This window comes from Zea mays, chromosome 4 (genome assembly GCF_902167145.1).
Source record: "Zea mays cultivar B73 chromosome 4, Zm-B73-REFERENCE-NAM-5.0, whole genome shotgun sequence".
Classification (NCBI taxonomy): Eukaryota; Viridiplantae; Streptophyta; class Magnoliopsida; order Poales; family Poaceae; genus Zea; species Zea mays.
In genome coordinates, this window is record NC_050099.1 from 247,830,043 (window position 1) to 247,969,120 (window position 139,078).

Genomic DNA, 139,078 nt, shown 5'->3' on the forward strand with positions numbered 1-139,078 from the left:
CTCGTTCGGTCCACAGAGTCGCTTTACCCGAGCGCAAGTTACTTATCGCAGAAAGGGACGAGTGAGGTATCCGTATCCCGGAGGCGTAGGAGTCCCTCGGCTCGGTCAGCCTTGGCTGCTTACGTGTACCTCGTCGTTTCCAGGATCCGCTTTCCGAAGTAGTCAAGAGGCACGGAAGAAACCCTGCTAAAAAGAGATCCTTTTTCGAGGAAAAATTCGACGCAGAGGGGGTCTCCCCCCTTTTAGCCCCCGAGGGAGGGTCGGGCTTTGCCGTGGCTAGGCCGACCCTTCCTTGACAACTAAACTTTGCGTAGGTGCGAGGTATATGGACAACTTGAAAACATCTTAAGGGTAGAAGCGACGTAGCTGTTTGATGTTCCAAGCGTTGCCGTAGATCTCGCCTTGATTGTTGGCCATCTTGTATGTTCCGGGCTTCAGAACTTTGGCGACGACGAATGGCCCTTCCCAGGGGGGCGTGAGCTTGTGCCTCCCTCGGGCATCTTGTCGCAGCCGAAGCACCAGGTCGCCCACCTGGAGTTCTCGGGACCGGACCCCTCGGGCGTGGTAGCGTCGCAAGGACTGTTGATACCGCGCCGAGTGTAGCAAAGCCCTGTCCCGAGCTTCCTCCAGCTGGTCCAGCGATTCCCCTCGGCTAGCTTGGTTGCTTTGTTCGGTGTATGCCCTCGCCCTCGGGGAGCCGTATTCCAGGTCAGTGGGCAAGATAGCTTCAGCCCCGTAGACCAGGAAAAACGGCGTGAAGCCCGTGGCACGACTCGGCGTCGTCCTTAGGCTCCAGACCACCGAGGGGAGTTCCTTCATCCATCGCCTGCCGAACTTGTTGAGGTCGTTGTAGATCCGAGGCTTGAGCCCTTGTAGAATCATGCCGTTGGCACGCTCTACTTGCCCATTCGACATGGGATGAGCCACGGCGGCCCAGTCCACCCGGATATGGTGATCCTCGCAAAAATCCAAGAATTTTTTGCCGGTGAACTGGGTGCCATTGTCGGTGATGATGGAGTTTGGGACCCCGAAGCGATGGATGATGTTGGTGAAGAATGCCACCGCCTGCTCGGACCTGATGCTGTTCAGAGGTCGGACCTCGATCCACTTGGAGAATTTGTCGATGGCGACCAGCAGGTGCGTGTAGCCCCCGGGCGCCTTCTGCAAGGGGCCGACGAGGTCCAGACCCCATACAGCGAAGGGCCAGGTGATGGGTATTGTCTGCAGAGCCTGAGCGGGCAGGTGTGTCCGCTTCGCATAGAATTGGCACCCTTCGCAGGTGCGGACAATTCTAGTGGCGTCAGCCACCGCCGTTGGCCAGTAGAAGCCTTGCCGGAAAGCATTTCCAACAAGGGCTCGGGGTGCTGCGTGGTGGCCGCAAGCCCCCGAGTGTACTTCTTGCAGCAGTTCCCGACCTTCGGCGATGGAGATGCATCGCTGGAGGATGCCCGAGGGGCTGCGATGGTAGAGCTCCTCTTTGTCGCCCAGCAAGACGAATGACTTGGCGCGTCGCGCTACCCGCCGAGCCTCGACTTGGTCGAGGGGTAGCTCTCCTCGACGGAGATATTGCAGGTACGGGGCCTGCCAATCTTGGTCTGGCGTGGCCCCGCTCTGCCCTTCCTCGATGTTCAATGCCCCGCCCTCGGGGGCCGAGGGTACCTCGGGCCGGCCCGAGGTTACCTCGGGCTGAGCCGAGGGTACCTCGGGCCGAGCCGAGGGTATCTCGGGCCGAGCCGAGGGTACCTCGGGCTCGGGCGCGTCGTCGAGCTTGACGGAGGGTTGATGCAGGTCCCGGGAGAAGACGTCCGGGGGGACTGTCGTTCGCCCCGAGGCTATCTTCGCCAGCTCGTCTGCGGTTTCGTTGTAGCGCCGAGCGATGTGGTTGAGCTCGAGCCCGAAGAACTTGTCTTCCAGGCGCCGAACCTCGTCGCAGTAGGCCTCCATCTTCGGGTCGCGGCAGTGGGAGTTCTTCATGACTTGGTCGATGACGAGCTGCGAATCACCGCGGGCGTCGAGGCGTCTGACCCCTAGCTCGATGGCGATCCGCAATCCGTTGACCAGAGCTTCGTACTCGGCCACATTGTTGGACGCCGGGAAGTGGAGGCGCAGCACGTAGCGCAAGTGCTTTCCGAGGGGCGAGATGAAGAGCAGGCCCGCACCGGCCCCCGTCTTCATCAGCGACCCGTCGAAAAACATGGTCCAGAGCTCCGGTTGGATCGGAGTCGTTGGTAGTTGGGTATCGACCCATTCGGCCATGAAATCCGCCAACACTTGGGACTTGATGGCCTTCCGAGGGGCGAACGAGATCGTTTCGCCCATGATCTCCACCGCCCACTTTGCGATTCTGCCCAAGGCCTCTCGGCACTGGATGATCTCCCCCAGGGGGAAGGATGACACCACAGTCACCGGATGGGACTCGAAGTAGTGTCGTAGCTTCCGCCTTGTCAGGATCACAGCGTACAGCAGCTTTTGAACTTGTGGGTAGCGGATCTTGGTCTCGGACAGCACTTCGCTGATGAAGTAGACCGGCCTCTGAACGGGCAACGTATGCCCTTCCTCCTGCCTCTCGACCACAATCGCGGCGCTAACCACCTGAGTGGTCGCGGCAACGTAGACCAAGAGGACTTCTCCGTCCGCCGGCGGTACCAAGACCGGCGCCTTTGTAAGGAGTGCCTTCAGGTTGTCGAGGGCTTCCTCGGCCTCTGGGGTCCAAGCGAAACATTCGGCCTTCCTTAAGAGGCGGTACAGAGGCAGACCTCTTTCGCCGAGGCGTGAGATGAAGCGGCTCAGGGCCGCGAGGCATCCCATGACCCTCTGTACCCCTTTTAAGTCCTTGATGGGTCCCATGCTGGTGATGGCCGCGATCTTCTCCGGGTTGGCCTCGATGCCTCGCTCGGAGACGATGAAACCTAGGAGCATGCCTCGGGGCACCCCGAAGACACACTTCTCAGGATTAAGCTTGACTCCTTTCGCCTTGAGACACCGGAATGTCACTTCAAGGTCGGAGAGGAGGTCGGAAACCTTCCGAGTCTTGACTACGATGTCATCGACGTAGGCCTCGACCGTGCGACCGATGTGTTCGCCGAACACATGGTTCATGCACCGCTGGTACGTCGCACCTGCATTCCTCAAGCCGAACGGCATGGTGACATAGCAGTACATGCCGAACGGCGTGATGAAAGAAGTCGCGAGCTGGTCGGACTCTTTCATTCGGATCTGGTGATACCCTGAGTAGGCATCGAGGAAGGACAGGGTTTCGCACCCAGCAGTGGAATCCACGATTTGGTCGATGCGAGGCAGAGGGTAGGGAACCTTCGGACATGCTTTGTTGAGACCAGTGTAGTCTACACACATCCGCCATTTCCCCCTTTCTTCCTCACAAGCACAGGGTTGGCAAGCCATTCGGGATGGAATACCTCTTTGATGAACCCTGCCGCCGTTAGCTTGTGGATCTCTTCGCCAATCGCTCTGCGCTTCTCCTCGTCGAATCGGCGCAGAGGCTGTCTGACGGGTCGGGCTCCGGCCCGAATATCCAGCGAGTGCTCGGCGACATCCCTCGGTATGCCGGGCATGTCTGAGGGACTCCACGCAAAGACGTCGGCGTTCGCGCGGAGAAAGTCGACGAGCACTGCTTCCTATTTGGGGTCGAGCCCGGAGCCGATCCGGATCTGCTTGGTGGTGTCGCCACTGGGGTCGAGGGGGACGGCCTTGACCGTCTCCGCTGGCTCGAAGTTGCCGGCATGGCGCTTCACGTCTGGGACCTCCTTGGAGAGGTTCTCCAGGTCGGCGATGAGGGCCTCGGACTCGGCGAGGGCCTCGGCGTACTCCACGCACTCCACGTCGCATTCGAACGCGTGTTTGTACGTGGGGCCGACAGTGATGACCCCGTTGGGGCCCGGCATCTTGAGCTTCAGGTAGGTGTAGTTGGGGACGGCCATGAACTTCGCGTAGCATGGCCTCCCTAGCACGGCGTGGTAGGTTCCTCGGAACCCGACCACTTCGAACGTCAGGGTCTCCCTTCGGAAGTTGGAGGGTGTCCCGAAGCAGACTGGGAGGTCGAGTCGCCCGAGGGGCTGGACGCGCTTCCCAGGGATGATCCCGTGGAAGGGCGCAGCGCCTGCTCGGACGAAGGACGGATCGACGCGCAGGAGCTTGAGGGTCTCGGCGTAGATGATGTTGAGGCAGCTGCCCCCGTCCATCAGGACCTTGGTGAGCCTGACATCGCCGACAACGGGGTCGACGACGAGCGGGTATTTCCCCGGGCTTGGCACATGGTCGGGGTGGTCGGCCCGGTCGTAAGTGATGGGCTTGTCGGACCAGTCTAGGTAGACTGGCGCCGCCACCTTCACCGAGCAGACCTCCCGGCGCTCTTGCTTGCGGTGCCGAGCCGAGGTACTCGCCGCATGCCCTCCGTAGATCATGTAGCAGTCGCGGACCTCGGGGAACCCCCCTGCTGGGTGATCTTCGTTCTTGTCGTCGTCGTGGGCCCTGCCACCCTCGGCGGGTGGCCCGGCCCTGTGGAAATGACGCCGAAGCATAACGCACTCCTCGAGGGTGTGCTTGACGGGCCCCTGATGGTAGGGGCACGGCTCCTTGAGCATCTTGTCGAAGAGGTTTGCACCTCCGGGGGGCTTCCGAGGGTTCTTATACTCGGCGGCGGCGACAAGGTCCGCGTCGGCGGCGTCGCGTTTCGATTGCGACTTCTTCTTGCCTTTCTTCTTGGCGCCGCGCGGAGCAGACGCCTCGGGGGCTTCTCCCGATGGGCGGCCCTGGGGCTGCTTGTCCTTTCGGAAGATAGCCTCGACTGCCTCCTGGCCAGAGGCGAACTTGGTGGCGATGTCCATCAGCTCGCTCGCCCTGGTGGGGGTTTTGCGACCCAGCTTGCTCACCAGGTCGCGGCAAGTGGTGCCGGCGAGGAACACGCCGATGACATCCGAGTCGGTGATGTTGGGCAGCTCGGTGCGCTGCTTCGAGAATCGCCGGATGTAGTCCCGGAGCGACTCCCCCGGCTGTTGCCGGCAGCTTCGAAGGTCCCAGGAATTCCCGGGGCGCACGTATGTGCCCTGGAAATTGCCAGCGAAGGCTTGGACCAAGTCGTCCCAGTTGGAAATCTGCCCCGGAGGCAGGTGCTCCAACCAGGCACGAGCAGTGTCGGAGAGGAACAGGGGGAGGTTGCGGATGATGAGGTTGTCGTCGTCCGTTCCACCCAGTTGGCAGGCAAGGCGGTAGTCCGCGAGCCACAGCTCCGGTCTCGTTTCCCCCGAGTACTTTACGATAGTAGTCGGGGGTCGGAACCGGGTCGGGAATGGCGCCCGTCGGATGGCCCGACTGAAAGCCTGCGGACCGGGTGGTTCAGGCGAAGGACTCCGATCCTCCCCGCTGTCGTAACGTCCCCCACGCCTGGGGTGATAGCCCCGGCGCACCCTTTCGTCGAGGTGAGCCCGACGGTCGCGTCGATGGTGCTCGTTGCCGAGGTGGCCCGGGGCCGCAGGCGTGGTGTTGCGCGTGCGCCCGGTGTAGACCGAGGCTTCCCGCATGAATCGGGAAGTCGCGGCATGAGGTTCCGAGGGATATCCTTGCCTTCGGGATGCAGTGCTCTCGGCCCGCCGGGCCGCGGCACCTTCCAGGAGATTCTTGAGTTCTCCCTGGATCCGCCGACCCTCGGTGGTTGACGGCTCCGGCATCGCGCGGATGAGCATTGCTGCGGTTGCCAGGTTCTGACCGACCTCCTTGATGCGGGCGGCGGCCTGATCCTGACGTCGTTGGCGACGCGGTGCTGGAGACCTTGGGGCAGATGACGTATTTCTCCGGCCAGGGGTTGGCCCACCCATGCCTGTCCGACGTCCCGACGGATCGGCTCAAGTGCTCCCGTTCCCTCGTTGAGCCTGGCCTGCGCCTCGCGGACTTGCTCGAGTTGTGGGTCGTAACCCCCCGCCGGAGCGGGGACCACAGCTAGCTCCCGTGGGATGTCGGCGCGAGACACCGGCCTAGGGAGATCACCATCCTCCGGCATGCCAAGATGGTTGCCTTCGGTGGGATTCCCTAGCTCGATGTGGAAACATTCGCGGCTTGGGCCGCAGCTCTCGTCGCCAAGGCTGCGGCTTCCATCGGAACAGTCGGACAGACAGTAGTCACATGCGGCCATGAAGTCCCGCACGGCACTGGGGTTGCCAAGTCCGGAGAAATCCCAACCGATGCTGGGGTCGTCATCTTCCTCGGACCCAGAGGGCCCGTAGGTCGAGACGTCCGTCAGTCGGTCCCAAGGCGACCGCATACAGAACCTCAGTGGGGTTGCACTCGCCTCAATGAGAGCGCCCGCCAAATCGAGGCCGTTTGGCGGGTGGAGGCCGAGTCGAAATGACGCAAGATGGGAGTTAGTCGTTACCTTTTGGTCGACGAGGAGCGACGTAGTCACATCGGGGACTGGTTGCGCCGTCATCTCTGGTTCGAGGGCGACGTCCTGCAGGCTTTCCGCGAGCGCGCCGGCGTCGTCTTCTTGCTCAGGGTCAGCGTGCCGCGGGGGGACGGCGCTCGCCTCCGTCTCGAACACGAGGTCGACGTCCGGCGTGCCTTCCGTCGGGGCGTCGGGGGCGTCGATTCGCTCGACGGCTGACGAAGCGCGGCCTCCCGTCTGGCCTTGACGGCTCCGCCTTCCCCTCCGTTGGCGGGGGAGAGAACGGAGCAAGCCCGAATATAGCTCTTCCACCACGCGGGGAAGACGTCGTCGACTCCGCCGCCGGCGGGCGGGTTGTCGGCCGCCATTGTCGTGGTCGCACGGCGGTGGAAGAAGTATCATGTCGTAGCTGCCGTCGAAGGACATGAACTCGAGAGCCCCGAAACGAAGCACCGTCCCGGGCCGGAGAGGTTGCTGGAGACTGCCCATCTGGAGCTTGACGGGGAGCTATTCGTCAGCACGCAGCAGGCCCCTACCTGGCGCGCCAACTGTCGGCGTTTCGAGACAGGGGGGTCCCTAAGCCGACGAGTGAGTGTGCTGCGTGCCCCAGCCCAGATGGGTCGAGCGCGTGGGCGAGCGCGGAGGGGGGAGAGGCGAGGCGGCCGGAGCCGAGCGTGAGAGAGGTGGAAGTCCCGCGGCCTTCGTGTTCGTCCCGCGCCCAGGTCAGGTGCGCTTGCAGTAGGGGGGTTACAAGCGTCCACGCGGGTGAGGGAAGCGAGCGGCCCCAAGAGAGCGCCTGTCCCGTCCTCGGTCCCGCGCGGCCAACCTTCTCTGAGAAGGCCCTGGTCCTTCCTTTTATAGTCGTAAGGAGAGGACCCAGGTGTACAATGGGGATGTAGCAGAGTGCTACGTGTCTAGCGGAGGGAGAGCTAGTGCCCTAGGTACATGCCGATGTGGCAGCCGGAGAGATCTGGGCATCCTGCTGGCGTGATGTCGTGGCTATCGGAGGTGCGGCGGAGCCTGATGGAGGGACAGCTGTTGGAGCGGTCGAGTCCCTGCTGACGTTGTCCTGCTGCCGTAAGAGAGCTGGGGGCCGCCGTCGTCATAGAGCTCGTGGAGCGCCATCATTGCCCCTCTGGCGGAGCTGGCCGGACGAGACGCCGGTCTTGTTCTCCGTGACCCGAGTCGATTCGGGGTAGGATGATGATGACGTTTCCTGTTGACGTGGCGGTCTGTGCTCTAGGCAGGGCGACGTGGGGTTTCCTCCGAAGCCGAGGTTGAGTCTTGCCTTCAGTTGCCGTGGCCGAGCCCGAGCCAAGGGGTCGGGCGAGGCGGAGGTCGTTCGGCCGAGGCCAGGGCGGAGTCCGAGCCCTGGGGTCGGGCGGAGCGGGGTTCGTCGTCTTCCGGGTCTTAGCCCGAGTCCGAGCCCTGGGGTCGGGCGGAGCGGAGTTCGCCGTCTTCCGGGTCTTAGCCCGAGTCCGAGCCCTGGGGTCGGGCGGAGCGGAGTTCGCCGTCTTCCGGGTCTTAGCCCGAGTCCGAGCCCTGGGGTCGGGCGGAGCGGAGTTCGCCGTCTTCCGGGTCTTAGCCCGAGTCCGAGCCCTGGGGTCGGGCGGAGCGGAGTTCGCCGTCTTCCGGGTCTTAGCCCGAGTCCGAGCCCTGGGGTCGGGCGGAGCGGAGTTCGCCGTCTTCCGGGTCTTAGCCCGAGTCCGAGCCCTGGGGTCGGGCGGAGCGGAGTTCGTCGTGGCGCCCTTGGCAAGGCCTGATTGCCTGTCAGACTCACTCTGTCGAGTGGCACTGCAGTCGGAGTGGCGCAGGTGGCGCTGTCCTTCTGTCAGACTGGCCAGTGGAGCGGTGGAGTGACGGCGGTCACCTCGGCTCTGCCGGGGGCGCGTGTCAGGATAGAGGTGTCAGGCCACCTTTGCGTTAAATGCCCCTGCAATTTGGTCAGTCGGTGTGGTGATTTAGTCAAGGTTGCTTCTGAGCGAAGCCAAGGCCTTGGGCAAGCCGGTGATGTGTCCGCCATAAAAAGGGGGCCTCGGGCGAGACGGAAGTCTCTCGAGGTCGGCTGCCTTCGGCCGAGGCTAGGCTCGGGTGAAGCGTGATCGAGTCACTCGTGTGGACTGATCCCTGACTTAATCGTGCCCATCAGGCCTTTGCAGCTTTATGCTGATGGGGGTTACCAGCTGAGAATTAGGCGTCTTGAGGGTACCCCTAATTATGGTCCCCGACACAATTTTTCTTTGTTATTGTCTGATCTCATGTGGGTAAACCGGACCTGGCAGACACTAGGCGGGCGAGGCTCGCGAGCCGGCCGAGCCGGTTTCTGTAGCTCGCGCCATTACCGAGCCGAGCCTAGCTCGGCTCGTACATACACCGAGCCGAGCCGAGCCGAGCTCGGCTCGGCTCGTTTCCACCCCTACCGGAAACCCAAAAGTGCTGGAAGGCTACTGTGATGCCAACTGGATTTCTGATGCTGATGAGCTTTATGCCACAAGCGGATATGTGTTTCTGTTTGGAGGTGGCGCTGTTTCCTGGAAGTCTTGCAAGCAGACTATCTTAACGAAGTCTACAATGGAAGCAGAACTCGCAGCATTAGACACTGCTGGGGCTGAGGCCGAGTGGCTTCGTGATTTCCTATTGGACTTAACGGTAGTTGAAAAACTGATACCGACTATTTCCATGAACTGTGACAACCAAACGGTGATTACAAAGGTTAACAGTTCTAGGAATAACATGAAGTCTACAAGGCATGTTAAGAGGAGATTGAAATCTGTCAGAAAGTTGAAGAACTCCGGAGTTATAACTGTGGATTATGTCCACACATCGAATAATCTGGCAGATCAATTCACTAAGGGTCTATCACGCAATGTGATAGAAAGTGCATCGAGGGAAATGGGTATGAGACCCATGTGAGATCTACTCTAGTGGTAACCTGCTCTATGTGATCGGAGATCCCGTGAAGTAGAGTGGAGAAACAAGCTAGGAGTAGGTTGTGAGGAAAGATCCCTTCTTTAACTCATTTCTGATGCACATCTTTCCTATCTGTAAGGCTAGGAGTAGGTTGTGAGGAAATACCCCTTTGCAGCCTAGTATCAGCAAAGGATTTGAGTGAATCTTATTTCGCACAAAACTGTCAATTCAAGGCATAGTCCATTGTTCAGTTGTGAATGAGTGAAACTCTTATTCTAGATGGATGTTCAACTTAACAGTCTCCATCGAAACACTGTATATCAAAGGATTGTGATTCTGATACTTCATCATTACAAACCCTAGAGTTTGGTGGGGATTGTTGGATCTTTTATGGGCTTGGCTCATTTATTGAATAAACTCTAAGGTGTGTAATGATGGAGAATACCAATAGTACCACATTGGAAGTCCAAGGGTTTTTTGGCTTGACTTATATGGTGGGATTTATTCCACTTAACTTGAGAAGTCAAGAAAGGGACAAGGGCGTGCCACACGCGCGCGCGCCGCCGCCGCCGGCGGCCGGGCCGGGCGTGGCGAGGCGAGGCAGGCAGGCAGGCGAGCGGGCGGGCGTGGTGTGGTTGTGTTAGCACTCACTAACCGCGTTAACCTTTCAGTTGCCTGTCTCTTCGTCAACCGAGTGACCCTGTCTCTTCGTCAGCCGAGTGACCCTGTCTCTTCACTAGCCGAGTGACCCTTCTCCTTCAGCTTCCCTCTGCGAGAGGTTAAATAGAGGAGCACCCCTGTCACTCGGTGCACGCGAGAAACATTTTCAGAATCACAGTCCAGCCGCCGAGTGAGGGTATTTCCATCTCGTGACTCTGCGCGCACAGAGAAGCGAGAGGGCAGGTGCCTCCGAAGCCGGTGTCGTTCGAGACCTTGCACGGGGGATCGACAATTAGGTTTTTGGGGAGCGTCTACGCGACTGCACAACGTCCGTCATTGTCTTCTTCACTGGTTCCTGGCGTCTTCATTTCATACCGGATGGCAAGAGAAGTTGGACAAGGTTCAGGATCATCGGAGCGCATGAGAGGGTATGATCAATTCAGTTCGTTACTATTTTATATTCTGCATATTATATATGTCGTACGTAGCTCTATTCTGTTATATTATAATATGTTATATCTATCTATTTTAATTTTACAGTCACTCTGTTTATATTACTATCTGTTTACTTTCAGTTGTTCTGTAATAATTCATGAAACATGCTTATATACTTATTATATTTATATGCTTTATGTTCTCTTGATCCATATTGGTAAGGATCAATTTAAGATCACGATTTCTATGGTTAATTATTCATACGTCATCATTATAATGTTAATTTATGGAATTAAAATGATATAGAAAATGCCTATAATTCTAACAGTTAATGTATGCAGTGCAGGTTTGTTGTATCAATCACCACCGGAGGATTCAACAGAATCGAGCAGTCGTGTACATCACTCGATTTGGAGACATGCTCTCTCGGTGCTCGTGCGCGGAAAAACTGGAACAATATAAGATTGCATTTTGGGGGCAATTCAAGAAGCAAAGTAAAAAAGAACGGGAGAAGTTGATATATCCAATGATCACACAATTTTCAGTGTTCTCTTACTTGCAATGCTAAACTTTAATTTGCTATCTGTTGGTCAACTATGTGATCTTGGTTATCAAAGTTTGTTCACGAAGAAGATTGTTGTGTCCAAAGTGAATGAACACCAAGTCATATTCAAAGAATTTAGATACAACAATTTATAACTATTGGTTTTCACTTTGAAAGATGATAATTTAAGGACTTACCTCTTTACAAAAACCTCACTTGGTTGGTTATGGCATAAGAGGTTAGCTCATGTTGAAATAAGGAGTCTCAAGAAATTGATGAATAAAAAATGATTAGAGGATTAAAGGATGTTATGTTTAAAAGATAAACTTTGTATTGCATGCCAAGCTAAAAAAAATAAGTTATAAATACACGTCCTACAAAATCTTTCATGTCAACATAAGATCGTCTTCAACAGTTCACTCATATGATTATCCAAGACACTGTATTGCACTATAAACTGCACTGTCCATAGAATGAATATTAAATATAGAGATAAAGCTGCTGGAGATAGCCTAAACACCACTAGACTTACTTTATATAGATTTGTTTGGTCCAACATAATATGATAGTGTGGATGGCAATCTCTACTACCTAGTAATTATGTACGACTATTCTAGATATACTTAAATATTATTTCTAAAAAAAATCTAAACTTGCATCTATATTCAAAAGATTTGTTAAAAAAACACAAAATGAGTTTGTTTGCAAAATAAAAAAAATAGAAGTGACCATTTTTTTTAAAAAAACGCATACATTTAAGAATATTGTGATGAGATTGAAATTAAATATGAAGCATCTGCAACATACAACCCTCAACAAAATGGTGTATCTTAACATAAAGAGTAGTGTATGGCCCCGTTTGGATTCCTCGGAGATTTTAGCATTCCAGATCTCTAGAGATTATAAAATCTAGATTTTAGATGATAAAACACTATGACGTTTGGGTCCATACATTCAACATGTATATTGTCCATAGCACCCTCAAGTTTCTCTGGTAGTTAAATCAACATGTATAAGGATCAGGTGTGTGTGTGTGTGTCTGTGAAATGAATGTGGGGTGCATTCTGTGTCAAGTGCCAACACGTACTGGAAATTTATCCGTTCCGTTGAGTGGTTTATGGGTATCTGGGATTTGTCCAGAGAGGATAACTGTATTTGAGTTTGACAAGGCAAAGCACAAATTTTATTAATTTTGATCAACGATCAGCTAAAATTATATTGCAAAAGAAAGCTGAGGATTAAATCCAAGGGCGGAGCTTCAGTGTGTGCGTATAATACTCCAGTTTATGTCCTGATGAACATCTGTACTGTCCGGCATGTTAACCTAGATCCGTCTCGGCTGCGCCCTCCTGTTCTGCTTGCTGCTGGGATCTGGTAGACTCGAGGGAGTCAACTTCCGAAGCGAGGCGTGCAACATCATCACTGCAGCACACAGTCATAGCGCGCCTGAGAACCAGAGGAAACGGCAAGGAATGGGGCAGAGCCTGGAGACGGTCACTTACACGCATAGCTCAATCCGATGGCGTACACGAGAGCAAACTGTAGGTTGCAGACGTACAGGAGTATGGCGGTAGCTGTTAAGAAACAAATCGACTAGCCATTAGTCATCACAATATGACAGGCATGATTAATGGGATAAAAGACCTTAAACATTAGGGTGAAAACCGATGGAAGACCTAGCACTGTGTCAAACAAAAGTTTCGAAGTCCCCCAAATCATGCCTTAACAGAGAACAGTTACATGGCATGAGCCAAATGTGCGGTCCCAACTCCCAAGCATATAGTATACAGGAACTTGTATACTGCACTCTACTTCCTAGCAGAAATAAAAAGCATACATGAAAGGAAGATATACCCAAAAAAAACTGACACCAGTAACAGCCAGGTTATCAGTGGCTACCATTTTTCCCTACAGAAATATCACATGAACAATTTAAAGCCTGTCAGACCAATATTTCCTACCATTTCCCCTCTAAAGGCTTGGTTAGCTAGAGTAACTAGCAGGTCATCCCTGGTTCCAGTTATTTCTGGCGGTATGCAACAAGTTACTGGCAAGACCCAGGTAGATAATGTTGTCTGCAGGATGCTAGTCAGGGGACTCTTAGTACCCTCAGAGAGAGAAAAAAGAGCACTTGTGAAGAAACAATCATTTCATGGAGTTTCTTGCTCTCCCAAAGAAGTGGGTTTATCTGCCAAGCTTTTACAGAATCCCACCCAATTCAACTCAAAAACACTAGAATACTCATACCATAACAATTTCTGTAACACTGGACAAACAAAGTTACTGATGCTACAGTTAAAATTATACCATTATTCATAACAATAGAATATTCATATTATAATAATACCCATAATAATACCATTATTCATCTATACCATTCTACATGTCCAATATAATAGAGTCTGGGAGTCTGGGAAAGGGATAAACCAAGGCAACTCTTCCCCGCAAATACGGAGAGACTACTTCGAACTCGCGACCCGGTGACTTAGTGGCTCCCACCACTGACCAAGCCAGCCCTTCGATATCAGTGGCAAAGCTAGAGCAAACTTGAGGGTGCAAGGAGACTTATAAGTGGGGTTGTAGTCTTGTGAGACCCTACGACGTGCGGAATGGCTGCCGCCTTACTTGTGCGGGGAGGGAGGCCCTCGACGATTTAGCCAAAGCTCACCATGAGTGGAAGACCAATCCGGAGAGTTTTCGTGGAGAGCCCTTGCACGGGCTATCCTGGATTTACCCGACTGGGTGCGACTACCTTGTGGTCGCATAGACATCATGTGATAATGATGCATATAAGGTGAAAATTTGCTCTTTATAACTAGTTTTATATTTTTTAGGGGGTGCAGATGCGCCCCTAAAACATACATAGCTTCACCCCTGTTCGATATGACCCATGGAAGGAAGTAAAAAAAATTAGAACATTATGGGCCTGTTTGGTTCGTGGCTAACTACGCCACACTTTGCCTAAGGTTAGTCGTTCAAATTGAAGAACTAACCTTAGACAGAAAAGTTAGGCAAAGTGTGGCAAGTTAGGCAGGGAACCAAACATGCCCTATATACACATATAATGCAAGGGAGTTGAAACTTGAAAAGGTTAGAGTCCTTTTGAATATTCATGTATAACAAGAATTTCTTCAAGAACATAGGGTACTGATACATGAATTCGTCAGAATTTTGTTATGTTCAGAGCTTTTCGATGAAGTAATTTGTTGTACTGAGTGGAGAGCAAATGGTCCAAGTACATACATTTTTCTAAGTGGACAGCATTTTGTATGATAGATTACAGGCATTCTGATCTTAAAATTGCATAAATCATGTCCGTTGTTTCACTTCTAGTCGTCTTAGCAAATTTCATAGCAGCGTACCTTATGTCAGTGAGCTCCTAATGCTTTTGTCCGTATGTGCTATATTTCAAGTATTAGAATTTGTAAGGTGATTATTTTACAGATTCCACTTGCAACCTAATGCAGTGCATGCAATCATCTATTTGATGTTTCTGCTGCCAGAATCCCAAATTCCCAATTGCTGCTTCGGGGGGGGGGGGGGGGGGGGGGGGGGGGGGGTTGAAAGAAGAAGAAGATATCAAGTTAAGTGTTGGGCAGGCAGGAACATCATACTCAGTTACTCACCAATCTGCGCACAGTGCAACAGAGCCTGGGCAACCCCTGGAGCCCTGGTGGTAAGACCCCAATGGTCCCGGCAGTAGCGCACGCCCTCCCAGACGGCGAGGCTGACCAGCATCCCCAGCAGCGCCATCGGCATCCGGTACCTGCCCAGTATTGACACAAATAATAATTCACCAAGGTAGCTGCTTCGAGAGTCGAAGAAAGCGAAGGAATGAGACGGGACGCAACGCAATACTGGATACATACAGGCAGCACGCGAAGACGAGGATGGTGAGCGCGGCGTAGTTGCGCGCGTACCGGCGGACGTTCTCCTGGACGCGGAGCCTGGCCTGGGTGGGTGTGGGCGGCCAGGAGTAGGACGCGGCGCCGGGGGTGCCTAGGAAGGCAAGCGACCAGGAAGGGGTGGGCGCGGCCAGGTCGGTGGCGGAGAGGCGCGCGAAGGGGTTGAGCGCGAGGAGCGAGGCGAGGGTGCGCGCGAAGGCGAGGATGTCGACCGCGACGCCAGATGAGTCCGGGCCCGCGGCGGGGCTGGAGGTGGAGGGGGCTGAGGCTGACGACGGCCCTCCGGTGGGGGTGGAGTCGAGGAGGTCGAGGTAACCGGTGTCCCGGAGCCAGCGGTCGAGCGCGGGGTCCGGCACGCTCAGCGACAGCGGGTTCGGCTTGAACGACGACGAGGCCGCCATTGGGATCGTCGAATGGATTTGCCCGCCGCCGCGAGACCTCACCAGGGGAAGAGGATTAACATGTCCGTGTGACTGTGCGTGGGCACACGACAGTGCCCACTACCCAGTGCCTAGTTCCCAGCCAAACCAGCTGGCCAGACAGAGTCAGGGCCCCTTTTGGAACCCAGAAATTTTACAAGAATGAAACAAAAACTACAGAGCAAACAGCTTATTTTCACAATTTTGAAGGGGGCTACAGTACTCATGGATTCTTATCTCATTCAAATGAAGTTTTTTACGAAAGCACAGGAGAAAGAGTACCAAAATATGACAACAGGTATTTCATATAACTCTCCTATAGATCCATCAAACGAGATACATACTCACATACAAAGTTATTTACAACAAGAAACGTTTGCATGGTTTGGAACACAAAAGCAAGTATCTGTTTCCCTATATGAACTTATGAAGCGCTAGCTCAACTGCTTTCAGACTGATATCTTTATGAAAACGATGACATGGAGCAGCAGAACATACAGTACAATTGCGGACCTAAGGATCATCAGCCGGTTCTGGCCTTCTGTTCTAGCGCCAGCCTGGTACGGTTTCCGGCCCGCTTTAGGGTCGTAATAGTAATCTTCAGGGCCGCTCAAGAGGCCTCTGCTGAGGCGGCTCCGGGGTGCGCCAGTTTCGTTGGCACCGCCGTAGAGGTTTCTATGCAGATGGTTCAGCCGTTCCAGCTCCTTTTCTTTGGAATGCACATCAGTGGCCAGAATTTCAGCTTGAGCCTACATGAGAGCAGGAGACAGAATTAAGATTGAGAAGGTAGGAGCTGCTACCCTTCACAAGACGCAAATGACGAGGATATAGAACCGACTTGCTTAGCTGTCAACTGCTCGATGAGGCTATGCAGTTGCCTCTCCAGGACCTTCTCCCTTTGTGCTGCATATGTAACAGAAAGGACCGCTAGCATTCATAGATTCACATAAAAGAAGAAACAGATATGCAGCAGGTGTAACTGCGCTAAGTATAGGATAATTGCCTTCCATATTTATACCTTGGCAGAGCATTACAAGATTTCTAAGATGAGCTTTATGAATTAGAGAGAACTAACTTTGTAAAGTTCCAAAATGAGAAACAATATAAGGATAATTGCCTTCCCTATTTATACCTTGACAGAGCATCTCAAGATTTCTTAGAGCAGCTTTATGAATTAGAGAGAACTAACTTTGTAAAGTTCCAAAATAAGAAACAATTTGCTATCACAAATTCAAAACACCATCTATGCATTGCCACTTAACAAGGAGCTGGGCCCTGTTGTACACTACAACTCATTCAGATAACACAATCAGTCACCTCAAAACAGTGTCACGGAAGGCAAAATGACCAAATTCTATGATTGAGCTCTTGCTCCCTCCAAACATGAAAAGGCAAATTCAACAATTGGAGTACGCTTATTCTTAAAATCAAGAGGTCTACACATATAGGGGACAGCATCTGCCGTAGGCTGCCGCCCCATGACAGCATCCTAATGTGATCATATGGTTTACTTTGAAGTTTGAACAATTATGATTTATAACAGTTTATTTCAAGAGAAAATGCCTAGTTCTTCTATGCATTCAAGACCAAGAATTCAAAAAGGAAACTTCCCCTACCATGTCAACCAATAGAAATTGGGTGCGCTAGGTGCCGAGCTGTGTGTAAGCAACAATTACTAGTGTACATAGCAGCAAGGCTCAAACAAAAATAACTCATTTTGCTCTCTTTCAAGGTTTAAAATATACTGTATTTCATAACAGTTGGCTTTTGAAACGAGATTTTGGCAAATAAAGAGCCGCCCTGTCAGGGCCTAAAGAGGCCCACGGAGGGGCTGCGGCAGCAGCAACCATGGGCCCTCCAAGGGGATTAGATAAGGATAGTTAGAGATAAGATTAGAAGATTAGTTGAGATTATTTAGAAGATTAGCTGAGATTATCTAGGAAGGTTATCAGTTAGTTTGTTGAGAGTTTTTAGGAGAGTTTTAAGGAGATAAGGATCCCTAGCTAGATAGGGGCAGTCAGCTGGCCTATTTATGTAGTCAATGGATGAGAAATAAAGTAAGCAAGAATTAGAAGGGGAAAAACCCATCTTGCTCGGACGTGGGCAGAGACCCCCGGCCAGCGCCCTGTGAACAGTAACCGATCCCTCACCAATCCCTCACCGATCTAGCGACCATAACACGCCCAATATTCCCTCTCCAATCACAATCACATGTTCCAACCATCAGCTCCAACCATCAGCTTCCACCAGCAGCTCCAACCATCAAATTCCCTCTCCAATCCCTCACCGATCTAGCGACCATAACACCCAATATTAAAAAAGCTACCCGATACACAAAAGGTCAAACTGTGAATAGAAAAGCATTTCATATGATGCAAAACTTGAAACTATTTATGTTACTCGGGGTTTGGCATTTTTTTCACAGGTAACACAAATATTAATGGTATTATTTGTACAGCACTTTTTGGCGCCCTCACAATCACATGTTCCCAATCATCTTTAAAAAAAGAATAAGCAAGGGAAAAACCAACGTGCGGAAAAGTATAAAGTACCAGGAGTGGGTTTCTTTAAAGATTCTTCTTCAACCACAGACCACTCTTTCTCTAATGTTTGCACCTTGTTATCCAATAGTTCCTGTGTGTGAGAATAATTTTTTTAAAAAAAATCTCCAACATTGTGAACAAAACACAGAACATAAGAAGAGCCCAAAGAAAACATACAAGCTCCCTTTTCTTCTCCTCCAAATCTTTAGATTTAAGGTCAGTCACTGACTTAGCTTCCAGTAGAGCATTTTCAGCTGTTCCAGAGGTTGCTGTTGATGCTTTATGTTGAGCAGCCTCTAGCTCCTTCAGAGCATTTTCAAGCTGTGTCTTTAAATTATGCTCTGTTACTTCCATTTCCTGAAAAAAAACATATTCTATTGAAGTGATGTGTGGGGCAGCCCTACGCTTTGCATGGGAAAACTATATGCCAAAAGGCAAACATAAATAGCATTTCAAAGGAGGGCATTCAAGTGAAGAGTACAAGTTAACGAACACCACACATGGCTCAAGCATTAGAAAGCTCCACACAGGCTGACTGCTACTTCATGATACTCATTATAGAACAAGGCAACATGGAATTCCTCATGAATGGGTTTAAACTTTAAAGTAATTCCTTACTTATGCAGAGACAAACTCACAATTTTGTTTTAGTAATTTAGAAGAGTATTAGATAGTGGAAAATAAGACGCATAAAAAAGGAAAATGACATGAGGCAAAACAGGGGTTGTGAATGGTATAGTGGTGCACCTCCAGATTACTCAGAAGCTGAGTGGCCTCCATCTGCTTTTCCTGAATTTTCTGTTTACACTCTGATATAGCTTTCTCATAGGCTGCATTTTCTTCTTGGAGAGTTACTTCTCTTTGTTGGGTCTACAGAAAGTTCTGTTATAGAAATCTGCATAGGAACCGAGCTATGCTAGTGCGAGAAGGAACCAACTATAAGTTTCAAGTAATCAGCTGATTGGTTTAGAAAAATTTCCACTTTTGCAGACTGTTGAGAAGTACAAATATCCATATTGTCATCTCCCATTCAAAATGATGAACATACACAAATATCATACCTAACTAGATCCAGATCCATGAAGTGAGCTCCAGAACCAGATCGAATGGAGCCGCTCCAACTTAATTTCAGTAGTGTTATTCCCCCATTAACGATTATTATCAGCATGACTTGTGCTAAAGGGGTACAAAAACGTCCAAGAACAGGACTGGAGGAGGAACACAGAGAAAAGGAGCTAAGCCAAGGGTTCTGCACCTGCTCCTTGGTGGAGGAGTGCGCGTTGAGCTGGAGCGCGAGCGCGGCGGACGACGCGAGTGAGTCGGCGTGGAGGTGGGGCAGGCGCTGCGCGACGTGCGGCGGGGGCACCCGGAGGCGGAGGTCCTGGATGGCGCGGCGCAGCGAGGCCGCCCGCGCGTCCAGGTCGGCGGCGCGGAGCCGCTGGGCCGGGGTCATGGCGGCCGACGCCGCGGCGCGCGCGTCGTCGTCCGCCTCGTCGTCGCTGCCGCCGGCCCCGCCGACCACGTCAGCCGCCCACGCCAGGATCCCCGCCATGAGGACGACCGACCCTCGGGCCTGTGGAGGAGCTTGGGATTTCGACGATCGCGGATCCGGCTAGCACCCCCGAGGAAGGTCGCTGGAGATGGTAACTAAGAAGTGTGATGAGATCGTATGAAATGGTGGCTGGTGGTTCACGTTTTAATCCCCGCGGGGCCAGAGACAGAGATTTGAGCAAGGGAACAGAATGTACCAAACCTAATAGAACAATTCGCAGAGGGAAAGAGATCGGAAGGGTAGGGGGAGAGGAAGTCACCCCCCACCGTCGCCGGCAGCCTCTGCCGGCGTGGAGGGCGTGACGGCGGCGCTGTCGTGCGGGCCGGCGCGCGATGCGGGCGGCTAGTGGGCTAGCGGGCTCCTGGCTAGCCCAGGAAGCGAGAGATCGTGAGGAATACGTCGGCATGTTGGGCTGGGCCGTATCTAGTCATTGGACAAGGCTCAAGGGAAGTGGGACAGGCTCACCGGTTTAACCCGAGCCATGGATCTCAATTCTCAACACATCCAACGGCCAGGCAGGAACGCGCGTGGTGAACGGTGCGGGGGGAAGCGAGACGTGCACGTGCACCGCTCCGCTATCGCCGTGCTCCGCTCTGCTCTGCTCCGCTCCGCTCCTCTTCGAGAGGCGCACGCCGCGCCACGGCGAGCCACTCCACTCCGACTCGGCACCGGCGACATGCTCCCGCTCCTCTCTCCTCCGCGCCCTCGTGCCGCGCGACCCCGCGCCAGCGCCACCGTCTCCGCCACCGCCAGGCCGGCCGTCATCCTCCCAGTTGCGCCCTCTTCCCTCCCTCCTCTCTCTCGCCTCGCCTGTGCCGTGTGCCGTGTGCGTGACTCGCGGCGCGTGTCGTCGTAGTGCCGCAGGGGCTCGGGAACAACACGGGCGACTACGCGCGGCTCGCCGCGGCGCTGCGGGACGACCACGGCCTCCCCGCGGCCGTCGTGGCGCGGGTCACCCGCCCCGACTGGCTCCGCAACGCCGCGGGCCTCGCCGACGCCAGCTACTGGCGGGGCACCCTCCGCCCGCGCCCCGTGCTCGACTGGTGAGTTTCTGACCCCACCTCCTCACGGACGTGGTGCTCCCTCCAGGTCAGGGTCTGTCGTCCGCGTCGTGACCGGTGTGCCTTTCACCAAACACCTTGCCTGCATTGCGCTGTAGGTACCTGAAGAGGGTGGACGACGCGGTGTCCGAGGCGAGGGAGCTATGCGCGCCAGGTCTGTCTTCGCCCAGTCCCACAAGAAGCCTTAGAAATGACAATGTCCTGTTGGTGCCTTGGTGGTTAGCAAGCAAATTACTACTCGCGATTGCAAGAAAGCAAATTACTACTCGCGATTGCAAGAAAGCAAATTAGCGTGCGATGTGTTCATGTCTATCTGGTGATGGAGGTTTCGGTATATAGGATATGGTGCCGAAGCCCATAAATTTTCTACTGAAATTAGCTGCTGACAGAGTGACAGTGCAGGTGTTAAGCTGCTGAACAACATGAAGTTTAAGAGGATTTGTCTTGATTCTGAACCCTTTGCTACTTTCAGGAGGGAAGATATCACTGATAGGGCATTCAGCTGGGGGCTGGCTCGCGCGCGTGTACATGGCAGAGTTTGATGCTTCCGACATAAGTCTACTCCTCACCCTTGGCACTCCTCACCTGTATGGTTCCTCAATCATGACTCAAAAGTGGACTAATGTATGATTAATCGCTTAGTGTTTATGCTGGAGATTCTTCTAATAAAATTGTGTGGTTCTTATCTCTAGTGAACTAATGTGTGGATCTCTCCCTGCTTCCACCGTCTCTCGCGCTTGGAGCACGGTTCGCTAAGGGCCTGTACTGAAACCTTTTAACCTCTTAATGAGACACATGTCAACAGACACGTTCTTGAAAAAAAAAAGAAACTGAAGAAGGTTGACTTTACTTGGTAGACACTATGCTTAAAGTTGAAGAGATCTCCCAACTCATCTTTTTCCCCATTTATACCTCTGCAGCTACACACAATCTAGCTGCATATGGAACTGTTGAATGATACTAGTAACTCCTGCAAGGCTAGAACTGGCACTCGATATCATGTTAGAGATATCGAAAAACATAGTTTCGAAAATCAAACGCAGCACATACTTATATTTCGTTTGAGTTTGACATCATTTCCATTTATTTTCTCTAATCACTAGGCCTCCTCCAAAGGGTGTACCTGGGGTAATTGATCAGACTAGAGGACTACTGAACTACGTCGAGGAGAATTGTGCTCCAGCAGTTTATACACCAGAATTAAGATACGTGTGCATTGCTGGAAGGTACCTTTCTTCAGACTAGGATTTCAGGGTTTTCTGATTTTTTTTATGTTTTAACAGATGAGATAGGTGCAGGTTCCAGCATGTCCTCGTTTTTTATGACCACATACCTTCACGGTTCATGCATCATACCATCTCTTGATCGTACCACAGGTACATTCAAGGTGCTCCTCTTCTGGGGAACTCTGCAGCTGCTTCTGATGAGATCCTCGCAGCTGACACTCCTTCAGAAGGAGGCCATGCTGTTATTGTCAGTAGCAGTGACAATTCTACATCTACTCCATCAGCTGTCTCGTGGCGAGCCCGGTTCGTTGGGCAAGGTTACAAGCAGGTAAAACACTTCATTTCCCGTGGTTAAGGGAGGGTTTTATGGTTCAGTTGAGACAGTTTGCGGATCAAGTGTGAAGCAAAACCATTTGACATCAGATACACGACCAGGTTTGTGGGCGAGCAGATGTGTGGGGCGACGGCGTTGTTCCTGAGATGGCAGCGCATCTGGAGGGAGCGCTGAACGTAAGCTTTGACGGTGTGTACCACTCTCCGGTAGGTTCCGATGATGAACAAAGGCCCTGGTATGGCTCTCCGGCGATCCTCAAGCAGTGGGTGCATCACCTTCTCAGCTGAGATAGTGACATACAAGAGGAGCTAGCTGCCGGAACAGACAGAAACTGGGATGTGTCCTGCAGCTGACATGACACCATTGGCCACCAAAGGGCAAAGGGGAACTTTTTCTCTGAAATTGAGGTGCATGATATAGCATGGCAGATCCCTGGTTGTGTGTTGTCAGTCTCTGTAGATAATTTAAGCATTTAACCTGAGGTCTTTTTGTCCAATCTTTTCTCTGCTATCTCAATCAGTTTACCCATATCTATATTCAAACTCCAGTCAATCAGTTTACCCATATCTATATTCAAACTCTAGTTTACGAACAGTGGCTATCTCAATCAGTTTACCCATATCTATATTCAAACTCCAGTCAATCAGTTTACCCATATCTATATTCAAACTCTAGTTTACGAACAGTGCAGTCTACATATCTATATTTAAATCCAATTTACGAACAGTACAGTCTAGTACACGTATTTTTTGTATTTTAGTGTAAAAGGTAACAGGAGTCAAAGCAAAACTCAGAAAAAAAATTGTATTTTAGTGTAAACGGTAACAGGAGTCTGCAAAACTCACAAAAAAAGACTAAACGGTAAGACAAGTCTAATTACAAATATTTTTGTATTTTATATTAAAACGTCAGATTTGACAGGATTTTTGTCTCTGCGACCCAAACAGGCAACGAGGACTTGAAAGATCATAGTGATGTTTTGTAAGCAACCGAACTAGAATTCTGCCTATTCAGGCACCAGGCGATGACAACAGTGAGCCAGCACAGCCACAGCTGCAGAGCACAACAGCTTTAGTATGACAAGCATAGAACAGGCAGCAAATTGAGAAGATCCCTAAAGAATGCGCATGGACAAAAGGCTAATAAGATTTGCCATCAGCAGACTTAAATATTTCCCACATCGGTGTCCTCACAGGATCACAAGAGAAACGGAAACACTGGGGATCCTTTTTACATGCATCACGCCCAAAAACCCAACTGCTGAACAAAGTCTGTAAGTCTTAATGGCATCACATGGTTTTCGGGTGTAACCACCTAGTGGGACTTGGGACTTCACATGGACCACAAGAGGCCAGCCACAAGAAAGTCCTTTACCAAAGCGCGATCACTGGCACCACGGACTGCTGCTTGCTAGTTCTTCGGGAAGTGAGCGTTCAGTAGCCTGTTGATCTCCAGCATCCCAACCTTGTCCCTCCCGCCAAACAAGCTTTTGAGCGTGGCGTCGCAGTTGATCTCCGTTTTCTTGGCTGGGTTCTGCAAACCATTGGAGAGCTTTTCCTTAGTTCAAGACACAAAACTATCGCTGTGCAGACAACTAGCGTAACTAGGTATTACAAGGCTGCCAAGCAAATTAGACAGTATTCTGCAAGCTGACAAAGAAGCAAGGAGGCTAACAGGCCAAACTAATTTATTTTGCGGTGGAAAGTTGAAGCAGCCCAGAGCAATTGCTATACAAGTGCCTGTGCTTCGTTAATACACAGAAACAGGTCATTGGTCCAATCTTGCCTTCAGGATCATATATCATCAACAGCAAAGTACAATATTATGTCAAACAAACATCTACAGCGAACTTCAGAAGGCGCATCTGAACATTCGAAATACATTGTCCCTGTCAAATAATTGTACTGCAAGGAGAACATTATGAGTTTGTGACATTATTAGGGAACACCTCCACAATACACCCACACTACAGATGTTAATAAAAATGTGACTATTGTTCCTTAACTCTTCAGGTATGGATCCACTGAAGAGTTGGAACTGGACCAATGCTTCTGACCTACTGCTAGGAAGGATGACCTGGACTTTTAGGGTTGCCCAACATACTTGGAGAGAGAGAAAACAAAAACAGGGCCTCCGAACGTATCTGCTCAAAAGGTTACCGTGTTTATGTGCACATTTTAAATCTGGTACGTCCATCTCGCATCTAGCAGCAGCGGCAATTTATTTGTATAAGACCCCCTTCCACCTCCCTCCCATGCTACTGTTAGATTCAAGATAAATGTCCCTAAAATGTGCATGTGAGCACCATACTCCTTTGAGGACAGGATACGTTCCCTTCGCCAGATACTTCATCACTAGGTGCCCTGGACTCCCATTTCCAAACCCCCAACCTTGCCAATCGATTCGGTAGCACAGGCGAGAAACCCTAGATTTCCTCGGTCTGAATATCGCAATCCAACAATGAAACTACATTTAGGTGCCGTTTGGTCCCAAAATGTAACGTAAATGGTAACGGTAATGGTTTGCATTCGATTACCAACGGTAACAAGTTTGAATAGGCTGTTATCAATTTCTAGTGTGGTATCCGATTGCGGTTGAACTTAAACAAACATGATTTAACGTTATTTGTTACCTATTACATTACAAACATATAAACCAAACAGCACCTTAGTTCGTGGCACATCACGGAACGGCAAGTGAGGGCAGCCGGACCAAACAATGCAGCGCAGTCAAAAGCGAGAGGCTCTATAGCCGACCGGCGGGAGGGGTGGCTAGCGAGGGTGACTTGTGACTTGTGAGAGCGACGAGTGCGCTACCTGGAGGCCGTGGGCCTTGATGTGGGCCCAGATGAGCTTGATGGCCTCGGAGCGTGCGACCTCGGGCGCGCCGCCGGCGAACCTGCGGAACTCATCGGAGACCGGCATCGGCTTCGTGATCCCGGTCGGCAGTCTCGGCTTCGTAGTGGCCGCCTCGGTCTTCTTGGCCACCGCCGCCGCCGCCGCCGCCGCGCCCGCCTTCTTGGCTGCCGACGCCTTGGCGCCCGCCGCCGGGGACATCAGGAAGAGGGACCCGCGGAAAACCCTAGCCGCCGCCGCCATCCTCCGTCGGGGGTCCTCCTCGCCCGCGCGCTCGTTCCGAGGATTGGATGGAAGGGAGGGAGGCGAGGAGGCGGAGGGTTTATGAGTGGGTGTGGGGTTAGGGTTACGGATTCGAGCGGCTTTCCCACAAACCCTTTTGTATTTGGGCCCAGAGCCCCAGACTGGAGAGAGTCAGAGTGGGGACTGATGAGGAGGAGAAATCTTTACTACTCCTTAAGAGTGTAAGGAGGGCGTCCACACTTCACAATGGCTCCGCCCATCGCCCTCGCGCTCCCTCGCCCCGCCAATCTCGCGGGCGAGCCGCGCCCGCCCCATCCCCACAGGCTGCAGCCGTCACAGCGCGGTCCAAGCCATGCCGCCGCCACGGTGCCCCCGAGATCAACGACTGCAGCCCCGTCACCTTCCTCCCCGCTCCCCACCCCCTTCCCTCGTGCGACCCCTCTGCCGCGCTCCCATCCGCTGCGCCCCTCCCTGCACCGCAAATTCATCACCTCAGATCCCGCGCCCGAGCTCCACCAACCACCCCCCGCCGGATAGATCCCCGCCCTCGCCCCTCCCCCTGTGAGGGTCGCATTCGCGTCCGCCGTCGCGCCCCCGCCCCCAAACCCGTGCACCGTCGCCTGCTCCCCGCCTATCCCGCCGTCGCGCCCGTCCCCTTCCCCAACGCAGAGACACCGCGCGATGCGAGACAGCAGCGCCGTCCCCCGAGCCCTTCGGAGAGTCTATGTCACCACGTTTGCGGGTAGGTGGATATCTGGATCTGCTCTCCTCTGCTTCGTCGCTCGGCGGTCTCGTCACGACGGAAGAACAAGAAGCTTGCCGTCGAGTGAGGCCACGCGTCCCGTCCCTGCGTCGGTGTCGTGACTCCACAGAGCGTGCGCATCACCGGCGAGAGGCGAGGGCAGGCGGTGGTGGCGATGGCGTCCACCGATGCGCGCTTGGCGGGGATCGCCTCCTCCATCCGCGTCATCCCTGACGTCCCCAAGCCAGGTGGGTTCACCCTTGACTTCCGTACGAGCGTACCTCACCTTGCTCCTCTCTCTGTATCAACAACCCACCTGCTGTACCACTTGCATGTGTTTTATTTTCTGCAGATCCTCTTGGAGTTCAAGGAAGAAAAATTTTAGGACAAGGAAAATATGGATGCCGTGAGGTGATTTTTACTGTCCGTTTTCCCACTTGTTGTAGACAATGTTTTAGCCATAGGGTTGTCCTATTGTAAAATATAATTAAGACCACAACGCGTTTTCACCCCTCTAGACATTATAAATCCTTTCAACTGATCTCCTTTTGGTCTTATATCCGTTTGGCCACCGATGACGACGACATATGACTGGGTATCATTTTCTAGGAGTCAGCACAACCTACCATTGTTCGTGGAAATCATGTTCATTGTAAGCTGGGACTAGAAACAACAGGATCTTAGAAAATGGACACGAACCAGTCACAGCAGGAGCCAGCACGGGTTGTAGGCCGGAATCACGCGCATTGCAGGCTGGGAAGTGTTCTGAAAGAAGCACGCAATCTTTAGAAATGGACGAATCAAGTCACAGCAATTTGCTTATATCTAATTCATTTCAAAACACAATGTCGCTCTCGGACGACTCAACTTCAACTCTTCAAGGAATACTAGGTAAATGTATAGCCTATGCATGATCAACTTAGATTTAGTAATTCTTTTTTATTTGGTAAATGTATAGCCTTTACCCAACCAGTAACAGCCTAGCAATGTGCATGCCTGTAGGTTGTCTGTTTGATGTATTAGGAAAAAGCTTCATGTCGTATTCAATGGGATCCAAATCTGCAGGCAATATTTGATTAAATTTTGCATTCGTGATCAAGTGAAGCACAAGCATTTTTTAGCAGAGTAGTTGGTTCATGCCTGTATGGAGAGGCCATCAGAAATGGAACTTTTTTGCCCAGTCTGAACTTTCAGTGCATCAAACTCACTAGGCGTGTGCCCGTTTGTATGGAGCCTGCAGTAACCGTTTGTAGGCGTGTGCCCGTTTGAATGCCACCCAGTCTGAACTTTCAGTGCATCAAGTGGGCACAGAGGCAAAACGAGTACCGAGCCACTAGGCTTGTGCTGTCCTCGCTCGACCCGCCGTCGTCGCGCGTCGCCGTCTTCGGCTTCTGCAGGCTCTTTGGCGGCGACGACAAGGGCAGGAATGGCAGTTGCGCCAAAGCCAAGGGATGTGCCACTGATCTCGTTCGTACCTCCTGCTCCAGGTACCGGCGGCGGTCGAGTTTATTTGGCAGTAACATCCTGTTAGTTTTCACCCCTTCTCGTGATTTGTTGTTAGCAGGTGCTTATGGCTGAGGTTAAGCGCAACCATGGAGGATTCAAACATCAATTATAGCCATGTTGGGGTGCCATCTACGCCCATTCCCTCTCTGTATGAGGAGAAAACCTCTACGCATGTGAAATTCACTGATCGAAAACTGATCCTTCCACAGTCCCCAACATGTGTATTCTAAACTCGGGCTCACCCCCATCTTCGCGTTTCTGTAAGCCAATGTTGACCAACAGCTTAAGTTGGTCTTCTTCTGAATAGTCCATGGGAGCGAGAGATTGGATGTCATTGTTGTTCTTTTATTTGTAATTCAACATGTGCTGAGATTTTTATTGGCTGCCATACTCTCTCTAGATGCTTTTTTAAATGAAGTTCATAGGTTTGCAAAAGTAAGTCACCAGTTTTTAAAAATTAAAGATGTGATGGGTTTAGTGTTCGAGATGCTGTAACTATGAATCTGTTGATTTGGCTTGTCACTTCCAGAGCTTTGGTGGAGAGCAAGCTACTTAGTGGAACTACTCTCATTGTAGACCGCTACTCCTATTCGGGAGTGGCCTTTTCAGCTGCTAAGGGCCTTGACATTGAGTGGTGCAAGGTGAGCTGCGTGCCATACGGATGAATAATGACTTGCTCTCTTTCATTCATGTCAATATATAGCAGCAAACTAAGAAGTGATGCCTATTTATACTCTTTTCTAGGCTCCAGAAAATGGACTTATTGCTCCAGACCTTGTAATATATCTTGATGTACAACCAGAGGTACTCTATTTATACTCACTTAGCCTATTCCAACATGACAGTGTTTTAGTTTCTTTTTATGTTTTTCACGAATTTGACTTCTGCTCCATTGCTTAGACTTATACACAGATGATGGCCACTGTTTGCCCTTAACCCAATCAACAGTCCGCTATTTATTTCTCTTTTGGAACACTGAAAACAATCCACTGTATGATTCTAAAGTATAGTAAGCCAGGAAGTATGGGGAAGAACACATTTTGTTCAGCAAATTTCTTTGGCCACACTTCTATAATGCTAAATGTTGTCTGTGATGTTAAAGATGTTACTCGACAGTACCATGTAATATATGCTACGCTCACTTCAATAGTATATACATATATGGATTATCCTCGGGCTTCATGATTGTCAATGCTAATCTAATGTTACAGAAAGCGGCTGAAAGAGGAGGCTATGGGGGTGAGCGATATGAAAAGATAGAGTTCCAAAAGAAAGTTGCAGAGCATTACCATTCACTCCGTGATTCGACATGGAAGGTAACTCAGTTTCTGCAAGAATCACCAAGATGAGGTCCTTGTATTTGCTTGGCCTCGTGCCAACGACTCAGGTCTTGATATGTGCCAATCAAGGGTCTGGAATTGCAAGTGAAACAGATTCAATACCTATTTTGTTCAGTTTGCACTTTGCAGTGATATTAGTGGAATGTCAGAGCTAATGTTTCTGTGAGCAAAATAGAAGCACCATCAATTATAGCCAAACTGATAGCCATCCTTTACATTTGAGTATCTGGTATGTGGCCAAAGGAACGTGTACTGAATATGGGATTCAGGTTGAAATAAAGCGTATATTTTCTGTTTGATGGTGAATGTAAATGAAGATAAATATGACATTTGCTCTTAGCCTTTCTGTCATTCTTTTTTTAACGTGATCATGAGAATGTGAGTGAATGATGGCAGCATGACCTGCAAGTCATCATAACAAGAAAAAATATTTATAATGTTTCAATTGGAGCTACACACAAGAGCGTTTCAAATAACCTCGCTTGGTCTGTATCTACATGCATATGTGCTAATGAATATATAATATATACTGTTTCTAAAGTGATACAATATGACAAATTAAGATCACACTTTTTTATGCATTATGTCATATGTGAATTACTAAACCTTTAATTTTTCTTGAATCTCAAATTTATCAACACTTGGCTTACCGCAGCTGGCGACACGGGTAAGTGCTGCTGTTGAGTTCAATTCTTTTGTTCTTTCTATCGGCTATTTCAAGAGACTGACATTCCATAGAAGAGGGCAATGGAGGACGACACAATTCTTTTTTGTTCTTTGCAGCTGGCGACACGGGTAACTGCTGGCCAAAGTCATGCTGCTTGTGTTGTGGATCGAAAAGAAAATGTTCCAAAGCTAAGAAAAAACAAGAACACCAAAAGAAAGTGAAATGCAGGAATGCGTCCAAGCAAGTGCATGCTCTCGAAGTAGCTGGTGAGTTTGGTTCTGTTGCTCTTTTCTTTTTTATGTTCTCCAAAGTAATTATGGAGCCCGATCTGCATATCTTAAAATAAATAGGAAGAGAAACTGCACCTCCTGTGCCTCGAGAAAAGTTTGAGAAGAGATTTGGGCAGTCAGATGCATTTTTGGCTTCAACATTGCAAGATAATGGTGAAGGTTGTCGCTTCGACATGCTCAAAAGCCTTGATGATTGCATCCATGTGCTAAGTTGTGGGTACGAGAATAAGACACAATGGGGGAAAGAGGTAACTTTGCCCCATCCTGTCTTTGTTTTTCCTTCTCCCATGTAGTTTCCAGATCAGGCTCTTCAAACTGTGTTTGTGCCCTTGAAATAGAATGAAACTGCAACCTAGCATCCAAGAATACTTTTAGCTAACTCGATGAAAATATCTAGGTTGGTTGGATTTATGGATCTGTCACTGAGGATATCCTCACGGGCTTCAAGATGCACTGCCATGGTTGGCGATCTGTGTACTGCATGCCCAAGAGACCAGCATTCAAGGGATCTGCACCTATCAATCTCACTAATCGTCTCCATCAAGTTCTAAGATGGGCACTTGGCTCTGTGGAGATCTTCCTTAGCAAGCACTGCCCAATATGTTGATTCTCTATTTCCTGATGACATGTCTCTTAAACCTATATATCATGAAATAGAAGGCACAAAACAAATTATAGGAGCGCTCTCGCTTATTATTTACTCCCTTACCCAGATTCCACTTGTTAAATACGTGTTCATTGTCTTGAGGGCAAACAATGATGGCCAAGGTATGTCTTGCATTCTTGCTTCTTTGAAATTTCTGCTTTCAGTTACAAAAGAATGTGATTCTTTTTTGTACTTTGTTCTGACTCAGGTTTTTTTTGCATATAGTAACCTCTTCCTAAAATGTGATTTAGTTGTACTTGCTGGGAAGTTTATTATACATGTTTGATATGTTCATTTTTTAATATAGATATATCTTTTGCATTCTATTTCTTTACAAAAACAATTGGATTTTAATTGAATAGTTGTTCTCTACGATGACGGTGGTGGGAAATAGGAGTCCTGAATGATCTGGGATCTGTTTCTGCGCAACGACGGTTTATCAAAAGGAGAGGAGGCCCCATCTATGCCAGCAAGGGAGCTTGGTCAACTGCTGCTACAACATCCTGTCTTTTGTTGTTTTAGTGATATACAACAAAAAATCGAATGAGATATATGAAAATTGAAGTGTACAAAGAAGTTCTCACTTCTTAGACTTTGTTTTTGTGGTATTCACATTGTAATTTGATTTATATAAGTTTACTTTATTGCTTGTTTGCAAATAATTTATAAGATATTGATGTTGATAACATATGTGTTATTTGTTTTTATGTGATCATTGTATACTATTTTTTTAGAATACTTTGTATACCATCGCAACAATGACATATCCGTGTATAAGTGTCCCCCGTTGCAACGCACGGGCATATAACTAGTTTGGTATTATGAAACACGACGGATGCGGCTTCGACGAAATAGAGGCTCAGCCGAGGGTTTCTCCGTTATGGAAATGCTGGGCATAGCCAACACTCTAAAATAGAAATGACAGCTCTATTAACAGGTTAACAACTCTATTAACCTGGTTCCGTCCCCCAGCCTCGTCGCCGTCCGCGCCGACCTCCGCCCCGTGTTCGCCTTCCTCTCCGCGGACCTGGGCGTGCCGGAGTCGGCGCACCGGCGCGTGGTGATCAAGTGCCCGCGCGTGCTGGCCTGCAGCGTCCGCGACCAGCTCTGCCCCGCGCTCATCTACCTCCGCAGCCTGGGTCTCTGTCTGCGCGCGCGCTGTGTTCAGCGTCCTCCCCTGCCGAAGTTTCCCTGTCCAATGGCGCTCGGCTTCTTCTCCGTGGAGCTCGCCCCTGCCCAAGTCCGGCTGCCTGTGCGCTCCTTCTTCCTCCTCCCCTGTCGCGCCTGGCTTGCCCCGATGCTCTTGCTCTAGCTCGCCGTGGAGCTCTGTGCGCCGAGCTTCTCCCTGATCTCCCTCGGCGCCCTGTTTTCTGTCAGCCGAGGTTCTTCCCCATGGCGCCCCAGCCCCTATTTTTTCCCGAGCGCCCGACTCCAGCTCCCTGCTGTCGCGGCTCCCAGCTTCTCTCCTCTGCTCGCTCTCCCAGTTCATGGCGCGAGCAAGCTCCCACACGTGTCCTGGCGTCTGCGCCGTAAGACTCCTTGCGTCCTCCCCCTGCTTGCCACAGCTGCCGACTATGGGCGTGGACTATGGGCGTGCGCTGGAGCAGAACCCGGCGCTCCGCGACGCGGCGCCGGAGTCCATCCACGCGGTGGTGTCGTTCCTCCAGTCCCGCGGGCTCCAGTTCAAGGACCTGGGCCGCGTCTTCGGCATGTGCTCGTCCGTGCTGACCGCCAGCGTCCGCGCCGACCTCCGCCCCATGTTCGCCTTCCTCTCCGCGGACCTGGGCGTGCCGGAGTCGGCGCACCGGCGCGTGGTGATCAAGTGCCCGCGCGTGCTGGCCTGCAGCGTCCGCGACCAGCTCCGCCCCGCGCTCATCTACCTCCGCCGCCTGGGCTTCCGGGTTGGGCGGAGACTCGGGTGGACGGCAGTAAGAGCGAGCAGGCCTACGTATATGGTAACGGAAATATAACGGCGTGAGTTTGAGGTCGTCGTTACCTGTTAATAGAGCTGTCATTTCCATTTTAGAGTGTTGGCTATGCCCAGCATTTCCTTAACGGAGAAACCCTCGCCTGAGCCTCTATTTCGTCGAAGCCGCATCCGTCGTGTTTCATAATACCAAATTTCTCGATGAGGAGTGGGGAGAAGCAAGCAAAGGAATAGGACAGGAACCGGAAGGAGAATGTCTCCTTGCTATAACGATACTCCCTTATTTTTTTTATTTATCATATTTTAGTTTAAAAATAAACTAATGAACGATAAATATTCAAAAAACGAAGATAATATTTTTATTATCTACGATTGATAGTTTTACTTGTGTCTATGATTCATGAGTCTAATAGTAAAGAAAGACGAACGAAAATAAAAATTAGGGTTTCCCTTTTACATTTTTAGGACCTAGTGCGTGTTTGCACTCATACATAATTCATTTAACAAGCAACTAAAATAACTAGTGAAATGAGGTAATGGCTTGTGCAAGCAAGCTTTAGGCTTACGTGCAAACAAGTCTTCTTGTCCTTAAAATTGTGATTCAGTCATAATTGCATATTTAACATTTAACACTAATCGATACTTACTTCCTTTTAGCATATAACGTGAAACTATTTCTAGTTCAAATACCAATAAATGTATTTAAATCTCTCTATCAACACTAGTATTACTACATCGATGTATATGTATCTACAGAGAACATATTTTATATTATGAGACAAGTAAAATGTAGTTGCATTTTATATTTTAAGATAGGATGTAGAGGGTTAAGTGCTAAATGTGTAACTATGTTTGACTTGGCAAGCTAGTGGGAGGTTTAAGTACTAAATATGTAACACATTTAGATGAAGATCTAAAGGTTCATATGGCTCGCTACCATGTTGTAAATTTTGCTTGCACAACAGTCATTTCCAGAAATGCAGACTTTGGTCTTGAACGAAGTTGCACATAGAGGGGGAAAGTATTACCATGTTCAAGTGTTCAACTGGTCACCTTCAGCAAAACTATAATTCCCAGGAAAACAATGTTTCGCTTTATCTGATGAGAATTGCGTACAGCACACAGCGTGATTATTTTTTATCCGTACAAGTTAGCTACCAGACAACACTTTTTTCGGCTGAGTATGACAGATTCTCAGCTGGCTGTTTTTGTAACCGGCTAAATGATGATCGATAATAAATACGGTCAGTTTCTTCGTTCCTTCAATCTTTTGGTTTGTCTTGTCTTTAGCGTTACTCAAAAATGGGCAGATCAAACGGCTTATTCTTTGGCAGGCCTTCAGTGTCTCTTGACGATGACGACAGGGAGAGCGCAGAAAACGCCTTTGCTGGGGATTCTTTATCCATGTCCAAGAAGAAACGATGCCTAGCACAACGAGCTTTTCAGAGTCAGCGACAAGAGGGCGGCTAAACCACCCAACGGGTGGATGGTATGGAATCTCAAAGGAACATTGCTTACCATCTGGAGTCTGATGTCAATTCTGGGTGGAAAGCAGTTGCGAGGATGTTCCCTTGCCGCACTGCAACAATTACCCGATCTTTTGAATACTCTTCTTCCTGAAAGTATATATTCTCGTCAGTCAACAGAGGATAAGCAGGCCCCATTCAGAATACGGAATTAAGCGTTACAAGATTGCCAACTAGCACTTTCGCTGTTTTTTTCCTAATATAAGGAAAAACTTGGCCAATTCCCAAAAGGCACGGTTACATGAACACATTTCATGCAGAAAAACAAGCCAATGAACAAAAACACATGTCATGCTGCCGTGACAGGGCAGCCCATTCAGATGCTTTAGCAAACCAGTAATACCCCAAAGGAGACAAATTTGATCGAATCATCGAAGAACCCATTAGTCCATTTGTCTGAATATTTGAGTTGCAATGGCCAACGGGTTAAAACTATATATCATTTCAGATCTCAAAGCCAGTTTGAATAATCAGGACTACACAAGAAGGCAGAGACCACATGTAGAATCAGCATGTTATATGCAAGTATGCCCAGATCTGACCATAGTATCTTGTACCTGCTTTCCAAGAAATGGCCATATTCACTGGCTCACTGCTCATTAAAGAACTAAAAGGAACTGTTAAAACGAGAAGAAATAATGAGCGCTCATGCTAAAAATCTAGTTTACTAGAAATATATCAGAACTCAGTTTGGCCATTTGAAGACAATTGCAGTATTCTAGTAAAAAAAAAGCAACATACAAACCTCAGTACCCTCCCCAAATGATATTGTAATGCTGGGTCTGTCAACAGGAACAGGGCAATCCGCCAATATTTCAACATCTGGACCTACTTCCAATATAGCAGGTGCCCGTATAAATACACCGCGGCATGTATCATTCCCTCCTTCCTTCTCCGAAAGCTTTGGCACGGAAAGCTCTGTCTCAAAGCTTTGAAGCTGCAAGAGAAACAGTCTGCAATGAAACATGGTGTTCATATTTGTGTGTTTAATAATAACTACAAATCCTTTGAAGATGCAAAATTCAATAATATGACTATCACATGCCATATGATCCCCAAATTTACCTGACTCCCAAAAAAGTTTCGGTGGACTGTACAATCTAATCCTCCAACAAGTTCCTGCCCCCCTGTTTTTTGCCCTGAAAGCAACACTATTCAACTATCGTGACATTCTATTAACTGGTTTCCAAAAAAGAACATGGCAAGTATAAATTTGTGACCCACTCACCTACTGCTTTGTTTGCAAGAAAGATGAGCCCAGCACAGGTTCCCCAGACAGGCTTTCCACCTCCGACGAACTCTCGAAGTGCAGGGAACTGCAGGGCAAAAGGAAATGAGATTTTTACAAGCTATAAGCAATTAGGAGGTCATAAATACATAAATATACAATCTCAGGCATACAGAAGTCCAGGAAGTGCAAATGCTAAAAAACAAGTGGCACTCTTCCGCAAATCTATTCTGGAACAGGGGAGCATGTTATAGTCAATGAGTGTGGTGATACTTATTCGGTCATTGTCACACATTAGTCTCTATGTGTAAACTTGTTGAGGGATGGAATCCAGAGAAGTTTTGAGTGTGAGGTATGTAGAGAACAAAGGGGAGATTGTTAGGGTGTGTCCTCTACACTAGCCGATTAACAATAACCAGGATAGGGCTAATCCTAACCGTCTAACCGCGCCCATGATCGGGGGGGGGCGGGGCTATCCTAACTGTTGGTTGCAAACCCCTGTCACAAGACGCCATATAAATAGATTAAGAGAGGCAGCGGGTTTAGCCAATGCTAGTACCTCAACCTAAACCCTAATCCACAGAAGCCCCATCGCCTGGCGTTCGCGAGTGACTGGAAGAGCTTCATCCTAATGGCGGCTGCAGATCTTGGAGCCACTACGGGTCCTGGATCTGTGCCTCCTCCTCTGCAGGGGTTCCAGGCGGCGGCGGCGGCGAACCGCCTACACTGCGCCACAAACCACCACACCACAAGGCAACGGTATGTGTATGTCTCTCTATCACCTGTGTTCGTGTTTGTATGCATTGATCCAAGATGGATCAGTTCTCTGATGTGTTATTAAGTGTTCTCGGATTGATTGAGTTGAACACAGTAGAGATCTTAGAACTATCATGTGGGTCTCATGATTCTTGAGAAACTGATTCTTGAGGGCGAGCCAGAGGTGGCACGTCGTACCATTATGCTCCTGTCGATCTGGCGCAGCTCAGGGGAGATGGTGCCAGGATCCAGCAGACGGCGATGTTGTCCATCTGATCCTAGTACCCTCCTAAAGGTGGAGGTTAGCGATGACAGCAACCTCATAAGCTGCAGCGGGGTCATCCTATGGAGGGCACCCTAGGGTGGGGGGCCTGCGACGCAACAAGGGTGGTGGCAGCCCTAGAGCCTGGAGGGGAGGCTGCCCTGCAGAGGCGTCGGCCACGGGAGAAGCGGAGACAAAGAAGAAGAAGGACCCACCCACCAGATTGTGGTAGTTGGCGAGCTTGGCCATGGTGGTGCTCTCGCCACCGGGGATGATGAGCGAGTCGATGCCGAGGAGCTGCTCTGGCTTGCGCACCTCCACCCCCTTCACCCCGATCCTCCTCAGCGCTGCACCCACCCACCCACACACACACACACAGAGAGCAGCAGCAGCAAAATCAACGACACGAGCATCTGGTGGGCAGTAGAGTGAGTGAGACGAAATCGGATTCCGTACCGGCCATGTGCTCGTTGTAGGATCCCTGCAGCGCGAGGACGCCCACCACCGCCATACCCTCCTCCCGACCCTGCTCCGCCGACCTCGGGACGCGCGCTCCGGTAGGTGTGTGGGTCGGACAGACAGGCGAGGCGGCTCTGGTGGAGCGGAGTGCTTGCCTGGTCGGTGACGTCACGGGGAGCGGAATGGAAGGGGAGAAAGAAGCCGCCGGCGGCGGCCACACCACTCTGGGATATCGAAACGTTTGGGTGCACTTGCCGCTGCCACGTCAGGGGAAAAGGACTAGTGTGGGAGTGGGACTGTGGGAGGGTAGGCGACGGCCGCTCGTGGCCATCCGATCGCCGTGGAGCCGTTCGCCCACGTCGGCGGGGAGATCGCCGCCGTCCGTAGTGTTGATGTCCGTGGCGGATAGCTCGTTACGTTATCAAGTCAGCGGGCTGAGCGCTTGGTGGGCCAAACGCTGTTACGTGCTGGGCTGGATAATGGAAGATGTGCCACAATGCCAGCCCAATAAAAATAAGAAATTGAGTGAGGGCTCAGTCCCTCCCCCACTCATTTCTACGTTACAGTTACAACTAGTAGAGCCCAAAATTTAACCATGAGTTTTCTTGCCCAGCCCAATTTAGATATCTCTACTCTAATATTTTGGCGCTCATCTTTACAAATATACCTTCACTCCCATTTTATCCTAAATCCAACTCTACTCTAAACACAGGGAATATATGGCTTTAGGAATTCTGTTTGCTGATATAATTAATATTTCCCAAATAATGTACTCATAAGATTGTTTTCATGGCATGTCTTGTTTCATTTCAGTTGGTTTAGTTGGATGGCAATCTGTGTCATACGTGAAAGAATATTACACCATGTTCGGATGTTGATATTAAAGTCTATAGTTGAGAATTGGAAACAATATTTCTGAATTCTGGTGTTTGGTTGTATAATGAATTTAGAGTTGTAATAAAAACTAAATTCCTCATTAGTGGACTAAAACTAGAAGTATTGGTTGGAATTGCAATTCCAATAACATACCAACAACATATTTGTATTGCAACCTATTTCCAGTACTACGTTAATTTGGTATTGGATCTAAGGTAGTGTTTGGTTTCGGTGCCAGTTAGAATGTACGGCTCCGTCCGATAAAATTTGGGAAGCCAGATGGTTCAATATTTAAGCATAATTTTTCATTTTTAGAACCACACTGTTCTATATGAAATAAATCCAAACAACACCAAAATGGGAGCGTAGCGGCTTCGTTCCGCCATATTCCGGAACCAAACGCTACCTAAGAGAAACTCCAATAAAAGTAACTCCAACAACTCCTAATGTTCTAGTCTTAAACTTTCTTATAGGAGGGAAGAAAGTCTCCCAATCCGATCGCATACGTAAACTGTACCCAACTCTCCATTGCGCATATTCCGCAGGCGGCGACGCTCCCAATCCCCTATGATTTTATTTTCCCACGCCATTCCCCTTCCTTCGCACCTCCAAACGGTCTCGCGTTTATGCATGACACTGTTTCTCTATTTATAGAAGAGATAACAACTTTATATGGAATTACATTCATGTCCTTAAGATTTATAAATATGGTTCACAAATATCATAAGGGTGACGTCGTCTTTTACTTTCAACGCTTCGGTAATAGATTTGGCTTTGTCATCCTTCGTATCTTGTTCATGCGTTTCTTGTTAGTTATGTTTCGAAGCATGCTCTCGTGCCTCTAACCGGTCCTTCCGAAGGTACTTCAAACGACGGTACCTGCAATATTTTAGATATATGCCAAGAAAGAACTATTAATTTGGCGTTTTTAGGACCTTCACATAAAGAAGACCCCCAACAACAGTCGATGTGGGTTTAATCCCCTAGCTCTCTAACATTTGTTATGGGCCATGAAATATTTAGTTGACTTAAATGAGCCAACCCGTTTAGCCCAACACACTTCATGTACGCTACAGTGTGTGCCTCTGGATATGTGTGGGCATTTTTTTGAATCATCGTTATTTTTGGTGAGTTTGGCCAAATCTAAAAAAAAGAGTGGTAGAAGCACATGGTTTAAATAGAACAAACCATGTCCACAGTGAACCACATCCCTCTAAACAAAGGAGAAACACAATGGATCATGTCACCGAAGAGAGACCATATTACATTATTAATTATTGTCTACGACAAACTACACTGAAGGATCTAGTAATAAAACTCGGATACGAATGATAGTTCTCTCTTTGGATATTTCACGGGGAAGTCTGTCAGCAACAATACAAGAAAGACGTCAGAAGCTCACCAGCACTGAAGATGGAGCACTGAAGATGAAAAAGCTGACCAACGATACTGACGTTGCCACAACGACGGAGCGGTAGAGGCGAGACAACACATGAGTATTTGGGTCCGAATGGGTCGTGTATTTGGCCGGACTGGGTGGTAGTTTATAAGCTCTCTCTAGTATTGTAAGAAGGTATCGAACAATTAATGAACAGACAAAGACACTAGTTCTCAGCCTCGCCTTCCTCCCTGCTTTCCTCGTTTCCAAGTCTTCTTCCCGAATCCTCACTCCTTCCTGCTCTCTTCTAGAAGCTTCCCACTACCGACGCTAACAAAGTCCAAGAATTTAGCTCAATTTTGGGCCATGCAATAACCTTCTAATATGTGGCCGGCTGTGTCTCGATTCCAAAGCCAAACGGGAACAGTGCATCCTCGCAGTGCGCATCGCCGACGTTCATGGGCAGCTGGTCCACCGACCGGAACCACGTCCTGGACAGCTTCCCGGTGAAGCCGTAGTCGCCGAACAGCACGTCGCTGACGCCCTGCCCCTCCGTGCCCGGCAGCCACGCCGCCACCAGCGCGTCGATGACATCGACGAACGGCTCCACCACCAGCGGCCGCCCGGAGACGAGCACAACGACGCACTTGATGGCGCCGCACACGTTCCGGATGACGTCCGGCCCGGGCGCGGGGATGGTCAGGTTGAGGTTGTCGCCGAACGTCTCGGCGTAGGGGGGCTCGCCGACGACGACGATGGCGTAGCCAAAGCGGGCGCGGTTCTGCTGGAGGAATGCCGCGTCGGGGTTCTCGGAGTAGACGACGTCCGTGCCGGGGGCGACGGCGCGCCGGACGCCGTCGAGGATGGTGGTCCCGGCGGTGAGGTTGTTCCCCGTGAGGCCCTGCCAGGTGATGGTCCACCCGCCGCACTGGCTGCCGAGGTCGTCGGCGTGGCTGCCGGCGACCAGGACGGCGCCGTTCTTGGGCAGCGGCAGCATCGGGCCGGCGCCCGGCTTGCCGTTCTTGAGGAGGACGAGGGACTTGCGCACGGCCTCGCGCGCCAGGTCGCGGTGCTCCTGCTTGCCGAGCTCGCCCGCCAGGCTGGCGTCGGCGTAGGGGTGGTCGAAGAGGCCCATGGTGAACTTGACGCGCAGGATGCGGCGCACGGCGTCGTCGATGCGGCTCATGGGGATGGTGCCGTTCCGCACCAGCAGCGTGAGGTCGTCGATGAACTCCGTGTACGTGTACGGGATCATCACCATGTCGATCCCGGCCAGGATGCCCAGCTTGATGGACAGGAGGTAGTCGGCGTGGTCCGGGGTCGTGATCCTGTCCAGCCCTTGCCAGTCCGAGATGATGAAACCCTGAAACAACATCCATTCATTACTGATTGCCTGAAGCACTCGAACAATCGAATCCAGACGACTACGTGCCCTGAAGCGGAGCCTGTTCTTGAGGTGGTCGGTGACGAGGAAGTGGTTGGCGTGCATCTTGACGCCGTTCCAGCTGGAGAAGGAGACCATGACGGTTGACACGCCCCGTATGACGGCGTTGTAGTAGGGCGGCATGTGGACGGCCATGAGGTCGTGGAAGGACGCGACCGTGTTGCCCTCGTTGACGCCCTTAGTGGTGCCGCCGTCGCCGACGTAGTGCTTGGAGCAGGCCGCCACGTTGCGGTGGCCAGGGGCGACGTAGGGCCGGCCGGCGTCGGTCGCGTCCGGGATCTCGCCCTGGAACCCGGAGATGATGGCGGTCATGTCGCGCACCACCTCCGGGTCCTCGCTGAAGCTCTCGTAGCACCGGCCCCACCGCGGGTCCCTGCACACCGCGACGCAGGGAGCGAAGACGTAGGGGATGCCGGTGGCCCTGACCTCCAGCGCCACGGCAGCTCCGATCCTCCGCGCCAGCTCTGGCTCCCTGGTGCAGCCGAGGCCGACGTTGTGCGGGAAGATGGTGGCTTTGTACACGTTGCCGTGGCCGTGGACGGCGTCGATGCCGTAGATGACCGGGATCCCGAGCCGCGTCGACATCGCGGCGCGCTGCATCCCGTTCACCATCTCCACCCACGCCTCCGGCGGCGCGTTCTTCGCCGGCACGCTGCCGCCGCCGCTGAGCACGCTGCCTGCAGTGCACACGCCCGGCCCGGATGTCAGGATGTGTGTATGTACGTGTGTGCATATATACATGATACGTGCTGGCATGCATGCACGTACCTACGAGGTACTTGCTGACGACGTCGGCGGTGGCGTTCTCGCGCTCGATCTGCGACATCTGCCCGATCTTCTCCGCCAGCGTCATCCGCCCCAGCAGGTCGTCGATCCGCGTGTTCAGCGGCTGCGTTGGGTCCTTGTACCTCATGCGGTCGACCTCATCTAAATGCCTCTTAACAAAATGATAGGGTCCTAAATAATTGTAAGTTAAAAAAATAAATAAAAATATGTCTTAATTCTAATCTAATCTGATTCTTAAATTTTATAGCGTAAAATTTATAGCTTATTGTCACCCGCATTCGCCTCTACGGCGACGCAACCCCACAGCTGCAGCAACGGCATCAGGCAGACGGCTGCTGCGATGGCCATGCCCATCCTGCAGCGACCACTCGCAGCCCCTTCCATAGCTTAGCTCGGCACGATCCTGCTCCTTCGTTCTTTTCCCTGCAATTTTTTTTTTTGCGTGTCAAAGTTATACATCATGCATCACGCATATGCATGATTTGAAACGAACGATGATTTGAAACGAACGAAGGATTAAAAGACGACAGATCGATGTGATCAGCTGCTTACAGAGAATAAGCTAGGAGCCACGGCGGGCAGCAGTGCACAGAATGAAGCAGCGTGTGGGGCTAGTCGCTTTGGCCTCCATTTGTATTTGTATTGTACTTGAGCAAGGGCTCATCCAAAATATCTGTTATTGATTCTGGATAAATTAGTCTGCGTACGTCGTTGGTCTTCAGTCTTCACCCTCTCCGATCCCCCAGATTCCTTCTTCGTTTGCGTTCAAATTAAATATATTCATGAGATCTCTGACAGCATTAATTCTATCGACAGGCCGCCGGCTGCTAAACTCTTTCTTGTACGAGCTAGACCCCCCCCCACCACTTGTATACGCTGACCATGTAAAGAAATAAGAACTACATGATCTTATTATCAATCAGTTAGGGCCAGTTTAGGAACCCTGTTTCTCCCTTTAGAAATAGGAATCCCTTAAAAATAGAGTTCCTAAACTAGCACTTAGTTAGTTACTATTAACACACACAATTTACTCTTGTTAAGAGTTAGTTAAGAGTATACATGTCTAAACAGGTGGGCCGTGCTGGCCCGGCACGGGCTCGCCTTCGGCCCGACACGTCTGGGCCTGTTAGGTTGATGGGCCGTGTCGGGCTGGTCTATCGTGCCACATTTCAGGCTCAAGCACGACACGTATATAACCACGTCGTGCCAGGCCAGTCCGTAGCCCGTTAAGGCCCGCCGTGCTTTGACCAGAGTAGGAACGAAAATAAACAAAAAAAAAAGCCTACAAAACAAGCTTTGCCAAGATTCAAACCCTGGTTGGAGGCTTAAAAATGCCTAGCCACATCACTCTATCCAACTAAACCAATTTTCTTTTGTGTCTAAACTATTAAAGTTGCTTCTAATATACAAAGAAATGCACTGGGAAATAAAAAAATAACCAGGTCGTGCTCGAACCGGCACGACGTGCCACGACAGCGATCCAAGCCTAGCACAAATAACGAGCTGTGTCGGCCCGAGCCTGTCAACCACCGGATCGTGTCGTGTTCGTGACGGGTCAAAAACGTGTCGTGCTACGGGCCATTTGGACATGTATAGTTAAGAGCTAGCATTCCAAGTTCCAACGCCTTTTTAAGCATGCCACGTCATGCATGGACGAATACCCAAGCCGATAATGCGTTTTACTCAAGTTTTTTTCCCCCTTTCGAGCATGAGTAGCGTTGTTCAAGCTACGCAGCGATCGACAGATGGTACGTTTGGACAGTATCCAACGGATGCATGCACGGCGGCCGGTGGACCTCCAAGACCAAAAAAAAGACGAAATGATTCAGACCAGCGGAGTATAAGGGAGTGTTTGGGAGTGAAGTTTTTTCACAGTTTTGGAAGAATACTGCAGTATTCTCAAATACTGTAGTATTATATACAGAATGATGTTTGACAAACTGGATAAAATCTCTGTTTTCAAAAATGAAGTATTGCAAATACTATAGTTGTTTTAAGGTATTCTAAACTTAGGTCTGGACCTCAGTTTCCAAAATTATGGTATTGTAAATTGCGGTATTGTCATGACTAAAGTATACTGTAGTATTTCAAAAACTGTGGTTTTCAAAAACTTTATTCCCAAACAGGGCCTAACCATGCATCTTGTCAGTTCATGCATGTCATATAACCATGCATCTTGTCAGTTCATGCATATGCACGTGATTTGCACGTATTTTATATATATTGAGCTTCCGAACTTCGGTATAGTATATGAAGATAAAGTATTCCTCAACCTTCGATCGAGGAGACCTCGATCTCGGAGGCAACATTAATTTTCGGTCGCCTTACGACGATCGATTCGCCACACAGCTAGCTATAAATGGTTCGGATCTCGAGGATTCTTATATCTTTAATCACCATTTTAAAGTAATTATATATATATATATATAAAGTATTTTTAAGATCTGATTTGTCTCGCCACTTTGTCGCCACATAACAACATCAGAGTATTGTAAGTGTTCAAGAATTTTGTAGAGTAGTAAGGTCATTCCCAATTAAGGTCTTGTTCGGTTATTTCAATTCCATGTGTATTGTTGTGTATTGAGATAGATTGAGATATATTTTGACTTGCTATGGAATTAAACCGACTCAATATCACTCAATCCACATGGATTAACGGCAAAACGAACAAACACTAAAGGTTCATTCTTTCTAGAGTGACACATCATTTAAGAGAGTGTGTACACTGCTAAATGAAACTAGGACTATCGGTGTATAGTTTCACATTCAAATATTCATAACAAATCAGTACCATTTTGTAGGAGAGAAAATTCCAGCCGGATGGCGAAAAACACCCGCCTAATCCTGTGAACTAGGTGGGCCTAGGGTTTGCCTGATTAGTGAGACGAACTTGAGACCACGAGGATTAAAGTGGTTCGGCCCGACGGAGCATAATACACTACCTCCATTATGAATTGTATTGCGTGAGTACATGAGTCTATCCATCTGTTTGGTTACCCGCACCGTCTCGTCTTGGACTACCGTATGCGTTGACTCTGTCTAAGCTCCTATTTGGTTGCCTGCACAAGGGAGACGCAAGCTGCATGAGCGGATGCAAAACAAGTTATTTTATAGTCATTTGATTGCATCCACTCGTACGCAGAAAATTGTCGTATCAGATCAGCCAGGGTCACCCGAGCCTGCGCGTCCGGATACGGGTATCCAATCAGGCACTATGTGTCCGAGGGTATCCGAGGGAGTATGTACCTTGTATTGTTGTGTGCCCTCCCTTTTATAGTTCAAGAGGACACATACAGGAAAGCTAAGCCCCAACAGGTGGGCCCAGAAATATAGTAAATAAAAACATAATGCATGAAACATGTAATGTCATTGACGGACAAAAATCTTCTCTTGGTTGCCATGGACATTTCATGACCAGCCTCTCCTTCACATATCTTCTCTTGGTCACCGTGCGGATTTCCTAACTAGCCTCTCCTTCGCCTTGTCTTGTCAGCGTTTGGGCGAAGGGTCTGGTATGGGTTGCAGCTAGGGATGGCAACGAGTACATATCCATAGAGTAGTACCATTCCATACCCGTACTTATCAAGAAAAAATTTACCCATTGTATTACATATATATGGTCGCGGGTATAAAATCTTACTCATAGTCGTACCCCTCGGGTAATTTTACCCGGGTAACCCGTATCTGCTAGGAAAGTATTAAATTCCAATATACCAATCATTTAGAATATTAAATAAACATACAAAACAAGTTCAACTTCACATATAACAAATCATATGATTACATAACTTGGTAGCTAGATAAATTATATCTAGAGAAGGGTTTTATTTTATCTGAGATGGGATCTATCATATGGTTATAATAGTATTAATGTTGGTATATTTTACCCATGGGTGGACAGGTATGTGTAGTATCAACCGTACCCGGCTAACCAACATGTAGAGGTTCTTGTCCATTAACATACTCGTGGGTAGAGAAATCATCACTTACCCGCCTTCGTATCGGGTAAAACCCGTCGGATATTCGGGTTTCGGGGGTACCCATTGCCTTCTCTAGTTGCAGTGTAGACTAGCACGCTGACGTGCGTAGGTGCATGCACTGTCACATGTGCTATCACGTCCGATCAGTCACTGTAACGGACTCAACACCCGACCGACTGAATCAGAGTGGTTGGCCGAGGCGGGTAGCTCCCGGAGCATCACCTGAGACACTCTCGGGCGAATCGGAAATGCGCTTCTCGCCCGAGGCTGGAATGGGCGAGTCGAGAATGCGTTCCCCAGCTGAGGCTGGCCTCGTGCGAGTCGCGATTGCGTCTCTCACTCAGGGTTGGCCTCGGGCGAGTCGTGACTTGGGCCGAGCTACTTAGTTCCTTAGCAGACGATTAGAGATATATGTGTGGATACTGTGTTTTGATATAGTAGTAAGGGGTACCTAAGTTCTATGGTACCGATAGTATCCCCTGGGTCCACTTCGGGAGAGGTTACAAACCCGTAGGTGGGGCCACAACTGCGATCTTGTTTCAAGCAATCTGATTGCGATTGGTGCACAACAGTGCGTCTTGTGTCTCACTGACCTGCGTCCCCCACACTTGGTGGTACACCCGGTCATGCTCATAACGCTCGATTCCACCGTGGCAGGAATAAAAATGGACTTCCTTGTTTTCTTCCGCCGACACTATTGAGGCGAGCTACCACCAAACCATGGGATTAGTCCTGCACTCGACTCAAGATTTGATGTTTAGTAGCGCACCCATGGGGGCCCACAATCTGTTGTAGTTGATCCTTTGAGACATGATAGGCTTGCTATATAGAGCTTGGGAAGCCAATCTTTAAGCTAGAACGAGGTCCGAGACACATGGTGTACAGTCCCAGGTACTAGGGCACCTGTTGCAGAGTGGTGGAGTGTACAAGCCTAGGGTACAGGACTAGGCTAAGCGGATACACAACTCCGACCCCCCTAGGAAATAGGCACCTTTTCTCCGGACCCGGCCCGAGCGATCCGAACCTCTTTCAACAGTAAAAGGAGGTCCCAAACTAAGTCACAAGCAAACAGACTAACTCATTTCAGATCTCATCATAGCAACAAGAATAGGGAACCACATGGGGGTTAGAAAAAATAATGCTTGTAAGTTGAAACGAGGAAGAAAATTATCACAAAGACACAACCGGGGTAAATCTTTCCTTTATAATTTGATGCTGATGAGCTATAAGATGGAAGCCGGTGACCGAGTTTATGAGGGCGGACCTCACCGAGCTAGACCACGTATTTATATGCGATGAACGCCAGAGACCGAGTTTATGAGAGCGGACCTTATCGGGCTAGACCTCACGTAAGTGCCACCTAATTATAAAGGAAGAAATTCATTCGCGGTTTTGCCTTCACGGATAAACTTACAGAGCTGCTTCATGTTCCATGGATCTTCGCTCGTCGACGAGATCCACGCCATCATGCCGCAGTTGTTCCTGCATGAATTCATCAAAAGCTTGGACCCGTGGTGAGCCCACAAGGATATCCGAGGGAGGGCAGGCTTCGGCCTCGGGAAAGGATATCCACCTGCATACGGCGAACACCCAAGAGGGTGGTGACGCTTTCCACAGTTCGGTAAGCTAGGCGGATAGTCTCAGACCCAAGCAACCGTTGATGCCCTTGTAGGCGGATAGTCTCACCCAAGATGTCCTCAGGTACGGATGCCTAAGTTGATGCCCTTGTAGGGAGCTCATCTACCGTCGAGTTACCACAAGGAACATATTGCAGTTCCAATACGTCTAAGGGGGTGTTTGTTTGAGATTATAATCTATCCAGATTATATAATCTAACAATTTTTGAACTAAGAGTTAGTTCAAAAATTGTTGGATTATATAATCTAGGTGGATTATAATCCCAAACAAACACCTCCTAAGTCCTCCAGCTCCCTCACACAGGACATGAGCCACCGTCGCCACCTTGCCGGCATCAGCGCTTGCCACGCGCGTCCTGGCCCCCAGCCGGCCAGCCGTAGCTGCGTTGACCGGAGCACCGGACAACGGCTTCATCTGGTTCATCTGCTATAACAAGGACATCTGATTGTTGCTGTAGCCACCAGAGTCCGTAACAACAGAAAGGCAAGAAGAAATTCAACTCAACGGTCGACTGTGTTTGTGTACCTCGGTGCAGTTTTTTTATTACAAAAAAAGGAAGGAGCAGCATTCATAGGTGTAGCTTACAGCACCGATCAACTTGAAACCAAAACCAAAGAAAAAAAAAATCACAGGTGGGCTGGGTGATTTGCAATGCCTCAAAGGTTATCGTCGATCAGGCCTACAGGAAGTTTCGGATGTCCAGTTTCCTGACATCAGGCATCTCCTCATCTTGGAACTCCTCCCTGCATGCAACAAAGCGCAAATGTGTGTTGCAATACGGATGCGCACAAATATGGTGAACAACAGAAATCCTGAGGTTTCTAGATACTAGATGCACTCGATCGAGCAGTGAGTTTCAGTAAAGATGCACACCTCTTGAGTTGAGTCTCCATTGCCTCAACACATTCCTTCTTAAGTTCAGTCAGCTCACTTTTGGCAATCTCCAATTCAAGTTCTTTCTCGATCTTAGGAAGATCCTCCTTCCGAATGCCAAGCCTATATCAAGTTTAACAGTGCAGAAGAAAAAACTTGAAAAATGCAAGGACAAGAAGCTAAATGCAAACAAAATGGTTTCTTTTAAGGACTTGTTATGCACAGGCTCGTTTAGGCTTAACAATAGAGCAACGAGGATTTCATTCTTTTCCAATCCAACAAATTATGTATAAAACATCTGACAATCAAAAGAAACCCTACATCAGCAAATTTAAACAATTGATCTATATTGCCTAGCTGCATACAACAGTTGGCCATACCCATGCATTCTTTGCAGGAGATTAAAAGCCACGTGATGTATCAGTTAATAACTGTCAGCGGAGAGCCATTCAGGGGGAAAAAAGTTTTGTCACCAAGTATTCAACCAGCCAACCAGAGCTGTCCAGATCCTCAGGAGGGCTGCAAGCTAATAAATTTGCTACCGAGAATACATTATCGAGATGAAAGATGTATATATGGGCATACTTTGCGTTAATCTTGTCAAACTCTGCCATAAGGGTGGCCATGTTCTTCTTGTCACTCCTTAAAAGTGGTTTCTTAATATCCTTCTCAATCTTCTCAAGAGCTTCCATCATCAAAGGTTCGATTCCAATATGATCTATAAGACCACTCCTGTATCATAGAACACAACAAGAAACAGCCAACACACAATTTGTGATTAACTTTTGTAAGGTGAAGCACTGAAGCCAAAGCTGTAGCTATTTAGTTGCAGCCAAATAAAAATAAACTGCTGTTAGAGAGTTAGAAGTATACGAATGGCGACAGAAGAAAAAGTAGCACTTTCTTAAAAAGTGTAGTGTAATAGATGCCAAAGTATACGGATGGTAAACGGTGAACACAAAAAAGTGACATTCAGCACTTTTTTCAGGGAAAAAACATGCAATAATGGCAGGATGTACTTTATTCTGAGCTGTTGAAGAGTATTCAAGTAAGTCCGTGCATCAGGGATGCCCTTGGTGAAGGTCTCAATGGTATATTTAATCCTTTGAGAATCAGAAAGAAGATCCGCCCTGCATTTAGAGAATAGTAGTATAATCAGATGAGCAGACCAAAAACATTGGGCTTGAGTGAATACACACACAAAACTAAAAGTAAACAAGGAAGTGAACGCTTATTTAGGACACAAGATGTATGCTAGAATTCAATTCACAAATGTGATTTGAAACTTATCAGACAGAACAGAACAGTGGTGATATATGCATGAGCAAAAACCCATTAGGCATTAATGGATCCTGAAATCAAAACGTTTTCTTCTCTCACAAATGTCAGTCATACTCTGGAGTGTTTATTTTGAATCATTTTTATGGATTCTAGCACTACCAATTCTCACAAATTCACCGTGTCCAGAAAATTCAGCAGGAAAACATACAAGCAAAAATAAAATCGATGGAGATAATAAACTAATGATCATGGAATACTAGTTATACAGTTGTCTTACTTTTCCCTTACAGTCTTCATGACTTGAGCATATCGAGAAACTGCCGCTGGGTCATCTGGATCAATAGTAATCTTTTCCTTTTTAAGGACGCCAAGAGCTGTCTCAAACTTCTTCTTTACCTCAAAGAATATGCCCTTCAGGAGATCTTGATAACATCAAAAGTGAAGTTAGAAATGAAAATTGAACTCCAAAAGTTCTGTAACACATAAAAAAAAGTATTCTGATCATTGTCTTGTATATATAGCTAATAACTGTACATGACAGATTTTGAAGTAAGGGCCTGTTTGGATCCCAATTGGATTATTATGGTAATCTGTATTATAGATGCACTTACAATAATCTGTATTATGGATTATGATAATCTAGACTTTTTTGGATCCATAGGCTATAAAAATAGATTATTGTTATTTGGAGTACAAATGACCTATAATCTAAAACAAACAGGGTGGAGAGAGAGGAAAACACGATTATTATAAACAAGTTGCAGGACTATCCTAATACAGCTTATGACATGGGGTGTTTGGATCACCTTCAGGTTATTTTATCTGATTACTTACTATATTCTAGATGGGATTCATACTTTCATAGACCCCGTAAGAAACTACAACGAAAATTCTAAATTGTAAAATGTGCATCATCTTAATGACAAAGGACAGATTGAGCAATACAATACATCATTAAACACACAGGTTGGCAATGTCAGAATTGTTCAATAAAAACGGACTAAATACGCAGTTATGTAGCTTGATGTTTCAGCTTCCTGTGCCCAGACTTCAGAGACATAACAGAAATTCCAACCTAGTAAATACAGTTGTGATACTGGAACGCTTCATGATAAACTATCATGCCACCATGTCACATAAAACAACTAGTTCAAGATAAAAGATTTGTGATTTTAACTTTTTCCAGGACTCAAGCAATAAGCAGTTACTGTTCAAACACATATACATAATTGTAATAGATACATGGCCAAAGCAGTTTTTCAACCAATAGGATACACAAAATAAAAGTGTGAGAAGCTTACCATCCCCACTAACAGGAGGACGGTCAGCTGGAGCTGCATCCTTGGCAAAGGAGCGAACTTGAGTGGCACCTCCATTCGCAAAAGCTGCTTGAACCGAATGTAGCTGCAGCAGCATCAACAAATGAACTGAGTAACACAAACACAGGAGCCAGTATAGAAGGTGAAGCACCAATAACACAACATATTCATTCCATAATGCACAACCATAATCAACTGAAAAATTAACGATGGGTACATTCTCAAGAAATAAACTCCTTTAGTCTCATATTCATTCCATAATGCACAACCATAATCAATTGTAAGTCCGTAACAACACCTAGGATCAATGTTACCCTGTGCAATCGGGAAAATACGTCCACTGGCACTAACCGTGGCGTTCCATGTGCGAAAAATGTCTAAATGGAGAGTATAATCTAGAGGTGTTGTAAACAAGAGAGTGCATCGTCTCCACCGCCTGCCCCCTCCAACTACCAATCTAGCGACAAAACTGAAGATTCTCCTTTGCAAACTAAACAATGCATCCGACACAAACATCCACTACCATCTGCGACCGCTGCTCCATGAAAAAACTCCCAAAAGACATCCACCAATGATCCCATGCAGACCACGCGGACGAGTCGAGGCAGGCGCCACCGGATCGGATCTAGCAAGCGACTAGGGTTCCCCAGGGCGGACGCAGAGTGAGGCCAAGGGGCGAGCGAGCGAACGAACGAACCTGACGGGAGCGCGAGACGAGGCGAGCGGCCAGCGCCATGGCTGATGGCTGATGCGGCGGCGGGTGCGGCGCTAGGCCTCAGCTTCTCTTCGATCTCCGCAAGAGCGAGATGGGGAGGGGAGGGGAGGGGAGGGGAGGAGAGGAGAGATGGGGGCATCGCAGGAGCTCCGATTTGTGCCTGCTCCTCCGCTGCTCTCCGCCGTCCGTTCCGCCAGAAACCCCCGCGACCCCTGCACGGATCTCAAAGCACGCGGTCGATCACTCGATCTGCAGGCCGCGCCCCGGCCCAGGTGCGATGGACTTGTGGGACCCATCCCCCCTCTCGGTAAGCCCGGCTCGGCCCGGTCCAGCCCGCTTCGGTTCTTCCTCCCAGTCCCGTCCGTCGCTTGGCTGCTGTAGAGGTCGCCCGTCGCCGTCTCCCCCCTGTCCGGTCCGGCTATCTCTCTCTCCCTCCCTGCTCGGCTTTGACCTCAGCTCGCAATGAACTCTCTACTGCGGCCGCCGCTGCCGGGGCCGACGCCTAGACTGAGCGCGAGGCGTCGGGTCTCGTCGCCAGCGCCGGTGCGGGTCGGCTCGGCGGTGCTGGCCGGCGGCGAGCGCAGATGCCAACGGGGGCTAGCAGTGGCGACGTCGGTGGCTCCGTCGTGGATGGAGGAGGCCGGGGTGGCGGTGCTGGAGGAGGGCGGGCGGAGGAACCCGTCAGTGTCGGACTCGTACCGCGCGGCGGGGCTGCCGCAGCCCAACGCCACGGTGCTGGATGCGCAGGCGCGGGTGTGCACAGGGCCCGCACAGACGCGCCCGCTCGGGGAGGAGCAGGCCATGCGCGTCCTCGACACTATCCTCCGCTCCGGTGAGTACGGTCAACTTACTTCCTTGGATACCTGGATAAATGTCACCGCGGGCTGGCGGGCTGCTTCAAAACGAGCTGATTTTGCTAATAAAGCGCGCTGCTTGATTTTGGCGCCAGTCCAGCAAATCATTGATGCCCATTATTAGAATTTGGAAGCTCAATGAAAGCTTGTTTGTCTTAGAAACTCCGCATCGTCATAAACAGCAATTCTGTTACTGGTTGGTTATGCATGCAGACAAATAGTGCTGCTGTTACTTCGTTTCGTTTTCCTTGCCTTCCACTACCATGAGAAGCTTACACTGCATTTTCTTCACAACACTGTGCAGCAATTGGAGAACTCAAAGAGGAGCCAGTCTCTAGTGCACAGTTAGGTGCATTCTTCGCAGGCATGACAATAAGAGCTAACTCGTTTCCAGAGGCCACCCAATGGAGTGAGGGCGAGCGACGCGCCATGAGCATATTTTGGCCACGCCTTGTGCAGGTCCTTCCTCCTGAGGTGAAGTTTATAGCAGACCCTGAAGGCACGATCTTGGGTGCGAATGGTTTAGCAGAGCCTCGGTATGTTGGCCAAGGAACTGGAGAGATGAGACTCGTCGGTGCTCTGAGGGAAGTGCTTGCTGGTGGCCATTTAGGTTATGAGGAGGTTCAATGCGTACTAAAGGATATCCTACCAATTGGATCGAGTTCAGATTCGACAGTGGTTAGTCAAGCACTGCTAGCGGCATTTTTGATTGGACAGCGGATGAATAGAGAAACTGATCGTGAGCTCAAAGCGTATTGCCTAGCCTTTGATGATGAACTAGGTAACTCCAGAAAAGCTAGGTAATACCAAGTGAATTCTTAGACTGAGTAGACAAATAATTGGTGTCAGTTGTTATCACTTTTTATCAGGTCCTCCTCCGGTTGCTGACGTCAAGTCGTTGACACACTATGGTGAACCATATGATGGCAATACACGTTTTTTTAAGAGTACTCTATTTGTTGCAGCGGTTCGAGCCTGCTATGGTGAATCCTGCCTCCTCCACGGTGTTGAATGGATGCCACCCAAGGTCAGTTATCTACTAAATGTATCCAACAACAGTATTCATTGGGAAGTGCTTTCAGTAAATATTCATCTAGTTGTTCTGTTGTGTATGTATCTATTAGTTGTTGTTTGAGGAACCATTTGTATTGCTTAATGATAAAGGTTTTCAGGGTGGAATAACAGAAGGACAAATGCTTAAATTCATGGGTGCAAACATACACTTATCCCCAACACAAGCCAAGATATTGTTGGAGGTATGGTAGCAGCTTTGCCTATTCTTGCTGCAACCCAGTATTTTTCATCTCCTTTCACTGCTAAGTGCTAACTGATCTGATTATACAACTCTTCGGCTGCTTTCAGGATGAAACTGCTGGTTTTGCATACTTGAATCTTCAGGAAGCTTGTCCACCATTGTGAGTTTGTCATCTCTTTTGCAACTTTATACTCCGGTTACCAAAGTCATTTCTTCATATTCCTGCAGGGATGGAGTCATGAACTTTTCTTATTAAAACTGCAAGAAACATGTACATTTTTCAACTTTAAGTTACCATTATTTATTTTGATGCATGCTATGTGATTAAGATTTTACTTGGTAAGGAAGTCATATTTATGAGAGACAGTTTTTAACCTAGGATTCTTGCAGATATTCGATTATTGGACTCAGGGAGCATATTAAGAAACGGCCACCGTTGGCTACCTCTGAGAAAGTTCAACAATTTGTGAGGGTGAGTTGCTCTTTCTCAACCAAACGTGAAGTTTTATTGCAAGAATAGGTGAACTCAGAACATTTCAAGTGATTGAATTTATTTAATATTTGGAATAATATATTTATTTTGTATCAATAGTTATGCCTATGGATACCTTTAAAGATTGAAAACTTTACCTTGAAAGAATTTTCAGAGCCTCCTGATCTTTGAACAACTAATAAGGTAAAGATTTAGTAAATCACTGTCACACTTTCTTAATAAATTGCCAGGTGGTTTACTAGCTTTAGCTTTCACCTTTCAAAGTATCTCTTCACTAGGATATTTTACGCAAAAAAAATCTCGTGGGACTTTTTTAAGGTTTAAGGACTGTCAAGATAATTCAAGTATTTCTTATGATGATACAATTTGGTGTCATTGAAGTTGAAGATCTTTATTTTTTTTTTCTCGAAAGCGCAGGAGAACTGCGCGATATTATATTAAAGAAGAAGGACAATTACAGAAGAAAACAAAAGAGGCGCCTATGGCGGCCAGTAACAGGCATACAGAAACCCATCCATGTCTAAAGAAGAACCTAACACAAATAACCACAATGCTAGCTAACTAGCAGGGATGCCTGGAATGGGGGCGGTGAGCAAAGACAACTTTTTTGCACCAGCCATCTCCCATAAGTGAACCTCCAACTCAACTCTTCTAATAGCATCAGCAATACTGGGGTTCTTATTGTCAAAAACACATCCATTGCGTTGCTTCCATAAGGTCCAAACTCCCAGAATGACTAGAGAATTGAGGCCGTCCCTTGCAATTCCAGAGACTTTGATACATAACATTCTCCACCATTCAAGAAAAGCATTATCCTCAGATTGGGGGGCAAGAAACTGCAGGTTCACTTGAAGAAGCAATTTAAACCAGAATTCACGAGCAAAAACACATCCAATCAACATATGGTCCAAGGTTTCTTGATCCTGGTCACATAGTGGACATCTCTCTGGATGGTCCATACCTCTTTTCTGCAGCCTGTCTGCCGTCCAAACCTTCCTGTGAGCGACCAACCACATAAAAAACTTGGTTTTTGGAGGAGCCCAAGATTTCCATATTCTATGAAAAGGCTCAAACTCAGAAGATCCCAAAAAGAAACCCCTATATGCTTCCTTTGAGGAGAACTTTCCGTTTGCAGCTAGACGGAAGAAATGTTTGTCTTCAACTTGAGGTCTTAAAACAATTGAGTCAATTAAATCCCACAAAATGAGAAATTCATTGATAATTCCAACCGAAAGAGCTCCTTGAATGTCAGAAATCCAGCTCTGATTAGAGATAGCATCCACCACTGTTCTCTTGCTAACCCGTCTCTTAGGGATGATCCCAAATAATCGAGGGACTAACTCTGCAATTCTGTGACCCGATAACCACCTATCGGTCCAGAAATAGGTTGTAGCCCCATTACCAAGCTCAGTTTGCATAGCCATGGAGAAGAAATCTTTTACCTTTTTAGGAACCTGGATAGCAAGAGAAGCCCACGGGCGAGATGGCTCAGTTTTAGCCAGCCAAAGCCATCTCATTCTAAGAGACCAAGCAAGTTCTTTCATGCTGGAAATGCCTAGACCACCCAATTCGCGAGGCCTACAAACAATTCCCCAAGCCACGTGACAGTGGCCACCTTTTACATCTCTTCGACCTCGCCACAGAAAACCTCGACAAATCTTATCAATGGCTTTAAGGGCCCAAGCTGGAAGGTCAACAGCCATGGCCAAGTAGATCACCATCCCTGTGAGGACATGCTGGACGTGCACCTTACGACCAGCTTTAGTCAATAACTCAGCCTTCCATCCGGAGAGTTGATTTGCAATCTTATCAATGATGGGTTGTACTTGGGTTTTTGAAAGCTTTTTAATGGCAAGCGGTAAACCCAGATAGCGGCAAGGGAATTCAGCTAACTCACAAGGCAACATGTTCTGCAGCAAAGCAAGGTCCTGATCTCCACATCTAATAGGGTACACGCTGCTTTTCTGAACATTCGTACGTAAACCCGAAGCATCTCCAAACAGCTGAAGACAATCTAAAATAACATTGATATCCATGGCTGCCGGCCGAAGAAAGATCACCACATCATCCGCATAGAGAGAAACCCGGTGTTGCAATGCCCGAGGAGCAAGGGGCTGCAGCAGTCCATCCTGCGCGGCCTTATTAATCAAGAAGCCCAGAGTATCCATGACCAAGATGAACAGAAAGGGAGACAGAGGATCCCCCTGCCGGAGACCACGACGATGAAGAATAGGTTGTCCAGGTAACCCATTAAGTAACACCTGAGATGAGGAAGTCCATAGCAAGCCACTAATAATATCTCTCCATACTTGGCCAAAACCCAAATGTTGCAAGACTTCCAGGAGGAAGGGCCATGAGACTGAATCGAAGGCCTTTGATATATCAAGCTTTAGAAGCATCCTAGGTTGCTTCTGTTGATGGAGATAGCGGGTGGTTTGCTGCACCAACATATAATTATCCTGAATGAAGCGGCCTTTAATAAAAGCACTTTGGTTGGGAGAAACCATATCATGAAGTCTTCCAGCCAGACGATTAGCGAGAAGTTTAGTGAGCAATTTTGCAACACTATGAATTAAACTGATAGGTCTGAAATTTTTAACTTGATCGGCCCCCTCAAACTTTGGAATAAGGGTGATATAAGCAGTATTAAAGATCTGAAAATTAGCGAACCTTCTGCTCCCAACCGCCGAGAAAACAGCCATAACATCAGCCTTAATAATCTCCCAGCAGACTCTATAGAATTTTCCTGTGAACCCATCTGGCCCTGGAGCCTTGTCCGAAGGAAGGTGCAAAATTGTGTCCCATACCTCTTTCTCAGTGAATGGTGCATCTAAGGCTGACAGATCATGACAAGGAATTCCCAAACTTTCCAGAGAGATAGTTTGCTCTCTATCGCTGCATTGTCCCAAAAGATTGCCATAGAATTCGTTGACCAGATCAGCTTTGGCTTCATGGCTGGTTAGGACAGCACCATTAGAGACTAATTTAGGAACAAAATTCTTCTTCTTGCGGAATCTTGAATGCATGTGGAATAATTTAGTATTAGCATCACCCTCACGCAGCCACCCAATTCTGGAACGAAGCCTGGCAATTGTCCTTTGAAGTGAAGATAGAGCAAGGGAGTGTTTCTTAAGGCATAAGAGAAACCATAGCTCAGCTGGGGAAAGACCACGACTGTCTTGGACAATTTCCAACTGGTGCAGGAGTACACGGGCAAGGGCTAAAGAGGCTGAAATATGCCCAACCTTTTTAGCACTCCAAGCCTGCAGCCCACGAGCAGTAGCTTTCAGTTTAGAGTTCAACGTTGCAAAAGGACACTGCACAGCTGGAACAGAATGCCAGGCCAACGAAACAGCCTCCAGAAATCCCTCAAACTTAGGCCAAAAGGACTCAAAATGAAACCTGCGCCTTCCTGCCATACTATTGTCATTCAGGCCCAAAAGGAGGGGGCAGTGGTCTGAGTCATTAGAGGCAGAACTCTGAAGTAAGGAATTTGGAAACAAATCCACCCAGTCCAGTGTGCATAAAACTCTATCAAGTTTCACTAGGGTTGGGGGATTCTGCTGACTAGACCAAGTGAATTTCCGACCAATTAAAGGAAGCTCACTTAGAGCAAGATCATTGATGAAGCTACGAAATCTTCCCATCATAACTCGGTTTATGTTAGTATTATTCTTATCTTCAGCTTTATAAATCATGTTGAAATCACCAGCAATCATCCAAGGGCCATGACACAGCAATCTCAGGTCCCTAAGCTCCTGCAGAAAAAGGACTTTTTCACTGTTTCCCTGTGGGCCATACACGCAAGTGAGCCACCATGTTCTCCCATTGCAATTGCAGAACTGCACCGATACACTATTATTCCTCACATACAACTCTCCAGTGGTGTCCACACAGTGTTTCCATGCTACCAGAATTCCCCCGCTGGAACCAACAGCAGGGAGCTCAATATGGTGATCGAAATTAGAACCCAAGGCTGAAAGGAGGGTTCCACGACTGATAACATCCATTTTGGTTTCTTGTAAACAGACGATATCTATTCTAGTAGAATCAACTAAGGAACGAACAGAAGCTTGCCTAGCTGAGGAGTTTAATCCTCGAACATTCCAGATAAGAACACGTTCTGGATCCATTTATCTTAAGGGTGCAGGAAGCGACCGAAGCAGCCAAAGGGAGCAACTACATGTCTTCAGGAGGCTGCCAGCCAAACAGCGCTGCCAGAGCCTTTATATGAGAACTTGACAAGGGTGTCTTGAACAGATTTGCATATTCATCAAGCGCCCTCTGATCCATACCATTATTATTGGTAATTATGCCTACTGCTCTCATGATTTTCCTAGTAGCACGACTGTCAAGATCAGCAGAGGTGAATTCAACACCCACTCCAGCAACTCTGCGACTGCGTCTTGGAATTGGTTTGGTGGGCAGCTTGTAACCAGATTTTAAGAGCTGTACGGGAGGAGCAGGCAGAACTCTGGAAGGCCGCCGGGAAACAGACGCCAGGAAGGCCTGTCTTTGGTGTGAATGAAGCACCTCCTGCTCAACAGCGAGAGTCCCCCCACATTTGGACGCAGGAGCCACCGCAACTGGAGTCACCTGAGTGTCTACCACAGCCGCAGTGAGCTCAACCACATCCGAAGAAGGAACATGGGAGGGAGAAGCATCCACCAAGCAAGGAGATGTAACAGCCATTGGTGCACCAACAAGCTCCATCGTAGGCAGCTGCTCTGAAATTAGAGAACCTTCCTGCTTCCCACACAGCCGTCTTCTGTAGTAAACCTTAGTTACCGTGTTGGATGCTTGTAAACCAGCGGGCAACGTTGAAGTAGATTTAAGCAGATTTTCAGCCAGGGATTTCCTGCCTATAGCTCTGGTATCAAGCCGGACTCACAGGCGACGGAACAGTGACCGAACCAGGGGGTGGCTCAAGGTTCACGTTCTGCTCAACGCAGAGGAGACCATCAACAACTTCGAGACTACCCTGAGTGGAGGATGTGGTGTGAGTAGATACCAGCATCGGAACTGTGACCGAACCAGGAGGTGGCTCCAAGATCACATTCTGCACAACGCATAATCCACCACCAGCATCATCGGTAAAGCCAGGAGCGAAGGGTGTGGGGTGGCCAGACTCAAGCGTCTGCAAACCGGCATCAGGAGGTCCAAGAATGGAGGACGTCGGAGCTATAACCGAGCCAAGGAGTGGCTCAAGAGTCAAATTCTGCACAACCTGAGGATCCCTACAGCTAGCTTCACGAGAGCCATGGCAGGAGGACGAACCCTGAACGTAATGATCTGTGCCTTGAGCATGACCAAAGGAAGTTCCACTACGCTGACCACTGTATGCCGGCGGAGAACGGGAGCGCAAATGTCGACGAGGTTCTGCAGGAGTGATCACTGAGGATGGAGGGGGGCGGGGAGATGAAATTTCAGTGCCAGCAGCAGCCTTCCACCGAATGTTAACCGGATAGACCAGTGATCTGACACCAGAACCATCCCCAATACCCAGTTGCAGATGTTCAACAACCCAAAGATCTCTAGCAGGAGGTATGCTGACAGGGTCCAGACACCAAACAGAACAACGGAAGCTGCTGAGATCTCTTAGTTGCAATGTATCTTCATGCACACTCTCTATCCATGCAAAAGGGCTGAGCAAACTCTCCACGGTGGGTACTTCCCAGGCATGTACAGGGATGCCAACCAGTTCAACTTCTAACAACTGAGCAAGGGTGCTTCCAGAGGAATTCATCAGGCGTGACCATCTTTTGCAAGAAAGTGAGAAGGAATTAGCACGCACAACTGACCATCTTCCACACAATTGTTGCACCAATCCATCTGAAGGCAGCACCAGCAGGAAAGAAGTAGATAGCTGCCTAATAACCAGGGATCCTTCATCAACCTCCAGACGTGACGCCAGGGGTGCCGCAATATCATTGGCAGACACAACTTCCATATTACCAAAAACAGTGATGACAACCGCCGTAGCGAGATCTTCCTCCGCCCGCGACATACTCGGATTCCAACCAATGATACAAGGGAAAGAAGGTGGGGAAGAGTCCTCCAGCACAGGTGAAGCAGACTCGTGAGTCGGGGAAGATACCGGCGCCAACTGGGCATCCACATGAATAATGGGTGCCAATGATCGTTTCCGTTGTCGGCGACGACGCCTCTTAGCCGGACGAGCCTCTCCACCAATAGTCGGGCCACCCACAGAAGACCCAGTCAGCACAGCAGGATCCGCACGCTGCGAAGCATCACTGACAGGGGTGATTCTCCTCCAGACTGGGATTCTCTCAGGCGCCGCACCCGCAGAAGACGAAGACAGAAGGTCTAACCGATCACGATGCGCCATCGTCGAGCCCAGCCGATCCCAGACCGACTTCTTGGACACCGGTGCAACCGTAGGCCCAAGTCTCCGCCAAACTGGTCTTCTTGGTTCTGCACGCCTGGGAGCAGAGCACTTATAGGAGAGATGTCCCAGGCCACCACAGCAGAAGCATCTTGATCTCTTCCGACAGTCCTTGGCAAAGTGATGAGGCGAGAGGCAGTTGAAGCAGCGGCCTACAAGGTCAACCGGCACACGGCGGGACCGAGGCTCCTGCTTCAAAAATAAGCGCCTCCTCCTGGACCTTCTTGATTCCACCAGTTGCCACTCGCCGGCATCAACAGAGGAAGGGCGAGTGAGGCAAACTTCACGTCGAGTGGTGAACGTCGCTTGGATTTTCTCCCGAGAGGGCGAATGCGATGAAGATGTAGCCTTCCGGGAGCCGGAGCGGGTAGGAGCAGGCGCAGCAATCACCACATCCCGGAAGGACGGCGGCGATGAGGTAGAGAACGTGGAGTCCGACGGGCTAACTTCACGCCAGCGTTGAGGCTTGGAGCGACCGCCAGCCGCCGCTGCCGTGGGAAGGGTGCTGGCCGACGCCAATGGGACGGGTGATATCAAGGGGCTTAAGACGGTGGCTGCCGGTTCCGGGATGGTCGCCGGCAGGGAGCTGGAGAGACGGGAAGACGGGGGGTTGGAAGTCGGCGAGACAGTGGCTGCCGGCTCCGGGGTGGTCGCCGGCAAGAAGCTGGAGAGGCGGGAAGGTGGAAGGGTGGAGGACGGCGTCGCCTCGGGGGAGAGGGAGGCGGGAGCCATCCGAAGCGTTTGTTTGATGTGTACAATCATAGATACACCAAGCTACCTTGAAGATCTTTATCGCCTACGACTTTATAGGTGTGCTTGTTCATTGTTTGTAAATCGAATGAGTAATGTTATATTGGTGGCTAACCATTTTATGTCTGTAATCTGTTGCGAAAACTGCAAAATGCGGCTTGGTCATGTATTGGTGCATGATTCACTGGAATCTATCGGTTCATTTTTAAAGACAGTTTATTGGTATTATTTGTGCTGCTACCTGCCAGGCACGGGGGAGAGAATCAATGGTTGCAGGATTTTATCATGAAGGCTATGAAGATCCGTTGCTTATGCTGATGAGAAGGAGAACTGTTCATGCTGGACTAGTTGTAAAGGTAAGTTCAATGGTACTGTTTTGTTACCTTTTTTTAAGAACTCATTAATGCGTCCTTGGATAATATGAAAATCACTTTGGTTTTGAGTTCTGTTGGATAGGAAGTTCTGATCTTTTATGCTAAAAATATCATTTCACTTCCCTTTTGTCTTTTTTGTCGTGATGTAAATGTGATCAATAAATAAAACAATACTGTGTTCTCACCTGTATAGACTGTTACACCTGCAGGGTGAGGAAGGTGCGCTCTCAATGACAACCAAGGAAAGATCAGCTCATGCATCAAAAGGACTTCCTGTTAACCACTGTTCAGGGTTCCGGACACCCAACAGCATAAATTCCTCTAAAACTGATGGTACAAAAAATGAATACATGTCACTCCTTGTACTAGTTATATGTGGATCTAATATTAGTAGCAATCCGATGAACATATGTTGGAGCCTGTTGGGGGGCGTTGAGTGCTCACGGCTCATTTGATGAAGGGTCACCACTGAACCTCCCTAGTGCTGTGCTGTCACATGAATAGTACCGCATGTTAGTGTTGGCTCTAGGACAGGGTGGGTTCACTAGATGAAACCAGATCGAGTGTTATCACTCTCCATAATTCTAGAGAACCCCCACCCTTGTGGTGCAGCTGCCATTCGCCGGCATGGTTGCGCTTGCGCTGCTTGTGTTGTGGACCATCTAAAGTATGGCCATGACAATGGGGCATCATCTGCTCTTTTCTGGTATGGATCACCTAGATCTAGCTACTGCTACCTAAGTTTGGAATATGTCGATTTCCTACTTCAGATTTGCCATGTACCTTGGCTGCTCATTCATGGATTTGTCCTGTACTTACGTTAGGAGGAATATGTCGATTGTTGGTGAAACGATTTCAGGCTTATGGGCTTATCCCTTTTATCTTTCAGGTATTCCTAGAGAAAGCTTCAGGGTCATTGTGAATGCCCAGGAACTTGGTTTTGAATCCACCGAAACTCCCAGAACTGATAGATCAGTAAGCCTTCTCTCCTGTGGCTCTTGGTAGTATTCATTAGAAGGGCTGACTTGTTAGTAGTATTCAATTTTGAATAAGAATGGGATTTTAGCCCCTTCAGTCAGCCTCCGGTTTTATGGCTCCAAAATATTGATCATGTATGACCGCATGTGGGATATACCTACGCTTACTTTGTTTCCAACTCTGAATCAGATTCTAAAGAACTTGGAGTTCGGCCTGGCAGCACTAGGTGGCGAGAAAGGAGCAGCCTACGACCGGATAGTCCTCAACGCAGCTATGGCTGACCACTTGCTAGGCTGCAGCGGAGCCGAGGACATCGACGCTGCGCTCGACCGTGCGAGGGAGGCCATTGATAGCGGCGAAGCTCTGAGAAGGCTCATGAGCTACATAAAGATCTCGCACAGAGTCTCCTAGGCTAGCGCTGACCCCGTGGCTTACTGATTGATCCTACAATTTCGGCTTCGAGCCACGACTCGGGTATCTTCTTCGCGGAGCCCGAGTGCCTTTGCCACTCGGTGTCGGTGTTTACAAGCCAGCGTGAAATGTTCCCTCGCCTCAACGACCTGTCAAAAAAAAAAAAAACAGTTGCAATGGAACAGTGCCTTGTTGTTTTTGTTTTGCCCTGAGATAGAGAAGTTCATGTTGAGTAACACGTGCAGATTCTCCTCGGATCAGATTTATAGCGGCATTTTGAATGAAATACTGTGCATGGTCTCGTCATGGTTGAAACCATGATCAGATTTATAGAGAACCTGGAAGTTTACAATTAGCAGCAGCAATTGATCCATTACAGATGTTAGAGATGATTACGGCCTAGCTCAAAGTCCAAAAGAAACCGAGGATGACCAGGCATGCCGATCAGCTGTAGACTCCTTTGGGTACAAAAATGTGATCAGTTCACGCAGAATTTTAATCCTACCGTATACTCAAGTCAGCGCCTAAGAGAAGAGAGCAGCAAGCCTTCAAGGGAAGAACAAGAAACTGGAAAGTTGTCCATTGCCGAGCCCAGGCATTCAGTGAGTTCGTCTATTTGCCGCCTCATCATGTACAGCTCTTCAGCCCGGTATTTGGATGCCCACTCTTCTACTGTCCTGATAAGAGTCGGAAACAGCAGAAGATAAGTAACGATGGCATTAAAAGAAGAGCACACAGACAAGAATACACCGTATGAGCTTTATGGGCTATGGCTTTGTGTATGACAGCCTTGAAGATGGGGTAACACACATTGTTGTCAATACAGTTGAAGAAAACAATACTGGGGTATATACAAGTAATAAAAGAAGGAAGAACTGGACTTTACATGAAACAAAAATGTTGCAGATATGCGAGCCATTTGCGGAGGTCCTAAAACTTGTCATCAACAAAAAATGGTACCCCAACCACTTGGCCAGGGTGGGGCTGGAAGCCATAACCCATAGCCAATAAATAGTTATGGTACTCAGACAAGAATAGTCTTTTCACATCTTATTTCAGTTAATTATTGCAGAATTATGAACATTAACGACAAGTAATTTGACAAAAGAAAGGAACAGCTCAGATATCAGTTTGAAATTCGAATGACTAAATATTGTCAGTATTCTCACAAAACACAGTATTAACGTTTATCTGCCAGTAAACATTAGACATGTATGCAAAACTAAAAACCAGTATGGACAACAAGATATTGAGCAAGGAGGGTTTCTATTGCCAGTTGCCACATTAGAATGAGATTACATCTGCCAGTAACCTATTGCATACTATGTGCAGTGCATCTTCTGCGAATGGAAATGAAAAGGTCCCAAAAGTTTTGTCTGTGACTAAATAGCTAAATACCCCCTCTCTTCTTTTATGCCAACATGGATTAGTTCAATTTTGAATGGAGGAAGTAGCAAACATCACAAATCACAAACATCATAAAAAGTGTGCAGTGTGCTAAAAACGTACCTTAAGTCTGCTTCTGAAGCATTCCTATAATCAGAATACAAGAGTTTAACACTAGGCTGCAGATCTGTTGTTCCATGTGAACCATTGGTATCATTTTCATAGCACCAACCAGAAGATAACCATGCTTTTGAGCTAAGAAGAACTAATTGCAGCATTGGCCTTTTGGTTTTCAAATCTCTGACTACTGTCCGAAAAGATATTTCATCTTCTGCGACTTCGAGCAGCAGATTCACAAAAACTCTTTCCAATGTATGCCCCCTGCACATAGATAATGCATGTCCATGTCCATGCATCAGTGGTGAAATCAACTTCTTAGCAATAAGTGTAAAATATCTATACATAGCATGAAAGACCATACTTATTCCAAAATTTAAGTTGTTTTGGCCTTTGTAGATACATAGTTTTTTTTCTATAACTCTAGGCATAAAGTATAACTAGATGCACAGTAAAAGCTATGTACTTATTTTCCTTTTACAATAGAATCAGAACTGTGAGTGAAGCTTTACCATCTACCTCAAGATTAAGAAGCAGTGTAGAAAATTACCTAAACACATCATGAGACCCTGTTACAGGAATTTCTGTAGATGTGTAGCATTTGAAGAGTCGTACACGGCCATCAGCCGGAACAAGCGAACTCTGAGAAGGGTATGAGCCAAGAGGTGATGAACATCGACCACAAAAAAGTTCAACCCACTCAAAATCATTCAAAAGGTTTGAAGCTTTAATAACAAAGCTACTACCAAGAGAAATAGTTTTTGTTAGTTTGTAATCTCTTTTAATCTCCAACATATTCTGCCTGTTCCTCAAGGAGATTTGTGAAGGGCTATCTTCAACTTTCCCATTGGATCCATTGACACAACAACAATGGCCCAAATCTCCCAGCAACAAATCAAGCTCCTTCTCAAAGTACACATCAGTATCAGTTTCTATCTGAGAAGTGACAGGCTGATTAGTCTGACTGACTCCAATTGTTTCACTACTACTAACACTAGGCCCCTCTTCCAAAATAGTAGGCGGTTGTGCATGTGTAGCTATGATCTTTGCTTGCTCTTCTGAATTCTTCAACTTTATCTTCCCAGCGGTATGATCGTTTTCGTCACTAACATCAAAAATAGCTTTTTTCATATCAACAAAATCTCTACCAAGGGGAGAACAAGCTACCTGAAACATTAAATTCGCTTCAAGATAGTCTGTTTCTACAGTAATGGCAGTTGCATCCAGTAGACTTGTTCCCTCTAAACGACCATACGCACTAATAAACTGAGATACAAGTTTCTCGCCTGCACCACCAAATGAGGTGCAACATCCACCAAACCAATTGTCAGCCACATCTTCCCAATCTACAGATGGCATTTCCATGATTTTCCTGGAAAAAAGGGAATCAAGATTGTCATACTCAACACCAAGGTAATGTCAAAATCAAATGTCTGCATAATAAGAAATTTTCACCCAGGTTCTTAAGTCTAATAGTAAAATATATTGATAGGAAGTCCGAAGTCATGAGAAAAAGCCAACCAATATACACCAGCTCGTAAGTAGCCAAAATTTGTAAGAACCTCAAATAAACTATTCACAGTAAGAATTTCTAGGCTTATCAACATGCAGCTTAGGTAGAAGATAAAAGCAATCTGATTCTGGTCTGCGGTTGCAGGTGGTTTTACAAATTAGAATTCTGGGAGTAAACTTCAGATGCTTCTGGAATAACAAACAACAGAGGTACAACAATCGAAGGCTAACACTTAAAACATTTTAATTCACTCCAACTTTGCAAATCTTTGTGGTCGAGCATGAGCCATCATACCATAAACTTTAAGATCTCTCCAACTTAAAAATCAAGGGAAAGCATACAAAAGTGCAGAGAACCTTAAAGGTCGATTGCATTGGTTGTGCCGGAGCTGTGAACCGTAAGAAGTTTAACTTATGTTTAACATCACCAAAAAGGGAGGAAAACAGCTACTCCACTTCCACTTTAAGCTAAAGTAACAATGAGGTGAAACAGCACCTAAGACCTAATGATATACCATTTCTAGTGGTGCAAAGTGCAAACCACTAGTGGTTAAGCAGCGAAAGGTTAAGCAGCAAACCACTAGTGCAAACCATCTCTGCCAGAAATTTGATTTAAGCAGCGAAACAGCGAAAGGGCATCTAGCCTAGTGGTTAAGGACTTCCGAGTAGTTCCTCTAGGTCTGGGGTTCGATCCCCCTCGGGGGTGAATTTTCAGGATTGGCTAAAAAAATTCTCTCGTTTGTTCCATCCGCTATCGGGTTACAATGTCCTGTGTGCCACCCTCCGGTTGGACCGTTACAGAGTAGTCGATTGACGCCGGCCTGTTAGTGATGGGGACCAGGGTTCAGGAATTTTCTTAGCCAGGACCATTGTTTCGATCTCTTCTTAATATAATACCGGGAGGACGGTCGTTCCCTCCCGGCCGAATTTTTTTTATTTGATTTAGGCAGTACAGGTTTTTACAAATCTCCACTGGATACATATGCTAGGCATAAACTGACAACTGAAGGTTACAACAAAGTGCAATACGACTAGAGGTGACAAGGCCCGGATGGTCTGTACCTTAGTGGCTGTTTTGTCAACCTTGACGAACAATTTCTGCAATACAAGTGAACGTCTCCAGTAGATAAGCCCTTCAAATCTGTTTATTGATGACAAGGAATCATAAAAAAACAATGCATTCAGTTTCAGCTGAAGAAATAAATAAGGATGAACATTTTGCCAAGCCTAGTTCCAAACGGAGGGACAGCGCAGGAATGACTGACCATCGCGCAGAGCTAGAGGAGCCGGAAGCTCCGCACCGGCGGGCGGGGGAAACGCGGCGGCGACGACGGGGTGGTCGACGGGCAGGACGAGCGCCAGGAGGAGCTCGAGGTGGTCCCCCGCGGCGGCGGCGCGGCACTCGAAGGGGGCGGAAGGGTCTATGAGCACCCTCGGGACGGGGACCCTGAGCGCGATGGTGGCCCCATCCCCGGGGAGCGAGAAGGAGAGGTGGAGGAGGGAGCCCTGGAGTCGGAGGTCGGCGCGGAGGTCGGAGGGGAAGGAGGAGGAGAATGCGGGGCGGGGGAAGAGGTATAGGCGGAGGAGGGGGAGGTGCGTTAGGGCTTCCCACGTGTACCGCCATTGCCGCCGGGGAGCAGAGGCGGCGGCGGGCGCGGCCATTGCTAGTATGAGCGGAGAAAGTGTGTATAACCCCTTAAACCCGTTCCATTAAAACCAGATGTGCATAATGGTAAAGTTTTAAAAACAAGAAAAAAAAACCCTCTATTATTTTCAAAAAAGTACTTATATTTTTAAAAGTACATAACAGAAACTATTTTTTCATGAACTAGCTTCTATTAAAAATGATTTGTGACATTGTAGCTAGAGCTGTATTTTTGTAAGACAGAGAAAGTAACTTGTTTAGCATAGCAAAATCTATATCAAGATCTGCCAATGTGTAGGGATGCTCTATCTAGAGAACTCCTAATGACATATTTCTAGGGCTGGAGCTGAAGTTTTGGTGGCCTAGGGTGAACATAAAAATTGGGCCTCTCGTGTAAATATGATATCTTTTATATACATGTATATAATCTTATATTACATCGATAACAATTAATGTGATATCAAAATACTATATCAAATAAATTTTACAATACTTCAAAAGTTTCTTCTAACATTTCTTGAGGCAAAGTCATCAATGATTTTATTGATATGAATCTTATCTAATATTTTTTCTCAATACGTAAGGTGCCCAAATGATTCAATCGTTCTTGAGAGGTTGTAGACCTCAAATGGTTCTTCAATTATTTCACATCGAAAAACTCCTTTCATTTGATGCCAACGTGATAGGTATAGCAAATAATATTTGATAAGCTATAGAAATATTAGAATAGGAATTTATCTTATTGACATACTCAAATATCTCCGTAGAAGACGTGTGGTTCTGCCAAGCTTAACTTCAAAACTCTTAACTTAGAGATTACATTATTTAACTTAACATTAGTTATTATCATGTTAGCTATACAATTAACTATAAGAGATGGGCCCCTAGGATTTGGGGGCTTGGGGTGACCGCCCGGGTGGCCCTATGCCCAGAGCCGACCCTACTTATTTCTCACGGTCTATCTAAAAAGTAATGGCACATGTCACTTGACGACACACGAGGACAGCGAAAGTGTGGAAACTGGTACTTTATAAATATAGAGATGTGACTAGTATTTTAAACACACCGGAAGATCCTATACATAATAGTGAGCAAAACACACAAAAGCCTAAAACATACTAGATCCATTCACTAACAAATCTACACAAACTAGGCTAGAGACATACCACTAGCTACACAAGCTAATCAAGCAACTAGTTAGCTACAAAATTAAACTAGCTACAAGATCAACAACACAAACACAAATGCATAAATAAATGAATATAAGCTTGTGTTAGGGAATTGCAAACCAACGAAAGACCAGTTGATACGGCAAATTTTATCCTGAGGTTTGGTGGTCAATTCTAGTTGAGGCAAGCCTAAAGTTGTTGTTAATCCTCTTGCTAGCGACAATCACACAAGATCACTCTCTCTAAAAGAGATCTAGCACTTTGATAGTCAAAATAACGCATTGATAGTCAGGTTATGGGAAAATTCTACGAGAGCTAGAGCTCACTAGCTTTTATGGAGATTCCGCTCACATTTGACGCAATGAACCATGGTGGATGTTGCGGTTCTTTTATAACGAGATTGACATCGCATGGTTGTTCGGTTGGGACAATCGACGAGAAGGGCGACGCAATGTGAAAACCTGCCCTGACCATGCGTAGAGGATGACATTCTACTGGCGAGGGAGGAGGTCATGGAAAAAATAGCGCTCCCATGTTTGGTTGTGGCTATCTCCAGTTCTCCACTGGCTTCCCTATCTCACTCTACATTTCAAATTCCACTCTATAAACAATGCATCAGTGTTTGCACGCTATTGCTGGCTGGTGATTGGATACATGGTTCTTCCAGGCCAAAGCACGACAAAGGGAACGAGCAAATAAGGCCCTGTTCGGTTGTTTTGGATTGGAGCCCCGGATTAATTCCTAGCCGGATTACTTCTCTAATTTATATAGATTTTGATGAGCTGGAATGAATCATGGCTTATTCCGGTACAACCGAACAGGGCCTAAATTTACCGCCCTTTAACGCCAGGATGGTTCAGTTTGCATTGATCAAAGTGAGCAGCTGAATTCTACAAACGTGTTTTCTCGACACAAGATACTAATCCAGAGGAGGTGTTGTGTGATGTCCCCAGGAATGTAACTGATTCTGAAAACGATTAAGGAAGTCCTATGTTCACCTTTCACAGGGACATAAATTAAGGAAGTCCTTTTCATGCTGAAGCCAAATAAAGCTCCATGGCCCAGTCAATTGCTTTGCCGTTGGCTTCTATCGTCGACGCTGGAACTTGCTGAGAGACGAAATTTCAAGGGCGATTCTTGAGCTCCTCAACGGGGGTGATTTATATTTTCGGAGGTGTTTAACAATATAGTCCTTGTACTGATCCCTAAAGGTGAAGAACCCGCAAAAGCTGACGCAGTTTAGACCGAAGAAGGGAAAGTCTCATGCCTGCGCGGTTAACCTGGACATGGCAAAAGCATATGACAGAGTTGAGTGGAATTATCTACGTCGCATCATGATCAAACTGGGCTTCAATGTGAACCGGGTGAGCAATGCGTGGAGACCATGGGGCAAATGTCTTAGCAAGTTACCAATGCCTCGGGTTGCCGCTTGTCGCACACCGCCGAAGCACGGACATGAACCTCGTCACCGGTGCAGCCTCCATTCTCTCCGCACGGCCATGCATAGCTGAACTTCCCTTGTCACCGTTGCGTCGCGGAGCACCTTACACCTTCACACATAGGCCCACAAACTCATGTTAAGGTTAGGGTTAGGTCGTATTTCGCATGGCAGCAGGCAAGCCAGGCAGAGCCCAAGAGGTCAGAATTCAGAAGTGACTTACGACCGCCACCTGAGGTTGACGATGCCGCTGAGGGGAGCGACAGCCTCGTTGCAATGTTGTTCGCAGTCACCACCACAGGTATGTCTGAAGAGAGCCCAGTGATGCCCATGACCAAACCTGCCGAACTCGTCATACTCATTAGTGAGTGCCAACAACTAGTGCACTTCTTTCCTGAAGAATGAATTCCAGATAACCCTTAAACTTACCAGATATAAACTGAGCTCCCGACAGTGATGAAGAATCCATGATAGAACAAAAGCTGTGTCTCAGATGGTAGCACAAAATTATAGCGCTGCAGTACTTGCCTACTTGGACAGTTTGATAAGATCACATAACGCCTGCACAATAAAAAATGTATGCCACATGGTTATCCAATTCTCTGCAACAATATTGTCAAAACTATTGTCATATAAGCAAACATTCCAAGTCCATAAAATTACAGATCCATGGCATGTCAGTGGATTATTCAGGCCAACTTAGTAATTAAATAATGTAATTTACTCAATCAGACTCGCAGTTACATAGGCACTTGCCAAGGGCATGTATATGTTTACTCATCGAAACTGATTATATCATTACATCATCCTCAAATGATTTCATGCAATCAAATTACAGTAACTTCAACTAAGACAATATTATAAATGTTAGAGATCATCCACACTAAAAACATAAAAGCTTTTCCCCTGAAAAAATACTTGCATAGTAGTGCAATTCAGTAGATGTTAATAATACAATGCAAAATTAGCCGGTGGCCAGAACCATGTAACATGTATACGGGACAGAGGGCAATGTCCAAGATGATGCTTTTTTTGACACTACAGTGTGTAAAAGGGTATATCTGACGCTAAACTAAACTGGGCATACATGTGCTCCAATTAACTTCATATGATCAGCTAACCATTCAGAAGCTTCCAACCCAAGCTTACCTGAAAGCTCAAAAAAATTCCATGCATATCTATTGCCCAGGGTAAAGAGTGACTTACTTAGCCAGTGTTCTCGAGTACATAAAAGCCATCACCCTGTTGCTGTTTATGCTCATATACATTGCCTCTTTGACCCCACCCTGTCCGCACTCTCTTTGTAATTTTCATAATCGTGCGGGCACTGTCATCTCTGCACATCAACCGTTGTATTCAATAATTAGAGGCTCGAGCACAAGAAGCAAAGGAAAAACGTGAAGGAAAAAAAATCTTGCTAGAATGGTTTGTCTTTGTCAGTTATAGCAAAAGAAACTTGATCATGATGATACCTGTGCAAAAGATTACGCCAATCGCTTTCACCATTCCTGTCATGCTCATGCTTACAGCTTCCAGGGGTAATCTTACCAGAATCAGTTCCAAGACCATCATTACGGTCAGCCATTTCCATCATTTTTGCTGACAGCATATCAACATCCTGTTTCTTTCCCCTATCACCTAATGCATCTATCACTGGCATGAACACTGCTGGATCAAACAAATGTCGTTTAGCTATTAACAACTTGAGAAGGCTATGTGCAAGATCCACCTCCCCAACTTCACAGAGCCCTGAAATTATCTGCTTATATGGGAAACTCTGGATAGAGACCCTCATTTCAAGTGCCATTTCTAGAATGTTCTTGGCTTCAATCCATTTACCATAGGTAGAGAGTTCAGTGCACATTAAGCAATAGAGCACTTCCTTCTGCCCACATGTTCTCAAAGCAGCATCAAAAACCATCTGTGCTGAAGCGAAATCCGTAACCTTGCAAAAAGCCTTGATCAACAAGTCAAAAGAAGTTATATTAGGAACCAATTCATTTTGTAGCATTTCATCCAAAAGAGGCATGGCCTTGTTAACCATTCCTTGTTGACAAAAGGACTTTATCAAGCTATTGTAGGTCAGCACATTAGGAGAAACCCCTTTCTCCTCCATTTCACTCATCAGTTTCATGATCTCATCTGATTTATGTTTTTCTTCAAATCCCCGAATCAACAAGTTGTATGTCCTTGTGCTTGGGTTGCAACCTTTCTTTTCCATGTCCCTCAGAACCTTAATAGCCAAAGATGTCTTTCCATGCTTACAATACCCGTGGATGAAGGTGTCATATATAACTGAATCAGGGGAAATATCTTTCACTATCATCTCAAGTAATTTCTTCTTGGCTTCATCAAACCTGCCTTCTTTGCACAATGCACTTATCAAAATAGAATATGTGATCCGATCAGGAAGACATCTTTGGCTGATGGAAGAATCACTAACTACACTAAGGAATGAATTCCCCAGTCGGCCAAGAGCTGTGCTTCCTTCTTCCCACATCCCATCAACAATGCCCATAGCCACATCTAATTTACTATTCCTGCATAACCCATCAATAATGATATTGCAGCCAGCCGTATCCAAACTGTATCCTTTCTCACTCATCCTCTCTAACAGCCGTTCTGCCTCTGTGGTCCTACCAGCTCTCCAAAGACTCTGCAGCAGAACATTGTAGGTAAATGAATTTGGTGCACACCCTTTCTGCGCCATCTCATCCAGAATCCTGTTGGCAGCAGCAATGTTGCCCTTTGAGCAATAGGCATGGAGCAAACTAGTGTAAGTCACAACATCTGGAGACATCACACCACTCCTAATGAAATTCTCTACTCTCCTTGCGTCAAATGCCTTGCCCTCCTTGCACAACCCAGAGACGATAATATTGTATGTGTAGCTATTAGGATGGATCCGTTCATGTGCCATCTCTCTCAGAAGCTCATGTGCCTCGCCGACCCTCCCATTCCTCACTAACCCTGACAACCAGCGGTTGTAACTCTCAACCCTCCTCAGGAAACCACCACATCTCATAATATCCACCAGAACCCGTGCCTCATCAACAAACCCAGCATCACAGAACCCACTCAACATTACGTCAAAAGTCACCTGATCGGGCCTCGGCAGCCCATGCTGCCAATCCTCCTGCATGTCCTTGAATATCCTGTAAGCGTCCAGCACCCGCCCAGCCTTGCAGAGTGCAGAGATCCTTGAATTGAACGTGACAACGTTTGGTGCCAGCCCCTGCACACGCATCCTTTCCACCAGCCTCTCAGCCTCTTCCACCAGGCCCTCCTTGCAAAATCCTGCGACCACCGTGTTGCAAACCACCAGGTTCATGCTCGGCATTCCGTCGAGTACCTTAAGAGCATCAACGCTCCTCCCCGCACGGCAGTACCCTCGCGCCAGGATCCCAAAACTAAACTCGTTCCTGACGGGCATTGCTTCGAACACCCTCTGGGCAAGCTCCATGCGGCCCGCGTCGCAGAGCGCCCGGAGCAGAAGGTTGCGAGTGAAAACGTCCGGCTGGGCGCCGGCGAGGAGCAGGTCCTTATAGAGCGCCTCGACAAGGTCGAGGCGGGACTCTCGGAGCGCGGTGAGAATGAGGCGGTTGTAGACGGGGGTGGGCGGCGGCGGCGCGGACGCGAGCGCGCGGAGGGAGCGGAAGGCGGGGATGGCGAGGCGCAGCGGGAGGATGTCGGAGCAGGAGAGGAGCGCTAGGAGGTGGGGACAGGGGTCAGGGAAGGAGAGGATGTGGCGGTGGAGGCGCGGGAGGAGCGCGCCGGCGGCGGGGTGCGCGGCGACGAGGCGGGCGAGGAAGGACGTGCAGCGCGGCGGGGGAAGGGAGGCCGCGGAGGAGAGGTGGAGGAAGAGTCGGAGCGCGACGGCCGGGGAGGCGGCGTTGCGGCGGAGGAGCGCGAGCAGGTTGGCGGCGGAGGGGTAGGAGGACATGGGAGGGTGGCGGGCTGCCGGAGGGTGTGCGCAGCGGCCGATAGGTTTAAACCGGCCCGGACTTGCTGCCCAGTGGGGTCAACGGCCCGGTCCGCTGACACTGCTAGGTGGGGTAGGCTGTAGCTTGTGCTTAATAATCAATCTGGTCAAGATGTTCAAGCCTTCACAGGCACACCTCACTCACTCTAAAATGATATCTTTTGTAGAGATTAGCATCAAAATAGTATGCTTTTAATTTTGATTTATTTTTTTATTAGACTATATTTAGTAATTCTTGCCCCGTTTTTAAATATATAAGGTCGTTGACTTTTTTTAAAAAAATGACTACTCAACTTATTTAGAAAAAAAATATGAATTGTCATTTATTTTATTATAATTTGTTTTATCACGGGAGTATGACTATAAATTTTACATTTTTAAATATATATTTTAAATAATACAAGTGGTTAAAGTTTTTTAAAAAAATCAACAACGTCATATATTTAAGAGTGGAGTGAGTAGTCGGTAAATCAATAAATTTTTCAAATGACTAAAATATGTTGGACGCAAAATCAGTTGGTTACTCCAACTATTTTTAGAAATCTTGCTAAAACGATTTTGCATTATGAATTTTGAACTATTTATAATAAATCGCTTCAAACCATACTTATTATTCTTTGCACGTCATCTCGAGATTGGTGAGTCGACAAGCACACAAACATCTCGAGATTGTTTTTTTCAAGGAAAGATTAGGAGGCGGGATAGGAAAATCTAGACTGAAAGAGAAGCTCCAACCTCTATATATTTAATTTAGAACAAAAAGAGTGCCATATATATAAACAGCTGTTGCAACTTAGATGATACAAATAAATTAAACAGCTATATTTTTTTTCTAGAGCAAACCCCTGGTCCGAAAGGGTGAAAAAGAAAGAAAATACTGGCGTAATCATCCAATCAGAAGATCGACCATGTCAGTTAAAAATTTAACAAGGTGGCAATCTCTATTTCGACCATCTCACCGAACCAAAACGGTAGGATATGAATATCCTCAACTCCATGAAAAAGAATGTGCTGTTTCATGTGCCTGTGAAATTGTAGGCTCGGGATAACATACATCACAAGTTTGTTCTTGTTACATCACTCGCCAGTCGCCACTACTGTAATGGACAAGGGATCACGATTCACATAGGGTAAAGGTAAGAAAGAAGACCTGGTTTGAGGTAAGCTTGTTCGCTGCGGCTTGCTGCGGCTGCAATCCGGCTGCGGCTGCGGCTTCTACAGTATTTTTCTCTCTATGGATTGCAGCTGCAGCAATCCAAACAGCTGCAACAGTGTCGGCTTGTAGCCAGCCGAACACGCCCAAAGCAAAAAACTAAAGTACAAGTGTGGTATCAAAAGCAAGGCACGTTCTCCGTTCTCATGACCATGTTGCAGGTCGAGTAGATCGATGCGGCAGCGGCTTGCACCGCCCACTCGCTCTCGGAAATATTTGGGTTCTTCAGCTTCCTGAAGAGACAGATTGGCATACTTCAGTTAGACACTTGCTCAATCATTAAGTGGAATGGGTCAAAAAAGAGAAAGTAAACAACTAAGTGAACTAACCATAGTTCAGCCATAGGTCCTAGCAGAGGAGCTTCACAGGTCATGTGTTTGAGGCCTTTATCACAATTCAATTGCATTTCTTGCACTTGCTTCAACTTGTTCTCCTGCAACAAGCATTAAGAAGTCAGGTACTGTATATACCTACTCTATGAGCATAAACACAATGCATCTTATACAAACAATCTGCGTGATTGGTTGATGTGTTCGTGGGAATCAGGCTCGCGTCGGCCTGGGTGACCAGCGAAGCTCTCTCCTAGCATCTCTGCGTGTGCAGGTGGAAGTGGTGGAAAATAACTAGGTTGTACTCGCGCATGCAGACTACGCTCGGCCGGTGCAGGTCACCAATCATATGCATGCATGCGGTCAACGCGCGTGACGAGCCTGGATGCGGCCAAGCGGACAACCAATCAGGCCGAATATGAATAGAGCAATATACCAACACGAACAATGACAGATAGTGTGCTCCTTTCCTATAACACAAACTAACCCGATCAGTAAACTCACCAGCTGTTTCCCTTCCTCCTGAAGTGTTTTGTCCATCTGAACAAACAGAGACCTCCATCGTGCCACATGAGCTTCTGAAACCGCTTTGTCAGTACATCCAATCTCAGAAGTATTTGCAATGGATGATTCGTTCTCTTGATTAGATGAAAATTCTGTCGCGGTTAGGTATGGCAGTTCCGTGTGAAGAGCATTTCTGACTCTCTTCCTGCTGCGCTTTAAAGCTTCAAGAAAAACAAAAGAAATGCATTGAGTACAATGCATGTATAGAACTTTCACATTTACATCAGGTTTCAAAATTATACCAGCAAGACGTCCCCTTATGTCCTGATGCAGTAATTCCAACCATTGAGAAGCAACACTAGCCGCTGAACATCAGAATAGTAAGAAAACTATGAGACGGATATTTCCAGAAGTAGTACCCCGTGCAAATTTACACAAAATGGTTTGTTAAAAAAGCAATGAAAGATACCTTTTACTGACAGTACAGTCATGTAATCATGATTAGATGCAGGATCATCAGCTGACGTACTGAAGGTCCTATCTGAAGACATAGTGACTGCGGATGGGAGTTGCAGTTTAAGACTATCACCATCCTGTGCAAGGAACTGCGATGTGTTAGGCAGTGTTTGGTGAAACACCGCATTATTATCATTTATCAACAAATGGCACTTCATGAAACCACCACCATATTTCTGATCCTGAATTCTCTCATTAACTTCTCTCCCTCTTTCACCTGTTTGACTAGAGTGGTTCTCATTCTCAAGCCTCTCAGAGTGTACCATAGCCTTTATTATGGAGTAAACTTGCTTGCTATTTCTCACATGGTTAATGATTCCAGGGTTTAGCCCAGATAATAGACCACTAGGAGCAGCAACCTTCACAGACTTGTTAGCCTGTACATGCTGTGTGGAACTGCTCTTTTTGAATTCATCATCCCTTTTCCTTTTGGGGGGTCGACCACGTGGCCTAGGCACCACCGCATTCCCATGAAATGAAGAAAGAAAGCCATTCTGCTTCATTTCTCTCCACTTTCTGTGTGACTCGCTTTCTTCTATAGCACCAGTAGTGCTGCCACATTCCGATGGATCGCTGACTTTTGACTGCCCCAATTTCTTGTAAGGGAAGAAAGGGTTAGGCTCTGCTACATCAGGACTATCTACTGTGTTAAGGTCCAACCCAAGACGTGCAACACTCATCCTATTATCAGCACGTTCTGGATCAGATTTAGGTTGTAGTCCTGTCCCGACATTCTCTTTACCACAGGGCAAGCAATCGCTAGCATGCAGCTTCTCCATTGATACTGCATTAGAATCACGGCCTAAGGTCAGACAAGGAGTTTCTGACTGAAGTGTCCCTGTCTGGTGTAATAAAGACACTCTATCTCCAAGTTGTGTGGCACCTTCAGCAGTCAACTGAGGAACATCCATGGTACATGTGTGCAAATGTGCTTCAGGTTGACCCAAAGATTCCAGAACTCCGGCCCTTGGATCTACAGGACGAAGTTATTTGAGCACAGAGTAAAAAACAAATGACTTATCAGACAAAAGAAACAGGCATTTTCCATTTCAAATTCGATTCACAGAGATATTATGAGTTTATGACATGGGCAGTGTGTAACAGTGTTCCAATTCTGCGTATGTAGACTGAGTTGATACTAGTTGAAACTTTAATAAGATGTAGTAGATGTGAATTCTTAGTTACTGTTGGACTGCTAAAAAGAGTGTGATGCAACCAAATTTCGTCTTACTGAGGTGCTGAAGAACACGCATCGGGGCCTAGAGATCTAAGCAGCACTGCGACGAGCAAGCGCAGAGCTGCTTAGAATTCAAGCAACAACGACAGCCCCAACGAACTGACACCAGTTTCTAGTCCAGCCCGTTCCGATTTAAGGTAAAGGCATGTGCATGGGGGCAAGCATGGATCGGGACGACAGCGCGAGAAACATCACGAAGCGGGGTGGCCTCACCTCCCAGTCCAGCGACCGCCAGCCGCCACGCGCTCCCCTCCACTGCTGCCGCGCCGCTGCACGCCCCTCCTCCTCTCCCGTCCAATTCCTGCACGAACAGCGATCAAGACCGCGTCAGCGCATCCGAGGCTCCCAGAGCAAGTACTGAGCGAGCAGGGCGCGAGCGGGCCCACCGACCTCGTGCGGCGGCGCGGCCCTCGATCCGGCGGGATCCGTGGCCCCGCGCGGCCCCGCGAGGTCCATCGGGGAGCCGGCGACAGCGGGCAGAGACGCCGGGGGAGCGGGACGCGGATCCGGGGCTCCGGGCTGCGGGCGCCGTCTAGGGTTTTGGAGCGGAGCGGAGCGGTAGTGAGGGAGGAAGAGACGCGAAGCTCCTGCGCGGTTTTCAAATCGAGATGGATCGGACGGGATTGCGACATTCGCGTGGGGGATTTATAGCTGCGCCTGCGTTTTCTTTTTCTTTGATTTTGAATTCGAGTGGAGGTGGGCGCGGCTGGTTTGGGATGGCGCACGCGCCGCGCGGCTGCGGCGGCCATGTGGGGCCTCCTCTCTGGTCGATTTGTTCGCGTCTCCGTGGCAAAGCGAAGATTTGAATTTGGTGGTGGGAAATGTCTAGGTTTAAATTTTGAATGCTGGGATCTGTAGCCTGGGTGTTGCCCATGTTTGTTTCAGCTTTTTGCAGCTTCTAGCCACTAAGGCTGTCTCCAACAGGCACTAGCCAAAACGGGCAGACATTCAGGCCGTTGGCTTGCCACAGTAATTTAGCTGGCCATCCATACGTCCGTCGTATCCAACGGAGCAGCTAAAATAGCTGGTTCCCAGGGCGAGTGGCCAGAAGCCTCAGAAGTGGGTCCGGATTGTCAGAGACGAAGGGGAGAAAATGGCTGCCGGCTCTGAACCAGCCAATCTAGCTTTTCTCTCTCATCCCCTCTAAAATAGCTGCTCCTTTTGGCTGTGTTGTTGGAACCTGTTTCTAGGCGCTACAGTAGCACCACGGCAGCCATATTGGCTTTGGCTGGCCGTTTGGCTGCTCCGTTGGAGTTAGTCTAAAAGCTGCTGCGGACTGCCAAACACTCAGCTTTTCAGCAACTTCTATAAAATTCGTTTGGATAAAAAATCATTCAAAATCAACATAAACATATAATCGGCTGAGTCGTCACAATAGTAGTAATCCGTCACTTTATAGATCCTGAGTCCTATGAACAACTTTATCTTCCTCCGCACGTAATCCTAATGATACTCAGATTCTATACACAGCCAGATTCTCTACACAGCCAGATTTTCGGAAAAACTGGTCAGAAAAAAGCTGAACCAAACACAGCTCGAGTGAATTTGAATTGTGAGTATGTTAGTTGACCATATGATTTAGCACACTCTTTTGCACCATAGATAATAATATTTGTATAGTAGAGTTTGAAATAAAATTTACAATAGAGAATGAAATAAAAGATCTGCTAAAGATAACCTTACCCATTACACTAAGGTTAGCGCCAACGCAGCCCCTTCCCGCTCACTGTGTCGCACGGAGGGGGCACACTCCAACGGTTTCCTCCCGTGACCCCTTTATCACCAAATCAACCATACATGTGGAGCTCTAATCCCCTTTCCTTGATCAGTGTTTTTAATTATGAAATTAATTATTTTCAAAGTTAATTATTTGATAACAATATGTATTACAGTACTATAAATATTGTAGTATTTTTAGAACTTCAAAAACTGATTTATAAAAGTCAAATAACTCTATTGAAGTGTATGGAAGCTGAATAGATGGAATGGTTGGAGAGGAGATAAAAATAGAGGGAAGGAGGGTGTTTTTAAATGTGAATAGAAAGTACAAATAGGAAAAATGAGAGAGAATGGTTGGAGTTAGCCTAAGATCAACTCCACCAATGGTGTGTATCCAATTATGAATATTGAGACTATAGCTATGGGTAAGGCACCACACGTATCTAACGTAGGAACTTACGGTGTATTGAATATGTGTGATGCCTTAAATTTTTGTTCATTCAAAGATAATAGTTGGATTTCATGCTGGATTGTAAATAGAGCACTTATTCAACATTGGTTGGTTTCCATCCACTTCTTACACTCGAGAACACCCCCTGAGGCTATACAATACACACTCTACTCACTTGCATCATGTAAAAAACGTTTGAGTGTGATTGGAGAGTTTTTTGTGTATTATATGTCTCTACTATACTTAAAGCACCAGTTTCAACGGTCATCTTTTTACAAAAAAGATCCCTACATTTTTCTAAATCAACTCATCATAAAATGTTAAAAAGCGGAGCAGAATGTGGGTTATGTTAAAAAGTGATGCAAGAGGTGGGTTATGTTAATGAAATTGTCTAACCAGTAGAATATCATACTCAAGTGTTTATAATAATGAATATAAATTTGTCGGCGTTTCGACCCCGGGGGGTCCCTGGACCGACGAGTAAAAATTGTCGCTGCGTGTCCCAGCCCAGATGGGTCGGCGCGAGATGGAACACAAGGGGGGAGAACCGCGACTCGTGTTATCCTGCGCCCAGGGCGGATGCGCTTGCAGTAGGGGTTACAAGCGTTCGCGAGGGAGAGAGAGAGAGCGTGCAAGCCTGTTCGTCGGCCTGTCCTCTCGCGCGACCACCCTCTCGTATGAGGGTCCTGGACCTTCCTTTTATGGATGCAAGGAGAGGGTCCAGGTGTACAATGGGGGTGTAGCTATATGCTAACGTGTCCGGCAGAGAGGACCCAGAGCCCTATGTACATGCCAACGTGGCTGTCCGAGAGGTGCTAGAGCCCTGTGCACGCGGTGTCGTGGTCGTAGGAGGAGCGTTTGAGCACTGTAGAAGCACAGCTGCGGGGCTGTCGGGGCCTTGCTGACGTCTCCTTGCTTCCGTAGGGGTTTGAGAATCGCCGTCGTCATGGACACACGTGGGGTGCCATCATTACTTGTTTACCGGGGCGAGCCAGATGGGACGCCGGTCTTGTTCCCTATAGCCTGAGCTAGCTAGGGGCAGGGTAATGATGTACCCCCTGTGGCGTGGTCGGTCCGAGCCCAAGGTCGGGCGAGGCGGAGACTCCTCCTGAGGCCGAGGCCGGGGTGGGGTGAGGATGCGATTCCTTCTGAGGTCGGGGTTGAGGCCGAGCCCGGGGTCGGGCGAGGCGGAGACCATCCTCCGAGGCCGAGGTTGAGGCCGAGCCCTGGGGTCGGGCGAGGCGAAGACCACCTTCCGAGGCCGAGGCGGGGGCCGAGCCCTGGGGTCGGGTGAGGCGGAGACCACCTTCCGAGGCCGAGGCCCAAGGTCGGGCGAGGCGGAGCTTCCTGTTGCGCCTGAGGCTGGACTTAGCTGTTGTCAGCCTCACCCTGGCGGGTGGCACAGCAGTCGGAGCGGGGCAGGCGGCGCTGTTTTCCTGTCAGGTCGGTCAGTGGAAGGGCGAAGTGACTGCGGTCACTTCGGCCCTGCCGATTGAGGAACGTGCGTCAGGATAAGGTGTCAGGCGATCCTTGCATTGAATGCTCCTGCGATACGGTCGGTTGGCGAGGCGATCTGGCCAAGGTTGCTTCACTGCGAAGCCTGCCCGGGCTGGGCCTCGGGCGAGTCAAGGGTGCGCCCGTTGCTTGAGGAGGCCCTCGGGCGAGGCGTGAATTCGCCTGGGACTACTGTTCCTACCCGAGGCTGGGCTCGGGCGAGGCGAGATCGCGTCCCTTGAGTAGACGGAGCCTTGACCTAAATTGCGCCCATCAGTCTCTGTAGCTTGTGCTGATGGTGATTACCAGCCGAGTTTAGGAGTGTTGGGGGTACCCCTAATTATGGTACCCGACAAAATTGTACATATGTATATATGATTTTTTGTAAAAGAACTGAACCTCGGTAAAACAAATCACCGTGTCATCCGCTTTATTTCTTGGTTGATTTGTTTTCACCCTCTCTCCCGGACTCGGATTTTATTCTAACGCTAACCCTGGCTTCTAGTGTGTTTAAAGTTGTAAATTTCAGTTTTCGCCTATCCACCCCCTCTAGGCGACTTTCAATTGGTATCAAAGTCTGGTACTTCATTAGAGTCTAACCACTCGAAGTGGTGTCGGGAGGATCCGCCAAGAGGGAGATGGAAACGGCCACAAGCCATGGGAAGGCTCCATCAAGGGAGTCCGCCGCCAAAGGAAGGGAGGAATCACCTCCCCGCGTCAAGTCACACCGGAGTGGCGACAAGAAGAAGAAAGTGAAGAAAGTGGTCTACTACGAGACCGATTCTTCGTCGCCCTCCACCTCCGGATTCGACATCGCGTCCGTCACTTCTAAGCGCCATGAGCGCAAGAAGTTTAGTAAGATCCCCCTACGCTATCCTCGCATTTCTAAACGCACTCCTTTACTTTTTGTCCCATTAGGCAAACCACTGGTTTTTTATGGTGAGGACTATTGTATGTGGAGTGATAAAATAAGGCATCATCTAACCTCACTCCACGCTAGTATTTGGGACATTATCGAGTTTAGAGCACTGGTACCATCCATAGGGGACGAAGGATATGACTTGGACGAGGTCGCCCAAATCCGGCACTTCAACTCCCAAGCCACTACTATACTCCTCGCCTCTCTATGTCGAGAGGAGTATAATAAAGTGCAAGGGTTGAAGAGCGCCAAGGAGATTTGGGACGTGCTCAAGACCACGCACGAGGGAGATGAGGTGACCAAGATCACCAAATGGGAGATGATCGAGGAGGAGCTCGGTCGTTTCGTCCTCAACCAAGGAAAGGAGCCACAAGCTATGTACAACCGGCTCAAGACCTTGGTGAATCAAGTGCGCAACCTCGGGAGCACCAAATGGGATGACCATAAAATGGTCAAGGTTATTCTAAGATCCCTTGTTTTTCACAATCCTACTCAAGTACAATTAATTCGTGGGGATCCTAGATACAAATTAATGTCTCCCGAGGAAGTGATAGGAAAGTTTGTGAGCTTTGAATTGATGATCAAAGGCTCTAAACAAATCGTCAACTTGGAGCAAGGCGGCACCTCCACACCCGAGGTTCAACCCGTCGCATTCAAAGCGACGGAGGAGAAGAAAGAAGAGTCTACATCAAGTGGGCTCCCCATCAACGCCTCCAAGCTCAACAACGAGGAGATGGCGTTCATCATCAAGAGCTTCTGTCAAATCCTCAAACAAATGATGGGGGAGGACTACAAACCCCGCTCCAAGAGGGTGTGCTACAAATGTGGTAAGCCCGGTCATTTTATCGCTAAATGCCCTATGTCTAGTGATAGTGACAGGGACAACGATAAGAAGGGGAGGAAGAAGGAAAAGAAGTACTACAAGAAGAAGAGCGACGATGCCCACATGTGTCGGGAATGGGACTCCAACATGAGCTCCACCGACTCCTCCTTCGACGAGGATGCCATAAACATCACCGTCAACAAGGGACTTCTCTTCCCCAACGTCGGCCACAAGTGCCTCATGGCAAAGGACAACAAAAGGAAGAAGGTAAAATCTAGAGCCTCCACTAAATATACAACATCTAGTGATGATGGTAGCTCTAGTGAAGATGAGGATAATTTGCTTACCCTTTTTAGCAACCTTAACATGCAACAGAAAGAAAAATTGAATGAATTGATAGGTGCTATTCTTGAGAAGGATGAACTCTTGGATAGCCAAGAGGAATTCCTTATTAAGGAAAACAAAAAACATGTTAAAGTTAAAAATGCTTATGCTCAGTAAGTTGAAAAATGTGAAAATTTGACTAAGAAGCTTAGCATCTGCCATGACACTATTTCTAACCTCAGAACTGAGAATGTTAGTTTAATTGCTAAGGTTGAAAAATCAAATGTTTGCCATGATTCAATTACCAATCTTAAAAATGATAATGCTAGTTTAATTGCTAAGATTGATAAATTGAATGAATCAATTGTTAGGCTTAGAACTGAGAACGATAATTTAATTTCTAAGGCTAAAGACTTGAATGTTTGCAATGATTCTATTTCCAGTCTTAGAAATGAGAATGCTATTTTACATGCTAAGATTGATGAATTAAAATCTTGCAAACCCTCTACATCTAGTGTTGAACATGTTGCTATTTGTACTAGATGTAGAGATGTTAATATTGATGCTATTCATGATCACCTTGCTTTAATTAAATAACAAAATGATCATATAGCACAATTAACTACTAAAATCAATGAGCATGAGATAGAAAATGAAAAATTTAAATTTGCTAGAAGCATGCTCTATAGTGGGAGACGCCCTGGCATTAAGGATGTCATTGGTTTCCAACAGGGAAGCAATGTCAAGCTCAATGCCCCCAAAAGATTGTATAACTTTGTTAAGGGCAAGGCTCTCATGGTTCAGGATAATGAGGGTTACATTTTATATCCTGTCAATTATCCTGAGCACAAGATTAGGAGAATTCATGCTAAGAAAACTCATTCTGTTTCTCACCATGCATTCATGTATAAGAATCAGGCTTCTAGCTCTAGGCAATCAACCCATGTTAAATTGTCTAAAAGGAAAACTCCTACTGCATCAAATGAATCTAGTATTTCATTTAAGACTTTTGATGATTCTTATGTGCTTACTAACAAATCAGGCAAGATAGTTGCCAAATATGTTGGGGGCAAACACAAGGGCTCCAAGACTTGTGTTTGGGTACCCAAGGTGCTTGTTTCTAACATCAAAGGACCCAAGACTGTATGGGTACCTAAGAACAAGGCCTAAATTGTTTTGCAGGTTTATGCATCCGGGGGCTCAAGTTGGATTATTGATAGCGGATGCACAAACCACATGACAAGGGAGAAAAGAATGTTCTCCTCCTACGAGAAAAACGAAGATCCCCAAAGAGTTATCACATTCGGGGATGTAAATCAAGGTTTGGTCAAAGGACTTGGTAAAATTGCTATATCATCTAACCATTCCATTTCCAATATTTTTCTTGTAGATTCTTTAGATTACAATTTGTTTTCTGTTCCCCAATTATGTAAAATGGGCTACAAATGTTCGAATTGAGAATAAAAAAGATAAGAAGCAACAACAGGACAGAGTTCAAGAACTCACAAATAGAAGATTTTCTTGAGGACGAGGGCATCAAGCATGAGTTTCTCTTCTCCCTACACACCTCAACAAAATGGTGTAGTGGAGAGGAAGAATAGAACTCTATTGGACATGGCAAGGACCATGCTTGATGAGTACAAGATTCCTGACCGGTTTTGGACTGAGGCGATTAACACCGCCTGCTACTCCATCAATCGGCTCTACCTTCACTGACTCCTCAAGAAGACATCATATGAACTCCTCACCAGTAAAAAGCCCAATGTTTCATATTTTAGAGTCTTTGGTAGCAAATATTTTATTCTTGTCAAAAGAGGTAGAAAATCTAAATTGGCTCCTAAGGCTGTAGAAGGCTTTTTACTTGGTTATGACTCAAACACAAGGGCATATAGAGTCTTCAACAAATCCACTAGATTAGTTGAGGTTTCTTGTGACATTGTGTTTGATGAGACTAATGGCTCCCAAGTGGAGCAAGTTGATCTTGATGAACTAGATGATGAAGAGGCTCCATGCGTCGCACTAAGGAACATGTTGTTGAGCTCCAAAATGAGCGGCGAACGGTCCGCCCTGAGGCCGGACGGTCCACGGTCCGGACGGTCTACGCCTGTGGGCTGGACGGTGCGCACGTGCGCAGAGCAGATTAGGGTTCCGAGTTTTGTGCTACGGTTGTTAGCTAGATTCGTGGAATTAGCTCGGGAGATTAGTTTGTAAAGGGTCTAGCCCCCTCCTCTATAAATAGAGAGGTATACGGCTGATTTGTAATCATCAATCGAATCAATAACACTTTTATCTCACATTTATTCTGTGTACAATTAGGAGTAGTTCTAGTCTAGTTCTAGTTTAGCCTCTCAATCCCCAAATTCTCTGCTTCTCTTTGACTCTATGTTGATTAGAGGAGTCTAGGTCGGTCTGCCCGAGCCTAGACATCACCTAGGATCTCTCCTCCCCGGCGGGGTCCCTCTCAGGAGCGAGATCCAGGCGCTGTCGGCGATCTTCCGCCGCCCCTGCGCACGCGCGGACCGTCCGGCCCCAAGGCGCGGACCGTTCGACCGTCAGGCAGGAAACCCTAGCCTCGCACCAGGCCGTGGACCGTCCGGCCCCTGGTCGTGGACCGTCCGCCCCTGTGCAGAGAGCACTGCCGCTGGTTCGTGTTGAGTGATTGGCGGCCCAAAAAGGTGTCAACATACTTTTTGGCGACTCCGCTGGGGACAACACGTCTAGACCCATAAAATCAGCCCTCAATGGCTGGTTCAAGGGATAGTTTTGAAGTCTCCCCCAGCAACATTATAGAGCCGACTTGGGAAACCTTGTCGGCTGTCGAACAGCTACAGTTCGAGGAGCATAAGGAGCAGCTGATTCAAGAGGCGTGAGCGAAGTTCCTGGCCAACTTCAAGGTGGACAGGAACAATAAAGTCGTCCGACAACGGGCGACGGATCCGGCTTCGCTCCGACCCACACCAGATATCCCCAATGTAAGTAATACAAACGAGATACAATCTCTTAAGAATTATGTAGATGAACAGCAAGAACAAATACAAAATATCATAGGGGGTACGCAAAACGATTATAAGAGACTAGTACGTGCATTTGATAAATCTAGTATTGCAAATTTTCCTTCGCACGAGGTTGAATTAGGGTGTAACACTCGTAATACATCGGCTATAGATTGTCATGACCAGTCACAACCCCTTTATGGGATGCCGATGGATACATACCCTGAGCAACCGCAAATCGACAGTAAATCAGCCGATCTGCACATGCCCGGACCGTCCGCACGTGAGCACGGACCGTCCGGGCCAGCCATGGCCGGGCCCATTTTTAATGAGTTACCCAGACATGCACCCGAGCTATAACATATGGCACATAATCTAAACTACCAGTCGGACCGTCCACATACAACAACGGACGGTCCGCATATAATCACGGACGGTCCGGGCCAATGTCCGGACAGTCCGCGCATGACTTATTTGAGGAGGATTATTACCTGAATCCTCACCCGTCCTAGCAACACTTCCCATCATACTATGCAATGCATCAACCCATTAATACAAAATCAAGAGCCTAGGAAAGCTTTCCGGCCCTGCCTAGAAGACCAGAAAGGAACGATCAATCATATGAGCCATATAGGGCAAATGGCAATGCACCACATAGCTCAAACCAATGGGGGGAAGACAACATGCCAATATCCAGCCAACCCCACCTATGTTTGACCAGAGAGTCGGTGGTCTCGCACCAACTGCCATTGATATAGTGAGGGAGGAAATAGCCGGGGCGTTCCGAGATAAGCTCGAAGTAAGCATGGTCCCTGGGGGGCAATCATATCGGAAACCTTGTGACAGCCGATTTGATCACCACCCATACCCATAGGGAACCAGGATACCTGAATTCGCAAAATTTTCGGGTGACCAAGGGAAAAACACGAGTGAACACATAGGCCAGTTCTTAGCACAATTAGGAGAATTGGCCGACACATAAGCATTTCGCGTGCGTTTATTTTCATTGTCTTTAACAGGAACCGCGTTCGCATGGTACGCCACTTTACCTCCTAATTCTATTTTGTCATGGGGGAGTTAGAACAAAAATTCCATGATCACTTCTTTTCCGGTGATTATGAATTAGATCTGGTAGACCTAGTGGCCCTGCGACAAGGGAAGGACGAATCAGTTAATGAATACATCCGGAGATTCAGGGATACAAGAAACCGATGCTTCCAAATACACTTAGCAGAAAAACAGCTAGCAGGATTAGCCTTTAATGGACTGAGATATTATATAAAAAGAAATATTAGAAGGTATCCAATTTTTTACGCTAGCACAATTACACCAGAGAGCTTTGGCTTATGAAAGCCGAAGCAAAGAGACTGCCAAAACCATTCGTCACAATGTCCATATAGTAGAGTGCGCCCAGAGTAGCTCGGACGACGAATCAACAGAAGTATATGCTGCTGAAATGGTTTGGCCAAAGCAGGCCAAATCTTTGGCTTGTTCTTCCTTGCATCCGGTTCAAAAGAAACGGCAAGAGGAAGTTAAGTTTACATTTAATGTTGGTAAATGTGATAAAATATTTGATGAATTACTCAAAAATAGCAACATTAAATAGATCATACTGTTCCATCAGCCGACGAGCTAAAACGTCGTGCATACTGCAAGTGGCATAACTCATTTTCTCATGCCATTAATGATTGCAATGTATTCCGTCGATAGGTTCAATCGGCCATTAACGAAGGACGATTGAAATTTCAGGAAATGCGGGTAGACACGGAGCCCTTTCCGATGAACATGATCGACTTCGAGGGCAAGAGGGTCCTGATTCGGCCAAACACAGCCGATAAAGGCAAAGGCAAAGAGGTAATCATCGGCAACGCAAGAGAGGCCGATGGGAATCGTAAGATTTCTTGCAGGAAGGTGGTGGCCGAAAAGACCTTGATGGAGGGGAAACTCTTAAGGTGACCATCACGACCTCCAACACTAGGGGGCAAGCGCAGACCAAGGGACAGGAGCAGGAGCCCATGCTGCACATCTCGAACGGTACAACACATAGGCACAGACGGTCCGGGACCACGCCAGACGGTCAGGAGGATTCCAACGGACGGTCTGGTTATACTCAAGACCCACAACGACAGCGTACCTTCAAACCATGACGACCAGAGATAGGTACGTGGAAAACAAATACATTTAAAGCAGCTGGTCGGCTAGTCAAATCTGGCCTGACTTTCGATCAATTATTGTCCAAATACGTGAAAAATAAGGCCGACCCCAGTGACCGGCCAGTGAAGCGACCTCGCTCGCCCATTCAGGAGCAACAACAGGTAAGACCGATTGGACCACCCCACCAATCAGAAGAAATGGAAGGTCATACTGTCCAATTGAGACCTAACATACCTACATGTACACCTCCATCCCCTTATCCACCTATGCCATATCCATACACATATATACCTCCACCATATGTCCCAAATCAAATGTGGGGCATGCCACCATATCCATTTGGGATGCCACAGTACCCCGCTTGGGGGGCACCCCAAACATCTGTATTCAACATGTTGGCACCTCCAGTACAAGACCGATTGAGCGCCGCTCAATTCGGTCACCAGACACAGGCCCAACAAGATTGCCGGAGTACTTGGCCTCAAAGACCGACCAATCCAGTAGGGGACATATACCTGCAGCGACCAAAGAACAATAAAAAAGGATATCATCAAAATAGGTACTGCAGATGTCATCATACAGGAAGATAATGAAGGGCCGATGATTTTTGGTGAATCGGCCAACACAACCAAAAAAGAAGATACGACTACCATCAAAACAGCTGATCCAAAATACTCCATGCCTCAATGGTGCCCAGTGGGATTGACACGGTCCCAAAAGCGAAAATTACAACGCCTAAGAGCAAAAGAGAACCAGGAAAAGGAGGCAGAAAAGATATTCAATGACACACATCCACAATACCCACCACCGCAAAAGAAATGGAGACCAAAGGCCGTTGAGCAAAAGCAAACGACCACAAAAATAGAAAATAAAACAACACTTGTGCAGCACCCTGCAGGTATGGCAGACAGCCTAGCTAACAAGGCTGGACAATCTGCACCAGGCACGGACCATCCGACCCCTGAGTCCGGACCATCCGCACCACACCAGGACGCCTCCGACGACATACCGACATCAATGGAGGAGGACGACCTACTGGGAGAAGACCTGGTCAACTACGAAGCTTCTCCAGAGCGCCTAGGTATGGAAGTAAATGTTATTACATTTTCTGCCGATTGTACTATTATCGGCGACGACGAACCTATTGTTGCCCAGTTTGATTTTGGTCCTAAAGAAGTCGCCTTTACTAAACCAAAGGAATCGGTAAATCATTTAAAGCCGCTCTTCGTGCGCGGTCACATTGATGGGATACCGGTTGCTAAAATGTTGGTAGATGGAGGGGCAACTGTAAATCTAATGCCTTATTCATTGTATAGAAAATTAGGTAAACAAGATGACGAACTTGTCAAGACCAACATGACCCTCAGCGGTGTTGGAACTGATAGTTCGATCAAAGCCAGGGGAGTCACATCCGTTGAATTAACCATCGGGACTAAGACCCTTGCTGCTGCATTCTTCGCCGCTGATGTAGAAGGAAATTACAGTCTAATCCTAGGCAGAGATTGGATTCATGCCAACCAATGTATACCTTCTACATTACATCAAATGTTAATACAATGGGTCGGCGATGATGTAGAACAAGTACATGCTGATGTATCGGCCTGTATCGCTGTGGCCGATGCCCTTGTACTCTGGACTTATGAGACTGCTACATGTCTCACATGAGTAGATTTTTCTGATTACCAGTAGAAAAGAAGGGTTTTCATTCCTGTAATGCTAGAGCCGATGAGAATCGGCTAAATCCTAAATGAAGTTTAAATGATGAGTACACACAAAATTCATGAGTCCTCGGTCACGGACAGTTCGGCTTCTGAGGCCGAATGGTCCGGTCTTTCACAAAACAGTTCGGTCTTTAAGACCGAACATCTACCACAGCATAAAAACAGTATCACGGATGATCCGGCCCCCGAGACCGGAGAGTCCGCCATCACACAAAGATCGTTTGATTCCTCTGTGGGGGGACATGATAGAGGAATTCAGAGATCTCGATAAACTAGGACAGCGGTTTACATCGTTCGATCCTTTGGAGAAGATCGACATAGGAGATGGTAAAACTCCAAGGCGGACTTTTGTAAACAAGACCCTGGAGATCGATCCTAGAAATGAAATGATCGGTCTATTGAAGGAATATTCGGATTGCTTTGCTTGGAATTACACTGAGATGCCAGGATTAAGCCGAGAGATCGTAGAGCATCGGCTGCCCATTAAGTCCGGTTTGAGACCTTTCAAGCAGAAAGCTAGAACATTTTGTCCAAACCTTCTCCCATGAATCAAGGACAAAATCCACCGGCTGTTAGAAGCTAATTTTATTAGACCTTGCAGATACGCAGAGTGGGTCTCCAATATTGTGCCGGTGGAGAAGAAGGAGTCAGGTAAGCTTAGAGTATGCATTGATTTTCACAATTTAAATATAGCAACTCCTAAAGATGAGTATCCCAAGCCCATAGCCGACTCATTAGTCAATAATGCATCGGGGAATAGAGTTATTAGCTTTCTTGATGGTAATGTCGGATATAGTCAGATTTTCATGGTCGAAGAAGATGCGTCTAAAACGACCTTCATATGTCGAGGCTTCATTGGTTTATTTGAGTGGGTTGTCATGACATTTGGTCTGAAAAATGCTGGTGCTACTTATCAGAGGGCTATGAATTTGATCTTTCATGAGCTATTGGGAAATGTTGTGGAAGTCTACATTGATGATATTGTAGTCAAATCGGCTGAGTTTAGTTCTCATGTAGTTGATTTGCGCAAAGCCTTTGATAAAATGTGTTGGTATGGTTTGAAAATGAACCAACGTAAATGTCCTTTTGGAGTGTCGGTTGATAAGTTTTTAGGATTTGTCATCCATGAACATGGTATAGAGATAGACCCTGACTGAATCAAGTCTATTCGAGATGTAGGACCTCCGACCTGTAAGGTCGAAGTGCATAAGTTTCTCGGCAAGGTGAATTATTTACGAAGGTTTATTTCTAACCTAACCGGGAAGATTGATGCCTTCACCCCTATCCTTCGGCTTAAGAATGATGCCGAATTCACTTGGGGGCAGAGCAGCAAGAAGCATTTGATCTTATTAAAAATACTTGTCTTCGGCTCCCGCATTAAAAGCACCACAAGCAGGACTACCATTCAGATTATACATTGCAACTGAAGATAAGGTCATTGGGGCTGTTCTGACACAAGAAACTAAAGGAAAGGAGCATGTGGTGACATATCTAAGTCAGAGGTTGGTGGATGCTGAAACGAGGTACACTTTTATTGAGAAGTTATGCTTATGCTTGTTTTATGCATGCACGAAGTGTAGATGTTATTTACTGTCTAGTCATTGCACGGTTTCTGGTCAAGCCGACGTGATCAAATACATGTTGCATAACCCAATTATGAGTGGTAGAATTGGTAAGTGGGCTTATGCACTCATAGAATATGACTTGGCCTATGAACCATTGAAATCTATAAGAGGCTAGGTCGTAGCAGGATTTTATTGTATAACATTAGATTAATGACACTCATAAGCTAGACATGTCATACCTCGCTATTACTTCTTGGACTTTATATTTTGATGGGTCGGTTTGCAATGAAGGGCAAGGAATTGGCATCGTACTTGTTTCACCAAGTGATGTCTCCTTCGACTTCTCTAGCTAATTGAAAACTTATTGCACTAACAATCAAGCCGAATATGAGGCCCTTTTGTTCGGCTTGTGTGGGGGACAGATATCCCCCGGGTCCACTAGAAGGATAAAGGACCTCACGAAAGGCCCAAGGGTCCAATAAATCGTAAGGTCATCCCTTCGTGGGCCTGGGGAGGAACGACCAGCGGAGCAGATTGATATAGGGCCGGATCGATGCAAGCCCAGACGGCCCAATGATTTCGAGCAAGTAATCGCAGCACTGACCCGATCCTCCCGCGCTGGAACCCCGTACAACAGAACCAAGCGGGGATGGGTCGGCGGAACTATAGGAAGATAGACTCAATTGGTTCACTATCATTTAGGCGCATACTATTATCATATCCACATGTAACGCCCCACGGTCGAATATATAAGGCCTAGGGGCCACCCCTTCAGAACGATCAATCTCACTACTCAGCCATCCACCTCAACTCTCTACGTTCCTTACACTAGAGAGTTCCCTTGTAATCTGCCACATAAAACATTCCCGCCAGGACGTAGGGTGTTACGCATCTCTAAGCGGCTCGAACCTGTACATCATTGTTCACAGTTTCTCGTGCGCCCTGCACGAACCATCGAGCTATAGTCGGCAACATCGTCCTACTCCTAAAAAACACCTTGAGGGGCAACCCCGGGTGTGCGGCCGGACCCAAAACACCGACAGCTGGCGCGCCAGGTAGGGGGTGTGTTGCCGATCTAAGCTAGCTCAATGGTCGTCACCTTCCATCACAAGATCATCCTCCGCCCCGGATCCGTGTTCTGCTTCGAAACTATCTCATTTGTAGCGGATGAGGAAGGGACTCTACATCGCATCGCAGATCCGCCAAGGAGGAAGTATCCTCCAACAACCTCTGATAATATCGGGGTAAGGCAGGGAAAAGCGCAACCTCCAGCGCTCCGAAAAAAGATCGCCTTCAGCAAGCGGAGGGTCGAGGGCCCGCTAACCCGGAGGACTCCACTGTCTACCTCTCCGATGAAAGAACGGACACAAATCGCAAGGAAGAAGGAAACAAATAGGAAGCAAGTTGTTCTTTCTGCACCTCTGCCCTCAAAGGAGAACAGAAAGAAGATCGCCACGACAGCTGCGCCATTCTACCCCGACGTCCTCTTCATCGGGAGAGTGGAGTCGCCCCCCATCTCCGACGACGAACCGACTGCACCCGGAGAGGAACCTCCTCAGCGGGAATCCCGCTGAAAGTCACCTAGAGGGGGTGAATAGGGCGAAACTGAAATTTACAAAGTTAATCACAACTACAAGCCGGGTTAGCGTTAGAAATATAATCGAGTCCGCAAGAGAGGGTGCAAAACAAATCGCAAGCGAATAAAGAGTGTGACACGCGGATTTGTTTTACCGAGGTTCGGTTCTCGCAAACCTACTCCCCGTTGAGGAGGCCACAAAGGCCGGGTCTTTTTCAACCCCTTCCCTCTCTCAAACGATCCCTCGGACCGAGTGAGCTTTCTCTTCTCAAATCAACCGGGAACAAAACTTCCCCGCAAGGACCACCACACAATTGGTGTCTCTTGCCTTGGTTACAATTGAGTATTGATCACAAGAAAGAATGAGAAAGAAGAAAGCGATCCAAGCGCAAGAGCTCAAAAGAACACAGCAAATCACTCTCACTTAACACTAAAGCTTTTGTGGAATTGGGAGAGGATTTGATCACTTGGGTGTGTCTTGTATTGAATGCCTAGCTCTTGTAAGTGGTTGGAAGGTTGAAAACTTGGATGTCTTGAATGTGGGGTGGTTGGGGGTATTTAAAACCCCAACCACCAAACTAGTCGTTTGGTGGAGGCTGTCTGTCGCATGGTGCACCGGACAGTCCGGTGCACACCGGACAGTGTCCGGTGCGCCAGCCACGTCACCAGGCCGTTGGGTTCCGACCGTTGGAGCTCTGACTGCTGGGCCCACCTAAATGTCCGGTGGCACACCGGACATGTACTGTAGAGTGTCCGGTGCGCCACTTCGCGCGTGCCTGACTTCTGCGCACTCTGGCGCGCATTAATTGCTTCTGCAGGTGACCGTTGGCACGAAGTAGTCGTTGCTCCGCTGGCTCACCGGACAGTCTGGTGTGCACCGGACATGTCCGGTGAATTATAGCGGAGCGGATTCCCGAAGCTGGCGAGTTCAGAGTCGCTCTTCCTTGGAGCACCGGACACTGTCCGGTGAATTATAGCGGAGTGCCTCTGAGTTTTCCCGAAGGTGAAGAGTTTGGCTTGGAGTTCCCTGGTGCACCGGACACTATCCGGTGCGCCAGACCAGGGCAGCCTTCGGTTATCCCTTGCTCTCTTTGTTGAACCCATTTCTTGGTCTTTTTATTGGCTAAGTGTGAACCTTTGGCACCTGTATAACTTATACACTAGAGCAAACTAGTTAGTCCAATTATTTGTGTTGGGCAATTCAACCACCAAAATCATTTAGGAAATAGGTGTAAGCCTAATTCCCTTTCAATCTCCCCCTTTTTGGTGATTGATGCCAACACAAACCAAAGCAAATATAGAAGTGCATAATTGAACTAGTTTGCATAAAGTAAGTGCAAAGGTTGCTTGGAATTGAGCCAATATAAATACTTATAAGATACACATGGATTGTTTCTTCATTTTTAACATTTTGGACCACGCTTGCACCACATGTTTTGTTTTTGCAAATTCTTTTGTAAATCCTTTTTAAAGTCCTTTTGCATTATAGTCAAAGGTAAATGAATAAGATTTTGCGAAGCATTTTCAAGATGAAATTTTCTCCCCTTGTTTCAAATGCTTTTCCTTTGACTAAACAAAACTCCCCCTTGATAAATTCCTCCTCTTAGTGTTCAAGAGGGTTTTAAGATATTGATTTTGAAAATATTACTCTCTCCTCTTTTTGAACACAAGGAGATACCAAATTGAAAATCATACCAATTGAAAAACTCTTTTTAAAATTAGGTGGTGGTGCGGTCCTTTTGCTTTGGGCTCATGCTCTCTCCCCCTTTGGCATAAATCGCCAAAAACGGAATCATTAGAGCCCTTGGAATTACTTTCTCCCCCCTTTGGTCATAAATAAATGAGTGAAGATTATACCAAAGCCGGAGAGTTGCTCGGAGCGACGGCTAAGCATGAGTTACGGAGTGGAAGCCTTTGTCTCTGCCGAATACTCCAATTCCCTTTCAGTATACCTATGACTTGGTTTGAAATTCACTTGAAAACATATTAGTCATAGCACATGAAAGAGACATGATCAAAGGTATATGAATGAGCTATGTGTGCAAATCAACAAAAGAAGTTCCTAGAATCAAGAATATTTAGCTCATGCCTAAGTTTGTTAAAGGATTGTTCATCAAGTGGCTTGGTAAAGATATCGGCTAATTGATCTTTAGTATTAATGTATGCAATCTCGATATCTCCCTTTTGTTGGTGATCCCTTAAAAAGTGATACCGAATGGCTATGTGCTTAGTGCGGCTATGCTCAACGGGATTATCCGCCATGCGGATTGCACTCTCATTATCACATAGAAGAGGAACTTTGGTTAATTTGTAACCATAGTCCCTAAGGGTTTGCCTCATCCAAAGTAGTTGCGCACAACAATGGCCTGCGGCAATGTACTCGGCTTCGGCGGTAGAAAGAGCGACGGAATTTTGCTTCTTTGAAGCCCAAGACACCAAGGATCTTCCCAAGAACTGGCAAGTCCACGATGTGCTCTTTCTATTGATTTTACACCCTGCCCAATTGGCATCCGAATAACCAATCAAAACAAATGTGGATCCCCTAGGATACCAAAGCCCAAACTTAGGAGTATAAACTAAATATCTCAAGATTCGTTTTACGGTCGTAAGGTGAGCTTCCTTAGGGTCGGCTTGGAATCTTGCACACATGCATACGAAAAGCATAATATCCGGTCGAGATGCACATAAATAGAGTAGAGAGCCTATCATCGACCGGTATACCTTTTGATCCACAGACTTACCTTCCGTGTCGAGGTCGAGATGCCCATTGGTTCCCATGGGTGTCTTGATGGGCTTGACATCCTTCATCCCAAACTTGTTTAGAATATCTTGAGTATACTTCATTTGGCTTAGGAAGGTGCCCTCTTGGAGTTGCTTCACTTGAAATCCTAAGAAGTACTTCAACCCCCCATCATTGACATCTCAATTTTTTGTGTCATGATCCTACTAAACTCTTCACATGTAGATTCGTTAGTAGACCCAAATATAATATCATCAACATAAATTTGGCATACAAACAAATCATTTTCAAGTGTTTTGGTAAAGAGTGTAGGATCGGCTTTTCCGACTTTGAATCCATTAGTGACAAGAAAATCTCTAAGGCATTCATACCATGCTCTTGGGGCTTGCTTGAGCCCATAAAGCGCCTTAGAGAGTTTATAAACATGGTTAGGGTACTCACTATCTTCAAAGCCGGGAGGTTGCTCAACATAGACCTCTTCCTTGATAGGTCCATTGAGGAAGGCACTCTTCACGTCCATTTGATAAAGCTTGAAGCCATGGTAAGTAGCATAGGCCAATAATATACGAATTGACTCAAGCCTAGCTACGGGTGCATAGGTTTCACCGAAATCCAAACCTTCGACTTGGGAGTATCCCTTGGCCACAAGTCAAGCTTTGTTCCTTGTCACCACACCATGCTCGTCTTGCTTGTTGCGGAAGACCCATTTGGTTCCTACAATATTTTGATTAGGACGTGGAACCAAATGTCATACCTCATTCCTAGTGAAGTTGTTGAGCTCCTCTTGCATCGCCACTACCCAATCCGAATCTTGAAGTGCTTCCTCTACCTTGTGTGGCTCAATAGAGGAAACAAAAGAGTAATGCTCACAAAAATGTGCAACGCGAGATCTAGTGGTTACCCCCTTATGGATGTCACCGAGGATGGTGTCGACGGGGTGATCTCGTTGGATTGCTTGGTGGACTCTTGGGTGTGGCGGCCTTGGTTCTTCATCCTCCTTGTCTTGATCATTTGCATCTCCCCCTTGATCATTGCCATCATCTTGAGGTGGCTCATTTGCTTGATCTTCTCATTCATCAACTTGAGCCTCATCCTCATTTTGAGTTAGTGGAGATGCTTGCGTGGAGGAGGATGGTTGATCTTGTGCATTTGGAGGCTCTTCGGATTCCTTAGGACACACATCCCCAATGGACATGTTCCTTAGCGCGATGCACGGAGCCTCTTCAACACCTATCTCATCAAGATCAACTTGCTCTACTTGAGAGCCATTAGTCTCATCAAACACAACGTCACAAGAAACTTCAACTTGTCCAGAGGACTTGTTAAAGACTCTATATGCCCTTGTGTTTGAATCATATCCTAGTAAAAAGCCTTCTACAGTCTTAGGAGCAAATTTAGATTTTCTTCCTCTTTTAACAAGTATAAAGCATTTGCTACCAAAGACTCTAAAATATGAAATATTGGGCTTTTTACCGGTTAGGAGTTCGTAAGATGTCTTCTTGAGGATTCGGTGTAGATATAACCGGTTGATGGCATAGCAGGCGGTGTTGACCGCCTCGGCCCAAAACCGATCCGATGTCTTGTACTCATCAAGCATGGTTCTAACCATGTCCAATAGAGTTCGATTCTTTCTCTCCACTACACCATTTTGTTGTGGCGTGTAGGGAGAGGAGAACTCATGCTTGATGCCCTCCTCCTCAAGGAAGCCTTCGATTTGTGAGTTTTTGAACTTCGTCCCGTTGTCGCTTCTAATTTTCTTGATCCTTAAGCCGAACTCGTTTTGAGCCCGTCTCAAGAATCCCTTTAAAGTTTCTTGGATATGAGATTTTTCCTACAAAAAGAACACCCAAGTGAAGCGAGAATAATCATCCACAATAACTAGACAGTACTTACTCTCGCCGATGCTTATGTAAGCTATCGGGTCGAATAGGTCCATGTGTACGAGCTCCAGTGGCCTGTCAGTCGTCATGATGTTCTTATGTGGATGGTGAGCACCAACTTGCTTCCCTGCTTGGCATGCGCTACAAATCCTGTCTTTCTCAAAATGAACATTTGTTAATCCTAAAATGTGCTCTCCCTTTAGAAGCTTGTGAAGATTCTTCATCCCAACATGGGCTAGTCGGCGGTGCCAGAGCCAACCCATGTTAGTCTTAGCAATTAAGCAAGTGTCGAGTTCAGCTCTATCAAAATCTACCAAGTATAGCTGACCCTCTAACACTCCCTTAAATGCTATTGAATCATCACTTCTTCTAAAGACAGTGACACCTACATTAGTAAAAAGACAGTTGTAGCCCATTTGACATAATTGCGATACGGAAAGCAAATTGTAATCTAAAGAATCTACAAGAAAAACATTGGAAATGGAATGGTCAGGTGATATAGCAATTTTACCCAATCCTTTGACCAAACCTTGATTTCCATCCCCGAATATAATAGCTCGTTGGGGATCTTGGTTTTTCTCATAGGAGGAGAACATCTTCTTCTCCCCTGTCATGTGGTTTGTGCACCCGCTGTCGATGATCCAACTTGAGCCCCCGGATGCATAAACCTACAAAACAATTTTAGTTCTTGACTTTAGGTACCCAAATGGTTTTGGGTCCTTTGGCATTAGACACAAGAACTTTGGGTACCCAAACACAAGTCTTTGATCCCTTGTGTTTGCCCCCAACATACTTGGCAACTACCTTGCCGGATTTGTTAGTTAAAACATATGATGCATCGAAAGTTTTAAATGAAATGTCATGATTATTTGATGCATTAGAAGTTTTCTTCTTAGGCAACTTAGCACAGGTTGGTTGCCTAGAACTAGATGTCTCACCCTTATACATAAAAGCATGGTTAGGGCCAGAGTGAGACTTCCTAGAATGAATTCTCCTAATTTTGCTCTCAGGATAACCCGCAGGGTACAAAATGTAACCCTTGTTATCCTGAGGCATGGGAGACTTGCCCTTAACAAAGTTGGACAATTTCTTAGGAGGGGCATTAAGTTTGACATTGCCTCCCTGTTGGAAGCCAATGTCATCCTTAATGCCAGGGCGTCTCCCACTATAGAGCATGCTTCTAGCAAATTTAAAATTTTCATTTTCTAAGTCATGCTCATTGATTTTAGTATTAAGTTGAGCTATGTGATCATTTTGTTGTTTAATTAAAGCCATGTGATCATGAATAACATCAACATTAATGTCTCTACATCTAGTACAAATGGAAGTGTGCTCAACGGTAGATGTAGAGGATTTGCAAGATTTTAATTCTACAACCTTAGCATGCAATATATCATTTTTACTTCTAAGGTCGGAAATGGTAGCATTGCAAACATCAAAATCTTTAGCCTTAGCAATTAATTTCTCATTTTCATTTCTAAGGCTATCAAGAGATATGTTCAATTCTTCAATCTTAGCAAGCAATTTATCATTATCATTTCTAAGATTGGGAATTGAAACATTACAAACGTTTGAATCAACCTTAGCTAACAAATTAGCATTTTCATTTCTAAGGTTGTCTATAGTCTCATGGCAAGTGCTTAGCTCACTACATAGTTTTTCACATTTTTCTACTTCTAGAGCGTAAGCATTTTTAACCTTAACATGCTTCTTGTTTTCTTTAATAAGGAAGTCCTCTTGGGAGTCCAAGAGATCATCCTTTTCATGGATAGCACTAATTAGTCCATTTAGTTTTTCCTTTTGTTGCATGTTGAGGTTAGCAAAAAGAGTACGCAAATTATCTTCCTCATCACTAGCATTATCGTCACTAGAGGACTCATATCTAGTGGAGGATTTGGATTTAACCTTCTTCTTTTTGCCGTCCTTTGCCATGAGGCACTTGTGGCCGACGTTGGGGAAGAGAAGTCCCTTGGTGACGGCGATGTTGGCGGCGTCCTCGTTGGAGGAGGAGTCGCTAGAGCTTTCGTCGGAGTCCCACTCACGACAAACATGGGCATCGCCGCCCTTCTTCTTGTAGTATCTCTTCTTTTCCTTTCTTCTCCCCTTCTTGTCGTCGCCCCTGTCACTGTCACTAGATAGCGGACATTTTGCAATGAAATGACCGGGCTTACCACATTTGTAGCACACTTTCTTGGAGCGGGGTTTGTAGTCTTTCCCCCTTCTTTGCTTGAGGATTTGGCGGAAGCTTTTGATGACAAGCGTCATTTCCTCGTTGTCGAGCTTGGAGGCGTCGATGGGTGTTCTACTCGGTGTAGACTCCTCCTTCTTCTCCTCCGTCGCCTTAAATGCGACCGGTTGTGCTTCGGACGTGGAGGGGCCGTCAAGCTCGTTGATCTTCCTTGAGCCTTTGATCATAAACTCAAAGCTCACAAAATTCCTGATTACTTCCTCGAGAGTCATTAGTGTGTATCTAGGATTGCCACGAATTAATTGGACTTGAGTAGGGTTAAGGAAAATAAGTGATCTTAAAATAACCTTAACCACCTCGTGGTCATCCCATTTCTTGCTCTCGAGGTTGCGCACTTGGTTCACCAAGGTTTTGAGCCGGTTGTACATGTATTGTGGGTCCTCTCCTTGGCGGAGACGGAAGCGACCGAGCTCCCCCTCGATCGTTTCCCGCTTGGTGATCTTGGTTAGCTCGTCTCCCTCGTGCACGGTCTTGAGCACGTCCCAAACTTCCTTGGCGCTCTTTAATCCTTGCACCTTGTTGTACTCCTCTCTACTTAGAGAAGCAAGGAGTATGGTTGTGGCTTGGGAGTTGAAGTGCTCGATTTGGGCCACCTCGTCCACATCATAATCCTCATCCCCTACGGATGGTACCTGTGCTCCAAACTCAACAACATTCCATATACTTTTGTGGAGTGAGGTTAGATGAAATTTCATTAAATCACTCCACCTAGCATAATCTTCACCGTCAAAGGTTGGCGGTTTGCCTAATGGAATGGAAAGTAATGGAGTATGTCTAGAAATGCGAGGGTAGTGTAAGGGGATCTTACTAAACATCTTGCGCTCATGGCGCTTGGAAGTTATGGAGGGCGCGTCGGAGCCGGAGGTGGAAGGTGTTGAAGTGTTGGTCTCGTAGTAGACCACCTTTCTCATCTTCTTTATCTTGTCTCCACTCCGATGCGACTTGTGGGAAGAGGCTTTCTTCTCCTTCCCCTTTCCCTTGTTGCGGGACTCTCCCGATGAAGCCTTCCCATGGCTTGTAGTGGGCTTGTCGCCGGTCTCCATCTCCTTCTTGGCGTGTTCTCCCGACATCACTTCGAGCGGTTAGGCTCTAACGAAGAACCTGGCTCCGATACCAATTGAAAGTCGCCTAGAAGGGGGGTGAATAGGGCGAAACTGAAATTTACAAAGTTAATCACAACTAAAAGCCAGGTTAGCGTTAGAAATATAATCGAGTCTGCGAGAGAGGGTGCAAAACAAATCGCAAGCGAATAAAGAGTGTGACACGTGGATTTGTTTTACCGAGGTTCGGTTCTCGCAAACCTACTTCCCGTTGAGGAGGCCACAAAGGCCGGGTCTTTTTCAACCCCTTCCCTCTCTCAAACGGTCCCTCGGACCGAGTGATCTTTCTCTTCTCAAATCAACCGGGAACAAAACTTCCCCGCAAGGACCACCACACAATTGGTGTCTCTTGCCTTGGTTACAATTGAGTATTGATCACAAGAAAGAATGAGAAAGAAGAAAGCGATCCAAGCGCAAGAGCTCAAAAGAACACAACAAATCACTCTCACTTAACACTAAAGCTTTTGTGGAATTGGGAGAGGATTTGATCACTTGGGTGTGTCTTGTATTGAATGCCTAGCTCTTGTAAGTGGTTGGAAGGTTGAAAACTTGGATGTCTTGAATGTGGGGTGGTTGGGGGTATTTATAACCCCAACCACCAAACTAGCCGTTTGGTGGAGGCTGTCTGTCGCATGGTGCACCGGACAGTCCGGTGCACACCGGACAGTGTCCGGTGCGCCAGCCACGTCACCAGGCCGTTGGGTTCCGACAGTTGGAGCTCTGACTGCTGGGCCCGCCTGGATGTCCGGTGGCACACCGGACATGTACTGTAGAGTGTCCGGTGCGCCACTTCGCGCGTGCCTGACTTCTGCGCGCTCTGACGCGCATTAATTGCTTCTGCAGGTGACCGTTGGCGCGAAGTAGCCGTTGCTCCGTTGGCTCACCGGACATGTCCGGTGAATTATAGCGGAGCGGATTCCCGAAGCTGGCGAGTTCAGAGTCGCTCTTCCTTGGAGCACCGGACAGCCCGGTGAATTATAGCGGAGTGCCTCTGAGTTTTCCCGAAGGTGAAGAGTTTGGCTTGGAGTTCCCGGGTGCACCGGACACTGTCCGGTGGTGCACCGGACACTATCTGATGGCACACCGGACAGTCCGGTGTGCCAGACCAGGGCAGCCTTCGGTTATCCCTTGCTCTCTTTGTTGAACCCATTTCTTGGTCTTTTTATTGGCTAAGTGTGAACCTTTGGCACCTGTAAAACTTATACACTAGAGCAAACTAGTTAGTCCAATTATTTGTGTTGGGCAATTCAACCACCAAAATCATTTAGGAAATAAGTGTAAGCCTAATTCCCTTTCACCCGCCGACGAAGGAACCGACGCCGAAATGTCCGGAGACATCACGAGGCCGGAGAGCGGGACCCGAAGCAGCCTATCTCGCGAGACGAGGTCTCAGAGATAGGAGAAACTCTGGAGGAACATGTCTTCAGGGAACGAAGGAATTCTCGACGGCGTGATCGCCGATGGGCTCAGGAATAAGCCGAGCAGGAGTCAAGGCAACGTCGGGAAAATCCACTCTTTGGGCGCAACCTGAACCCCGACTTCGCCCGAGCCATGAACACGCCGAGTGAAGTCGGAGGGGTGCTGGCTCGGATAGCTGATGGGCTCCCTCGGACTCCCGACGCCGAGGGCTATCGACGGCTGTTCACTCAGGCAGCCAATCACCTTCTACCTCTCGCACACCCGCCGAACGATCTACGACACGCCATCAACAGTCGCCGGGACGCGCGAAGCTCCATCAACGCCTCGCATGAACGACGACACGAGAACGAGATCCGCCGCCGGGAAGAGTATGACAGGGACCACGACATCCCAGCCCGGAGTCAGGCCACCAGGACTGAGTCGGCAACGGCTTCGACTGGTGGTACCACCCGGGGACGGTCGAGGCACCACGACAACCACTCCCTTCCCCGGGACAGACATCATCCCCGACGACAAGAAGACACGTGTGGAGTGTCAGCACTTACTCCACGCCTCAGGGCCATTCAATGGCCTCCTAACTTCAAGGTATCCAATGTCGACAAATATGAACCTAAGCAAGATCCTGGAGGCTGGCTGGCCGTCTACACCACCGCTGCTCGAGCTGTCGGGGCGACCGAGGACGAAATGACTGCATACTTACCCATTGTCCTCGGGTAAGACACGCTGCAATGGCTAAGACATCTACCCCGACACTGCATCGACGACTGGGGCGACTTCAGTCGACGCTTCACCGCCAACTTTCAGTCCCTCTCCGACAAACCGGCGCAACCATAGGACCTCAAATCCATCAAGCGCCGGGGGACGAAACTCTCTGGTCGTACCTCAAAAGGTTCCAGACCATGAGAAATCGTATCCCCGAGGTCGCGGAGGCAGCAGTGATCGAGGATTTCTACAGAGGATCCAACGACTCGGCCTTCGTCCGCACCATACTACAGAAGGCGCCGACTACATCCGAGCAACTGTTCCGGGAAGCCGACCTCTACATCACCGCCGACGAGCGAGCTCAGGACCTCATCGGAGGAGCGAAGCCTGCACCAGCAGCACCACGACGCGATACGAACCAGCAACCCGACAAACGCTGGGAGAAGAGGCCTCGCGAAGAAGTTCACGCCGCCGGACCACCCGCCTCTCGCGCCCGGGGAGGACCTCGTGGAGGCGAACGCACGCTGGACGACATCATCGACGCCCAGTGCCCATACCACAAGGATATGCGCCACACCCTTCGGAACTGCAGAGACTTCAAGCACTCCGTCGGGCACGGCCGACCCTTCCAACCTCAACCTCCTCCTCTGTCGCGGGGAGGACCAGGAGAACCGCGACAACCCCAGCAACAGGAGGAGGGAGGAGGTGGAGCCTTCCCGCGCGTCGACAGAGAGGTCAACGTCATCTTCGGCGGACACGGATCGCAGGAGAACAGAAGACAACAAAAGCTCAACGATCGCCAAATACTGGTGGCGACCACCGGTCCTCCCGCTCCGTACCGATGGTCAGAGCACCCGATCACCTTCACCCGAGCAGATCAGTGGCTCAACTTCGACCACCCAGGCAAATACCCGCTCCTCGTCGATCCGGTGATCCGAGAGAGCAGGGTGAAGAAGGTATTAGTGGACAGGGGGAGCAGCATCAACGTCACCTTCCCCCGGACACTCCAAGGCTTGGGAGTTCACCTCAAAGAGCTCCACGAGTCAGATACTCCCTTCTTCGGCATCGTGCCGACTGAAGGAGAATACCCGCTGGGCCACATCTACATGTCGGTCACCTTCGGAACCCCGGAGAACTACAGAACCGAGTTCCTAAGGTACGAAGTGGCGAACTTCGACTGCGGGTACAACACCATCATCAGGAGGCCTGGATTGGCGAAGTTCATGGCCATTCCACATTACACATACATTATATTGAAGATGTCAGGACCGCAAGGGATCATAACTGTGCGCGCTGACTTCCAAGGCGCCGCAGAATGTTTCCGAGTGGCCATCCAGGCGGCCCTCACCACCAAACCATCGACGACTTCTTCTGTGCAGGCAAACTCTAAGCCTGAGGAAGACCTCGTAGTGCCTGCGAATGAAGCTCAAGCCGCGACTTCTATGCGGCCGACTTAAGAAACTAAAAGGATCAACCTCGAGTTCGCTGATGAACGCAAGACTGCCATCATCAGCTCCAGCCTGGACAACAAATAGGAAAACGTGCTCGTCCAGTTTCCGCAAGATAACCGAGACGTATTCGCATGGCAACCTGCGGATATGCCGGGAGTCCCGAGAGAACTGGCCGAGCACAAACTGAAGGTCTACCCCCAGGCGAGGCCTATCCGACAAAAGTTATGTTGTTTTACGCCCGACAAAAGAGAGGCCATTCGCGCTGAGCTGGCTCGCTTGGTCGTGGCTGGATTTATTAGAGAGGTGTTACATCCTGAGTGGTTAGCCAACCCTGTTCTTGTACTAAAAAAGAATAAAGTGGATTGGCGCATGTGCGTCGACTATACGGATCTCAACAAACACTGTCCAAAGGATCCCTTCGGGCTCCCTAGGATAGATCAGGTGGTAGATTCTACCGCTGGATGTTTTGTGCTATCCTTCTTGGATTGCTACTCTGGGTATCACCAGATTAGCCTGGCGAAAGAAGACGAGGAAAAAACAGCGTTCATCACTCCATTCGGTGCTTTCTGCTATACCTCCATGCCGTTCGGTCTCAAAAATGTCGGAGCGACTTATCAGAGAGCTATTCAAACATGCTTAGCCGATCACTGGGGCAAGCGTTTGGAAGCTTATGTGGATGATGTGGTAATCAAAATAGAAAATTCAGAAAATTTCATTGAAGATCTACAGCTGGTTTTCAACAGTCTACGGCGATATCGATGGAAGCTTAATCCCGAAAAATGTGTCTTCGGGGTACCAGCAGGAAAGTTACTCGGGTTTATTGTCAGCCACCGGGGAATCGAAGCTAATCCAGAGAAGATCGAAGCCATCATGAAGATGGAGGCACCACAATCACAAAAGAAGGTTCAAAGACTTACCAGATGTATGGCAGCCCTGAGCAGATTCATATCCAGGCTGGGAGAAAAAGGCTTACCATTTTATAAGTTACTCAAGAAGGTGGACAAGTTTCAGTGGACTTCAGAAGCATAGAAAGCCCTAGATGCATTGAAAAAGTTCTTGACAACACCGCCAGTGCTGAAACCGCCACGACGGGCCACATCGACTCAACCAGCTGAAGATTTGCTGCTATATATCTCTTGCACGACTCACGTGGTGAGCACCGCGTTGGTAGTCGAGCGAGCAGAGGAAGGACATGCCTACCCAGTGCAACATCCTGTTTATTTCATCAGTGAAGTTCTGGGCCCCTCGAAGAAAAAATATCCTCAAGTTCAGAAGCTATTATATGCAGTACTTCTAACTGCACGCAAACTACGTCACTACTTCGACGACCACAAAGTCATAGTAGTCACTGGTTTTCCGATAGGGGATATTCTTCACAACAAAGAAGCCATTGGCAGAATAGCCAAGTGGGCTTGCGAGCTGGGATCTCATGTCATTGAATTTCGACCTCGCACTGCCATCAAAACTCAAGCACTGGTTGATTTCATATCAGAATGGACTGAACAACAAGTACCAGATAACCCAGAAACTGCAGAAGTATGGCGAATGTATTTTGATGACTCGCTAAAGCTGCAGGGAGCAGGCGCGGGGATCCTCTTTACCGCACCTAGAGGCGAGCACCTCAGATATGCCCTCCAGTTGTTATTTCCAGCCTCTAACAATGCAGCCGAATATGAAGCTCTGATTCATGGACTGAACATTGCTATATCACTGGGCGTCAAGAGACTGATGGTATACGGAGATTCTCTGGTAGTCATAAACCAGATAAACAAAGAATGGGATTGTTTAAGCGATTCAATGGGAAAATACTGCACCGCCGTCCGGAAACTAGAAGATAAATTTGAAGGTCTGGAATTTCACCATGTAGAGAGAGATCGAAACACGGCAACTGATGTATTGTCCAAGCTAGGATCCAGTCGAACTCAGGTCCCACCTGGAGTCTTCGTACAAGAGATACCACACCCAAGCATCTCACAGGATCAGGCAGAAGAATGTAATACCTTGAGCCAGCTAGAGTCAGATTCCGATGACTGGAGGAAGCCGATCATCAGATATATAAAGAATGAAGAGGAACCAGATGACAAAAATGCAGCCGAGCGCATCGCTAGACAATCAACTCACTACACGCTCATTGGGGAAACACTGTACAGAAGAGGCGCATCGGGCGTCCTCATGAAATGCATTCTCTCATCTACTGGGAAGCAACTTCTGGATGAGGTCCATGCTGGGCAATGTGGAATACACGCAGCATCCAAGACGCTAGTCGGGAAAGTCTTCAGGTCGGGATTCTATTGGCCAACTGCAAAAAGTGATGCAGCTGAGTTAGTTCAGAGGTGCAAAGCCTGCCAGTACTTGTCAAAACAACAACATCTACCAACGCAGCAATTGCAGACCATACTAGTAACTTGGCCGTTCGCATGCTGGGGACTGGATATGATTGGACCTTTCAAGAAAGCTCAAGGAGGATACACTCATATACTGGTAGCAATCGACAAATTCACTAAATGGATAGAGTTCAAACCCATTGCTTCTTTAACTTCAGCTAAGGCCGTGGAATTCATACAAGACATAATATTCAGATTTGGGATACCAAATAGTATCATAACTGACCTAGGATCCAACTTCACAAGTTCAGAGTTCTTCGATTTCTGCGAGCAAAAGAGCATTCAGATCAAATATGCTTCGGTGGCACACCCAAGAGCCAACGGGCAGGTTGAACGAGCTAACGGGATGATATTGGAGGCACTCAGGAAAAAAGTCTTCGATAAAAATGAAAAGTTCGCAGGAAAGTGGATAAGGGAGTTGCCCTACGTCGTTTGGAGCCTAAGAACTCAACCTAGTCGAGCTCTGCATGGAAATACTCCTTTCTTCATGGTCTACGGGTCAGAGGCAGTACTACCTGCCGATCTCAAGTTTGGGGCACCAAGGTTGATCTTTGAAAGCATAGCAGAAGCCGAGGCTACTAGGCTGGAGGATGTTGATATACTCGAAGAAGAACGGCTGAACACGGTAATTCAATCAGCACGGTACCAACAAACTCTGAGGCGCTATCACGATAAGACCATGCGACGTCGATCCTTCACAGTGGGAGACCTCATCCTCTAACGGGGGAGGGACAGCACAAGTTGTCACCTCTATGGGAAGGACCATTCATAGTAGCAGAGGTCACTCGACCGGGATCATTCTGTCTCACTCAGATGGACAGCACGGAAATTGGGAACTCATGGAACATAGAACACCTCAGTGAGTTTTACCCCTAGACGTATCTCAAAAGCTATCGGGATGACAATATACTCTGTAATCTGGGAAATATATCATCAATAAAAAGACCTCAAGAATACTCAAATTGTTCATGGTCGACCTGCATTCTTACTTAACTCGGGGTGACCACTATGCCCTGCTAACGGAGCAATTGAAAGGGAATTAGGCTTACACCTAAGTCCTAAATAATTTTGGTGGTTGAATTGCCCAACACAAATCTTTGGACTAACTAGTTTGCCCAAGTGTATAGATTATACAAGTGTAAAAGGTTCATACTCAGCCAATAAAAAGACCAAGTTTTGGATTCAACAAAGGAGCAAAGGGGCAACCGAAGGCACCCCTGGTCTGGCGCACCGGACTGTCCGGTGTGCCACCGGACAGTGAACAGTACCTGTCCGGTGCACCAGGGGACTCAGACTCAAACTCTTCACCCTCGGGATTTCTCGGAAGCCGGCGCGCTATAATTCACCGGACTGTCCGGTGTGCACCGGACATGTCCGGTGCTCCAAGGAAGCGCGGTCTCCGGAACTCGCCAGCCTCGGGTTCGCGTGGCAGCCGCTCCGCTAAAATTCACCGGACTGTCCGGTGTGCACCGGACTGTCCGGTGAACCAGCGGAGCAACGACTCTCTTCGGCGCCAACGGCTCCCTGCGGTGCATTTAATGCGCGCGCAGCGCGCAGACGTCAGACATGCCCATACCGGTGCACCGGACATCAAACAGTACATGTCCGGTGTGCACCAGACATCCAGGAGGGCCCACAAGTCAGAAGCTCCAACGGTCAGAATCCAACGGCAGTGGTGACGTGGCAGGGGCACCGGACTGTCCGGTGTGCACCGGACTGTCCGGTGCGCCATCGAGCAGACGCCTCCAGCCAACGGTCAAGTTTGGTGGTTGGGGCTATAAATACCCCAACCACCCCACCATTCATTGCATCCAAGTTTTCCACTTCTCAACTACTACAAGAGCTCTAGCATTCAATTCTAGACACACTAAAGAAATCAAATCCTCTCCAATTCCACACAAAGCCCTAGTGACTAGTGAGAGTGATTTGCCGTGTTCATTTGAGCTCTTGCGCTTGGATTGCTTCTTTTCTTTCTCACTTGTTCTTGAGATCACAACTCCATTGTAATCAAGGCAAGAGGCACCAATTGTGTGGTGGCCCTTGCGGGGAAGTTTTGTTCCCGGCTTTGATTTGAGAAGAGAAGCTCACTCGGTCCGAGGGACCGTTTGAGAGAGGGAAGGGTTGAAAGAGACCCGGCCTTTGTGGCCTCCTCAACGGGGAGTAGGTTTGCAAGAACCGAACCTCGGTAAAACAAATCTTCGTGTCTCACTTGCTTATTCGCTTGGGATTTGTTTTGCGCCCTCTCTCGCGGACTCGTTTATATTTCTAACGCTAACCCGGCTTGTAGTTGTGTTTATATTTGTAAATTTCAGTTTCGCCCTATTCACCCCCCCCCTCTAGGCGACTATCAATTGGTATCAAAGCCCGGTGCTTCATTAGAGCCTAACCGCTCGAAGTGATGTCGGGAGATCACGCCAAGAAGGAGATGGAGACCGGCGAAAAGCCCACTACAAGCCACGGGAGCACTTCATCGGAAGAGTCCCGCACCAAAAGGAGGGAGAAGAAGAAGAGCTCCTCCAACAAAGGGAAGGAGAAGAAATCTTCTTCTCACCACAAAGAGAAGAAGGAAAAATCTTCTTCCCACAAGCCGCATCGGAAAGGCGACAAGCACAAGAGGATGAGGAAGGTGGTCTACTACGAGACCGACACTTCATCAACTTCTACCTCCGACTCCGATGCGCCCTCCGTCACTTCTAAGCGCCAAGAGCGCAAGAAGTATAGTAAGATCCCCCTACGCTACCCTCGCATTTCCAAACATACACCTTTACTTTCCGTCCCATTAGGCAAACCACCAACCTTTGATGGTGAAGATTACGCTAGGTGGAGCGATTTAATGCGATTTCATCTAACCTCGCTCCACAAAAGCATATGGGATGTTGTTGAGTTTGGTGCGCAGGTACCATCCGTAGGGGATGAGGATTATGATGAGGATGAGGTGGCCCAAATCGAGCACTTCAACTCTCAAGCTACAACAATACTCCTCGCCTCTCTAAGTAGAGAGGAGTATAACAAAGTACAAGGGTTGAAGAGCGCCAAGGAGATTTGGGATTTACTCAAGACCGCGCATGAAGGTGATGAGCTCACCAAGATCACCAAGCGGGAAACGATTGAGGGGGAGCTCGGTCGGTTCCGGCTTCGCAAAGGGGAGGAGCCACAACACATGTACAATCGGCTCAAGACCTTGGTGAACCAAGCGCGCAACCTCGGGAGCGTAAAGTGGGATGACCACGAGGTGGTTAAGGTTATTCTAAGATCACTTATTTTCCTTAACCCTACTCAAGTTCAATTGATCCGTGGTAATCCTAGATATACCAAAATGACCCCCGAGGAAGTTATCGGGAATTTTGTGAGCTTTGAATGCATGATCGAAGGCTCGAGGAAGATCAACGAGCTTGATGATGCCACCACATCCGAAGCTCAACCCGTTGCATTCAAAGCAACGGAGGAGAAGAAGGAGGAGTCTACACCAAGTCGACAACCAATCGACGCCTCCAAGCTTGACAATGAGGAGATGGCGCTCGTCATCAAGAGCTTCCGCCAAATCCTCAAACAAAGGAGGGGGAAAGACTACAAGTCCCGCTCCAAGAAGGTTTGCTACAAATGTGGTAAGCCCAGTCATTTTATTGCTAAATGTCCTATATCTAGTGACAGTGACCGAGGCGACGACAAGAAGGGGAGAAGAAAGGAGAAGAAAAGGTACTACAAGAAGAAGGGCGGCGATGCCCATGTTTGTCGGGAATGGGATTCCGACGAGAGCTCAAGCGACTCCTCCGACGACGAGGACGCCGCCAACATCGCCGTCACCAAGGGACTCCTCTTCCCAAACGTCGGCCACAAGTGCCTCATGGCAAAGGACGGCAAAAAGAAGGTTAAATCTAAATCCTCCACTAAATATGAATCCTCTAGTGATGACAATGCTAGTGATGAGGAAGATAATTTGCGTTCCCTCTTTGCCAACCTTAACGTAGCTCAAAAGGAAAAATTGAATGAATTGGTTAGTGCTATTCATGAAAAGGATGACCTTTTGGATTCCCAAGAGGATTGTCTAATTAAAGAAAACAAAAAACATGTTAAGGTTAAGAAGGCTCATGCTCTTGAAATTGAGAAATGTGAAAAATTATCTAGTGAGCTAAGCACTTGTCGTGAGATGATTGACAACCTTAGAAATGAAAATGCTATTTTAAGTGCTAAGGTTGATTCTCATGTTTGTAATGTTTCAATTCCCAATCCTAGAGATAATAATGATGATTTGCTTGCTAGGATTGAAGAATTAAACATTTCTCTTGCTAGCCTTAGATTAGAGAATGAAAATTTGATCGCTAAGGCTAGAGATTTTGATGTTTGCAATACTACCATTTCCGACCTTAGAACTAAGAATGAAATGTTGCATGCTAAGGTTGTAGAACTTAAATCTTGCAAACCCTCTACATCTAATATTGAGCATGTTTCTATTTGCACTAGATGTAGAGATATTGATGTTAATGCTATTCATGATCACATGTCGTTAATTAACCAACAAAATGATCACATAGCAAAATTAGATGCTAAAATTGCCGAGCATAACTTAGAAAATGAAAAATTTAAATTTGCTAGAAGTATGCTCTATAATGGGAGACGCCCTGGCATCAAGGATGGCATTGGCTTCCAAAGGGGAGACAATGTCAAACTTAATGCCCCTCCTAAGAACTTGTCTAACTTTGTTAAGGGCAAGGCTCCCATGCCTCAGGATAACGAGGGTTACATTTTGTACCCTGCCGGTTATCCCGAGAGTAAAATTAGGAGAATTCACTCTAGGAAGTCTCACTCTGGCCCTAACCATGCTTTTATGTATAAGGGTGAGACATCTAGCTCTAGGCAACCAACCCGTGCCAAGTTGCCTAGAAAGAAAACTCCTAGTGCATCAAATGATCATGCTATTTCATTTAAAACTTTTGATGCTTCTTATGTTTTGACTAACAAATCCGGTAAGGTCGTTGCCAAGTTTGTTGGGGGCAAACACAAGGGCTCCAAGACTTGTGTTTGGGTACCCAAAGTTCTTGTTTCTAATGCCAAAGGACCCAAAACAGTTTGGGTACCTAAAGTCAAGAACTAAATTTGTTTTGTAGGCTTATGCATCCGGGGGCTCAAGTTGGATACTCGACAGCGGGTGCACAAACCACATGACCGGGGAGAAAAGGATGTTCTCCTCATATGAGAAAAACCAAGATCCCCAACGAGCTATCACATTCGGGGATGGAAATCAAGGTTTGGTCAAAGGATTGGGTAAAATTGCTATATCTCCTGACCATTCTATTTCCAATGTTTTTCTTGTAGATTCTTTAGATTACAACTTGCTTTCTGTTTCACAATTATGTCAAATGGGCTACAACTGTCTTTTTACTGATATAGGTGTCACTGTCTTTAGAAGAAGTGATGATTCAATAGCATTTAAAGGTGTGTTAGAGGGTCAGCTATACTTAGTAGATTTTGATAGAGCTGAGCTCGACACATGCTTAATTGCTAAGACTAACATGGGTTGGCTCTGGCACCGCCGACTAGCCCATGTTGGGATGAAGAATCTTCATAAGCTTCTAAAGGGAGAGCACATTTTAGGATTAACAAATGTTCATTTTGAGAAAGACAGGATTTGTAGCGCATGCCAGGCGGGGAAGCAAGTTGGAGTCCATCATCCACACAAGAACATCATGACGACCGACAGGCCGCTTGAGCTACTCCACATGGATCTATTCGGCCCGATTGCTTACATAAGCATCGGCGGGAGTAAGTATTGTCTTGTAATAGTGGATGATTATTCTCGCTTCACTTGGGTATTCTTTTTGCAGGAAAAATCTCAAACCCAAGAGACCTTAAAGGGATTCTTGAGACGGGCTCAAAATGAGTTCGGCTTGAGGATCAAGAAAATTAGAAGCGACAACGGGACGGAGTTCAAGAACTCTCAAATTGAAGGCTTCCTTGAGGAGGAGGGCATCAAGCATGAGTTCTCTTCTCCCTACACTCCACAACAAAATGGTGTAGTGGAGAGGAAGAATCGAACTCTATTGGACATGGCAAGAACCATGCTTGATGAGTACAAGACACCGGACCGGTTTTGGGCCGAAGCGGTCAACACCGCCTGCTACGCCATCAACCGGTTATATCTTCACCGAATCCTCAAGAAGACATCCTATGAACTCCTAACCGGTAAAAAGCCCAACATTTCATATTTTAGAGTTTTTGGTAGCAAATGCTTTATTCTTGTTAAAAGAGGTAGAAAATCTAAATTTACTCCTAAAACTGTAGAAGGCTTTTTACTTGGTTATGACTCAAACACAAGGGCATATAGGGTCTTTAACAAGTCCACTGGACTAGTTGAAGTCTCATGTGACGTTGTGTTTGATGAAACTAACGGCTCTCAAGTAGAGCAAGTTGATCTTGATGAGATAGGTAATGAAGAGGCTCCATGCATCGCGCTAAGGAACATGTCCATTGGGGATGTGTGTCCTAAGGAATCCAAAGAGCCTCCAAATGCACAAGATCAACCATCCTCCTCCATGCAAGCATCTCCACCAACTCAAAATGAGGATGAGGCTCAAGATGATGAAGGGCAAAATCAAGAAGATGAGCTACCTCAAGATGATGGCAATGATCAAGGGGGAGATGCAAATGATCAAGAAAAGGAGGATGAGGAAGAACCAAGACCGCCACACCCAAGAGTCCACCAAGCAATACAACGAGATCACCCCGTCGACACCATCCTCGGCGACATTCATAAGGGGGTAACCACTCGATCTCGTGTTGCACATTTTTGTGAACATTACTCTTTTGTTTCCTCTATTGAGCCACACAGGGTAGAGGAAGCACTTCAAGATTCGGATTGGGTGATGGCAATGCAGGAGGAGCTCAACAATTTCACAAGGAACGAGGTATGGCATTTAGTTCCACGTCCTAACCAAAATGTTGTAGGAACCAAATGGGTCTTCCGCAACAAGCAAGACGAGCATGGTGTGGTGACAAGGAACAAAGCTCGACTTGTGGCCAAAGGATACTCCCAAGTCGAAGGTTTGGATTTCGGTGAAACCTATGCACCCGTAGCTAGGCTTGAGTCAATTCGCATATTATTAGCCTATGCTACTTACCATGGCTTTAAGCTTTATCAAATGGACGTGAAAAGTGCCTTCCTAAATGGACCGATCAAGGAAGAGGTCTATGTTGAGCAACCTCCCGGCTTTGAAGACAGTGAGTATCCTAACCATGTTTATAGGCTCTCTAAGGCGCTTTATGGGCTCAAGCAAGCCCCAAGAGCATGGTATGAATGCCTAAGAGATTTCCTTATTACTAACGGCTTCAAAGTCGGCAAGGCCGATCCTACACTCTTTACTAAAACTCTTAAAAATGACTTGTTTGTATGCCAAATTTATGTTGATGATATTATATTTGGGTCTACTAACGAGTCTACATGTGAAGAGTTTAGTAGGATCATGACACAGAAATTCGAGATGTCAATGATGGGGGAGTTGAAGTATTTTCTAGGATTCCAAGTCAAGCAACTCCAAGAGGGCACCTTCATCAGCCAAACGAAGTACACTCAAGACATTCTAACCAAGTTTGGGATGAAGGATGCCAAACCCATCAAGACACCCATGGGAACTAATGGGCATCTCGACCTCGACACGGGAGGTAAGTCCGTGGATCAAAAGGTATACCGGTCGATGATTTGTTCATTGCTTTATTTATGTGCATCTCGACCGGACATTATGCTCTCCGTTTGCATGTGTGCAAGATTCCAATCCGACCCTAAGGAATCACACCTTACGGCCGTAAAACGAATCTTGAGATATTTGGCTTATACACCTAAGTTTGGGCTTTGGTACCCTCGGGGATCCACGTTTGATTTGATTGGTTATTCGGATGCCGATTGGGCGGGGTGTAAAATCAATAGGAAGAGCACATCGGGGACTTGCCAGTTCTTGGGAAGATCCTTGGTGTCTTGGGCTTCAAAGAAGCAAAATTCGGTCGCTCTTTCCACCGCCGAAGCCGAGTACATTGCCGCAGGTCATTGTTGCGCGCAATTGCTTTGGATGAGGCAAACCCTGCGGGACTACGGTTACAAATTAACCAAAGTCCCTTTGCTATGTGATAATGAGAGTGCAATCAAAATGGCCGACAATCCCGTCGAGCATAGCCGCACTAAGCACATAGCCATTCGGTATCATTTTCTTAGGGATCACCAACAAAAGGGGGATATCGAGATTTCTTACATTAATACTAAAGATCAATTAGCCGATATCTTTACCAAGCCACTTGATGAACAATCTTTTACCAGACTTAGGCATGAGCTCAATATTCTTGATTCTAGAAATTTCTTTTGCTAGCTTGCACACATAGCTCACTTGAATACCTTTGATCATATCTCTTTTATATGCTATGACTAATGTGTTTTCAAGTCTATTTCAAACCAAGTCATAGGTATATTGAAAGGGAATTGGAGTCTTCGGCGAAGACAAAGGCTTCCACTCCGTAACTCATGCTTCGCCATCGCTCCAAGAAAAGGACCTTGTCTTTGGGGGAGAGAGTAAAAGCCCAAAGCAAAAGGACCGGACTTCGTCTTTGGTATAATCTTAACTCATTTACTTATAACCAAAGGGGAAGAAATTACTTCGAGGGCTCTAATGATTCCGTTTTTGGCGATTCATGCCAAAAAGGGGGAGAAATGAGCCCAAAGCAAAAGGACCGCACCACCACCACCAAATTCAAAAACTTAGTGCTTTCCAAAAGTATTTATCATTTGGTATCCTATTGTGTTTAAAAGGGGGAAAGTAGTATTTCAAAAATGGTATATCAAAACCTTCTTGAACACTAAGAGGTGGATCTCTTTTAGGGGGAGTTTTGTTTAGTCAAAAGAAAAGCATTTGAAACAGGGGGAGAAAATTTCAAATCTTGAAAATGCTTTACAAACTCTTATTCATTTACCTTTGACTATTTGCAAAAGAACTTTGAAAAGGATTTACAAAAGAATTTGCAAAAACAAAACTCGTGGTGCAAACGTGGTCCAAAATGCTAAATAAAGAAAGGAACATTCCATGCATATCTTGTAAGTAGTTATATTGGCTCAATTCCAAGCAACCTTTACACTTACATTATGCAAACTAGTTCAATTATGCACTTCTATATTTGCTTTGGTTTGTGTTGGCATCAATCACCAAAAAGGGGGAGATTGAAAGGGAATTAGGCTTACACCTAAGTCCTAAATAATTTTGGTGGTTGAATTGCCCAACACAAATCTTTGGACTAACTAGTTTGCCCAAGTGTATAGATTATACAAGTGTAAAAGGTTCATACTCAGCCAATAAAAAGACCAAGTTTTGGATTCAACAAAGGAGCAAAGGGGCAACCGAAGGCACCCCTGGTCTGGCGCACCGGACTGTCCGGTGTGCCACCGGACAGTGAACAGTACCTGTCCGGTGCACCAGGGGACTCAGACTCAAACTCTTCACCCTCGGGATTTCTCGGAAGCCGGCGCGCTATAATTCACCGGACTGTCCGGTGTGCACCGGACATGTCCGGTGCTCCAAGGAAGCGCGGTCTCCGGAACTCGCCAGCCTCGGGTTCGCGTGGCAGCCGCTCCGCTAAAATTCACCGGACTGTCCGGTGTGCACCGGACTGTCCGGTGAACCAGCGGAGCAACGGCTCTCTTCGGCGCCAACGGCTCCCTGCGGTGCATTTAATGCGCGCGCAGCGCGCGCAGACGTCAGACATGCCCATACCGGTGCACCGGACATCAAACAGTACATGTCCGGTGTGCACCGGACATCCAGGAGGGCCCACAAGTCAGAAGCTCCAACGGTCAGAATCCAACGGCAGTGGTGACGTGGCAGGGGCACCGGACTGTCCGGTGTGCACCGGACTGTCCGGTGCGCCATCGAGCAGACGCCTCCAGCCAACGGTCAAGTTTGGTGGTTGGGGCTATAAATACCCCAACCACCCCACCATTCATTGCATCCAAGTTTTCCACTTCTCAACTACTACAAGAGCTCTAGCATTCAATTCTAGACACACTAAAGAAATCAAATCCTCTCCAATTCCACACAAAGCCCTAGTGACTAGTGAGAGTGATTTGTCGTGTTCATTTGAGCTCTTGCGCTTGGATTGCTTCTTTTCTTTCTCACTTGTTCTTGAGATCACAACTCCATTGTAATCAAGGCAAGAGGCACCAATTGTGTGGTGGCCCTTGCGGGGAAGTTTTGTTCCCGGCTTTGATTTGAGAAGAGAAGCTCACTCGGTCCGAGGGACCGTTTGAGAGAGGGAAGGGTTGAAAGAGACCCGGCCTTTGTGGCCTCCTCAACGGGGAGTAGGTTTGCAAGAACCGAACCTCGGTAAAACAAATCTCCGTGTCTCACTTGCTTATTCGCTTGGGATTTGTTTTGCGCCCTCTCTCGCGGACTCGTTTATATTTCTAACGCTAACCCGGCTTGTAGTTGTGTTTATATTTGTAAATTTCAGTTTCGCCCTATTCACCCCCCCCCTCTAGGCGACTATCAGCAATCGACTTAAGTCGGCAACGACTTAAGACGGTGCAACATGCTCGCGCTTACTTAACTCGGGGTGACCACTATGCCCTGCTAACGGAGCAATCGGCTTAAGTCGGCAACGACTTAAGACGGTACAACATGCTCGCGCTTACTTAACTCGGGGTGACCACTATGCCCTACTAACAGAGCAATCGGCTTAAGTCAGCGATGACTTAAGACGGTGCCACATGCTCGCACTTGCTTTACTCGGGGTGGCCACTAAAAAGAGCGATCGGTTTGAGTTAATACTAACTTAAACTGGCGCAGCACACTCGGCGCGCATACGGTTACTCATCTAGGGGCGGCCTCTATGTCCCATGAAGAAGTCTCGAAATCATCACACAACATTTTACTTCTGCAAATTTAGATATTGCTGAATTCTAAACAATAGGAGAATAATAGTAGCATTCAGTATCAAGCAGGTGTCCTCTAACAAAATATCCGAGCACGTTAACCGTGTGCTCAAAGCACGCAATGTTTTTCTATTTTGCAACATTCTTCTCAGGAGCAACCGACAAAGAGGGGCGACTTGAGGAATCAGGAGCAGCGTTCGCATCAGCCCTTATGTCGTCGGGGACAATCACACCAGGTCTCCTCATCAAGATCCGCCCTACGCGAATGGCTTTATCCATAGCTCTGTCGCGCTGGGCCCTTAGAGTAGCGAAAGTTTCTTCAGCAACCTTGACAGCCAAATGAGCGGCCTCTAGCTCCTGGGCGATGGACTTCTTGGAAGCACGCAGTTCCTTGATGACAGCATCTTTAGCCGATATCAACTGCCTGAGGCGAATCACGTCGTCCAAGGATTCCTGCAGCTTATAACGATGATTGTCTAACTCCTCCATGGTGAAGCGATGACTCCTCTCCAAGATGGTCAACGAGTTGCTAGAGTCACGATATAACCTGTCGAGATTGTCACGAGAAGTAACAAGGGCACGTTTTTCTTCCTGCAAACAAGAATCAACTTCTTCAAACGTCAAGCAAGCAATAAGAACACAGGAAAACAAAGCCCAGATTTTTAGGTCACCTTTTCAGAATCGAGCTGAGCGCGGAGAGTAGAGTTCAGCACGTTAGCATCATTCAGAGCAGCAGAAACCTGGGCTAGCTCAGTCCGACCTTGGGAATACTTTTCCTCAAGATCGGAACACCGCCGAACCAGTTCAACATGACTTTGGGAATGCTTTTCTTCAAGAACAGAATACTGTCGGGCCATATCTGGCGAAGAAACAGTCAAGCAAAAGGGTTAAAGTAAGAAGTAGTTTAATAAGGTAGCCAAAAGGAAGCAGAAAAGCATTAACCAACATTCGCCGCCTCTAAGTCAGAAACACGCTGCTGAAGCAGCACCGGATTCCAACGCGCCAGAGACGAAGCTCCTTCTGGAACAGAAGCACCCTGCAAGTTCAGCTGACTAGCCATCCCATCCACCAATGACTGATATTAAGAACAGATGAGTATAATAACAGCAGTTTATCCGGTGTAAAAGTCAGACTAGGATAAACCATAATACCTGGAGGTTGGAGAAGAATGAGGAAACCCCAAATCGCGAGAGATCAACTGATAGCTCGGCAAAGGATTACCACCCGGAGCAACTTGCAATGAATCAGCAGAAATCAATTCAGTGTCATCAGCAGAACCCAAAACTTTGTCGTCAGGTACGCTAGCCTCTAAAGCGACTCCTTGACCAAAGGCTTGGGCTACCACCATGCAACCAGAATGTGGAGGAGACCCTACGTGAACATCCATGGAAGTGCAAGAGGGAGAACCCGCTCGGACACCCTCGGGGGCTGGGTCATAGTTTGCGCTACCCATTCGAGCCGGATCGTCTCTGGCAACACCCTCGGGGGTTGGGTCGCAGTCTGCGTTACCCATCCAAGCCGAGTCACCCTCGGCAACACCCTCAGGGGCTGGGTGAGCGCCAACACCATTCTTGAGGGCCGAGTTCTCTGCAGCAGCCACCTTTATGGCTGAAGGTCCCTCAGTCACTTCCATGGGAGCAGGACAATCCAAGTCAGCTTCCTGACCCTCAAGACCGCGCTCCAAGGTCGATGAGGCGCGGGACGCTGTCCGGGATGACCCCAACCCGGCGTCGAACACATCAGCACAAACATCCATCGCGTCACCATCCGCCGGTTCTGATAACAGATCCTCTGGAACCATATCTTCAAGAGTTTGATCAAAGTTCGCCAGAGACAATTCTTGTAGACCAATGAGGGCAGACAAAGCAGGAGAAGGAACTCCACTACTTTCTCCACTGGCTACGTAGCGCCGACTGTTCTTCCGAGTCAGAGGGATCTCATCTTCTTCTTCCTCCTCATTTTCATCAGCAACACGGACAGCACACCCATTGGGGTCAGCGTCAGATGGGTCGCACCCATTGGGGTCAGCGTTGGTAAATTCAGGCACGGGCACTTCCTCAGCAGCAGGAGCCGAAGGACTAGCATCCCGATCCAAGCTAGACACTCGCCGAAGACGTCTCTTTTTCTTTTTCTGCTCATCAGCAGGAGAAGTAGGCTGATTGGCTCGGCAAGGGCATTTCGAGCGAACACTGACAGGCCTATGAATATCCAAGGCTTTACTAGCTTCTGGGAGAGGCGTCACCATCAATGTTCCAGCAGGAGTGGCATCAGAAGAATTTTTGGCTAACATATCAAGCATAGCACTTATCTCTGCATCACTGGGATCCAAAGGCACCTCAAAGTGAACCTGTCGTTCATCATCAGGAATTTCTCCAAGCAAAGCAACCAAAGCACTAACTTCTTCGGCAGAGGGTCGCACTCTAAGGCCCAAACCGCCATCACCAGCAGGAGGATTTGACACAAAATGGGTAAAGGCCTTGGAAGGAGGCAAGTTCCAGGCCGAGTAGGCAACAGGGGCACCAACATTTGATACCTTGCCTCTGAGTATCATTTCGAGCCGGCCCACCAAATCCACAGCAGGAATTCTTCTATTGGTGACCCGGGTGGAGTCAGCTAGGCCTCGGTACAGATAGGTCAGGTATGCCCTGTCCTTCAATGGCTGAACATTCTTGAAGACAAAGTCAGCAACCACAGCCTCTGCAGTCAGACCCCTCTCCTTCAACAGTCCAACTTCAGCTAGCAGAACTCCTGCCTCAGCCAAATCCTGGTCTATAGGGGATTTGGTCCAGCTCGAAGTGCAAACATTCGGCTGTCTCCCTGACCGAGGGGGGAGAGAATTTCTGTGATTCTCAACGATAAACCACTCTAAGCGCCATCCTTTAATGCTATCCTTGAGGGGGATGTCGAGATAATCAGTCTTCCTTCCGCGGCGCATCTCCAAGCTCGCGCCCCCCACCAGCTGATGCTGTCCTCCGACCATCCCAGGGCGACAATGATACAAATATTTCCACAGTCCAAAGTGTGGCAGGATGCCAAGAAAAGTCTCACATAAATGAACAAAGATGGAGATTTGCAGAATGGAATTGGGGTTCAGATGGGTCAGATTCAAGTGATAGAAATCAAGAAGACCGCGGAAAAAGGGGGAAATAGGAAGAGCAAGACCGCGGAGAAGAAAAGGAACATAAACAACGGATTCGTGGGTGTCCTCTGTTGGAACAGTGACCCCATGACAAATTCGCCAAGAACAGAGCTCCCTCGGAGGAAGAACTCTGATGGACACGAGATGGAGAAGATCAGACTCAGAAACAACAGACATGTGGTTACCTGCGAAAGGCAACTGGCTGTTGGAGTCGATGGGGGGAATGACAGCAACGGATGAACTCGAGGCTTTCCGCTTGGGAGCCATCTCAATCTTGCTGGCGAGCGGAGCGGAAGCAGTATCACACGGGCGCAAAGAAGGCTTGGATGCAGAAAAGCAAGAACTAGGGCACGGAAAGCAGAGGCGCGCAACGATGCAGTACATATGGGGTTTTCCCTAGGCCAGATACCGTTTCCAGAAAGCGCCCAGTCATCACCCGGCGGTTATTTTTAAAACGCTGGCCTGCCACGTCATCACTCAGCTACTATTCCTAAAAAAGCTGGTGTGCCATGTCATCACTCGGCCGTTATTTCAAAAACGGCCGACGCGGCCCGTTTTAAATCGGCTGTTACCTCTAAAACGCCGACGTCACAATCAGTCATTCTGCTGTTACCTCTAAAACGCTGAAGTTGCCGTCAATCACTCGGCTGTTACCTCTAAAACGCTGACGTTGCCATCAATCACTCGACTGTTACCTCTAAAACGTCGACGTTGCCATTAGTCATTCGGCTGACTACCTCTAAAAAATCGATGTCACATCCATCACTTGGCCGCTATCACTAAATCGGTAAGATAGCTCCAAAGGATTCGGCCGTTACCTCTAAAACGCCGGTATCATCAGCAATCGTTCGGTCCTTATCTCTAAAACGCCGACGCGGCCCACCGTAACTCGGCCGTCATTCTTAAAGCAACGACGGGATTTCGGATGACTCGGCCGCAACTACCAAAGCACTATCATAAGGCAATCAGAAATGTGATTCGATGATCACAAGTACACCTCGTACATTGATAAGATTGGCGAACAGCGAGAAAGCAACATAACGCACACAGAAGTGGAGCGAAATCACTTTTCATTATAAAGGGAAGCTACAGAACTTACAAACCAACTCGTTATGAGTTGATGACCTCCCTACTACTACATTACAGTTCACTACTCTATACTACTAACTACTACTACATTATTTCATTATACTACTTCTAATCTATACTAACATTTAAAAAACAGTGGCATCTAGCCACTGGCCTTGTTGCTGCCCTTGCTGCTGCCCTTGCTGCCGCTGCCATTGCCGCCCTTGCTGCCGCCGTCGCTGCCCCTGCCGTCATCGCCTTCGCCACCACCGTCGCCTCCGTCGTCGCCATCATCACCGCCATCGCCGCCGCTGCTCTCCCCGGATGAGTCCGAGGAGTCCTCCTCGTCCGAGGAGTACTCCGACTCATCCGAGCCCTCGAGCCCGGAGCGCTCGACGGCCCGGATGTAGGACCAGACGACACCGGGGGAGAGACGGGAGCCGGAGATCCCTCGGACTCGGAGGAGAACTCCTCCTTCGAGTACTCCGAGTCGCCGAAGTCCTCCGAAGGAGGAGTCAGCTCACGTTTGCGCTTGTCACCAGAGCGAGGAGAAGAACCGCTACCTTTCTTACTCTTGCACATGGTGGCGAGGGAGGGAAGAAGAAGAGAGTAAGCAGCAGCAAGAGATGTAAAAAAACCGGAGAAGCAAAGGCCCTATTTATAGAAGAAGGAGGCAACCGCTCACCTCCTACCACGGCCACTGAACAGTCGCAAAAAATTCAATATGCACTTCAAACCGTCTGAAGACACGTCAGGCGGCTGGCGCCGCTTCACGCAACACAACACCCATTGGGACTCCAGTCAACTGCGCGGGCGATATGATTACACCCGCGGTCACATCAAATTACTACTCGGAAGCAGTTTGCTAAAACACTCAGCGTACCAAGCCGTCCCTTGCCCACACCCATTGGGGGGGACACCCAGGAATTATCAGTATATTTTTTAAAACTGTCACATCCGTGCAGTGCATGCAATGAATACCTCAAGACAAAAGTGAGGTATCAGTAAGGATCAAAGGAAAGCCAAATATAGTCGGTGAAGTACAAGTCTGATCGACAGAAGCGACATGAAGACTAGCCAGGGGACGTCTACCGAACGTCCAATCAGTCACAGATCAAATAAATTGCACCACCTAGCAAGATATGGGCAGATCATGAACTCGGCCTCAAAGACAAAATACATGTTGACCTCTAAAGCATAATATCAATAACATAATGCTGACTTCTAAGGCATTCGGCAAGAAAAGAAGGTGATCCTCAGAAAAAGGGCACGAAATGAAGACCTTCGAGTGGATTATTTTCAAAAATCCACTCGAAGCTCGGGGGCTACACCCATTGGGTGCACCTTTGGTGCACCCAATGAATCGTCATCTTAGATCAAGACAATGCTGACCTCTAAAGCATAGGGCAAGATCAAAACAAAGCCGACCCTCGACAAAGTAAAAGTGGAAAATAGAAGCGGTTTCTGATGATACTTGAAGTGAAGACCTTCGAGTGGATTGTCTACAAAAATCCACTCGAAGCTCGGGGGCTACACCCATTGGGTGCACCTTCGGTGCACCCAATGAAGTTCGACAGTAATAAATCGTTTTTACCGGATTACCCAGAAAGCATTTCCTGTTACTAACAAAGACCACAAGCTGGACCTAGGATCTTTGGGCCGATTATTCCAAAATCAATCCGAAGATCGGGGGCTTGTGGGGGACAGATATCCCCCGGGTCCACTAGAAGGATAAAGGACCTCACGAAAGGCCCAAGGGTCCAATAAATCGTAAGGTCATCCCTTCATGGGCCTGGGGAGGAACAACCAGCGGAGCAGATTGATATAGGGCCGGATCGATGCAAGCCCAGACGGCCCAATGACTTCGAGCAAGTAATCGCAGCAGTGACCCGATCCTTCCACGTTGGAACCCCATACAACGGAACCAAGCGGGGATGGGTCGGCGGAACTATAGGAAGATAGACTCAATTGGTTCACTATCATTTAGGCGCATACTGTTATCATATCCACATGTAACGCCCCACGGTCGAATATATAAGGCCTAGGGGGCACCCCTTCAGAACGATCGATCTCACTACTCAGCCATCCACCTCAACTCTCTACATTCCTTACACTAGAGAGTTCCCTTGTAATCCGCCACATAAAACATTCCCGCCAGGACGTAGGGTGTTACGCATCTCTAAGCGGCCCGAACCTGTACATCATTATTCACAGTTTCTTGTGCGCCCTGCACGAACCATCGAGCTACAGTCGACAACATCATCCTACTCCTAAAAAACACCTTGAGGGGCAACCCCGGGTGTGCGGTCGGACCCAAAACACCGACAGCTTGGAACTTTTAAATTGTATGGGAGTAAAACATGTGAAGGCATTTGGTGATTCTCAACTGGTCGTCCAACAGGTGTTAGAAGAATATAAAAGGTTTTGATGGTACTCTAAATAGTTACCTTGAAAAATGTTCGGGCATAATTCATTCTTTTGACGAATTCAGTATTTGGCATATCTCTAGAGTTGAGAATCATAGAGCTAACAATTTGGCACAAGATGCATCAGGTTATCAGATAAAGTGAGGGAGATTTCACAACACTGAAAATCTGATAACCGGTGCAGGGCCAATTCCCCAGATCGTGGACCGTCCGAGTAAAGACTCCGGACTGTCCGGGGTTACCAGGAAAGTTCTCCTAATTGATTCGGCTGATAATGAAGCCGATGCAAGTGATTGGAGGACGCCCATAACTAATTATTTATGAAATCCCAATATCAGGACAGATAAGAACATTCAGCGTACAACTTTCAAGTATGTTTTGATGAGTGATGAACTCTACCGCCGAACAGTCAACGACGTCCTGCTTAAGTGCTTAGGCCCAGATGATGCTATATTAGCCATGGCCGAAGTACATGAAGAAAATTGGGGTACCCATCAATCGGCTCCAAAGATTAAGTGGTTGTTGTGGAGGTCTGTTTTTTATTGGCCTAACATGATAGCTGATTGTTTCAAGTACTACAAAGGATGCCAAGTGTGTCAAAAATTCGGCGACCTACAGTTGGTCCCTGCAGCCGAATTATATCCTATCATCAAGCCTTGGCCTTTCAGAGGATGGGGATTAGACTTTATAGGAGAAATTCATCCTTCATCATCAAAGGGGCATCAATTCGTGTTAGTTGCCACTGGCTATTTTACCAAATGGACTGAAGCCGTTGCTCTGAAGAACATGACACTCAAGGAGGTAATTGAGTTCATAACTGAGCATATTATTCAGAGATTCGGTATTCCCCAGACCTTGACTACAGATCAAGGAACTTCTTTTATGTCAAAGGAGGTACGTGAATTTGCTGAATTATATAGAATTAAGTTGCTTAATTCATCTCCATATTATGTTTAGGCCAATGGACATGCCGAGTCTAGTAATAGGACATTGATTAACTTGATAAAAAAGAAGATATCCGATAATCCTAAGCATTGGCATAAGATTTTGTCCGAAGCTTTATGGGCTCACAGAATATCTAAACATAGTGCTACTAAAGTATCTCCTTTTGAGCTTGTCTATGGGCAGGAAGCAGTGTTGCCTGTGGAAATAAGTTTGAATGCTGTCAGGTTCGTCAGACAAAATGATCTAACAGTCATTGATTATTATAATTCAATGATGGATAATATTGATGAGGTGACCGACAAGAGGGTGATAGCTTTGGGAGCAATAGAAAAGGACAAGAACATGGTAGACAGGGCCTACAACAAGAAGGTCAAAGCAAAGTCATTTCAAGTAGGGGACCTGGTGTGGAAGACCATCCTGCCTCTAAGGAATAAACACCGAAAGTTTAGGAAATGGTCGCCAAGCTAGGAGGGCCCTTATAAAGTAAAACAGGTAATGTCTGGTAAAGCCTATTTACTACAAACATTACAAGGCAAGGATTTACCCAATGCTTTGAATGAGCGTTTCCTCAAACAGTACCATCCTAGTATGTGGCAAGATGCCTAATAAAACCGATGTGATCACATCGAGTTAGTTGCCTTTGGTTCGCTCAGCTCCACCAAAAGGCAGGGGGCATATGTTGAGCTCCAAAATGAGTGGCGGACGGTCCGACCCTGAGACCGGATGGTCCGCGGTCCGGACGGTCCGCGCCTGTGGGCCGGACGGTCCGCGCGTGCACAAAGCAGATTAGGGTTCCGAGTTTTCTGCTACGGTTGTTAGCTAGATTCGTGGAATTAGCTCGGGAGATTAGTTTGTAAAGGGCCCAACACCCCTCCTCTATAAATAGAGAGGTATACAGCCGATTTGTAATCATCAATTGAATCAATAACACTTTTATCTCGCATTTATTCCATGTACAATTAGGAGTAGTTCTAGTTTAGCCTCTCAATCCCCAAATTCTCCGCTTCTCTTCGACTCTACGTCGATTAGAGGAGTCTAGGTTGATCTACCCGAGCCTAGACATCACCTAGGATCTCTCCTCCCCGACGGGGTCCCTCCCGGGAGCGAGATCCAGGCGCCGCCGGTGATCTTCCGCTGCCCCTGTGCACGCGCAGACCATCCGGCCCCAAGGCACGGACCATCTGGCCGTCAGGCAAGAAACCCTAGCCTCACACTAGGCCACAGACCGTCCGGCCCCTGGCCGTGGATCGTCCGCTCCTATGCAGAGAGCACCATCGCTGGTCGTGTTGAGTGATTGGCGCCCCAAAAAGGTGTCAACACATGTCCATTAGGGATGTGTGTCCTAAGGAATCCGAGGAGCCTCCACAAACACAAGATCAACCATCATCTTCCAATCAAGCATCTCCTCCAACTCAAGATGAGGAACATGTTCAAGACAATGAAGATGAAGACCAAGAAGATGAGCCACCTCAAGAGGAGGACAATGATCAAGGGAGAGATGAAGTTGATCAAGACAAGGGAGATGATCAGGGTAAAAGACCGCCACACCCAAGAGTCTACCAAGCGATTCAAAGAGATCACCCTGTGAACTCCATCCTCGGCGATATTCATAAGGGGGTAACCACTCGATCTCGAGTCGCTCATTTTTGTGAACATTGCTCTTTTGTGTCCTCTATTGAGCCATACAGGGTAGAGGATGCACTAAGAGATTTGGATTGGGTGTTGGCTATGCAAGAGGAACTCAACAACTTCACAAGGAATGAGGTATGACATTTAGTTCCACATCCTAACCAAAATGTTGTAGGAACCAAGTGGGTATTCCGCAACAAACAAGATGAGCATGGTATGGTGACAAGGAACAAAGTCCGACTTGTGGCTATGGGTTATTCACAAGTCGAAGGTTTGGATTTCGGTGAAACTTATGCACCCGTAGCTAGGCTTGAATCAATTTGCATATTACTTGCCTATGCTACTCACCATGGCTTTAAGCTTTATCAAATGGACGTGAAAAGTGTCTTCCTCAATGGACCAATAAAGTAAAAGGTCTACGTTGAGCAACCTCTCGGCTTTGAAGATAGTGAGTACCCTAACCATGTTTACAAACTCTTAAAGGCGCTTTATGGGCTCAAGCAAGCCCCAAGAGCATGGTATGAATGCCTAAGAGATTTTCTTATCACTAATGGCTTCAAAGTCGGTAAAGCCGATCCCACTCTCTTTACTAAAACTATTGCAAAAGATTTGTTTGTATGTCAAATTTATGTTGATGATATCATATTTGGGTCTACTAACAAATCTACATGTGAAGAGTTCAGTAGGATCATGATTTAGAAATTCAAGATGTCTATGATGGAGGAGTTGAAGTATTTCCTAGGATTTCAAGTCAAGCAACTCCAAGAAGGCACCTTCATCAGCCAAACCAAGTACATTCAAGACATACTTAACAAGTTTGGAATGAAGGATGCCAACCCCATCAAGACACCCATGGGAATAAATGGGCATCTCGACCTCGACACGGGAGGTAAGTCCGTAGATCAAAATCTATACCGGTTGATGATAGGATCTTTACTCTATTTATGTGCATCTCGACCGGATATTATGCTTTCCGTATGCATGTGTGCAAGGTTCCAAGCCGATCCTAAGGAAGTCCACCTTAGGGCCATGAAAAGAATCATGAGATATTTAGTTTATACTCATAAGTTTGGACTTTGGTACCCCAAGGGATCCACCTTTGGTAGGGTGTAAAATTGATAGGAAGAGCACATCAGGGACTTGTCAGTTTCTAGGAAGATCCCTGGTGTCTTGGGCTTCAAAGAAACAAAACTCAGTGGCTCTTTCTACCGCTGAAGCCGAGTATATTGCCGCAGGTCATTGTTGTGCGCAATTACTTTGGATGAGGCAAACCCTCAGGCAATATGGCTACAAATTGAGCAAAGACCCTCTCCTATGTGACAATGAGAGTGCAATCTGCATCGCGGATAATCCCGTTGAACACAGCTGCACTAAGCACATATACATTCAGTATCACTTTTTGAGGTATCACCAACAAAGGGGGGATATCGAGATAGCTTATGTTAGCACCAAATAACAATTAGCTGATATCTTTACCAAACCATTAGATGAGAAAACATTTATCAAACTTAGGAATGAGCTAAACATTCTTGATTCTCGGAATTTTGATTGAAACATTGCACACATAGCTCATTTATATACCTTTGATCATATCCCTTTTATGTCTACGACTAATGTGTTTTCAAGTGTATTTCTATGCTAAGTCGTAGATTGAAAGGGAAATGGAGTCTTCGACGAAGACAAGGCTTCCACTCCACTCTATCGGTATCATTTACCCTTCGCCATCACTCCACATCACTCTCAAATTGATATAATCTTTCACTCATACTTTCTTGTACCAATGGGGGAGAAAGTAAAAAGGGCTCACAAAGTCTCCATTTTTGGTGATTAATGCCAAAGAGGGAGAGAGTATTAGCCCAAAGCAAAAGGACCGCACCACCACCTTTTGAAATTTTTTTAATATATTTTAAAGGGTATGATGATTTTCAATTGGTATATTTTTAAAATTAGCATCTCAATATATTTCCAATTGATATCTATTAAAACCCACTTGAAAGCTAAGAGGAGAATTTCATTCAGGGGGAGTTTTGTTAAGTCAAAGGAAAAGCATTTGAAACAGGGAGAGAAAATTTCAAATCTTGAAAATGCTTATCGAAATTATATTCATATACCTTTGATTATTTGCAAAAAGACTTTGAAAAGATTTTCCAAAAGAATTTGCAAAAACAAAACAAGTGGTGCAAGCGTGGTCCAAAATGTTTAATAAAAGAAAGCAAACCATGCATATCTAGTAAAACTATAAATTGGTTTAATTCGAAGTAACCTATGCACTTACCTTATGCAAACTAGTTCAATTCTGCACTTATATATTTGCTTTGATTTGTGTTGGCATCAATCACCAAAAAGGGAGAGATTGAAAGGGAAATAGGGTTTAACCTTTTCCTATAAATAATTTTGGTGGTTGAATGCGCAACACAAATAATTGGACTAACTAGTTTGCTCTAGATTATATTCTACAGGTGCATAAAGGTTAAATACAAACCAATAAAAAGATTAAAGATAGGGTTCAAAAAGAAACGAGCAAAAGAAACCGAAGTGTGCCCTGGTCTGGCGCACCGGACAGTGTCCGGTGCACTAGGACCGTACAACTCCGAACTCTTCACCTTCGGGTTTCTCCAGCGCCACTCCGCTATAATTCATCGGACTGTCCGGTGTGCCATCAGACTGTCCGATGCACCAAGCGGAGCAACGACTACCAGCGCAACGGTCGACTGCAACGGACGCCTGCAATGCTACAGTGCACACAGAAGTCAGAGCAGCCGCCAGAGGCACACCGGACAGTGAACAGTGCCTGTCCGGTGCGGCACCGGACTGGCCGGTGCCACTAGAAGACAAAGCCTCCAACGGTCATCTGCGCCAGAACCCTAACGGTTGGGTGACGTGGTTGGCGCACCGGACTGTCCGGTGCACCCATCGACAGCAGCCACCCCCAACGGTTGTTTTGGTGGTTGAGGGCTATAAATACCCCCAACCACCTCCACTCCAACCATCCAAGCATTCCACTCAGTGCATTCAATACAACAGCAATACACTTCACTCCAAAGACATAATTCAAGTGATCGATCCGCTCAAAGTCTCAAATTCAACTCTAGCGCATTAGGACTTATGAGAGGATTCTTTGTGTTCCTTGTTGCTCTTGTTTGCTTGGCTTTCTTTTATTTCTCACTTCTTACTCTGAAGCTTTGTAAGCGAGGCAAGAGACACCAATTGTGTGGTGGTCCTTGCGGGGTCTAAGTGACCCGTGAGATTAAGGAAGAAGCCTCACTCGGTCTAAGTGACCGTTTGAGAGAGGGAAAGGGTTGAAAGAGACCCGGTCTTTGTGACCACCTCAACGGGGACTAGGTTCTTTAGAACCGAACCTCGATAAAACAAATCACCGTGTCATCGGCTTTATTTCTTGGTTGATTTGTTTTCACCCTCTCTCCCGGACTCGGATTTATTCTAACGCTAACCTCGGCTTGTAGTGTGTTTAAAGTTATAAATTTCAGTTTCCGCCTATTCACCCCCCTTTAGGCGACTTTCAACAAGTCTCTTGGGAACAAGAATGAGGAAGGAAGAAAGCGATCCAAGCAACAAGAGCGCAAAGAACACGAACAAACTCTCTCTCAATTCACTTAGGCGGTTGGAATGAAATTGGGACTTGGAGAGGCTTTGATCTTTTGATTTGTGTCTAGGAGTGAATGCACTAGCTCTTGTATTGAATGAGAACTTCAGAAAACTTGGATGCTTGGAGTTGTGGTGGTTAGGGGGTATTTATAGCCCTCAACCACCAACAAGTCGTTGGAGAAGACTGCTGTCGATGGGTGCACCGGACAGTCCGGTGCGCCGCCACGTCACCAAACCATTAGGGTTTGGGAGTAGTCAACCGTTGGAGGCTTTGTCCTCATGTGGCACCGGATAGTCCGGTGCCACACCGGACATGTCCTGTTCACTGTCCGGTGCGCCTTTGACTCTGCGCTCTGACTCTATCGCGCACTGTTCTCCACTGTAGCGCTGTCAGGCGCTGTTGCAGTCGACCGTTGCGCTAGATAGCCATTGCTCCGCTGGTGCACCGGACAGTCCGGTGGCACACCGTACAGTCCGGTGGCACACCGTACAGTCCGGTGAATTATAGCGGAGCATGCCTGGAGAAACCCGAGAGTGGCTGGTTCAGTCCTGTGCGGACCTGGTGCACCGGACACTGTCCGGTGGCACACCGGACAATCCGGTGCGCCAGACCACATCACACTTGGTTTCTTTGCTCCTTTGAATTTGGATCCCTAACTTGAATATTTATTGGTTTGTGTTGAACCTTTATACACCTGTAGAACATGTATTCTAGAGCAAACTAGTTAGTCCATATATTTGTGTTGGGCATTCAACCACCAAAATTATTTGTGGGAAACGGTTAACCCTATTTCCCTTTCACGGAGACAATCAATAAAAATTTTGAGATCTTTTTGGTGAATAATTTATGTGGATATTGTTATGAGCCGTCGCAACGCACGGGTAACTGATTAGTAGTTGTTATATCTTGTGTCGCTAGTTGAGCTTATCAATATGGTTCTACTATAGTGTTACTCTTGATGATTGTGATCATCTAAGGCCACGCTCTGTTGCTAGAGGATCTGAGGGGATTAAATCCCTTCCATTCAATTTTGGCTATGAAGGGATTTAATTTTCTTTAATCCCCTTCAATCCCTCCGTAACCGAACACGCCTTAAATGGTCTATAGCTCGTGAGATCATCGAATGGCCATTGAAGATTGTCGTCTGCTCCGACCGTTGTTGTAAGAGGCTCTTGTGATTATTCCTCATGAAAGTTCACGAACAACGACTCTAGTGAATTTTGTGGATTGTTATAAACAACTATAGTTAGAATTGTGGGTTGTTGGAGTGCCTTCTTAGCATAGTTCTTGTGAAACCCTCGCTTTTTGCTTGGTGTGTGATGTCAATTAACACATGACCAACTAGTTTGGACTGACCACAATGAGAATTTAGATTGTCGGTAAGCAACCAAACCTCGTGATATATATTTGTGTCATTCCTTGTCACATGTGGTTACACTCCTTAATCTCGCATTTACATGTATTATGTGCTATACAGTTCTTACTTAACTAACACTATATGTATTAAAGTTGCTAATAAATATCCGTTAATATCTCGTTCCAGTAAGTAGCCTGCTTCTTTTAGTATTTACTAAATATCAAGCTACTAGAATAATCTAGAGGCTTGCATAAAGTAAACTAGAGCTAGAGCGAGTATATGCTCTCGTGACATCTTTGTTACTAACGAAATTTTGTTTTAGCAATATTTGTGAGTTTTTAGAGCAACATTTATAGGTTATTTACTCTCAAGAACATTATAACCATGTGACGGAGGGAAACGTAGCTCGTGATGGTTTGGTTGTAAGCTTGACAGCGAAGCCGTCATAGATCAATTTGGGAGAGACTATATCAGAGACCCACTTACGTGTGGAGAAGGCGTAAGGGATATCCATGGAGTTACCTAATCAGGAGCTTGGCCCATATAAAGAGCTCTAACAATGACTAGAGGAAGCAAGAGATTTTCTACACAGTCAAAATACCGAAGTCATCGACGAGAGTTTGTATCTCTATCTCGATTAAACTTTCACACTTTATTTATTATTAGCCTATACTGTGTGCTTTTTTTCCTGGTTTAGCTTGACATGTTAGTGATAAAACTGAAAACTACTTTGCATAGCTCTTTTGTGTTAGAGATATTGAGAGCACCTAGAGGGGGTGAATAGGTGATCTTGTAAAAAATCAACTTTAAACAAGACAAACTTGGTTTATGATAAGTGTTAGTGAAAACTGAAACCAAGTTGTTATGAGTAGAGGCGGAGAGGAAAAGAGAACTCTTCACTTGATTGTTCTTTGTAAATGTGTATTAAACTTAGGAACAACAATACAAGTGAAATATAACAACTCTTGAAAGACAACAATCGCGATTTTATCCCGTGGTTCGACCAATGTCTACTCCACGTTGTGGTGACCTCAGCTCCTTCGGTCAAGTGTTGCACTCAACCCCTCTCAAGTGATACAAAGATCAAACATGAGTACCACATTGTTCTTCCATATATCAAATCCCTTTTAAGGAATCTCCACAATCTGAAGTCTCTCACACCTTACACGAATGATCTCAATCAAAGCACAAGAGTAAGGAGGGAGTAAAAACACACACAAGAGTACAAGAACAGTAACACCATGCACACAAGCAAAGGAGAGAACACAAGAATCAAAATGACAGAGTTTTAAAAAAAACTCAATTCTCTTTACAATGAGTCGAAAGTGTGGTTGCGTTGAATCGTAGTTTCGGTGTGCTCTTAGTATGTTTGGTAACAGCTCAATACGCCTAGGGGGTCCTTTTATAGTTCCAAGGCCAAAGGAGTCGTTTCTTCTTTATTTGAAAGGCCCTAGTTACCTTTTGTCCGTGGGTGCACCGGACTGTCCAGTGCACACCGGACAATGAACAGTCGTGATTTCTTTCCATCTCCGCCACACCGACCGTTGAGTTAGCCGTTACATCCTTCGGCTGCCCCGCACACCGGACAGTCCGGTGGCGCACCGGACAGTCCGATGCTGCCACGTGTCCACCGTTGATTATGCGTCGACCGTTGGCGCTGGCGAGAGTCGTTCGCTGCCTGGCACACCAGACAGTCTGGTGAATTTTAGCCAGAGCGCCCGACCAAATTTCCGATAGTGGTCAATTCACCTGGCTAGCTAGCCTGGGCACCGGACACTGTCCGGTGCACGCCGAACAGTCCGATGCTCCCAGACTTAGATTTTTCTAGCACTTAGATAGACATAGTTAGCAGCTAAAACAATTCACTAAGTGTTAGATTTATACCTTTGATTCTCTATTTCAATAGGATTTGCAACGTGCTCATACTATAGACTGCACGAAGCACGAAGCACGAAAGCCCGGCCCGAAGCACGTTTTTTTGGCCCGGTACGAGCCCGGTCCGGTCCGCTTTTATACGGGCCTGGGCCGTCCCGGCACGAATAAGCAGGTCGGACCCGGACAGGAAAATAAGCACGGTGGGCTAGCCCAGCACGACCCGTTTACCTCTAAGCCCGTCAAGCTCGCTTTTTTTGCACTAAATCGTGCTTACCGACCCGCTTTTGGCCCGCTTTTTCGTGCTTACCGGGCTAGCTCGGCCCGTTTAGGCCCGTAGCGGGCCGGGCTCAAACAGGGAAACGAGCCCGTGGGCTTAGACGACCCAGCCCAATTTTCTAACCGTGCCTAGCGGGCCGAGCCCAAAATGGGTCGGGCGGCCCGTTTGGCCATCTCTAGCTCATACTCATAGTAGGGATTCTTGGTCAAAGTGATGTGTTCGATATTTAATCACCAAAACACTTAGAAATGGAGCAAGGGCACATTTCTCTTTCAATCTCTCTCTTTTTGGGTTATTTATGCCAACACATCAAAAGCTACTCAAAATGCACTAACATAACCAAATGTTTCAAGCATTAGCTCACCAAACACATTGCATCGATTGTTTTTATGTTCGGTCTGCAGTTCAAGATCATGTGGTTTCTCTTCACTATGTGCCTTGCGAGTTACAACTTGTTGATTTGCTTACCAAGGCCCACACTAGAGCTCAACATAATTTTCTCCTCTTCAAACACAATGTCGTTGATCCATCATGAGTTTGAGGGGGTGTTAGTGTATAGATATTGTTTCCTTCTAGTGTATTTTTCCTTCTAGTTTATTTTCCATAGAACCTAAGGTTCTCTCTGTAAATGTTACCACATGTACTTTTTCCCTTTGGGCCCTATGGAATACACAAGCTGCCATTTTCCACATCCTAACAACATCTGCATCAGTGTGTGCTGAGTTCAGTCAGGTGGGTATTATGTTTCAACCAGAGGTAAACAGTCAACGGGCAAACATTTTTTGGTTGAGAAAAAAAATGAAAAAATAGAAAAGGGAAGGGGTTAATATTGTATATGAACTATGAAGCAAAAACTTCTATATGGACATAGTTGTTAAAGTTACCAAACATGGGGTTGGGATAATTATTCAAGAATCAATGCTCTCGTGTGCTTGATTACCATTTGATTCATCTATACAAGTCTTGAATCGTTATGATGCTCTGTTGTTGGGAAATCACACATTTGTCACACTGCCTAACCACCTCAAAATGTGTGGATCTCTTCCAAATATTTCAGGCACTCTATCTTGAATTAACTTTCTTATATTTTTTTCCAGAAAACATTGATGATTAATCGAGAAAAGCATTCTGGAAACAAATCCTAGGTTGACATTGCAAGAAATACATATACCGTTCCACTTCACCTGGAGACGTGCAAAATGGGCCTTTGTGTGACCCATAAACTCTTGAGAAGCAAAACACACACACTTGCTCATTTGAAGATTCTTTGGTTCCAATGTAGGTTTGATATCTCTCAAACAAGATAATAACATTAATCGCCACAGATCTCAACGAAGGAAGATTATGGCAGAAGGGCTAGGATGATGGCCAGGACTGGGTTCATGACATAAGAGGAGCTATTACATAACAGTCTTGACTGAATTCCTAAAGGTTTGGGACATTCTTGATAGGTGCTCTCTCAACAGGGTGTTTATTCTGCTAAATCAGCATATGTGGGTTTCTTCATTGGATCAACTACTTTTAGGCCTTGGGAGAGGATATGGAAAAGTTGGGCACCAAGGAAATGTAAATTCTGCTTGTGGCTTGTGGCACATGGGAGATGTTGGACTGCTGAACAGCACCCACATAGATGTTTCTTGTGCGATCAAGAGGAGACTTCGAACCATCTGCTAGTTTATTGTGTTTTTGCCTGGCAGTTTTGGTTTAACATTCTTAAAGTTGTTGGTCTTCAGAACTATTGGAAGGGCGACGGGGCGGGTCCAGCCGAGCAGGGGCCTGCGCCGGACCTGGCAAGGGGTGTTGACGGCACCATGACGGGAGAAGTTCGAAGGGTGGTGCTACAAGGTGCTGCAGGTCGAGGTGATCAACACTAGGGAGAGAACACCGGCGCGCGCCCGCAGGCTCGCGAATCTAGCGACGCAGACACAGAGGCGCGCGGATCCGGTGGCGGCGGCTTGGGAGGCCGGGGAAGGGGAGGGGCTGGCCGAAAGGGGAGGGCCTGGCCGGCATGAGGGAAAGGGGAGGGCAGCGGACTGACGGCGGCGGGAGCGAGTGGCGGCGACTTGGGGGCGCCGCACCAGGGAGGGTCGCCGGCCATGGGGCTTGGCAGCCGGCTGGGGAAGGAGTGGGGAAGGAGTGGCAGCCGGCTGGGAGGAGAGAGGCGGCGAGAACAGAGGGGAGGAGGAAGGAGAGGAGGCTCGGTGGCCTTGGGCCGGCGGCGGATCTGGGTGCACGCCGAATGGGGCCGACAGGGACGAGCGCCGGTGAGGAAGGCGGCCGTCGCGGAGGGGCAGAGGCCCAGCGCGGCGGGGGTCCGGGGCGGCGATGCGCGGGCCCGAGGCAGATCTGGGCCGGCGGCTGCCCGGCGCGGCCCCGCACGACGGCGCGGGCACGGTACTCCACGGGCGGCGTGGGCGCGGCCGGCCCCGGGCGTGGGGGCGCGTCTTCCCGGCGGCGGCGCGCGGGTTCACGGCCCCTCACGGCACGGCCTCAGCCGCCGGCGGGAGGGGAGAGGCGGGCGCCGCGCGCAGGGGCGTCGACGCGCAGGAAGGCCGCGGACGCCGAGCGCGAACGGCCGCCGGCAGGGGAGGCAGCGGGCGCGGGTGGGCGTGCAGCTGGCTGGATGGAGGTGGAAGAAGGCTGGGAGGAAGGAGGCTGCCCCCGGGAGGGAAGGTTGGGCCTCCCGGAGGCAGCGATGGGAGGCAGCGGCTGGGTGGTGGAGCGCCGCCGGCGGCTGCAGTGGGAAGAAAGGAAAGAAACCCTAATCTGATACCATATTGGATTGTAAACTGTTGGATTGTATTGCATAGAGGTGGACTACAATATATAGAGACACAGGAAACCCTAACCCTAATGGGTCGGCAGCCCAACAGTGGTGCCGGCCCACACACTCACACACACGTAGTCTAACAAGAACCTCTCCTCAACATGACACTTCTTTTTATGATTGGTGGGAAGGAGCAAGCAAGGCTCTGGTTGGCCCAATGTAAAAAGACCTCAATTCGATCATCATCTTAAGGGCTTAGACCATTTGGAATCACCGTAATCGTTGTGTTTTCAATGATATATAACCGTTGTGTTTTCAGTGGTATCCAACCCAATATTAGTGAGGTCCTCAATTGGGCCAAGGATGAGATTCACCTTTAGAGTTTGGCAGGAGCAAATGAAATTTCCAATATCCTAACGCTCCAGCCAACCAATAGATGAATTCCTTTGGCTTGGTTGGTCTTGGGTCTTATTGTAAATTGCCCCTGATGGGGTGGTTTTGTACTTGGTCTATTTTGAAACCTTTTTTTTTCCTCGTTCGAGAAAACAAATGGTCTGAATGGACATTTTTGTAAAAGTAGTAGCATATTTCTTTTCTCCCTTGCTTCAGGTACACAATAAACACATAACAGCTAAGATGCAAATGCTCCCTTTTCTACATACCCTGTAAAACTTTACTGCCAAACTCGCAATCCTTTGTCCTTTGATTCATTTCATCGAATCGATGAACTGAATATTATAACCTGGATCTGGAGGTGCTCAAAAGTATGTATGCGCTGCAACGCTCTTCAGAAAATGGAATTGATGTGGGCTTGTGTTAGATTGCTTGACTTTGCTGCCATCATAATTTGGTCTGCACATGGGTGCATCTTTTTTCCAATTGTTTGTTACATTTTTCTAAATTTTCTATAGTTGCTAGTACCTTGGGACTCGGGATGTGCTGCTGAAATCAGGAGCACGCGAGGGTGCTCCTGCCTTGATGCTTGCATTATTAATAATAACACAGCAGGCACATGAAGGTGGCGATCATCAACAATCCTGTTGAACTATGTTACTGAAAAAGCTATCTAGACCCTAAATTTCCAATATATGTATGGAGCCTGTTCTGCATTAGTACACTAGTGATCGCACCTTTTCACCTTCAGATTTGATTAATATATTGTTAAATGACGGTGAGAATGAAACTGACCCTTGGTGACTTGTTAAAAGAAGAATAAATATTCCAGGCAGATCTGCCTCCAGTGCCTGTCAACTTGTCAAGCGTGTGAATAACCACCATGGATCTACAACAGCTTTGTACTGAAAATGCCATGACGCCACCACGATAGCTGTAAGTTATGTTCTTCTAACTTTATTAACAGTGCTGTCAATTAGCCATGACCCATGAATTCTTGAACTAAAACTCTTTCCAGAAACTTGGTTGGGTTGCAGAAGAAGCAACATTATTTTTGACTCTTTGCTTCCTAACAAAACAATTTATGAACATCGATTCAATCTTCTAGTTCCTCATGTAAGGTCTCTTGGGTCAGCTGCACTCGAGTTTGCCAAAGACTTGCTTGACTTCCTAGCTCTTGACAAAACTATCATGCTCTAGCATCAGCATGTGCACCACAATTAAAAAAAGGGGGATCTTTCTCGTTTCTCACATCAACAAGGAAGTTTATTACTTCGAGTCCAAGTTAATTGAACTTGCTAAGACAAGATTCAAGCCAGTGGGGTTCCTAAAGCTGACTGTTGGCAAGAGCCAGGAAGCAAGCAACCATGTGGCAAGAGAAAAAGAGATTCTACCATTACTTTCCCTGGTATGCAAGCATGTAGCAACTGAATGACACTGATGATGGTGCATGACAGCGTGAGATTGGGGATGGATGTGAGGTACAGACAGTGACATGTCCAGTCCTATGGCAAGAATAGAAGCAGTTGGAGTATTGGAATCGAACTCCTTGATTAGGTGGATACGTTATGACTAGATGGGGCATTGATTAGCTCACTAATAACTTCATGCATGGATGCAAATGCCAGTTTTTTCCATAATTAAGAGATGGAAGCTATGGGAGCATTTGCATATTTGTGTTATTATAAATGCACAATTAACTAATTGTTACAGACTAGTAGTACAAAGAGAACCATCCGCCCA

The 139,078-nt window shown here is 47.5% G+C and overlaps 12 protein-coding genes across 19 annotated transcripts; 3 read left to right on the top strand and 9 right to left on the bottom strand.

The window, feature by feature from the left end:
- Positions 1–12,103: 12,103 nt before the first annotated feature.
- LOC100274877 (PRA1 family protein H) lies at positions 12,104–15,352 on the bottom strand. Its single transcript, NM_001149137.1, has 4 exons — positions 14,813–15,352; positions 14,570–14,709; positions 12,446–12,517; positions 12,104–12,365 (listed from the first exon to the last, which is right to left on the bottom strand). Exons 1-4 carry the CDS (start codon positions 15,247–15,249, stop codon positions 12,268–12,270), a joined length of 747 nt encoding a protein of 248 aa, NP_001142609.1. The 5' UTR covers positions 15,250–15,352; the 3' UTR covers positions 12,104–12,267.
- A 196-nt stretch (positions 15,353–15,548) lies between these two features.
- Positions 15,549–19,652, bottom strand: LOC100277706 (uncharacterized). 2 transcript variants are annotated; one of them, NM_001320323.1, is made up of 6 exons: positions 19,066–19,652; positions 18,558–18,680; positions 17,988–18,167; positions 17,820–17,901; positions 16,106–16,170; positions 15,549–16,016 (listed from the first exon to the last, which is right to left on the bottom strand). In NM_001320323.1, the coding sequence occupies exons 1-6, from the start codon at positions 19,360–19,362 to the stop codon at positions 15,717–15,719; spliced, it is 1,047 nt and encodes a 348-aa protein (NP_001307252.1). In that variant the 5' UTR covers positions 19,363–19,652; the 3' UTR covers positions 15,549–15,716. The 2 variants fall into 2 exon arrangements, with proteins under 2 accessions (NP_001307252.1, NP_001307254.1); NM_001320325.1 differs by lacking the exon at positions 18,558–18,680 and having other exon boundaries at positions 15,589–16,016; positions 19,066–19,640.
- Positions 19,653–19,975: 323 nt separating this feature from the next.
- LOC100382661 (uncharacterized) lies at positions 19,976–22,497 on the top strand. Its single transcript, NM_001175385.1, has 7 exons — positions 19,976–20,134; positions 20,227–20,405; positions 20,522–20,577; positions 20,896–21,010; positions 21,527–21,649; positions 21,800–21,977; positions 22,085–22,497. Exons 1-7 carry the CDS (start codon positions 20,039–20,041, stop codon positions 22,268–22,270), a joined length of 933 nt encoding a protein of 310 aa, NP_001168856.1. The 5' UTR covers positions 19,976–20,038; the 3' UTR covers positions 22,271–22,497.
- Positions 22,498–23,065: 568 nt separating this feature from the next.
- LOC100193662 (uncharacterized) lies at positions 23,066–25,269 on the bottom strand. The gene is made up of 2 exons (NM_001138755.2): positions 24,800–25,269; positions 23,066–23,516 (listed from the first exon to the last, which is right to left on the bottom strand). The coding sequence occupies exons 1-2, from the start codon at positions 25,079–25,081 to the stop codon at positions 23,394–23,396; spliced, it is 405 nt and encodes a 134-aa protein (NP_001132227.2). The 5' UTR covers positions 25,082–25,269; the 3' UTR covers positions 23,066–23,393.
- A 729-nt stretch (positions 25,270–25,998) lies between these two features.
- Positions 25,999–30,478, top strand: LOC103654955 (uncharacterized). Its single transcript, XM_035967630.1, has 9 exons — positions 25,999–26,071; positions 26,176–26,234; positions 27,117–27,310; positions 27,859–27,970; positions 28,074–28,133; positions 28,541–28,628; positions 29,408–29,602; positions 29,687–29,874; positions 30,024–30,478. Exons 1-9 carry the CDS (start codon positions 25,999–26,001, stop codon positions 30,231–30,233), a joined length of 1,179 nt encoding a protein of 392 aa, XP_035823523.1. The 3' UTR covers positions 30,234–30,478.
- Positions 30,479–33,210: 2,732 nt separating this feature from the next.
- SMK2 (Small kernel2) lies at positions 33,211–36,807 on the bottom strand. 2 transcript variants are annotated; one of them, NM_001153807.2, is made up of 7 exons: positions 36,428–36,807; positions 36,191–36,318; positions 34,954–35,041; positions 34,791–34,864; positions 34,471–34,662; positions 33,718–33,815; positions 33,211–33,624 (listed from the first exon to the last, which is right to left on the bottom strand). In NM_001153807.2, the coding sequence occupies exons 1-7, from the start codon at positions 36,480–36,482 to the stop codon at positions 33,492–33,494; spliced, it is 768 nt and encodes a 255-aa protein (NP_001147279.1). In that variant the 5' UTR covers positions 36,483–36,807; the 3' UTR covers positions 33,211–33,491. The 2 variants fall into 2 exon arrangements, with proteins under 2 accessions (NP_001147279.1, NP_001398314.1); NM_001411385.1 differs by having other exon boundaries at positions 34,791–34,876.
- A 1,724-nt stretch (positions 36,808–38,531) lies between these two features.
- Positions 38,532–41,593, bottom strand: LOC103654957 (beta-glucosidase BoGH3B). The gene is made up of 5 exons (XM_008681768.4): positions 41,467–41,593; positions 41,187–41,337; positions 40,897–41,085; positions 40,117–40,805; positions 38,532–40,047 (listed from the first exon to the last, which is right to left on the bottom strand). The coding sequence occupies exons 2-5, from the start codon at positions 41,296–41,298 to the stop codon at positions 39,064–39,066; spliced, it is 1,974 nt and encodes a 657-aa protein (XP_008679990.1). The 5' UTR covers positions 41,299–41,337; positions 41,467–41,593; the 3' UTR covers positions 38,532–39,063.
- A 5,435-nt stretch (positions 41,594–47,028) lies between these two features.
- On the bottom strand, positions 47,029–50,830 carry LOC100283802 (uncharacterized). The gene is made up of 7 exons (NM_001369891.1): positions 50,703–50,830; positions 49,988–50,090; positions 48,964–49,108; positions 48,425–48,535; positions 47,991–48,137; positions 47,406–47,528; positions 47,029–47,275 (listed from the first exon to the last, which is right to left on the bottom strand). Exons 1-7 carry the CDS (start codon positions 50,739–50,741, stop codon positions 47,212–47,214), a joined length of 732 nt encoding a protein of 243 aa, NP_001356820.1. The 5' UTR covers positions 50,742–50,830; the 3' UTR covers positions 47,029–47,211.
- A 215-nt stretch (positions 50,831–51,045) lies between these two features.
- LOC103654959 (Anthranilate phosphoribosyltransferase) lies at positions 51,046–62,578 on the top strand. 2 transcript variants are annotated; one of them, XM_008681770.4, is made up of 10 exons: positions 51,046–51,552; positions 51,879–52,355; positions 52,444–52,601; positions 52,747–52,830; positions 52,937–52,989; positions 53,220–53,301; positions 60,727–60,834; positions 61,062–61,185; positions 61,742–61,827; positions 62,020–62,578. In XM_008681770.4, exons 1-10 carry the CDS (start codon positions 51,183–51,185, stop codon positions 62,239–62,241), a joined length of 1,764 nt encoding a protein of 587 aa, XP_008679992.1. In that variant the 5' UTR covers positions 51,046–51,182; the 3' UTR covers positions 62,242–62,578. The 2 variants fall into 2 exon arrangements, with proteins under 2 accessions (XP_008679992.1, XP_008679993.1); XM_008681771.4 differs by having other exon boundaries at positions 52,540–52,601.
- On the bottom strand, positions 62,290–66,983 carry LOC103656039 (uncharacterized). Its single transcript, XM_020552953.3, has 5 exons — positions 66,522–66,983; positions 66,319–66,397; positions 64,295–65,116; positions 63,751–64,008; positions 62,290–62,918 (listed from the first exon to the last, which is right to left on the bottom strand). The coding sequence occupies exons 1-5, from the start codon at positions 66,916–66,918 to the stop codon at positions 62,759–62,761; spliced, it is 1,716 nt and encodes a 571-aa protein (XP_020408542.1). The 5' UTR covers positions 66,919–66,983; the 3' UTR covers positions 62,290–62,758.
- Positions 66,984–68,878: 1,895 nt separating this feature from the next.
- Positions 68,879–73,553, bottom strand: LOC103654960 (pentatricopeptide repeat-containing protein At2g17140). Of its 3 annotated transcripts, none has more exons than XM_020552951.2 (6): positions 70,981–73,553; positions 70,715–70,844; positions 69,938–70,069; positions 69,732–69,848; positions 69,481–69,620; positions 68,879–69,350 (listed from the first exon to the last, which is right to left on the bottom strand). In XM_020552951.2, exons 1-2 carry the CDS (start codon positions 73,449–73,451, stop codon positions 70,715–70,717), a joined length of 2,601 nt encoding a protein of 866 aa, XP_020408540.1. In that variant the 5' UTR covers positions 73,452–73,553; the 3' UTR covers positions 68,879–69,350; positions 69,481–69,620; positions 69,732–69,848; positions 69,938–70,069. The 3 variants fall into 3 exon arrangements, with proteins under 3 accessions (XP_020408540.1, XP_023158019.1, XP_020408541.1); XM_023302251.2 differs by having other exon boundaries at positions 69,454–69,620; positions 70,981–73,478; XM_020552952.1 differs by having other exon boundaries at positions 69,741–69,848; positions 70,981–73,466.
- A 934-nt stretch (positions 73,554–74,487) lies between these two features.
- On the bottom strand, positions 74,488–77,899 carry LOC100384716 (uncharacterized). 3 transcript variants are annotated; one of them, XR_004857616.1, is made up of 7 exons: positions 77,680–77,899; positions 77,503–77,590; positions 76,006–77,025; positions 75,839–75,901; positions 75,537–75,757; positions 75,033–75,413; positions 74,500–74,936 (listed from the first exon to the last, which is right to left on the bottom strand). XR_004857616.1 is itself a non-coding variant. In NM_001322319.1 (7 exons), the coding sequence occupies exons 1-7, from the start codon at positions 77,743–77,745 to the stop codon at positions 74,822–74,824; spliced, it is 1,677 nt and encodes a 558-aa protein (NP_001309248.1). In that variant the 5' UTR covers positions 77,746–77,897; the 3' UTR covers positions 74,508–74,821. The 3 variants fall into 3 exon arrangements, 2 of the variants coding, with proteins under 2 accessions (XP_020407306.1, NP_001309248.1); NM_001322319.1 differs by having other exon boundaries at positions 74,508–74,936; positions 75,033–75,136; positions 77,680–77,897; XM_020551717.3 differs by lacking the exon at positions 77,680–77,899 and having other exon boundaries at positions 74,488–74,936; positions 75,033–75,136; positions 77,284–77,517.
- Positions 77,900–139,078: the final 61,179 nt, after the last annotated feature.

Coding starts and splice junctions, on each gene's coding strand:
- LOC100274877 (NM_001149137.1), bottom strand. CDS start 15,249: ATGGCGGCCTCGTCGTCGTTCAAGCCGAACCCGCTGTCGCTGAGCGTG. Junction 14,710..14,812: donor CTCGTCTTCGCGTGCTGCCT/GTATGTATCCAG, acceptor AATACTGGGCAG/GTACCGGATGCCGATGGCGC. Junction 12,366..12,445: donor CATCGGATTGAGCTATGCGT/GTAAGTGACCGT, acceptor TGTGTGCTGCAG/TGATGATGTTGCACGCCTCG.
- LOC100277706 (NM_001320323.1), bottom strand. CDS start 19,362: ATGGCGGGGATCCTGGCGTGGGCGGCTGACGTGGTCGGCGGGGCCGGC. Junction 18,168..18,557: donor AGCTTCTGAGTAATCTGGAG/GTGCACCACTAT, acceptor GTTTTTTTTCAG/GAAATGGAAGTAACAGAGCA. Junction 16,017..16,105: donor AGCAGTTGACAGCTAAGCAA/GTCGGTTCTATA, acceptor GCTCTCATGTAG/GCTCAAGCTGAAATTCTGGC.
- LOC100382661 (NM_001175385.1), top strand. CDS start 20,039: ATGCTCCCGCTCCTCTCTCCTCCGCGCCCTCGTGCCGCGCGACCCCGC. Junction 20,135..20,226: donor GGCCGGCCGTCATCCTCCCA/GTTGCGCCCTCT, acceptor GTAGTGCCGCAG/GGGCTCGGGAACAACACGGG. Junction 20,578..20,895: donor GAGGGAGCTATGCGCGCCAG/GTCTGTCTTCGC, acceptor TGCTACTTTCAG/GAGGGAAGATATCACTGATA.
- LOC100193662 (NM_001138755.2), bottom strand. CDS start 25,081: ATGGCGGCGGCGGCTAGGGTTTTCCGCGGGTCCCTCTTCCTGATGTCC. Junction 23,517..24,799: donor TCAAGGCCCACGGCCTCCAG/GTAGCGCACTCG, acceptor AATGGTTTGCAG/AACCCAGCCAAGAAAACGGA.
- LOC103654955 (XM_035967630.1), top strand. CDS start 25,999: ATGGCGTCCACCGATGCGCGCTTGGCGGGGATCGCCTCCTCCATCCGC. Junction 26,235..27,116: donor GAAAATATGGATGCCGTGAG/GTGATTTTTACT, acceptor CTGAACTTTCAG/TGCATCAAGTGGGCACAGAG. Junction 28,629..29,407: donor AGAGCATTACCATTCACTCC/GTGATTCGACAT, acceptor GACATTCCATAG/AAGAGGGCAATGGAGGACGA.
- SMK2 (NM_001411385.1), bottom strand. CDS start 36,482: ATGGCGGTGGTGGGCGTCCTCGCGCTGCAGGGATCCTACAACGAGCAC. Junction 34,877..34,953: donor TCTTGCAAACAAAGCAGTAG/GTGAGTGGGTCA, acceptor ATAGTTGAATAG/TGTTGCTTTCAGGGCAAAAA. Junction 33,816..34,470: donor CATTTGGGGAGGGTACTGAG/GTTTGTATGTTG, acceptor ATATACTTTCAG/GAAGAAGAGTATTCAAAAGA.
- LOC103654957 (XM_008681768.4), bottom strand. CDS start 41,298: ATGGAAGGGGCTGCGAGTGGTCGCTGCAGGATGGGCATGGCCATCGCA. Junction 41,086..41,186: donor CGCCGTAGAGGCGAATGCGG/GTGACAATAAGC, acceptor ACAATTATTTAG/GACCCTATCATTTTGTTAAG. Junction 40,048..40,116: donor AGAACAGGCTCCGCTTCAGG/GCACGTAGTCGT, acceptor ATGTTGTTTCAG/GGTTTCATCATCTCGGACTG.
- LOC100283802 (NM_001369891.1), bottom strand. CDS start 50,741: ATGGCGCTGGCCGCTCGCCTCGTCTCGCGCTCCCGTCAG. Junction 50,091..50,702: donor TCGTCTCGCGCTCCCGTCAG/GTTCGTTCGTTC, acceptor ATGCTGCTGCAG/CTACATTCGGTTCAAGCAGC. Junction 48,536..48,963: donor ATGAAGACTGTAAGGGAAAA/GTAAGACAACTG, acceptor CTCTAAATGCAG/GGCGGATCTTCTTTCTGATT.
- LOC103654959 (XM_008681770.4), top strand. CDS start 51,183: ATGAACTCTCTACTGCGGCCGCCGCTGCCGGGGCCGACGCCTAGACTG. Junction 51,553..51,878: donor CGACACTATCCTCCGCTCCG/GTGAGTACGGTC, acceptor AACACTGTGCAG/CAATTGGAGAACTCAAAGAG. Junction 61,828..62,019: donor CTCCCAGAACTGATAGATCA/GTAAGCCTTCTC, acceptor ACTCTGAATCAG/ATTCTAAAGAACTTGGAGTT.
- LOC103656039 (XM_020552953.3), bottom strand. CDS start 66,918: ATGGCCGCGCCCGCCGCCGCCTCTGCTCCCCGGCGGCAATGGCGGTAC. Junction 66,398..66,521: donor TCCTCTAGCTCTGCGCGATG/GTCAGTCATTCC, acceptor ATCAATAAACAG/ATTTGAAGGGCTTATCTACT. Junction 64,009..64,294: donor GGGTCTCATGATGTGTTTAG/GTAATTTTCTAC, acceptor ATCTATGTGCAG/GGGGCATACATTGGAAAGAG.
- LOC103654960 (XM_020552951.2), bottom strand. CDS start 73,451: ATGTCCTCCTACCCCTCCGCCGCCAACCTGCTCGCGCTCCTCCGCCGC. Junction 70,845..70,980: donor TGGCGTAATCTTTTGCACAG/GTATCATCATGA, acceptor GTTGATGTGCAG/AGATGACAGTGCCCGCACGA.
- LOC100384716 (NM_001322319.1), bottom strand. CDS start 77,745: ATGGACCTCGCGGGGCCGCGCGGGGCCACGGATCCCGCCGGATCGAGG. Junction 75,758..75,838: donor CATAAGGGGACGTCTTGCTG/GTATAATTTTGA, acceptor TTTTTCTTGAAG/CTTTAAAGCGCAGCAGGAAG. Junction 74,937..75,032: donor GGACCTATGGCTGAACTATG/GTTAGTTCACTT, acceptor CTGTCTCTTCAG/GAAGCTGAAGAACCCAAATA.